The sequence below is a fragment of the Salvelinus namaycush genome, chromosome 2 (assembly GCF_016432855.1).
Source record: "Salvelinus namaycush isolate Seneca chromosome 2, SaNama_1.0, whole genome shotgun sequence".
NCBI classification, from domain to species: domain Eukaryota; kingdom Metazoa; phylum Chordata; class Actinopteri; order Salmoniformes; family Salmonidae; genus Salvelinus; species Salvelinus namaycush.
Genome location: NC_052308.1, coordinates 8,694,678 through 8,823,501, shown reverse-complemented (window position 1 = coordinate 8,823,501; position 128,824 = coordinate 8,694,678). Strand labels below are relative to the sequence as shown.

Below are 128,824 nucleotides of genomic sequence, written 5' to 3'. Positions count from 1 at the left end.
AGTTCTATTTTTGTTTCATCAGACCAGAGGACATTTCTCCAATAAGTACGATCTTTGTCCCCATGTGCAGTTGCAAACTATAGTCTGGCTTTTTTATGGCGGTTTTGGAGCTTCCTTGATGAGCGGCCTTTCAGGTTATGTCGATATAGGACTCGTTTTACTGTGGATATAGATACTTTTGTACCTGTTTCTTCCAGCAGCTTCGCAAGGTCCTTTGCCGTTGTTCTGGGATTGATTTGCACTTTTCGCACCAAAGTACATTAATCTCCAGGAGACAGTTCGCGTCTCCTTCCTGAGCGATATGATGGCTGCGTGGTCCCATGGTGTTTATACTTGCAAACTATTGTTTGTACAGATGAACGTGGTACCTTCAGGCGTTTGGAAATTGCTCCCAAGGATGAACCAGACTTATGGAGGTCTTGGCTGATTTCTTTTGATTGTCCCATGATGTCAAGCAAAGACGCACTGAATTTGAAGGTAGGCCTTGAAATACATCCACAGGTACACCTCCAATTGACTCAAATTATGTCAATTAGCCTATCAGAAGCTTCTAAAGCCATGACATACTTTTCTGTAATTTTCCAAGCTGTTTAAAGGCACAGTCAACTTAGTGTATGTAAACTTCTGACCCACTTGAATTGTTAAACAGTGAATTGTAAGTGAAATAATCAGTCTGTAAACAATTGTTGGAATAATTACTTGTGTCATGCACAAAGTAGATGTCCTACCCGACTTGCCAAACAAGAAATTTGTTAACAAGAAATTTGTGGAGTGGTTGAAAAACAACTTTTAATGATTCCAACCTAAGTGTATGTAAACTTCCGACTTCAACTGTATATGTATAGAAATAAAGGATACACAAAGATGCCATTTGTTTTAATAAAATTACAGAAAAGTATTACATTTTAGATTTGTTTATATTTACATGATTTTATTAGAATTTTTCAAAATAGATTATTTTAGGATGCAGGACAATTTAAAATGTGGTTTATATTAATGATTTGTCAATGTGCATATCGTTTAAACCTTTTGCATTTGTTGAAAAGGAAACGGAAGCTAAGCATGAAGTTGCAGGGGGTAACATTTTCAGTGAGCAAATGTACTTACTCGACAGTCTGGTCCAAGAAACATTGTTGTAAAATCCTCAGGATTATAGTTCAGTGGAATACAGTAGAATATTACACTTCCATCGGAATGGCTGACAGGATGTCTGGAGGAGAGGTGGCCTACACAGTGCTGGAGGTGCTGATCGCTGTTGCCTGCTGTCTGGGCAATGTGCTAGTGATCTCGGCAGTGTGGTTGAGCAGCTCTCTACGGCAGCCCACCTTCTGCTTTATGGTTTCTCTGGCTGTGGCAGACTTCCTTGTAGGTTCTGTGGCTGTGCCAGCGGCTATACTGGTAGATGGAAGAGTGCAGATTTCATTCAATGTCTGTCTCTTCATAAGCTGTGTGGAAATTTTGTTGACATTGGCCTCTGTACTGTTTCTACTAGCCATCTCTGTGGACCGATATCTACGAGTCTTCATCCCTCTCAGGTGAGCTGTCTTCTGACCTAAATATTGTAAATAGTCTGTAATTATTGGGACAGTGAAGCATTTTTTCTTCTTTTGTTTGAAATCAAACAATAACTACGAGGTCAAAGTGCAGACTGTCAGCATTCATTTGAGGGTATTTTCATGAACAGTCTAGAAATTACATCCCTTTTGTACATAGTCCCCCATTTTAGGGAACCAAAAGTATTGGGACAAATTCACTTATATGTGTAATAAAGTAGTACAAATTTGTTGGATGCATTAGCTGTTTTGGTTGTGGTTGTGTTTCAGATTATTTTGTGCCGAATAGAAATGAATGGTAGATAATGTATTGTGTCATTTTCGAGTTACTTTTATTGTAAATAAGAATAGAATATGTTTCTAAGTACTTTTACATTAATGTGGACACTACCATGATTACAATAATTCGGAATAAATTGTGAATAATGTTGAGTGAGAAAGTTACAGACGGACAAATATCATACACCCAGGGTATTCTAACCTCTCACACAGTTGCAATTTTAGCAGGTAAATCTTGGTGGGGGAAAACATTTATAAAAGTGGGATGAATGCCAGCAAAGCCACTACACAACACTAAACAACAAATGAATTGCACGTTAACAGTGACAAACTGTGCCCACAAACTGTTAGGGCCTACATAAAGCTGTCCCAACAGCAGTCCCAATATTTTACCACTGCTTCACCTGGCTATCAGCGGAGCCTTGTCTGTCAGTGAAACAGTTCATTCGGCCTCATTTTGCATTCTTTAAAAAAAACATAGCTGATATGGCTGACAAATGTGGTTTCTAATGACTATTGAGATGTGCAGACTATGGCATAAGGGGACAACAAGCGGATAAGCTGCAATCCATAATTTCGATTAATAATTTCGATTCTCGCTCATCATTATTCACAATTCATTCAGGATTATCTGTGATCATGGTTGCATTCACATTAACATAGAACTGTTTAGAAACATATTCTATTCTTAATTACAATGAAAGTGACTCCAAAATGACACAATACATTGTAAGGAAATTTTTATGTTTGTGCCTTTCTGATAACTAATTTCTGTGTTCTATTCATGTACTGTTCTGTGTTCATGCAAGTGACTGATTTCACGAATCCTTATCAGTATCTGCAATTTGGCAGTTCGCCCAGACCTTGTTTTGAGAACAAATTAAAGATATCTCAGTTTCAAGGTCTCAGCTTAGAGAGAAGAAGCCTCGTGAGGTATTGGTCTGTCACATGTTAGGAACCAGTATTGGTCGGTCACATGAATGAAACAAAACGGTAATGATGAATTAATTATGCTAAATCATGCAAATATAACTTGTCTGTGTATAGCCGTATATAAGACACTTGCTGGGACTGCCCCAGTAGAGCTCCTGATTGACATGTGTACTATGGTGCATTGAGTTGGTTGAAACCTCTCCAGCGCACTGACAAATAAAGGATGATTCATTTAAGATTGACTTTGAGTGTCCTTGTGTAAAAAATTCCACGACAACAGCATTTACCATTAATTTCTATTGGGCACAAAATAATCTGAAATACAAAACAGAACAAACAGCAAATGCATCCAACAAATGTGTAAAGTCACAAGCTTGATGCAGTCACTGTGTTCTATGAATATGGATGAAAATACTTTAAAATTAAAGCTGATAATCTGCACTTTAACCGCATAGTCATTGCTTGATTTTAAATCCAAACTTTTGGAGTATAGAGCCGAAATAAGAAAATAATATTTACTGTCCCAATAATTACGGAGGGCACTACATTTATCACCTAGCACATTTTCTCAAAGGATGTCCCCTTTGTAATTATTATTATGAATGTGTCACAAAATAGGTGGGTGCGTGCATACAAAGGAAAGCATCAAGGTTGTCATGTCAGATGAACAGATTCTCTGCTTCAACAGGTACAAGAGGACAGTAACAGAGAGGAGATCTTGGGTGATGGTAGCAATATGTTGGTTTGTTGCCTTCATGTTGAGCTTCCCACCCATGTTTGGGTGGTACAACCATGACACCTTGTCTCACTCAGGGAACTCAACCACCATCATTTGCCGTTTCCTGGCTGTGATTCCCATGTCATACATCGTATACTTCAATTTCTTCCTCTGCACCCTCACACCGTTGCTTATCATGGCTGTCCTGTACTGCTACATATTCTGTACGATCCGGAAGAACCTGAAGGGGAGGACGGGTAGCGGTGCCCAGTCCCACATCTACTTCAGGAAGGAGAGGAGCCTGGCCCGATCCCTGACTCTGGTCCTTGTACTCTTCGCCTTTTGCTGGCTCCCTCTACACTTCATGAACTGTGTTGCCTACTTTGGTGACACATCAAACATACCCCAACAGGCCTTCTATGTGGGCATCCTCCTCTCCCATGGCAATTCAGCTGTCAACCCGATCGTGTATGCCTTCAAGATCCGCAAGATCCAGGAAGCATACCTGAGGATATGGAGGAAGTTTGTGTATCGAGGTGACAACCAGACCACTGAGAAGAACACCAGCAGTAACCCTAGGGTAGCCAGGAATGACTGATGCAGGGGAGTTCATCATTGAGTGAGTGAGGGACAGTTAGTGGCATGTATAGAGTGTGGTAAGAAGTTATAGTTCCAGGGTTTTATTCTCGGATACTTTGAAAAGGGTCATTGTAGGGATGCAAAGCAATTTAGAATGTGGTCTATATCTCAAATGTGTCTTTATGCATTGTGTTATCAGTATAATATAAGCATGTGTAGATCAGGTAGAGCTAATGTCAAAGTATTTTACTTTAGCATTGCTCAACGAGTTGTCATATCACAGCAAATTGCATTTGTTGCGAATGAAACTGATGGTGAAAATAGAAAGCGTAGTGGGTGTTTAATTTCATTGATACATTTCCTTTGTCTAAATGCCACTTCCTCAATCCAAAAGTTTGTCGTTTTTATAATTGTTACCTTCTGTATGTATACAGTGCTTTCCCAGAATTGGAAATAAGATCTCAATGAAGAGGCACTTCTCTAATGACTTTTTTTATGATCATGGTTATTTTCAACACAACCATACGCAACGTTCTAACACAACCTTTCCCACAAGATTATGTTTCATGTATTTTGTGGCGGTAATGTCTTTATACCATCAGGTGACACAGAAAGTATACAAATAGGTCTCCATCAAATTCTTTCTTTATCAAAATATACATTTTCTGAGATGAGGAAATCCTCTCTGAAGTTAAGTTTTTATTTCAAAATGGTTTGTAAAATACATACTATTACATTTGTTGTAATATACAATTGTTGAAGCTAATGATTACATTGTGTCTATTGATTCATGTATATTAACTGGCAGTACATCTACAGTTCCCCTGGTCTTGTCTAAGTACACTAGATGGCAGTACGCAGTGGGATATGTATTACATTATTGCAATATGGCATATTGCAATAGATGAACGCATTGTGTTCCTACCAGAGTGATACAATGGCTGGCTTCACTCTATCACACCTCCACTGACCTTTGTAACCATCGTGTATTTTTCCATTAGAGCTACATACTTTCAGTTTTGTTCACATATTGTAAACTAGGTCATGCTTTAGTGTTCAAGTCATTGTGATACTAGTAGCATCGCTGCGGAAGATGTAGTTTCGTCCATGGTTGTTTTATGTCTATGCAAAACATTATAATCCACATGACATTATATACAAGAGAAAGATAATTTACGTACAAGCTAAAGAGTAGAAGCCCTAAAAATAGGAGTAATCTGAGGTCTTGAATTGAATTCCTTCAAAATTCAGAGTAAAAGATAGAGGCCAGTTTCATAGCTTTATTTAACCTTTATTCGTTCATAGAACCTTGAATAATGTTGACTTGTAACAGTACTACAAGACTGAAAAAACTTATTCAGGGCTTGATTTAGGTCTCGAGAACCAACCCTTATAGTTTAGATTATGTCAAACTCATGCATTCTCTATTAAGGTAATTTCATATTCTTTACTTCCTGCTCTGAGTCGTGAACCTATGAGCAGAGGTGTAAAGTAACTCATTACAACTACTCTCGTTACTGTAATTTAGTATCTTTTCTGAGTACTTTTTGTTGTTGTTGTATTTTCATTAAAGTAACAGTACTTCTACTTGAGTAATATATTCCAGTACTCTTTCCACCCCTGGTGTGTGAGGGAAAAGATAGTTTGTGAGTGGGAGTGAGTGAGTGGGCGAGGGAAAGAGTGTGAATGGGTGAGTGAGTGAGTGGGCGAGGGAAAGAGTGTGAATGGGTGAGTGAGTGAGTGGGCGAGGGAAAGAGTGTGAATGGGTGAGTGAGTGAATGTCAGCCGGTCCCATGGATAAGTAAGATGTAACAGACGGGTGAATGATGGATTGAAAGGGTGAAAGAATGAGACATGTTTATTTCTGGAATATGAAGTATATTGAAGTCTGCCAACTTTATTCTTTATGCACTTTATTTTGCATTGCTTAAAGTAACAGTACTCCTACTTGAGTAAGATATTTCAATTGTCTTTTCACCCCTGCCTACGGGAACCTTCAGGTCGAATGTCTCTGGAGTCCTGCTGCTCCTTGGCCACTAGGTGACGCTAGCAAACTATAATAAACACACCATTGCTCCCTCTGTTGCTTTACCACAGTAAGATTGCATCCAATGCACAGAGGAATTCAACAAGCAGTTTTCTGTAGAGTTCCTCGTCGCTGCAGACGGTCATTGTGCCTCTCAAAGAAGGCAATAGACTGTATAGTTATCACCTGAATAGGATTCTATCCCTTCAAAAACTATACAACCTACTACCTCACCTCGCCAGGACACACTCACCCTAAAGACTGACGGATGAGGGGGGAATGTCATTCAAACACACACAGCGAGAGGCGACAACAACACACTCACCCTAAAGCACACTTTCACTCAAACACAATAGGGCCATATCACAATAGGCCCCAATCGCTGTAAACCAAATAAAGAATTGGGTGGTCTAACAGAGGAAATGTTGCACATCCTCATGTTATCCTGGAACATTCAGTGAATGGATGTGATATGCTAATTGTTAACTTCCCCACAGAACACAGACAGGCTGCAGGCAGGTGTCCAGGCTGGGGAGATGGATGGGACAGCCAGGGGAAAATGGTCTGGCTTCAGGGGTATTGACGATTGGTCTGTCTCCTTAGGAAAGACAGTAGATTGTATAGTTATGTCAGAGGGAGGACATATACCCCACAACTATTCAATCTACTACCTCAGTCTCAAGGACAGGTGCTCAATTTATCATCAACCCGGAGAGGAGGTCAGGACTTCTACTGGGAATCTGGGAGAGAAAGAGAAAGAGAAAGAGAGAAGGAGAGAAGGAGAGAGAGAGAGAGTGCATTTGTATGTTTAGTGGTTGATCATTACTGTACATAATAAACACATACACACACCTTTGCACATTTGCATTCAAATAAATGGTCACACATAGAGACACACACATTCAGACACACCACAGGACAGTAGATTTAACCAACTTGAATAATCAGTCATAAACATAAACTCGGCACAGGTCCAGATTATTCAAATGACATCCCCCACTACGGACTGAAGAGTTAGTCTGGTAACAGTTTTATAGGGAATTACCTCCAAGGAGCAATTTCCTCTTTGGTTTTGGCTCTGATGTTTAAACCTGGGCCTGGTTCAACTGCTTTGCTTTGTGTGAGCTGTGGAGCTGAACCCGAGGATTCATCAGTTCATATTAAGGCAACGACAGGTGTGTGTCTGTGTCACTGTGACAGTTATAGAGAAAAGCAGGCATGTGATCTGATCGCTACGGAATCGCTAAAGGTAGCTTAGGTCAAAAGATGAACGAAATAATAACAAAAGAATGCAGTCGCTACGGAAAGTGTGTTAATTTGTGCGAGTCTAAAGCGTAACTCACTGGCATTCAGAGAAGTTGGCATGTAATAAAGGAGAGCTGTGCCAGGAATTAGTGCCCATTTTCTTTAGAAACTTGGCTCTTTCCAGCCCTACAACCTTACGGTAGCTTGCTGTTTAACAGGCAGAAGTAAAAAGCTGAATTCTAACCCCCAGTTGCCTCCTCCTAGCGTGTACAGAGCTGTGTGGATAGCCTGAACAGAGCTGTGTGGATAGCCTGAACAGAGCTGTGTGGATAGCCTGAACAGAGCTGTGTGGATAGCATGAACAGAGCTGTGTGGATAGCCTGAACAGAACTGTGTGGATAGCGTGAACAGAGCTGTGTGGATAGCCTGAACAGAGCTGTGTGGATAGCGTGAACAGAGCTGTGTGGATAGCCTGAACAGAGCTGTGTGGATAGCCTGAACAGAGCTGTGTGGATAGCCTGAACAGAGCTGTGTGGATAGCCTGAACAGAGCTGTGTGGATAGCCTGAACAGAGCTGTGTGGATAGCCTGAACAGAGCTGTGTGGATAGCCTGAACAGAGCTGTGTGGATAGCGTGAACAGAGCTGTGTGGATAGCCTGAACAGAGCTGTGTGGATAGCCTGAACAGAACTGTGTGGATAGCGTGAACAGAGCTGTGTGGATAGCGTGTACAGAGCTGTGTGGATAGCATGAACAGAGCTGTGCTGATAGCCTGAACAGAGCTGTGTGGATAGCGTGAAAAGAGCTGTGTGGATATCGTGAACAGAACTGTGTGGATAGCGTGAACAGAGCTGTGTGGATAGCGTGAAAAGAGCTGTGTGGATATCGTGAACAGAACTGTGTGGATAGCCTGAACAGAGCTGTGTGGATAGCGTGAAAAGAGCTGTGTGGATATCGTGAACAGAACTGTGTGGATGGCCTGAACAGAGCTGTGTGGATAGCCTGAACAGAGCTGTGTGGATAGCCTGAACAGAGCTGTGTGGATAGCGTGAACAGAACTGTGTGGATGGCCTGAACAGAGCTGTGTGGATAGCCTGAACAGAGCTGTGTGGATAGCGTGAACAGAACTGTGTGGATGGCCTGAACAGAGCTGTGTGGATAGCCTGAACAGAGCTGTGTGGATAGCGTGAACAGAACTGTGTGGATAGCGTGAACAGAGCTGTGTGGATATCGTGAACAGAGCTGTGTGGATAGCCTGAACAGAACTGTGTGGATAGCCTGAACAGAGCTGTGTGGATAGCCTGAACAGAGCTGTGTGGATAGCCTGAACAGAGCTGTGTGGATAGCGTGAACAGAACTGTGTGGATAGCCTGAACAGAGCTGTGTGGATAGCGTGAACAGAACTGTGTGGATAGCCTGAACAGAGCTGTGTGGATAGCGTGAACAGAACTGTGTGGATAGCCTGCAAGCAATGCAAAGGAAGGAAGGGAACAGGATGAAAACAAAATAGTAGCGCTTTGGCCATTTTAGGGAGTTGCTTGGCACTCTTAAGTGACAACATCTGTGGGGCAGAAACCTGTGAAACTCTCACACCGCTTCTTTCAATTCATTGGATTGGATCTCAGCTGGGTCTGACTGTTTTACTTGTAAAAGGTGACACTATTATGCCCATCTGAGTGGATAAGCTCAATGACATTTACCACTTTGCAGCGTCCATCATTTCGAAGAGATGAAGGTGAATGAAAACTGATCAAATTCCATTGTTTTTATGCTGACATGGTATTTGATAGTGAGCTATAAAGATGTTTCTATCATTTCTACCATAACAAGAGAGTCTCAAATGTCCCCCTAAAACTATGTGGTTGTTTTTCTCAGTGTGGAAGCCATTTCCAGCTCTTTGAAAAAGAGCTCAGTGTTAGCTGTGCCAACTAGAGTTTGAAGTACCAGCTGGGCAGAGCAGCCCGCGCCCCCCAGGGCCATGCTTCGGCTGGGTGGGTTGGGCCAGCTCAGGCAGTGTTACGGTAGATGATGGTCAAACCATGAAGAGGCCCCGCCGTTTTGCATAAATTAGCATGTGAACCATAGCCTCTGAAAGGCACCAGGGCAGTTCATTAACATTCTGAATTCCTATTTGGCCTAATTAAGGCAGACAGTGATTGAAATGTTTTGGCAGGCTGTGAGGCAGTGTGTAGGAGTGCCAGGGACTGCTATGTGGGGGAGAATGAGAAGGCAGTGGGGCAGGGATGGAGTGGTCTTAATTGAGATGTTGAATTAATTATACGCCAAATAAGAGCCTCTTCTGACTGGTCAGTGTACATAGACGAGACAGACCGAGGGGGACTGATTTCTATTGACAAAAATAAGTGATTAAAGGCTTAGGGCTGAATCCTAACTTGTGAATCCTAACTTGTGAATCCTAACTTGATACATGAATGTGTTATGAAGTTTACCTTAGTTTGAGGTATTTCGATCTTCAAGTTAGAGAAAAATAATTCAATTTCCAGGCTGTGAGTATACAATTATTTAGATGTCTTAATAAGGTCAAATAAGAAATGCGTTTTGAAATACGTTTTCAGTTGGATTTTGTTGGAGTAACTCCACATTTCTTCGTGGATGATTTTCTGGTTGTTTATGAATAATTAACAACACAGCCCGCAGACCGGAAGTTTAACAAAGGAAATAAGATAGTGGTCAATTTCAAAATGGTAAAATATCTTAAGAAAACAAGCGTAGCACATTGGTAACACTTGATCAAAGATAAGTTTGCAGTAATCACTTGTATAGTTTTTGGTAGTAAGTTTAGTACGAAGAAGCTACACAACCTTTTGCATACCATTTTTCTATATGAAACCCACCCTTCTGTTTGAAGTGCTGGTAGGCAGGAACTACCCACTGAACAGTGCTTCATGAGGATGATGGGCCTCATAGTTCTGGGAGAGGTTTTTGTCAAGCCTGAAGACTGGATACATGACAACAGATGATGGGATTGACGGTGAGAATCCATAATATGATATATTTGGTGTTTTACCTGTATGACCATATGTCCTAATTATATAAATACAGATCTGCAGGCTTGGTAGATGTCAATATCATACAAGACAGTGAGTCATATTTGTGCACATAATATATAACCTACACGAAAACAGGCACATTTAAACTTGGAGAAGAGATAATACTTACAAACATTAAAAAGTTTAAGTCAGCAAAAAGCTGGATCCTTATAATCAACTGTTCAAATCCCAGGCTTCTCACTCACTGACTTCATTGGACAAAAGAAAATGGCTGCCGTGGTAAGTAAGAGAGAGGAGCTGTCTTCCTGTCACCTCTCCTGTACACTTTTTCTGACAAAGACATCATCAGAAAATGCTGTTTCTGTGTTTCACCTTATAGAAAGATGCCCGGACAGAGTAAAACAACCGTCGCAATAACAAACTTGGTTCTAATGTTCCATACTGTGGATTAGCTGGATTACGAATCACTCGCGATTAGTATTTTGCCACGAGCACAATACGAAAAATATCTAACATGAGTTGGCGATGGTCCACGGGGATCAGTAAAACACTGGGCACGACCGAGAGGGAAAAGACTGGGGTAGAATCTTGTACGCTTCTCCCTTCAATATCCTGTGCCAAGAAATGGGCATTGTCTGTGTGCCAGGCTGAATCTCAATGAACCAAAAAGCAGTTGATGTAGTGGAGGGAGCATGGCGATGCTCGCCACTGACAAGGGAGGGGGAGGGGAATATTGGCACTGAAGCAATGGGAGTCTGCCATGTAAAAAAACAAAGATGTGCATGTAACAATACCATAACTACTATGGCATCGAACCAGACTTACACCATCGCAACATCAGCTACATCCTGTGCTCAAGTTTTCAATTCTGAGAAATGTCCAGAGAGAGGGGTAGAGCTAATGCAGTAATAGACTGATCCTGTCTGTGTGCTCCATCCGTTGAGACTATTTGTAACACATCCTGTTTATTTTCCCTCTCTCTCTCCATTTGCCAGGAATTTACAATGATCTTCTGCCTAATTAATGTAAACAGTTTTTTCCGCTTTACAATTAGAAACACTTTGTTCGCCTGCCACTTCAGTATGGTAATGATTGAAAAGGAAGTGGCTATTATCACGTTGAGTTCGCCCGTTTGAAAGCATCTGCCTCTGTTAATGTTTTGAGCCCATTTTGTTTAGAACAATACGTTATTTAGTGTCTGTTTCAATACATATCCAATCAATTATGAACAATGTTTTCAAGCATGTGCCTCTCCTTTCCCATAGCCAAGTAGTCAACGTTCAGTGTCTTCCTCGTGTTCATGTTCCAACTCTCCAGCCTACCCTTTCTGCCAGACTCAGGCTCCACATCTTTTCTTCTCATTCAATTCTCTATTGAGCCTAGTACAGGTGAGTTGTAAAATCCTCCAGCATAGATACACTATATATCCTATTGAGCCTAGTACAGGTGAGTTGTAAAATCCTCCAGCATAGATACACTATATATCATATTGAGCCTAGTACAGGTGAGTTGTAAAATCCTCCAGCATAGATACACTATATATCATATTGAGCCTAGTATAGGAGAGTTGTAAAATCCTCCAGCATAGATACACTATATATCATATTGAGCCGAGTATAGGTGAGTTGTAAAATCCTCCAGCATAGATACACTATATATCATATTGAGCCTAGTATAGGAGAGTTGTAAAATCCTCCACCATAGATACACTATATATCATATTGAGCCGAGTATAGGAGGGTTGTAAAATCCTCCAGCATAGATACACTATATATCATATTGAGCCTAGTATGGTACCTAAACACTATATGTCTAGACTAAAGCAAGTACACTTTTGTATAGTACAGTAGCCTACTTCTGTTCCCTACATTGACAACGACAGAAATTATTCATCATGTAAATCGGCTCGATCCTAGGATAATGTCCTGGTTGCAAAAATAGCGGGCCCCAAACAGGAAGTATATCTGGCGTTGACCTTGTTTGACTCCATCCTGTGGTGTCTGGAGGCCTCCGCGTAGCGTGGCATAGCAATCCCTATTTGGTGTAGCACTAATAACATGCAGCAACTAACTGCACTAAATCATGAACACACCTAGATGATTGATTAACATTTAATGGATACATCTTTCACTTTGTTCAATATTCATCCCCATAGATTTGTTTCAAAGAAAACAAATAATTTAATTTCATACAGACATTTACATTTTAGTCATTTAGCAGACGCTCTTATCCAGAGCGACTTAGTGCATACATTTTATTATTTTATTTTTTTACATACTGAGACAAGGATATCCCTACCGGCCAAACCCTCCCTAACCCGGACGACGTTATGCCAATTGTGCGTCGCCCCACAGACCTCCCGGTTGCGGCCGGCTGCGACAGAGCCTGGGCGCGAACCCAGCCCAGCCTGGGCGCGAACCCAGAGACTCTGGTGGCGCAGAGCCCCTAGACCACTGCGCCACCCGGGAGGTGCCCCTAGACCACTGCGCCATACAGGCCTTATGAATATTGATACCAAATTTGACAATTACGGTCTTATACTGAATTCAAGTTTATAAGCTGTTAGGGCTAAAAGGCTCCATAACAGCTTCTACCCCCAAGCTATAAGACTGCTGAACAATTAATCAACTGGCCACCAGACTATTTACATTGACCCCCCCCCCCCCCCCCCATTTGTTTTGTACACTGCTGCTACTCGCTGTTTATTATCTATACATAGTCACTTCACCCCTACCTACATGTACAAATTACCTCTAACCTGTACCCCTGCACACTGACTCTGTACCAGTGCCCCCTATATATAGCCTCGTTATTGTTATGTTATTGTGTTACTTTTTATATATTTTTTCTTAACTCTTCTTGAACTGCACTGTTGGTAAGCATTTCACGGTAAGGTCTACACATTTTGTATTCGGCTCATATGACAAATAAAGTTTGATTTAATTTGTTAGGATAACACCTATTGTTATTTTTCAGAGCCATGTTATATGGTCTACTACTATTTCCATCGAACAATAAAATATGTTCACTTAAATCCAGAACTTTTCCCTCGATTTTGTAGCAGTTGGATACATCAGAGTTAAACATTACTTTCAATATTGTTATTTTTTTACTTCTCATTGGCCTTCAAGTACTTTCAAATCGGATTGTTTGAGTATGCTTATAGTTCCTGATGAAGGCAATGAGACTTTGTTCCTGGTAACCAGTGGGTCACTGTAACCGGGGGGGAGGAGACACAAATAACAGGGGATATGAATGGCCTGGCTTCCAAAAGAACACATCATCAAGTAACATGACAAGTTCATCTGAGGAGAACGCAACGAACAAGGGGAGGAGGAGCTGGTTTTCGGTCTCTTCCCCACCTTCCCTGCCCCCACCACTTTTTTATATTTCTCTCTTACTGTAGATTTGGCTTTCTGTATGATGTGCTCTCTCTCTTTCTCACACACACACAAACATGCACATACACACCATCACACACAAACACACACATACACACCATCACACACAAACACACTCGCACACTAAGCAAATAATAGAGTGTAGGTAATATTCTAAAACTGGAGAAAAGAGTGTAGGCCTTGGCTACATGAGCAATTTATTAATGCTGTGCATTGTAGTAAGTGTACGTGTACTGACAAAATGTCGACTTGACGTCCCTTTGTTGAAAGTAGAGCCTCTGTTAATAATCACGAGCCACTTCAACATCAATCCAGACCTTTTCTTCTTCTTCTATTAACGTGATCGTTTCTGCACGATCTTAATTGCCGCATGCCAACAATAAATAACAATAACAACAATAACATCCAAAATTCTGAACTACCCTAGAGAAGTTAAAGCTACATTGTGAGCGCAGAAATGCTGAAATTGAGACCCTAAAATCATACTATACTCTACGAACCCCTTCATACACAGAAAATTACTTGCATCAGAATGATCTGGTTCATACTGGTTTCTGGACAGGTCTGTAGGAACCAGCAGTAACTAACAGACTGTTAGTTACCAAAGAAGTAGTCCCCCCCCATTCCTTATCAGCTCATTTAACGTTGTAATTTAGTTTGACATCTCTTTTTAACACATTTGGTAGAGAGAGCTTTTGTGTTACACAGCCACCAGGGCTTTCTAAATAGTTATATTTTTAGATGTGACTGTATTATGACTTGAACTGTCATAATAGTTAATGCAAAAACCTTAAGATCAGGGTCTCAATTTTTTTATATTTCAAATCATCCAAAACATCAGCACATCATAACTGTTTGTGTGTGCAGACATACAGTAAATATGTTACAGACACATTGTAAGTGACTTTGAATTTCTGAATATAATCAAAATAACAAAACTGTCCATATTCATATTGTGGCCGCTAATACTAGAGCCAACCTGTTGACTTTATTATGTTCACTATAGAGCTGCTCTATTTTTGTGAGAGTCATCTTCTTTTGATCATACCAATTGTATAGTGTTTGTATAGTATTGTATAGTATACCAATTGTATAGTGCTTGTATATTATTGTATAGTATACCAATTGTATAGTGTTTGTATAGTGTTGTATAGTATACCAATTGTATAGTGTTTGTATAGTATTGTATAGTATACCAATTGTATAGTGTTTGTATAGTATTGTATAGTATACCAATTGTATAGTGTTTGTATAGTATTGTATAGTATACCAATTGTATAGTGTTTGTATAGTATTGTATAGTATACCAGTTGTATAGTGTTTGTATAGTATTGTATAGTATACCAATTGTATAGTGTTTGTATAGTATACCAATTGTATAGTGTTTGTATAGTATTGTATAGTATACCAATTGTATAGTGTTTGTATAGTATTGTATAGTATACCAATTGTATAGTGTTTGTATAGTATTGTATAGTATACCAATTGTATAGTGTTTGTATAGTATTGTATAGTATACCAATTGTATAGTGTTTGTATAGTATTGTATAGTATACCAATTGTATAGTGTTTGTATAGTATACCAATTGTATAGTGTTTGTATAGTGTTTCCTCCACAACAGACAATGCAGGAGACTGGATGCTGATTTTTCACTATGTTTTAAACCTTATGGAATTGAATTCTGCGAGAAAGTTAAACCGCACTGTAAATATGCAAAAGTCCTTTTATCTCAAAGCACTTCCCTTTTAAACCTTTGAGAGGCGGCGCTGGTGCAGTTTGTTTCTTTTTAGGGCTGTAGGATTTATGGCATAGTAGTGTGATTAGGCTTTCTTTGCCTCATAGCGATGCATTAAATGTTATTGTTCACTAAAAGCCTGAAAGGCCAGAGCCAGCCATGAGACCACTAAGAGGCATGTGTCTTTATCCTCGGGTGACTGTTCTACCTAAAACGTCCTACACAAACAAAGCTGTCCATCACATTCAATATAAAAGAATGCATCTCGTCCTGAGCGGCTGCCTCATGCGCTAAACGTTTGACCCTGAAGTGAATAGCTATCACTGTAGCAAGCTTCACTGGGTTAACAAAGTGCATAATATGCTCGTCGTCTAATTCTCTTTACCTCTTCATACAAAAATCTGCTTAATTTATACCGTTCAGTAATGGCAGAGACTAGGCGGCGGGGGCGAGGCAGACACGTGTACAGGAGGAAGATGATGGTGGAAAAGAGGAAAAGATAAAAGATAGGAGTAAAGAAGAGGTAAATGGAAAAAATAGAGTCGCAGGGCGCTGGCTAAGAAGCAGTATTAAACATGGAAATACCTGGAGGTAGATTTTGTAAAGGACAGAGCAGGGATCTCGGCAGACATGACCCGAGGGGAACAGGCCATGTTGGTGGAGAAAAAAGGGTGAGAAGAAAAGAGAGGAGAGCGCGTTTCCACATCCCTCTCTTCCCCCTGCAGAATGAGGGAAAGGCTGAGCGGCGTGCTGGCGAGCAACCCCACTGAGCAGTCCATGCCATGCCCTCCTCTCTCCCTGCCCTCCTCTCTCCCTGCCCTCCTCTCTCCCTGCCCTTCTCTCTCCCCGCCCTTCTCTCTCCCCGCCCTCTTCTCTCGCTGCCTGTCTGCCCTCCTAAATTGAGCTCTTGAACTTTGAAATCCTCTCTAAAATAGTGGCTGTAAGGAACAATGAAACAAAGTCACCCCACAAGGCCCTTAAACCCAGAGACTGACAGTCTATCATCATCAACACACCTCACAGTAACACACTGAGGCAGAGGGAGCAGGAAAAAAACACGAACGCGGAGATAGGTATCAGAATGAAATACTCACATCGGTTCTTGCACCCCTAAAAGCTTTGCCAGACTTATTATATCAAAACAAGTCAATGCTGGAGATCTCCGCTGCATTTGGGGAGAAGAAGAGGAGGAGTTAAAGACTGCAGAGCGTGCAGTGAAGCCTTTTGTCAGCAGTTGGCATCAGTCCCAGGTAGTACATGCCTCACAATTCCCATTTTCGGTAGTCATTACAGACGTCTGTAGCTGTTCTGCACCTGCCTGTGTCTTTGTTTTGAATTGAAGCAACACTGAGGGTGAGGAAAACTTCTGGGAACAGACGGCAGTAGTAAAATAAATACAATGACAGAGTTCCATGGGACTCCATGCCAAGGAAAATTTAAGTCACCAAAATAATCCAGTGTCACTGTGCCAAAAAGTGTCTCCCCCCCTTCCTCCTCTGTATGTCCACCAGAGAGAGACATAGACACATACAGTATGTCAGATAAACAAGTGCTGCAGGCAAGAACTGTCATCATGTTCTTCTTTTCTCAGGCATTATCCCGGGCAGCTCTCTCTGTGACGTCATCATGCTCTACTTTTCTCAGGCATTATCCCGGGCTGCTCTCTGTGATGTCATCATGCTCTACTTTTCTCAGGCATGATCCCGGGCATCTCTCTCTGTGACGTCATCAAGCTCTTCTTTTCTCAGGCATTATCCCGGGCTGCTCTCTGTGATGTCACCATGCTCTTCTTTTCGCAGGCATTATCCCGGGCAGCTCTCTCTTTGACATCGTCTGCTCTTTTGTTATTTTCTCATTTATTTCTGTCCTTCAATGTATCTCAATCTTCATACACATTCCTCCCAATGTGTTTTCTTGTATAGATTCCCCTTTTAATAAACCCTAACAATTATCTAGAAAGAAATAAGGTTGCCAAAACTTCAGGAGCGAGCGCAGAGAGGAACTGGAGAATACTCCCTTTACAAATCTTTCTCTGTGTCTCTCTCTTCCTGATCACCAGCAGTGAGCTTGTAAAAGTTTCAGCTGCAATGGCCTGGGCCAGCCTCCGTTGGCAGCGGTTCAAAGGAGTACTGCCTGCTTCTAAGTCTCTGTTAGGCAGCTCGGGCTGGCTCCCTGCTCTCTCTCTCACTCCACCCTCAATTTGGAAAGCTTCAGGGGCAGTGGCCACACTCAGGCATCCCTCTTATGGCATTGCCAGTTCAGGCAGTGCACAGTAACCAGCCATCTTTTTCAGTTTTATTAGGGCAAGGGTCAAAATCTCTCCAAGACTCTGACGATCACATACTGAACAGTAACAATAGGACTGTGTGCTCTGGTCTCTCATGTGTATGTATGCCCAGCAGAGAGTGAGAGAGAAAATGCAGGCTGTTCTCTAATGTAGCGCTACTTCCTGGATCCCTTGTCCTCCATTTCAGATGTGTGCCAGGCAAGGCAGGCAGACAGGAAGGCAAGGCAGGCAGACAGGAAGGCAAGGCAGGCAGACAGGAAGGCAAGGCAGGTAGGAAGGCAAGGCAGGCAGACAGTAAGGCAAGGCAGGTAGGAAGGCAAGGCAGGCAGGAAGGCAAGGCAGGTAGGAAGGCAAGGCAAAGCAGGCAGACAGGAAGTCGAGGCAGGTAGGAAGGCAAGGCAGGTAGGAAGGCAAGGCAGGCAGACAGGAAGGCAAGGCAGGTAGGAAGGCAAGGCAAGGCAGGCAGACAGGAAGTCGAGGCAGGTAGGAAGGCAAGGCAGGTAGGAAGGCAAGGCAGGCAGACAGGAAGGCAAGGCAGGTAGGAAGGCAAGGCAGGCAGGCAGGCAGGCAAGCTGACAAGTAGGCAAGATGACAAGCAGGCAATCAGACAAGCAGGCAAGGTATTTAAGGCAGGTAGGGCAGAGCAGGCAGACAGGCAGGCAGGACAGGCTCTCGTGAGGTTCATGGCTGTTTGCTCTAGAGTTCACAGCAGGTTCTGAATGCCTCACCCGAATTACTGTATACAACTCTGGACTTGGCTAGTCCTGGGAGCCTCTGTCTGTCACGCCCTGACCATAGTTTGCTTTGTATGTTTATATGTTTTGTTTGGTCAGGGTGTGATCTGAGTGGGCATTCTATGTTGTATGTCTAGTTTGTCTGTTTCTGTGTTTGGTCTGATATGGTTCTCAATCAGAGGCAGGTGTTAGTCATTGTCTCTGATTGGGAACCATATTTAGGTAGCCTGTTTTGTCATTGTGGGTTGTGGGTGATTGTCTATGTTAGTTGATGTTGCATGTCTGCACTCGGTTTCATTAGCGTCACGGTCGTTTGTTATTTTGTTTAGTTTGTATAGTTTGTTTAAGTGTTCTTTGTTTAATAAATAGAAGAATGGATTCACATCACGCTGCGTTTTGGTCCTCCTCTCTTTCTCCCAAAGAAGATTGTGACACTGTCAAATATGTTCTTTCCTTTCATGTGAAGGATTTGAGTTATGATACTTCTGTTGATTTGAATATAATTAATAGATTATATTTGTCAATACAATATTTTTAGAAATGTGTACAGCAATGTAAATGTTATTTTCAAAGGTTGAATAAAAATACAATAAAAAAATCTCCACTTGATATAGAGAATCTTTCATTGGTATAAAATGGGTAGTATAACTTGATGGTTTATGATCAGAAAACAGTAACCCAACCACCCACCAACTACTGCTCTCCTGTTCCACCGAGACACTCAGGTGCTATGACGGCCTGACCATTACAGTCTGTTTGCACAACTGTGCCTCTCCCACAGCCAGAGTCAGAGCAGGACACTGTCCTCAAGGCAAGATGTCACCCCAGGGCAGGGAAAGGCTGTGTTGTATCATGGTTAAATTGAGAGTGACTGACTGATCTACAGATAATAATAAGTAGTTATTTATGATGCAAGGTGATTTGTAGATCGGTCAGTCTTGACTCGCCTTTAAAGCCGGCTGCAATGTGGAACACGCCGAAAGTCTCTCTGTGCCAGGCCCAGTACGGCCTGCTCTTCATTTCAGGAAGGTGTTTCCTCCACTACCCTTAAAAGATCTGATCGGACTGGATTTGTTAAAGCAACATGGCAGAAACTGGGTGGTGAAGCTATTGCTTAAACCTACCAAGTTGTCTCAGATTTATAAAAGGGGAGTAAAGGAGGACATAGGAGATTGAACTTCTTGGAATGAAATGCAGCCTGGTGGCTCTGCAAACAGCCTCAACCCTAGCCCAGTTATCAGGAAACACGTTGACCCTTAACACAGCTAGCTGTCTGGCAAATGGAAGGTCAGATGTATTTCACATCTCTATGTAGGCTAGTGTTGTTACAAGAGGAAGGGGCAGCAGTAACATACTGTACCCTGTTTGTGTACAGTTGAAGGAGTGTGCTGGGGAAGAGAGAGATATGAGTCAACCCAGGGATTAAAACAAATGTGTCTGGATACGTAAAATCAGTCAAATCTAAAATGTCATCTATTCACCTACTGTCACTGAACAGAACTTTGTAAGTCTACAACAATTCATGGCAACTCTGAAAACTTCTTGTGATCCAATCAAAACCCATGTGTGCTGTGACTACTAAATGTATAGCTGTTAATAAAACATTTTTTGCATACAATGTACTTTGCAAATTGGTCCTAATCATTTGATAATCCCTTGCAAACCACACTGTTTTCTAATCATAGGTGGTCCATATGCCTTAATGATGCTAAACGACTGCACACGTGAATATACAGTACAGTGCTGTGTGTGTGTGTGTGTGTGTGTGTGTGTGTGTGTGTTTGTGTGTGTGTGTGTGTGTGTGTGTGTAGAAGTTGATGTGGAATCTATGAACTTAATGGTCTCTGTAGCCCCAGAACACACATTCTCCACTGGGACCCTCCATTAGCTGCTGGTTTACCCACGCACGCACACACACGCACAGACACACAACCCTTGCTGGTGGTGAAATCCTCCTCTGGCATACGTTAGGGTTGCCCTCCCTCTTCGGGGAATCCTGGCTTTCCTCTCTCTTTTACTTGTACCAAGTATTTTTCAGACAAGGGTTTAGCAGTTTAAGGCAAAAGCAAAGTGTAACATTATCCAGTTTTTCTTATTTGGATATTTTTAGTGTGTGGATTGGAAATACTTGAGAGGCTGATGAGAAATGTAAAAAGGCCCTTGATTTTTTTCTTTATTAGATTTCACACAGCACTGGATCGGCATCGGCCTGCTCTAGTAAACTTTTCCTAATGTCACCATTTGACTGTTGTGTCTTGTCTTTTTGCTGTGTGGAGTTTCCATGGTAACACCTGAGGGAGAACACTGGGGTTCCAACGAAGACAGATGCGAGGCTGCTGTTACGGAGAACTATCGAAATGTGATTCTCAGGAAAATGTGACGTCCTGGAGTTAAGTCTAACCGTTTTGTATCGTATCTACAATTAGATGTCTCGACTGATAAACACGTGGTTGTTTATTTCAAACAAATAAAACAATTCTGAAAAGGGGGGGGACCAAACCCACGCTACCGGATATTTCACTCAACAATCAAGAATACGGTTACTAGCAGTGGAGGCTGCTGATAATGGCTGGAAAGGAGCTAATGGAATGGCATCAAACACATGAACACCACTAATTCCGCTCCAGTCATTACCACGAGTGAGTCCAAGGGCTTCCGAGTGGCGCAGCGGTCTAAGGCACTACATCTCAGTGCTAGAGGCTTTACTGGTTCGATTCCAGGCTGTATCACAACTAGCCGTGATAGGGCGGCCCACAATTGGCCCAGCATTGTCTTGGTTAGGGTTTGGCCAGGGTAGGCCGTCCTTGTAAATAAGAATTTGTTTTTAACTGACTTATGAAGTTAAATGAAGATAAAAAAATAAAACAAAAAATGAGCCTGTCCTCGCCAACTAAGGTGCCACCAACCTCCTGTAGTTTCTACATTTCTTTCCCTCTCATTGGTTGTGCTTTGCGGAGCACTCTGTCTGTAAATAGAGTTCAGAGAGAAGGGCTTATCAGGTGATAGCAACCACACCTCTCCTCATAAACAGGATCATGTTGGCCGGGATCTCTCTCTTGGACTCACACAGCCATGGCCTCAACTGGCTGAGTATACTGCTCTACAAAGGTATACTGGCCTATACCATATATACAGATCATAAATGTTTCACCAAATTCATAGTTACCGTGCTTTGCCTTTGTAGGGCAGTATATACTAACTATGTTTTCTGCTTGTCACGTTCCTGACCTTATTTCCTTTGTTTAGTCTTGTTTAGTTGGTCAGGACGTGAGCTGGGTGGGCATTCTATGTTATGTGTTTCTATGTTGGGTTGTCTATTAGCCTGATATGGTTCTCAATCAGGGGCAGGTGTTTTACGTTTCCTCTGATTGAGAACCATATTAAGGTAGGCTGTTCTCACTGTTTGTTTGTGGGTGATTGTTCCTGTGTCAGTGTTTGTGCCACACGGGACTGTGACGGTTAGTTCGTTTGTTATTTTGTATAGTGTCTTGTTTTCGTGTATATTAAATCATGGAAACTTACCACGCTGCACATTGGTCCTCCGATCCTTCTCGCCTCTCCTCGTCCGAGGAGGAAGAGCTAGACTGCCGTTACAATGCTAGTATACACTACCGTTCAAAAGTTTGGGGTCACTTAGAAATGTCCTTGTTTTTAAAAGAAAAGCACATTTTTGGTCCATTAAAATAACATCAAATTGATCAGAAATACAGTGCAGACATTGTTAATGTTGTAAAGAACTATTGTAGCTGGAAACAGCAGATTTTTTATGGAATGTCTTCATAGGCGTACAGAGGCCCATTATCAGCAGCCATCACTCCTGTGTTCCAATGTCACACTGTGTTTGCTAATCCAAGTTTATAATTTTAAAAGGCTAATTGATCATTAGAAAAGCCTTTTGCAATTATGTTAGCACAGCTGAAAACTGTTGTTCGGATTAAAGAAGTAATAAAACTGGCCTTCTTTAGACTAGTTGAGTATCTGGAGCATCAGCATTTGTGGGTTCGATTACAGGCTCAAAATGGCCAGAAACAAATAACTTTATTCTGAAAGTCGTCAGTCTATTCTTGTTCTGAGGGGTCTCGTGGTTGATTTGGAATCCAGTGTACTAGAAACGCTCCATGCACAACGATCATAGATCAGAGATTCCTGTTGTGTATTATTATTCTATTATATTGCCCTGAGAGCCTGGTGCTGGTGGTTCTAGAACATGATGTTGTTTATAATGAATAGTAAAGAGACCTCCTGCCATTGTCCCTGTCTTCAACTCTCCTCTGAACAGCAGTTCCTTCAGGCCCTGATTCATTTAGCCCACATCTTCCTGTTTCATCTTCATTGTTTGCCCTTCCTGAGATACAATATCTCTCTCTTTCTTTCTCTCTCTCTTTCTCTCTAGCTCTCTCTAGCGCTCTCTCTCTCTCTTTCTCTCTAGCTCTAGCTCTCGCTCTCTCTCTCTCTCTCTCTCTCTCTCTTTCTCTCTCTTTCTCTCTCTCTCTCTCTCTCTCTCTCTCTCTCTCTCTCTCTCTCTCTCTCTCTCTCTCTCTCTATCTCTCTCTCTCTCTCTCTCTCTCTCTCTCTCTCTCTCTCTCTCTCTCTCTCTCTCTCTCTCTCTCTCTCTTTGTGTGTGTATGACTCACCAGGCTTTACAGTGAACAGGGTTCATGTCCTCAACCCAAAGATTGTATATAAATGGACAAAGTCATGGATCATGTGACACCATTCATACCAATGTGAAGACTCAATAGCACATTTGAACCCAAGGAAGTCAGTTAAGATGGTGTCTCATGGAGACATAAAATGTGCAGTTTGAGCTACTCCAGGAAGTGACGTTTCAGGCTAGCTCATTAAATAACTCAAGTTGAAGGCCGACCTGGGTACGGCAGGTTGCCATTAGCGACTAAATTATCGATATAACGTCTTCTGTGTGTGATTTTAAAATAATCGGTTCAAGGATATACATCTGGTGTATTAGAAGCAAATAGTGGTACCATGAATGTCTTGTAATTTTTATTTATTTACACAAATATTTGCATCCTGTTTCTTTAATAAAACAATGCCTGCAGTAATGTGGTTGGCCTTGAACTCCGTTGCTTCAATGAGAGGGGGCAGTCGTTCTCCCCTTCCTCAACCACACTGCCTGCTGGGTCGGCAATAACTGGCAAACTGAAATATCATAATTTCCTCTGGAGCAGTACCTGGCTTTGTGTACTTAATAACATAGTTTCCTGCCAGGTCACTGTTTGCGCAACCTTAAGAATGAGTCTCCTGTCCTGCCCTTTTATTTTTGAGCAGTGTATTTTGTGTTTTGATTTTGTTCTATTTTGTTGTTACAGTTGTTGATGTGTCAGAATGTTGCTTTAAATAGGTTTTCTTGGTATGTCTTGCCTACTTATCATTATGGATGCAATGTTAACCCCCATCCTGTCATGAGTAACACATTCAGCACGAATAACAACAGTAGGCCTACAATACATGTCAAATTGCTGTGAACACACACACTATCCCACCCATTCCCCCAGTTACAGTCAGCTAGGAGTACTGTCTCTTTAAGATCTTGACCCCTCTCCCCAACCCCCCTGAGGTCATTGGCCTTCCTTAGGCTGTCTGCCAAGTGCTGTGTTACTGTCAAGGGTTTACAGAAATGGTAGCAAAGCTATTAGTCTAGACTCTTTTCAACAGGCAACAGGCTGGCCAGTGTGAGGGGCCAAACAGAGAGGAGAGAGGAGGGGATGGGAGGAGGGGGATTTCATTGAATAGCCTGAATACTGATTTACTGTTGAAACACAGACAGGTGCAGTCTGTAGATGTACATGTGACCTACAGCCCTGTATAGTGTAAAGGCTGTATAGTGTAAAGGCTGTATACTGTAAAGGCTGTATATGGTACAAGTGATACTATCATTACTACAGTACGACTGATGTTACTGGTTATGCCTACTGATACAACAAACGATTACTACTACTACTACTAATTCTACTAATACAACTAATAATACTGCTACTACAAATACTACTACAACTAATACTAGTTCTACTACTACTACGAATACTGCGAATACTACTAATGCTGCTGCTACTACTACACCTACTACTATTAAAACTACTACTGTTACTACTAGCATATGCCCTACTAATGCAACTAATACTACTACCAATACTACTAACACTAGCTACTACTACCACTACTACTACTACTATTAATACTAGCATATGACCTACTACTACTACTGCTACTAGCATATGTCCTACTAATACAACTAATACTACTACCAACACTACCAGTGCTACTGCTACTACTACTACTACTACTACTACCAATACTACTACTAATACTACTAGCATATAACCTACTACTACTACTACTACTACTACTACCAATACTACTACTAATACTACTAGCATATAACCTACTACTACTACTACTACTCCTACTAATATTACTACTACTATGTCTAATACTACTACTACTTCTACTACTACTCCTACTAATACTAATACTACTATGTCTAATACTACTACTACTTCTACTACTACTCATACTAATACTAATACTACTACTACTACTCCTACTAATATTACTACTACTATGTCTAATACTACTACTACTTCTACTACTACTCCTACTAATATTACTACTACTATGTCTAATACTACTACTACTTCTACTACTACTCCTACTAATACTAATACTCCTACTAATATTACTACTACTATGTCTAATACTACTACTACTTCTACTACTACTTCTACTAATACTAATACTACTACAACTACTACTACTACTAATACTAGTATATGACCTACTACTACTACTACTAGCATATGACCTACTACTACTACCTGTTGATTTGACTAACAATACATTACTACCACACCTCTGATTCAGAGGGGTTGGGTTAAATGCGGAAGACACATTTCAGTTGAATGCATTCAGTTGTACAATTGACTAGGTATCCCCCTTTCCCTTTCCCGTTTACTACTTCACCACTAGTATTATATTGACTAATAATATAGTACAATTAATGAAAATGGTGAAAATGTATTTACAGTTAGCAGTTAGAGTGAAGCCTAAATGCAATGTAAGTACATATTCATAATGAATAACACATGATCATCACACATTTTGCTTATAGAAACATATAGCTGCAAAGTAAATATTGTAGGGGCCTGTGATTGACTACCCCTTTGGTTAAATGATCTGTGCTGTCTGGGTTCCTTGGGACGTCCATACCCCAATGAAGTTGACCTTTTAAATGGTTATGGTAAGGGTTAGGTCTGGGTTATGGTTTTTAACTAGGCAAGTCAGTTAAGAACAAATTCTTATTTTCAATGACAGCCTACCAGGGAACAGTGAGTTAACTGCCTTGTTCAGGGGTAGAACAACAGATTTTTACCTTGTTAGTTCAAGGATTCGATCTTGCAACCTTTCGGTTACTAGCACAGCATCTGGGTTAAGGTTAGTGTTTAGGGTACAGACGTCCCAAGGATCCCGTATAGAGGTGACTCTTATTCAATTTGCCTCTAATTAAAATGGCTGTATACTGTGTAATGGCTGTATAGAATCTCTCAAATGTCTGATTTGCGCCCCCATGTGGTGGTGGTGGTGCTGGCTCATGCAACGCTTGTGGTATACTGACATTCAGCAGCATCTGGTGGTAGAAAGTGGAAACTACAACTATGCATCATATGACTAGCAATATGCCAAAACACCATTCTCCACCATTGGTAAACACACACAGGTTTACATTCATATACTAGGATGAATGTTGAATCTTTTTTTTCTTATTGTGGCCAGGTCAGAGCACACTTTGGATAGAAGTTGACACTCCAAACTTAACGGAACTCACTATTTCTTCTAAAAAGGATTGAAAAGTCCCCAGATGGTGCAGAGCTGATTAGTGTAAGCTGTAATGGGGGGAGAGGGTAGGGTGGCGGGTCAGGATGTCTTGTCCTGGTGGGGTGGGTGGTAGTGGCGGAGACCTGTTGCCTGCTAGAAATCTGATTAACAGGTAGTAGCCCAGTTGAGGGGACCAGATCCTTTGTGGGAAATCCTCTTGGTGAAGTGGTCCTATGACCAGCCAACATGGCCAGGATCAGTATGGACCCCTGTGGGCAGTCATCGTGGAGGGCTGTGTGTGGGGAGACCACCTGACCACAACCCAGAGTACATCCAATGATCAGCACCCACTTAGAGCCAGTCAAAGGTATATATATGTAATCCAAGATGGTGTAGCAGTCAGGCGTCTTTGTCTTAATCTTGTCGTGTCCCGTGTATATATATTTTTTCTTCGCAGTTTCTTCGCATATATTTTGTATATATTTAAAAAATATTTTTTAACCTCAACTCCTGCAACCCGCCTCACCCAATGTGGTATGGATCTGCTATTTTCTTTACTATAGAACCGGAACCCCCAACAGAAGCTAGCAAGCTAACTAGCTACCAGCTAGTAGTCAGCTAGCCACTGCTAGCGGTCATCAGCTAACCTTTAGCCAGGACAGCTCCTGCCAGTCTGCACAGTGCGATTCAACCCAGAGCATACCGGACTCTTTTTCCCCACATCTCCGGATTCCTACCGCAAACTCTGAACCTTTTCACCTGGATCATCGTAGCTAGCTAGCAGCTACCCGAGTGGCTACTCCTTGTTAACGTCTCTGTCCCGAAGCAAGCACCAATTAGCCTGGAGCTAGCCTATGCTAGGCCCATCTCCTGGCTAGCTGAAGAGGTCCATCAGCCACTTCCTTGGGCTACATTACCTATTTTGCCAATTGGACTGGACCCCTTTTAATGCCGATACGGAGCCCCGCCGATCCTTCACAACTGGTCTACCGACATAATCCGCCCGAGTGGGTTTTCACAGGCTCCTCCGTTGCGAAGTCCCCTGAATGCCCATTTGCTAGCCTGCTAGCCGTGGCCCGCTAGCTGTCTAGAGCATATCGGAATGTTAGCTGAAGAGGTCCATCAGCCAATTTTCTTGGGCTAAAATACCTATTTTGCCAATTGGCCTGGACCCTGTTACTACACGGAGCCCTGCCGATCCATCACGACTAGTCTGCCGACGTAAACGCCCGAGGGGGCTACAACTGAGTCTTCCGTCGCGATGTCCCCCTAAGGCCCTTCTGCTAGCCTGCTAGCCCCGGCCCGCTAGCTGTCTGAATCGCCGTGTCTCCAGCCCGCCTAGCTACTCACTAGACCCCATGATCACTCGGCTACGCATACCTCTCCCTAATGTCAAAATGCCTTGTCCATTGTTTTGGTTAGTGATTATTGTCTTATTTCACTGTAGAGCCTCCAGCCTTGCTCAATATGCCCTTTTGATCCACCTCCCACACATGCAGTGACCTCACCTGGTTTAAATGGTGTCTCTAGAGACAATACCTCTCTCAACGTCACTCAATGCCTTGGTTTACCTCCACTGTATTCAAATCCTACCATACCCTTGTCTGTACATTATGCTTTGAATCTATTCTTCCATGGCCAGAAACCTGCTCATTTTACTCTCTATTCTGAATGCACTAGACGACCAGTTCTTATAGCCTTTGGCCTGTTGATGTAGAGGTTAATCCAGGCCCTGCAGTGCCTAGCTCCACTCCCATTCCCCAGGTGCTCTCATTTGTTGACTTCTGTAACCATAAAAGCCTTAGTTTCATGCATGTTAACATTAGAAGCCTCCTCCCTAAGTTTGTTTTAGTCACTGCTTTAGGACACTCTGCCAACCCGGATGTCCTAGCCGTGTCAGAATCCTGGTTTAGGAAGACCACCAAAAACCCTGAAATTTACATCCCTAACTATAACATTTTCCGACAAGACAGAACTGCCAAAGGATGCGGAGTTGCAATCTACTGCAGAGATAGCCTGCAGAGTTCTGTCATACTATCCAGGTCTGTGCAAAAACATTTTGAGTTTCTACTTCTAAAAATCCAGCTTTCCAGAAACAAGTCTCCCACTGTTGCTGCTTGCTAAAGACCACCTTCTGCCCCCAGCTGTGCCCTGGACATCATATGTGAATTCATTGACCCCATCTATCGTCAGAGCTCGTACTGCTAGGTGACCTAAACTGGGACATGCTTAACACCCCGGCCGTCCTACAATCTAAACTAGATGCCCTCAATCTCACACAAATGATCAATGAACCTACCAGGTACAACCCCAAAACAGTAAACATGGGCACCTTCATAGATATCATCCTAACCAACCTGCCCTCCAAATACACCTCTGCTGTCTTCAACCAGGCGATCACTGCCTCATTGCCTGCGTCTGTAATGGGTCTGCGGTCAAACGACCACCCCTCATCACTGTCAAACGCTCCCTTAAACACTTCAGCGAGCAGGCCTTTCTAATCAACCTTGCCCGGGTATCCTGGAAGGATATTGACAGTAGAGGATGCCTGGTTATTCTTTAAAAGTGCTTTCCTTACCATCTTAAATAATCATGCCCCATTCAAAAAATGAAGAACCAGGAACAGATATAGCCCTTGGTTCACTCCAGACCTGACTGCCCTTGACCAGCACAAAAACATCCTGTGGCGTACAGCATTAGCATCGAACAGCCCCCGCAACTTTTCAGGGAACTTAGGAACCAATATACACAGGCAGTTAGGAAAGCAAAGGCTAGCTTTTTCAAACAAAAATTTGCGTCCTGTAGCACAAACTCCCAAAAGTTCTGGGACACTGTAAAGTCCATGGAGAATAAGAGCACCTCCTCTCAGTTACCCACTGCACTGCAGCTAGGAAACACTGTCACCACCGATAAATCCACGATAATTGAGAATTTCAAGACACATTTTTCTACGGCTGGCCATGCTTTCCACCTGGCTACCCCTACCCTGGTCAACAGCCCTGCACCCCCCACAGCAACTTGCCCAAGCCTCCCCCATTTCCCCTTCACCCAAATCCAGATAGCCGATGTTCTGAAAGAGCTGCAAAATCTGGACCCCTACAAATCAGCCGGGCTAGACAATCTGGACCCTATCTTTCTAAAATTATCAGCTGCAATTGTTGCAACCCCTATTAATAGCCTGTTCAAACTCTCTTCCGTATCGCCTGAGATCCCCAAAGATTGGAAAGCTGCCGCGGTCATCCCCCTCTTCAAAGGGGGAGACATTCTAGACCCAAACTGTTAGAGACTTATATCTATCCTCCCCTGCCTTTCTAAGGTCTTCGAAAGCCAAGTTAACAAACAGATCACCGACCATTTCGAATCCCACCGTACGTTCTTCGCTGTGCAATCTGTTTTCAGAGCTGGTCATGGGGGCACCTCAGCCACGCTCAAGTTCCTAAATGATATCATAACCGCAATCGATAAGAGACAATACTGTGCAGCTGTATTCATCGACCTGGCCAAGGCTTTCGACTCTGTCAATCACCACATCCTCATCGGCAGACTCAACAGCCTTGGTTTCTCAAATGACTGCCTCGCCTGGTTCACCAACTACGTCTCAGACAGAGTTCAGTGTGTCAAATCGGAGGGCCTGTTGTCCGGACCTCTGGCAGTCTCTATAGGGGTGCCACAGGGTTCGATTCTCGGGCCGACTCTTTTCTCTGTATACATCAATGATGTTGCTCTTGCTGCTGGTGATTCTCTGATTCACCTCTATGCAGACGACACCATTCTGTATACTTCTGGCCCTTCTTTGGACACTGTGTTAACTAACCTCCAGACGAGCTTCAATGCCATACAACTCTCCTTCCGTGGCCTCCAACTGCTCGTGAATGCAAGTAAAACTAAATGCATGCTCTTCAACCGATCGCTGCCTGCACCTGCCCGCCCGTCCAGCATCACTACTCTCGACGGTTCTGACTTAGAATATGTGGAAAACTAAAAATACCTAAGTGTCTGGTTATATTGTGAACTCTTTTTCCAGACTCACCTTAAGCATCTACAATCCAAAATTAAATCTAGAATATTTCGCAACAAAGCATTCTTCACTCATGCTGCCAAACATACCCTCGTAAAACTGACTATCCTACCGATCCTTGACTTTGGCGATGTCATTTATAAAATAGCCTCTAACACTCTACTCAGCAAATTGGATGCAGTCTATCCCAGTGCCATCCGTTTTGTCACCAAAGCCCCATATACTACCCACCACTGCGACCTGCATGCTCTCGTTGGCTGGCCCTCGCTTCATATTCGTCGCCAAACCCACTGGCTCCAGGTCATCTATAAGTCTTTGCTAGGTAAAGCCCCGCCTTATCTCAGCTCACTGGTCACCATAGCAGCACCCACCCGCAGCACGTGCTCCAGCAGGTATATTTCACTGGTCACCCCCAAAACCAAATCCTCTTTTGGCCGCCTTTCCTTCATGTTCTCTGCTACCAATGACTGGAACGAATTGCAAAATCACTGAAGCTGCAGACTCATATCTCCCTCTCTAAATTTAAGCACCAGCTGTCAGAGCAGCTCACAGATCACTGTACCTGTACATAGTCCATCTGTAAATAGTCCATCAAACTACCACATCCCCATACCGTTATTTTTTTTTTTGCTCCTTCGCACCCCAGTATCTCTACTTGCACATTCATCTTCTGCACATCTATCACTCCAGTGTTTAATTGTAATTATTTCACCACTATGGCCTATTTATTGCCTTACCTCCCTTATCTTACCTCATTTGCACACACATATAGACTTTTCTATTGTGGTATTGACTGTATGTTTGTTTATTCCATTTGTAACTGTGTTGTTGTTTGTGTCGCACTGCTTTGCTTTATCTTGGCCAGGGCGCAGTTGTAAATGAGAACTTGTTCTCAATTAACATACCTGGTTAAATAAAGGTGAAATAAAATTGAAAAAATAACGAAATTACATTAAAAAAAAATTGAAGTTGGAATTTACATTCACCTTAGGCAAATACATTTAAACGCATTTTTTCACAATTCCTGACATTTAATCAGAGTAAAAATTCCTTGTCTTAGGTCAGTTAGGAGCACCACTTTATTTTAAGAATGCGAAATGTCAGGATAATTTATTTCAGCTTTTATTTCTTTCATCACATTCCCAGTGGGTCAGAAGTTTACATACACACAATTAGTATTTGGTAGCATTGCCTTTAAATTGTTTAACTTGGGTCAAACGTTTTGGGTAGCCTTCTACAAGCTTCCCACAATAAGTTGGGTGAGTTTTGGCCCATTCCTCCTGACAGAGCTGGTGTCACTGAGTCAGGTTTGTAGGCCTCCTTGCTCGCACACACTTTTTCAGTTCTGCCCACAAATGTTCAATAGGATTGAGGTCAAAGCTTTGTGATGGCCAATCCAATACCTTGACTTTGTTGTCCTTAAGCCATTTTGCCACAACTTTGGAAGTATGCTTGGGGTCATTGTCCGTTTGGAAGACCCATTTGCGACCAAGCTTTAACTTCCTGACTGATGTCCTGAGATGTTGCTTCAATATATCCACATAATTTTTTACATGATGCCATGTATTTTGTGAAGTGCACCAGTCCCTCCTGCAGCAAAGCACCCCACAACATGATGTAGCCACCCCCGTGCTTCACGGTTGGGATGGTGTTCTTTGGCTTGCAAGCCTCCCCCTTTTTCCTCCAAACATGGCGATGGTCATTATGGCCAAACAGTTCTATTTTTGTTTCATCAGACCAGAGGACATTTCTCCAAAAAGTATGATCTTTGTCCCCATGTGCAGTTGCAAACCGTAGTCTGGCTTTTTTATGGCGGTTTTGGAGCAGTGGCTTCTTCCTTGCTGAGTGGCCTTTCAGGTTATGTCGATATAAGACTTGTTTTACTGTGGAAATATATACTTTTGTACCTGTTTCCTCCAGCATCTTCACAAGGTCCTTTTTGCTGTTGTTCTGGGATTGATTTGCACTTTTCGCACCATAGTACGTTCATTTCTAGGAGACAGAACGCATCTCCTTCCTGAGCGGTATGACGGCTGCATTGTCCCATGGTGTTAATACTTGCGTACTATTGTTTGTACAGATGAACGTGGTACCTTCAGGCATTTGGAAATGGCTCCCACGGATGAACCAGACTTTTGGAGGTCTACAATTTTTTTCTGAAGTCTTGGCTGATTTCTTTTGATTTTCCCATGATGTCAAGCAAAGAGGCACTGAGTTTGAAGGTAGGCCTTGAAATACATCCACAGGTACACCTCCAATTGACTCATATTTTGTCAATTCGCCTATCATAAGCTTCTAAAGCCATGACATAATTTTCTGGAATTTTCCAAGCTGTTTTAAAGCACAGTCAACTTAGTGTATGTAGACTTCTGACCCACTGGAATTGCGGTACAGTGAATTATAACTGAAATAATCAGTCTGTAAACAATTGATGGAAAAATTACTTTGTGTCATGCACAAAGTAGATGTCCTAACCGACTTTCCAAAACTACAGTTTGTTAACAAGAAATTTGTGGAGTGTTTGAAAAACCTAAGTGTATGTAAACTTCTGACTTCAACTGTATTGATTTATATATATATATTTATATTTATATTTATTTATACAGTACCAGTCAAAAGTTGGGACACTGTCACACCCTGATCTGTTTCACCTGTCTTGTGCTTGTCTCCACCCCCCACCAGGTGTCTCTGATTTGTTTAATTATTCCCTATGTATTTATTCTTGTGTTTTCTGTTTGTCTGTGGCCAGTTCGTCTTGTCTTGTTAAGCCTGCCAGTGTGTTTTTCCGTCCTCTTGTTTTTCTAGTCCCTGTTTTGTAGTCCTCCCGGTTCCAACCTTTTCTGCCTGCCCTGACCCTGAGCCCGCCTGCCATACCATTCTGTCTGCCCTGACCTCGAGCCTGCACCTATCTGACTCTGACCTGGTTTACGAACTTCTGCCTTTCCTCGACCTGCCTCTTGCCTGCCCCTTGTCTATTAATAAATATCAGAGACTCAAATCATCTGCCTCCTGTGTCTGCATTTGGGTCTCATCCTGTGTCGTTATAGTATGAACTGGCCATGACTGACCCAGCAGACTCGGACCAGCTCCGCAACACTGTCTCCCTGCATGGAGCCACAATTGGAAGAAATGAGGAGCTACTCCAGAACCTTTTGGAAGGACTCCATACTTTGGCAGAACGCCATGACCAGGATTTCAACTCATTACTAGAGCAATTCTGTGCACTATCTATCAGGCAGCATTCCACAACTGCAGACCTCCCGGACGCTCACCACTACCAGTGGTGATTTTGTCCAGCCTACCCCGGCTTCCCGAGAACCCCACTTACCTCCTCCGGAGTGCTATGCTGGGGATCCTGGAACCTGCCGGGCGTTTCTTTCCCAGTGCTCCCTCATCTTTGAGCTGCAGCCCTCTTTGTTTCCTTCGGATCGTTCGAAGATATCATATCTCATAACGCTGATGTCTAGATGGGCGCTCACCTGGGCTACGGCGGTTTGGGAGCAACAATCTGCCATTTGCCTTTGTCTCGAGGATTTAGTGATGGAGGTGAGGAAGGTGTTCGCTTCTCCGGTGTCCGGGAGAGAGGCGGCCCGAAAGCCACTTCTACTATGTCAAGACTCACATACTGTGGCAGACTACATGGTACACTTTTGCATATTGGCCGCCAAGAGTGTCTGGAATCCGGAGTCCCTGTTCAACACCTTCCTTCATGGATTATTAGAGGAGATTTAAGACGAGCTCACAGCTCGGGAGTTACCCTTGGACCTCGGCTCCCTCATAGCCTTAACCATAAAGATCGATGGGCTCCTACGAATACGCAGGAGGGAGAGGTCAGTTCTCGGCCACACTCGCTTGTCCACGGCTGCTTTTTCCCCTTGGAAGAACCCCGGAAGTCCCCGACGACGGCATTCCCAAGAGGATCCGAAGTTACGCGAGCCCCATCGGGAATCATCGGAGACTCGTTTACTCCAGAGCCTATGCAACTGGGCAGAGCTAGATTGTCGCCTAAGGATTGTTTACGCAGGCAGAGCTCCAACAGTTTCCTGTATTGTGGTACTACAGGACATCATATATTCACCTGTCCAGTAAAAGACCAGGCTCATCTGTAGGTATGTGTATGCTGGTGGGCCATACAGGGAGTCTCCAAACTCCTATTACTCATACTCCTCCCCATGTTATCCTGCTGTGGGGTGACCGGTCTAAATCTCTCCGGGTGCTCATTGACTCTGGGGCTGACTAAAGCTTTGTGGACGCTACTCTAGTATCTGAGCTGGGTATCTGCACACAACTCCTCTCCGTTCCCATGGACGCTAGAGCACTGGACGGACGCTCCAATGGCAGGGTCACTCACAATAAATCAAATCAAATTTATTTATAAAGCCCTTCTTACATCAGCTGATATCTCAAAGTGCTGTACAGAAACCCAGCCTAAAACCCCAAACAGCAAGCAATGCAGGTGTAGAAGCAATACGGTTCCCATTAACCTGTGAGTGTCGGGAAATCACGGTCCATACAGCTTCTACTTATTGAATCTCCCCATGTTCCTGTATTGGGATTTTCATGGCTCCAGAGGCGCAACCCCTTGATTGACTGGACCACTGGATCTATCCTGGGTTGGAGCCCGTTCTGCTACTCACATTGCCTTAAGGCAGCACAGCCTGCGCCGGGACGTCCTCCTGTGGGCTCTGGAAAAGCCTTGGATTTCTCCACCGTTCCCGCAGAGTACCAGGACCTCCTGGAGGTGTTCAGCAAGATTCGCGCAACCTCCCTTCCTCCGCATTGTCCCTTCGATTGTGCCATTGATCTCCTCCCGGGCACCACACCGCCGCATGTGCGGCTATATTCCCTGTCTGGCCCTGAGACCAAGACCACGGAGGAGTACATTGAGTACTCTCTGGCTGCTGGGAGCATTCGTCCTTCTGCCTCTACTGCCGGCGCAGGTTTCTTCTTTGTAGAAAAGAAGGACAAGACCCTGCGTCCATTTATCGACTGACGGGGTCTCAATGACATCACTGTAAAGAATTGTTACCCTCTACCACTCCTCTCCTCGGTATTTGAACCTCTCCAGGGGGCAACCATCTTTTCTAAGTTGGACCTTAGGAACGCCTACCACCCAGTTCGGATACAGGAAGGAGACGAGTGGAAGACAGCCTTCAAAACGGCTAACGGACACTACGAGTACCTGGTCATGCCGTTTGGACTCAACAATGCTCCCACAGTGTTCCAGGCCCTGGTCAACGATGTGCTCCATGACATGATGAGTCGGTTTGTGTTTGTCTACCTCGATGACATCCTTGTTTTCTCCCGTTCTGCTCAAAAGCATGTCCTCCATGTCCAACAAGTCCTCCGGAGCCTCCTGGAGAACCAATTGTTTGAGAAAGCAGAGAAGTGTGAATTCCATCGCTCCACTATCTCTTTTCTGGGATACGTCATCGCTGGAGGGAACGTTCAGATGGATCCTGACAAGGTGAGAGTGGTGGTGGATTTGCCCCAACGCACCTCTAGAGTGTAGCTGAATCGTATTCTGGAATTTGCACATTTCGCCCGCCGCTTAATTCGGTGTTACAGCACCCTGGCTTCTCCCCTCTCTGCACTCACTTCTTCTAAAGTGCCTTTCACATGGTCCCCAGCTGCCGATAGGGTGTTTTTGGATCTCAAGCATCGATTTGCAAATGTATAAAAAATAAAAAAGCGGAAATATCACATTTACATAAGTTTTCAGACCCTTCACTCAGTACTTTGTTGAAGCATCTTTGGCAGCGATTACAGCATCGAGTCTTCTTGGGTATGACTCTACAAGCTTGGCACACCTGTATTTGGGGAGTTGATCCCATTCTTCTCTGCAGATCCTCTAAAGCTCTGTCAGCTTGGATGGGAAGCATTGCTGCACAGATATTTTCAGGTCTCTCCAGAGATGTTTGATCGGGTTCAAGTCCAGGCTCAGGCTGGGCCACTCAAGGACATTCAGAGACTCCTGCGTTGTCTTGGCTGTGTGCTTAGGATCATTGTCCTGTTCGAAGGTGAATCTTCGCCCCAGTCTGAGGTCCTGAGGACTCTGGAGCAGGTTTTCATCAAGAATCTCTCTGTACTTTGCTCTGCTCATCTTTCCGTTGATCCTGACTAGTCCCCCAGTCCCTGCCGCTGAAAAACCTCCCCACAGCATGATGCTGCCACCACCATGCTTCACCGTAGGGATGGTGCCAGGTTTCTTCCAGACATGTCGCTTGGTATTCAGGCCAAATCTTGGTTTCATCAGACCAGAGAATCTTGTTTGTCATGGTCCGAGAGTCTTTCGGTGCCATTTGGCAAATTCCAAGTGGGCTGTCATGTGCACTTTGCTGAGGAGTGGCTTCTGTCTGGCCACTCTACCATAAAGGCCTGATTGGTGGAGTGCTGCAGAGATGGTTGTCCTTCTGGAAGGTTCAGAGTGACCATTGTGTTCTTGGTCACCTCCCTGACCAAGACCCTTCTCCCCCTATTGCTCAGTTTGGCCAGACGGCCAGCTCTAGGATGAGTCTTGGTGGTTCCAAACTTCTTCCATTTAAGAACGATGGAGGCCACTGTGTTCTTGAGGATCTTCAATGATGCAGAAATGTTTTGGTAACCTTTCCTAGATCTGTGCCTCGACACAATCCTGCCTTCCCAAATCATGTCCAATCAATTGAATTTACCACAGGTGGACTCCAATGAAGTTGTAGAAACATCTCAATGATGATCAATGGAAACAGGATGCACCTGAGCTCAATTTTCGAGTCTCATAGCAAAGGGTCTGAATACTTATGTAAATAATGTGGCAGACTAGGGGGTTTGGTCAAAACGTTTACACAGACCAGACACGGACAGAGTAGGATTACCTCGGTTTCAAGGGTGTTTATTTGAATAACAAACCAGAATAAAAGAATAGGTGTCCCCGATGAGACCCTCACAGGATACAGGTCTTGCTGTATCCTGTGGGGAACAAAAACTGAACTCCCTCCTTTTACCTCTGGAACCGTCCCCAACTATACGGTAGTAACCTTTCTTCCCCCAGTCCCTTCTCCCTTGTGCTGCCCTTCTGGCAGCTTTATGGGACCCGTCCAGAAGGTGAGCAATCAGCCCTTGATTACTCACCATCCACAATCAGCCCCAATTAGTCCTGGCCGGAGAGCCCGTCGAGACCTGGCACGTCCAGCAGAGGAAGTCATCGCCTCGTGATGAATACTCCGTCTGTCACCAGGCCTCGACGAGTCTCCCCCTGGTGGCTGACCTGCTGTACGTTACAATAAGGTATTTCTGTTTTTTATTTTTAATACTCAAAAAATTCAAGAAACCTGTTTTCGCTCTGTCATTATGGGATATTGTGTGTAGATTGATGAGGATTTTTTATATTTTATTTACTCCGTTTTAGAACAAGGCTGTAACGTAACAAAATGTAGAAAAAGTAAAGGGATCTGAATACTCTCTGAATGCACTACATATATTAGGACGAGCAATGTCCAGGTGACATTGACTAAAATAGAGTAGAAAAGAATACAGCATATACATTTGAAATGAGTACAGCTAAATGTAAACATTATTAAAGTGACTAGTGTTCCATTATTAAAGTGGCCAATGATTCCATGTCTATGTATATAGGGCATCAGCCTCTAAGGTGCAGGGTTGAGTAACCGGGTGGTAGCCGGCTAGTGATGGCTATTTAACAGTCTGATGGCCTTGAGATAGAAGCTGTTTTTCAGTCTCTCTGTCCTGGCTTTGATGCACCTGTTCTGACCTCGCCTTCTGGATGAAAGTGGGGTGAACAGGCCGTGGCTCGGGTGGTTGATGTCCTTGATGATCTTTTTGGCCTTCCTGTGACACCAGGTGCTGTAGGTGTCCTGGAGGGCAGGCAGTGTGCCCCTGGTGATGCAGACCAATAATAATAATGGCACAAACCAACCTCTGCTGGGATGTGTTCTGGAGAGTGCAATTCTATAGATATACATTTTGTAGAACAGACATCACACTCTATCATGAAGAATAATGAATACTGTCAGCTCTATTCAACACAATGTCATTTCTGTCGTGCCATAACGAGTGTCTGAGTAAAATAACTATTAAAAAGTGTCATGCTATTTCATAATGTATTCCACTGGTCTCAAGATGAGTCCACTCCACAGAAGGTGAAAGTCCACCATAACAAAAACCACATCTAGGTAGCTGGGCGTGTCTTTTTTGTCCATAGTTAAGACACTAGATGTTCATCTACATGTCTATTTGCGCCACTTTTTTTCGTCATGTGAGAATAAATTGTTGTGTCCGAGACAAAGTTGGTTGGTTATGAGTCACATCGACCATTACATCCAGGAGGGGGGTGTCAAGATGTATATAGTGGACCTGTGCTTGTCCTCTGTGTACTCGTAACACACTCCTCACCCCTAGTCCCACGCCATGTTGGTTCGTCCTGTTGACGTGTCTCTGTCTCTGAAGAACAGATGGCTTTACACGCAAATCCTATTAGCAACTTTCTGCTGATGATGAACCATTCAGTTCAAGGCTCCTCACTCTCTTAATTAACCTCCATTGTGTTGAATTGCCTCATTTTGTCTTTCTTTTTACTAAGAACGTTTTCGGTAAAGAGGAGTTTGTAGTTTATTAGAGCCGAAGTCACTGGCCACACCATGTCTGCAGAGAAGGTAACGTTATAGAAACTGTGTTTTGAAGAGCTTTTGTTGTTGAAAGGATGTGAGAGAGGGAATAATGGTGATGAACTTAGAGCATTTCTTTATGTAGCATTTTGATTCAGATATACCGTCATGGCGTTTAGATGAATACAGATGAATGACTTTTATTCCCTCTAGATCGTTAGACAATTCACTGGATAGAAGACCAGTTGCAGTTGTACAGTTGTAGTTGATTTCCCCCAGCCTGGCCTGTTGTCCATAGTAGTGCTGGTTATGTAGAATTAGCCACTGAGTTGTGTGGAGGTTCTGGGATAAATGTGCTGTAGTGTGGGAAAGACTTGGGAGGGGGTTCTATGTTGTCTGTCATTCATGAAACAACCAATCATGTCTCTCCTCCTATTTTATGGACATACTACCCAGATTTATTTCAGAAAGACTGTTGTTAATGGACTGTGGTTGTCATTGGCTATCACGTCATGGTGAAAAACCCACAGGTGGTAAGATGAGAGTGGGTCATTTGCCTCTTCCTTCTCTGCCCCACTGTCAGAGGCCTCATGTCCATTAAAAATGAGGGGGAAGTATTTACCTATCTGAAGGATACAAAAATATTAAAACTATTGTTTCCTTAAACATATTGATGCAATGATTTTGAATTCGGTCATCGGTTTCCCCCCTCACAATTGCCTGACGGCTTTGCCTGTAGGCTGCGCCTGTAGGCTGCCATTACTCAAGTGACAGCTTGTCTAAGGTGAGGACAGAAATAGAGCCACATCTTAATCGGATTACCGTGGACATCCATCGCTGCACCCTGTCAGTCAGTGTTCAAATGACCAGCAGGATCACAGTGGCTGACATCCTTATCCTCGGTGTCTTGGGATGCTGGGTTGTGGTGTGTTGTGTTGAAAGGGATTTCTGGGAGGTTGGTTGACATAATACCAGATCAAGGCTCATATAGTGAACAACTGTCTGGTTACTGTGGGACATGGGACTAATTGGGAGAGAAGCTGTATGTGCTTGTGTTTGAATAGAGTTGGGTTGTCCTTTGCACTTCCAACTGCACACGAGTGTTTTTAAGGATGCAAGTAAAACATCTGCCCAATTTCAGTTACATTTGCATTGATTTAAAAGACCAGAGCCATTACTTTCTATACTTGTTTTCGGGAGCAGCCTTGTGCAGTTGATATGTAAATCTCTAAAACACTATTACTACAACTAATATACAACTACATAACCTCTGTAACACTGGATGTGACGCAACATGTTCACGTGACTGAGGCAGCTGACTGTGATTTTCTCAGTCCTGACCAGTTTGTTAGGTCACTGTGTCATTAGGACAGGTTACATAAAATAGATTAACTAGAATATTCTAATGATTATTATCTGTTCCAAATGAAGATATTAATGGATTGATTACTATTTCCTTTTTGAAAGCAAATCAGTTATAGGAAAATGTCTTGAAACTCTGTACTAAGAAAATATGCATTTTTGGATAATCAAGTGTACTGTATTTATAGTAGTGTGATTTGAAATGTACAGTGTTTGACTTGTTTCTGTCTCCATACCTTTCTGCTTGCACATTCCACTGTCTTTTGAATGGTAAGTCACTAAAATCCTCATGCTCCTAAGCACACATTTCCAGTGGTGGGAAAAGTACATGCATATGCAATAAGTAAAAACACATTATCTAACTGGGGACAGCTAGCTAACATAATGTCAGAAAGCATGATGCGCTTGCCAGTTAACTTTCATCATATTTCTGAGTTAGTCAGATATTAGTTTAGAAAGACTTGAAATTGGCATGGGACTAACTAGCTAGCAAGCCACCAGCTAGATGCTTATCAAAGGTAGATAGCTTGTTGGTTAATTTTACAAAAGAAATCGACCAATATACAGTACCAGTCAAAAGTTTGGACACACCTACCCATTCCAGTTTTTAAAAAAAAGTTTACTATTTTCTACAAAACTATGAAATAACACATATGAAATCATGTAGTAACCAAAATATATATTTATATTTTAGTTTCTTCAAAGTAGCCACCCTTTGCCTCGATGACAGCTTTGCACACTCTTGACATTCTCTCAACCAGCTTCACCTGGAATGCTTTTCCAACAGTTTTGAAGTAGTTCCCACACATGCTGAGCACTTGTTGACTGCTTTTCCTTCACTCTGCGGTCCAACTCATCCCAAACCATCTCAATTGGGTTGAAGTCGGGTGACTGTGGAGGCCAGGTCTTCTGATGCAGCACTCCATCACTCTCCTTCTTGGTCAAATAGCCCCTACACAGCCTGGAGGTGTGTTGGGTGATTATCCTGTTGAAAAACAAATAATAGTCCCACTAAGAGCAAACCAGATGGGATTGCGTATCGCTGCAGAATGCTGTGGTAGCCATGCTGGTTAAGTGTGCCTTGAATTCGAAATAAATCACGGACACCATTTTATTTTTTATTTTACAGATAGCCAGGGGCACACTCCAACAGTCAGACATAATTTACAAACAAAGCATGTGTGTTTAGTGAGTCTGACAGATCAGAGGTAGTAGGGATGACCAGGGATGTCCTCTTGAATTGGACCATTTTCCTGTCCTGCTCAGCATTCAAAATGTACCAATAACTTTTGGATGTCAGGGAAAATGTATGGAGTAAAAAGTACATTATTTTCTTGAGGAATGTAGTGAAGTAAAATTACAGATAAAGTACAGATACCCCCAAAACTACTTAAGCAGTACTTTAAAGTATTTTTACATAAGTACTTTACACCAGTGCACATTGACATACATGCATGCTTCATGCAAAAGGTAGAGTTACAGAGTTTAATGGTTGTGATAGGATGACTAAAAATATTGTAGTTATTCCACAATACTAACCTAATTGACAGAGTGATAAGAAGGAAGCCTGTACAGAATACAAATATTCCAAAACATGCATCCTGTTTGTAACAAGGCACTAATGTAATACTGCAAAAAATGTGACAAAGCAATTCACTTTTTGTCCTGAATACAATGCGTTATGAGGCAAATCCAATACAGCACATTACTGAGTACCACTCTCCATATTTTCAAGCATAGTGGTAGCTGCATCATGTTATGGGTATGCTTGTAATCGTGAAGGACTGGGGAGTTTTTCAGGATAAAAAAGAACCCGGAATGGAGCTAAGCACAGGCAAAATCCTAGAGGAAAACCTGTTCAGTCTGCTTTCCACCAGACACTGGGAGATGAATTCACCGTTTAGTTGGACAATAATCTAAAACACATGGCCAAATCTATACTGGAGTTGCTTACCAAGAAGGCGGGGAATGTTCCTGAGTGGCCGAGTTACAGATTTGACTTAAATCAACTTGAAAATCTATGGCAAGACCTGAAAATGGTTGTTTAGCAATGATCAATAACCAATTTGACAGAGCTTGAAGAATTTTGATAATTGTCATGTGCAAAATGTTGGAAAATCAAGGGACTAACCCAGAAAGACTCACAGCTGTAATCGCTGCCAAAGGTTCTTCTACAAAGTATTGACTCATGGGTGTGAATATTTATGTAAATGAGATATTACTGTTTTTCCTTTTCAATAAATGTGTTTCATTTTCTAAAAACATGTTTTCACTATTTCATTATGGGGTATTGTGTATAGATGGTTGTGAAAAAACATATATTTAATCAATTTTGAATTCAGTCTGTAACACAACAAAATGTGGAATAAGTCAAGGGGTAAGTCAACACTTTCTGAAGTGATCTGTGTCATCTGTCTCTGGTGTCTGACCCTCTCTCCTCTCCTCATCTCATACCTGACTCTTCTTCCTATAGATAATGCTTTCTAGAAGCCAAAGAAGAAGAAGGCAGAGACAGCGAGCTCAGCCACCAATGGTGCCGACGCAAAGCCCAAAAAGACCAAGAGCAAGAAGAGCGATGACCTGTCTGGAGAGGAGAGTCCTGCAGTTCAAAGTATGGACAGTTCCGATGAGATATCTTCCAAAGAGATATATGGAAATTATTGTGTGAAAGATCACCATTTTGCCAGCAAACAGACTGTCTGAGAACCCAGGCGAAGTCAACTTGCTGCCAAAATGTTGATTCTTAAAAAAATATTTTTTATCTGAGATAGAGTGAGCGGCTTAAAAATGTAATGAATAAATGTATCAAAACATTACATTTCTTTGGAGGTCATCCCTCAATCTTCTTAACGATGTTGTTTCTTTTCATTACGTTTGTCAAATAGATGGAAAAAAGGTAAAGAAAAAGAAAGCAGATGAAGAAAAAACTGAAACAGAAAAAGTGAAAGAGAAGGGGAAAGGGATAGAAAAAGAGAAAGACGAGCCAAAGAAGAAAACAAAAAGTGTGCCAAAGAAAAAGAAAGGTGAGCAGTCAGAAACATAACTGGTATTACGCTCAAGGTGAACTGCATGTTATAGCATCAAAACTTCTGTAAAACCCAATAAAATGTACTCTTCTTTTCTACCCAAGGTTCAGATACAGAAGATGACGACGATGATGATGAGGAAGAGACTCCACAAAAGAAGACAAAGAAAAAGACCACAAAGGAAGGTTCTGAAAAAGATGGCAAAGATGGCAAAGAGAAGAAATCCAACGCTAAAGGTGGGCAGATGTATAGGAAAGCAATTTTCTTAAAGGAGTTCGTAGACAACAAGAATAAGACCTGTTTTAAGAGGATTAGGTAGGAGATTGAATTGTAATGTTGAGTGAAAGGAAACACTAGTCCTGCACACGAGGCGGAAGGCCACAGCCTTATGCTGTCATCACCTAACAAGCTGTTGCAGATTACACAACAAGACAGTGTGCAAAACATATAAACGAAATAGCATCACTGATAGAAGTATTTTCGTCTCACGTCTTTTTTCAGATGACAAAGAGTCTGACAAAAAATCAAAGAAAGACACCAAGAAAAAGGAACCAGCTTCTCTCTTCTCTGTAAATGGAGATAAGGATAAGTCAGACTCCAAGAGCAAGAAGAAAGGTACAGTAAGCCTTAACACTACAGCTTTAAGTACTCATTTTAAACTGCTGCAACTTTAGGGATAATGATTGACTTTGTGGTTGAGAATCAATAACCCATCGTCATGTATGATTTGTGTCTAAACATCTCCAACATCGGAAGTCTCACACCCCTTCTGCAAGAGCACATACTGCAGTGTCACAGTACCATTGGTAAAGCACTGTAGGTACACTGTGATACGATCATAACCTGAAGTGTATTCTCTTAAACCAGCAGCCAAATCAGATAGTGAAGACAGCGAACCAGAAACCAAGTCCAGCAAGTCAAAATCAAAGAAGAAGGAGAACGCCAACCCAGCATCCATGTTCTCAGCAGGGGGGGACAAGGACAAGGACAAAGACAAGGACAAAGACAAGGACAAGAAGAAGAAGAAGAAAGGCAAGTGTTTTCTGTTATAATTAAATCAGCTCCGGTGTTTGACCATATTCCTGCTGGTCAGTAAAATAAAGTTGTCTGATATTTCCCTAACGTTCTATTTCCTACCAGCCAAAGCATCAGACAGTGATGATTCTGACTCCGAGGCAGAAAAAGGAAAAAAGAAAAAGGGAAAAGGGAAGAAGAAAAAGGTTTGTGTCAGTTTAGTTAGCTAGGTCATAGTCTGTTTAGTTAGCTAGGTCATAGTCTGTTTAGTTAGCTAGGTCATAGTCTGTTTAGTTAGCTAGGTCATAGTCTGTTTAGTTAGCTAGGTCATAGTCTGTTTAGTTAGCCAGGTCATAGGCTGTTTAGTTAGCTAGGTCATAGTCTGTTTAGTTAGCTAGGTCATACTCTGTTTAGTTAGCTAGGTCATAGTCTGTTTAGTTAGCTAGGTCATAGTCTGTTTAGTTAGCTAGGTCATAGTCTGTTTAGTTAGCTAGGTCATAGTCTGTTTAGTTAGCTAGGTCATAGTCTGTTTAGTTAGCTAGGTCATAGTCTGTTTAGTTAGCTAGGTCATAGTCTGTTTAGTTAGCTAGGTCATAGTCTGTTTAGTTAGCTAGGTCATAGTCTGTTTAGTTAGCTAGGTCATAGTATGTTTAGTTAGCTAGGTCATAGTATGTTTAGTTAGCTAGGTCATAGTCTGTTTAGTTAGCTAGGTCATAGTATGTTTAGTTAGCTAGGTCACAGTCTTGCCACAGTGATGGCGGGTGGGGTATACAATTCTGCAATCCTTTGATAAAGTATTACGTATAAATTAACCTAAAAGGTCCCCAAATGAACATTGGTTAAAGATGCTGATAAGCTTATAACCATATTTTTCCTGTCCCACATCCAGGAGGAGAGGCCTCCGTCCCCGGACATTGAGTTTGACAGCCTGGAGGAGTTTGTTCTGCAGCCAGCCCAGCAGGGGGTGACTGTCAAATGCAAGGTGACCCGGGACCAGAGGGGCTTGGACAAAGGCCTATACCCCACATACTATCTCCACCTGGACAATGAAAAGAAGGTGAGGCACTCTCAGAGGACAGGTTTAGGGGGTTTACTGTCACACACAGCTTTAGAGATTTGAGATTCATTTTGAAACCAATCCGAGATGGAGCCAACGAGCATAAAACCACGTTGTGGACTTGTGATACAGTATGATATGCATTTCAGGAATCATTGTCCAGGGGATTAATTCTGTGTTTTTACAGGTCTTTCTACTGGCTGGGAGAAAACGAAAGAAAAGCACAACCTCCAATTACCTCATCTCCATAGACCCCACAGACTTGTCTCGGGGTGGAGAAAATTTCATTGGAAAGTTGAGGTATGCTGTAACCTACATTTATAGATCAAACTGTAACATTTCCATAAAACATATTTTATTGCAACTGTAATCAGGCATTTCATAAACTTGTGTAATTCATGGAGTGATTCTTTAAGCTTGTGTAATTCACGGAGTGATTCTTTACACACCATAGGTCCAACTACTTGGGCACGAAGTTCACAGTGTTTGATAATGCACTGCACCCAGACAGAGCTCTACCAGACATGTCCAACGCTCGCCAAGAATTAGCAGCCATTATTTACGTAAGGCTTTGAAATGTACATTAATTAACCATTTATAAAGGTTTTTCCAAAGGGTTCATAAGTATTTTATAAACTGCTAATTATTATGGTATAGTAAAAGGGGTTATAAAGGGTTTGTAAAGGGGCTATAAGTATACTGAACAAAAATATAAATGCAATATGCAACAATTTCAAAGATTTTACTGAGTTACAGTTCATATTAGGAAATCAGTCAATTGAAATCAATTCATGAGGCCCTAATCTATGGATTTCACATGACTGGGAATATAGATACGCATCTGTTGGTCACAGATACCTTAAAAAAAGGTAGGGGCCTGGATCAGAAAACCAGTGTGACCCCCATTTGCCTCATGCAGCGTGACACATCTCCTTCACATAGAGTTGATCAGGCTGTGGATTGTGGCCTGTGGAATGTTGTCTCACTCCTCTTCAATGGCTGTGTGAAGTTGCTGGATATTGGCGTGAACTGAAACACGCCGTTGTACACATTGATCCAGAGCATCCCAAACATGCTCAGTTGGTGACATGTCTGGTAAGTATGCAGGCCATGGAAGACATGGGACATTTTCAGCTTCCAGGAATTGTGTACAGATCCTTGCGAAGTGGACTGTGCATTATCATGCTGAAACATCAGCTGATGGCGGCAGATGAATGGCACGACAATGGGCCTCTGGATTTCGTCACGGTATCTCTGTGCCATCGATAAAATGCAATTGTGTTTGTTGTCTGTAGCTTATGCCTGCCCATACCATAACCCCACCGACCACCATGGGGCACACTGTTCACAACGTTGATGTCAGCAAACCATTCGCCCACACAACGCCATACACGTGGTCGGCGGTTGGACATACTCCCAAATTTTCTAAAACGATGTTGGAGGCAGCTTATGGTAGAGGAATTAACATTAAATTATCTGGCAACACCTCTGGTGAATATTCCATGAGCCAGCATGCCAATTGCACGCTCCCTCAAAACTGTGTTGTGTGACAAACCTGCACATTTTAGAGTGACCATTTATTGTCCCCATCACAAGGTGCACCTGTGTAATGATCATGCTGTTTAATCAGCTTCTTGGAATGGCACACCTGTCAGGTGGATGGATTATCTTGGTAAATGAAAAATTCTCACTAACAGGGATGTAAACAAATTTGTTCACAAAATCTGAGAGAAATAAGCTTTTTGTGCGTATGGAAAATTTCTGGGATCTTTTATTTCAGCTCATGAAACATGGGACCAACACTTTACATGTTGCATTTATATTTTTGTTCAATGTAGTTCATAGACTGTTAATTATTAGATTGTTATTACAAAATCTTAGTTTAAATTGATCTATGATGGAATCCAACTTCCCTAAAAATGTCATTCCTAATTCCGCTTCTTATCTCTCTGACCTTTGGGTATAGGAAACAAATGTCTTGGGAATGAAGGGTCCCAGAAGGTTGACCGTTATCATCCCAGGGATGGGCAAGGACAGTGAACGAGTACCCATCCGACCTCGCAGTGTAAGCAAACCGTTGTTATACAGATGTCATTCTGTCAGAGTTATGGATGAGGACGGAACAGTGGTGCTGCTCATCATGATTTCATCTTTGTAGGACGTTACATGCTGTGTAAGCTACATACAGTATGGTACAGTATATCTGATGATTTTATCACATTATTCCTCATTATCCATATTGTTATTGTGACCAGCTGGGTCGTTCCACCAATTTGGTGCCTTTAGAGATGTGTAACTTGGTAAAACAATTACTTGATGTCACCTAATTTTAACAGTCTGTCATAAAGACCACATGTTCAACTTCATAAAATACATATTTTCCTATTTCAAGATGTTAAATAAAAATGTGACTATAGTAAGTGCTTAGTAATAAGTGCTAAATAAAGTAAAAGGGTTGACCGTAACAGGGTTGATTATATCATTACATTTACATTTAAGTCATTTAGCAGACGCTCTTATCCAGAGCGACTTACAAATTGGAAAGTTCATACATATTCATCCTGGTCCCCCCGTGGGAATTGAACCCTGGTCCCCCCGTGGGGAATGAACCCACAACCCTGGCGTTGCAAGCGCCATGCTCTACCAACTGAGCCACACGGGACCACCATATCATCTTAAATCATCCTTAAATCCCCTTGTGCCATGCAGAATGAAAGCTTTTTGTGTACAAAAGGAAGTGGTAATTGAATGTAAGCTTCACAATTCTGATTTATTTTTACATTCTAGCCTGTCTATCTATGGGTAACAGTGTTGACATGTTATGCTCGACCCACTCAGTTTTCCACCAGAAAATGGCCAATAAGAGTAGAACCCGCTCACCTGCTTTTACTCTATGATTTCACTATTAGATGTTAAATGTTTCTTTAAAAAAAAAAATGTTCAAAAGGAAGTTTCACCATATTAAAATGGGAGCTCAGTTCACGTAACAGGGTTGACCTTAAAATGAGGGACAGACGTAAATAAATCACTAATCACATGAAATAAATAATCTTCAGAAATGACTGTGTCAAAGCAACAAAATAACTCGGGCTTTAATTTTTTTTTTGTGGTCTATATTAAAGGACATTTAATTGAATATAACAGGCTTTTAAAATTCTATATTTGTGCAAAATTTCTACTTAAAATATAAATGGGAGGCAAAAGGCACTAATTTCATGGAACGACCTAGCTAATGTTGCTGCGTATCTTCCACCCCCATTTCTTCAGGACAACGATGGTTTACTGATGAAGTTCCAGAATAGAAAGTTGGACAATCTAATCGAACTCCACAACAAGACCCCCACGTGGAATGAGGAGACGGCGTCCCATGTGCTGAACTTCAACGGCAGGGTCACACAAGCCTCCATCAAGAACTTTCAGATCGTCCACAGCAAGGATTGTGAGAAAAGACTCAAACCACAAATTCTCATCCGCAATCATTACATTATTTACATATTGTTTATTTCTAGTACATATCATAAATAATACAGGTGAACAAAAGTCTAAGAATAAAACAAGTTGAATAAGGTTGAATAAAGTCACAAAACTCCCAAATACAGTATATTTTCTGGGAGTTTTTAGCTAAAATGTAATTTGCCATTTTCCTGTTAAGAATAAATGTTTTTTTTGTGTGTTTAAAATATTTTATTTATTTTCTTATTCTAGTGGACTATATTGTGATGCAGTTTGGACGAGTAGCAGACGATGCCTTCACTCTGGACTATAGCTACCCTATGTGTGCAGTGCAGGCCTTTGCCATCGCTCTATCAAGCTTCGATGGCAAAATAACCTGTGAATAAGAGGGAACCATTTAGGCTCTGGTGCCTCCTCAAGCTGCTGCAACTCGTTATTGGCATACAGATGCCAACTACCAGAAAGAAGAATCTCCTTCACTATTTCTCAACATCAGTGCAAGGTACATAGAAGGACGGAAGTCCTAGATGAGATGGGGGTCCAAGTGCATTTCATATCACATGGACTGCCTCGGGATTGTTTTGTATGTTTGTGTCTCATTGCAATGATAATCATGAGCTTTTCTGGGAACCAGATTATTTTTACCAATTGGAGATCCTTGAGTGCAGTGACGGACGAGAGGGGATGCTGATGCACCATGCAAGTCTGAGCACTGGAGCTTTGGTGCTTTGGAATTGGCATTACACCATTTCAGTGTAGGGGGATGTGGACCAATTGGGGGATGAAAGTGACATCGGAAGAGTGAAAGCCTATTTTCCACCTACGTCAATGCTTTTATAGCATAGTACATGTCCAATATTCATTCATTCTGTTGCGTTTAATTTGGAATACAAATCCAGTAATGTGTCGGTAAAAAATGTATCTATTGGTAAAATGTTTTATATATTGGTAAAACAAAACTGTGTCTACGTGGACTTATAGAAAATGAATTTCAAAATATGTCAAAGTATATTTATTTAGGCCTACTTGTTCTTATTATTTTTAGGGTTATGTATGTTTCCATGCATTATTTGTGGTATTTCCAGATTATGAAATTGACTTAATTTTACAAATTAGAGGTTTCATTTTGAACAGTTATGAGGCAAAGGTATAAGGCACTATGCTTGTACCATGTGACTGTGGGAAGTCACAAGTGTTTCTCTAATCATCTCATTTGCTGTTCTCATTCCACTCAAGTGACAATTTTGTTGTTGTTCTGATACCTGCCTTTTTAAGTTATATGTTCTCTCTTAGGCTAGATTCTGTCTTTGTATGTATCATGTGGACAAGAGCCTTATATTGACAGATATTGACAAATATAAGGCACTGATGTGGACCATTGTTGTTTTGATAAGGATAGTTAATATATGTTCCAAAGGTAAACAATGCATTTCAGTCTCTTGTGAACTTCTCTTGATAGAAAGTCAAAGTGCAGGCTTGAAGATAACATGCTCAATAATGAATTAATCTGCAAATAAAGTATGACATGTTTAAAATGAATTCTTACAGGATAAATGTATTTTGCATACAGGAAACACCCAACATTATGCTGTATAGTTTATTGTGCATTTGACACAGTATTATATTAGTGTTAACTTGATAGATAATTGGCAACTCAATGCTCCCTGGGAACCTACATTGATTCGACCTCTTGCTTTTGAATGACACTTCTTTATGACACAATGTCAGCAGTTATGATGAGAACATTGGTTTCAAAATAATCAGTTGTTTGTTTTCTAGTTTTCTGAGACAGTCGTACTGTTCTGCAGAAGTTGTTGCCATACAAAATGTGGGGTGAGAGAAGAAACTTGAATTTAGGAGGAAAAACCTGTTTGGGCTGACAGCTGAGGATCCTGAGAGCAAGTGGAAGGTGTGCTCTCTGCCCGAACCTGCTCCGGCAGTTGTCCAAACTCGCAGAGGCAATGAAGCTAATCACATACAAGGTTTTTTGGACAGATGCAGTGCAATTATGTGTACACTTCCTCAGAGTTGACTTCACAGAAAGTTGTCTTCTTGAAGTGTCCATGTTTAGTTAACAGAGCGAGTTATGACTATGACGCTGTTATTTTACCCACACGTTTTCTTTGTAGTCAACATTTCTCTAGAGGAACGCAACTTTTTTTAAACATATTTTTAGCAGCGACCAATCCTATTAGCCCCGTAGGCCTACATCCAATACCAACAATCGAAATAATTATTTTTACCAACAGAGGGAGCTATTCTATTGTCAGATGTGAATAGGCCTACATGTTCAAATGAAAGCTTCTAAAACATTTAATGAATTCGAACCTGAAAGGGTTACATCATGGAGTTTGACACTCTTGACATGCATAATGACATTTTCGACCTATATTCGACCTTACTTCAGTGGAATGTGTAAATTCCTCGGCAGGAAACATACAGTAATATAATAATAATAATAATAATAATAAGGATAGAGTTTAATGTTTGTGTAGACTAAATGTTAACAATGATATTATTATTGTTGTTGTGTTATTATTAATATTGTTGTTGTAATTATTATTACTTTATTAATTGTGGCCTACAGGTCTCATATAACACACTTCATTTTGTATGCATTATCTATTCCACCGGCTTTGTAGCAAAGTCGTCTAATAATAGACATAGAAAGTTTCACACTGAGCAAAACAAGTCATGTGATATTTACTGATACTATAAACATGTTACTGCATAGCTCATGTTGTAATTTTATGTGGCACGGCCAGAGAACAAAAGGCAACTTCAAAGAATAATTATATATTGATAGAGACTTCTCTGGAATATCCTGCAGTAAAAGTCATGGGGGTGGAGATTTGAGTGGAGACACTGCCCCCAAGTATTTTGATTGACGGTACCCAATGGCTCCTCCTTGGAAGTTTTTTTCTTCGTTTTCCAGTGTAGTGCGTTCATTGATTTCATACCAAAGTCATACTTAACATTCCACTTACACTGTCAAACAAGGAGAAATATTACTGAAAACTATAAGGCGCCAAAAAAATATATAGTATAAAAATAAGTAAGTTATCTTCGCTTTTGTCAGGAGGGGTGACTTCTAAAAAAAAGGTGAGTAAGCATGAATTTGTTCCCTTTGTTTAAGAGCTTTCGGTGAAGTTTTCATGCTCTCATGGTGAAGTTTTTAGATCATTGTCATTTTTTGCATTTTTCCATGGAACTCCTTGCCTTTGGGAGGGAGGAAAATGACGGATTGATCGGCTATATAAATTGTGTGTGACTTTTTTTGTGTGCAGGACATCTTTGCTAAGATTTAACTTTATTGACTCTACTCATTGACAATCATAAGACGTTAGTAGGCTATTGCTTTCTTTGTCATAACTATGGGACAACAAGCATGTTTCCTTTCTTTTTCATACAGCTGCTTGGATCCTGATCACTTTCCTCCTAACTTGTTCTCCAGAAGAATCAAGTCTTTACATACCCGAGGATTGACAGACAGAAAAAGGCAAATTGGAGGAATACATAACTCGATATTTTACGCGCTGTTTTACTGCACCCCATAGGTAAGTGAATCGCCCAATTTGGTAACATTGTGTCGAAGAGAAGAGGCCATATACGAGCCCCCCAACCAATGCATATTGCTAGCTGCTGTTGCATCTTTAGAAGTTGACATTTCAGTAACCAAAAACATATTGTGTCAATTAACCAAAAACATATACGCGCTACAAGGCCTAGGTCAAGAATACACATTTATTTCATCGTATTCTTCATCTTATTACAGTAATTTATTATGTTATGTTTTCAATACAGGTTTACAGTTTTTTTTTCTTCAGAAAATGGAAACACTGACAAAACGAATCTCAGTTTCACGCAACACATATATACTGCTCATCTTGCTACATTTTGACATGGTTATTTATGCATGTTAATAATATATGTAAATATACAACAGAGACTAAATATAGCAATCATATCATAACGTATCATAACTTTAGGACACACACCAGAACACCCTCTACACGCACTGTTGTCTACAAACTTTCAGATTTACTTAGGACACATGGAAAGTATTTCCTATTCTTGTGCAAAACACATTAAATGTCTGTTTTTATTTTTATTTAGTATTCATTTGTATTTGGATGTGCCTTAATGAATGATGTATTATTAATTTATGTGTATCCCTTACTGACTTTGATGAGAAGGATTCTAGTATGTTACATGTTGTTTCAAGACACTACTCCACAGTCTAAACAGTCTGACAAATAGACAGTAGTATTTTTATTAATACTTGTGAAATGATATCATCCAATAGTTTAGAGTCTCAGGTAACAACCCTATTACAGCTGTGTCAATGTTCAATACATGTATGCTACATGACAATTAGATGCAGCATCATCTCACTTGTAAAAACAGTTTGGGCAGCCAAATTAGTGCAGATTTCTAATCAAAACATTTCGCGGTAGCCTACTGACGGTATTTGAAGAAAACCAGATTCTTTCCAACAGTTTCTTTCAACCATCCTTTCTGTTGTATGAGTAAATAATGTTTAAGTAAGGGGTTTGTATTTTAGAGTTGTGGATCTTTCTTGATCTCTTCCACAGGGACCAGTGATGTTTCACTGGAAATCCTTATATTAGTATTTTCAATGCATGGAAATTGTTTATAATTCTAATTCTAATTGTATGACTGTATAAATACCTCTTCAAGCATCACACGTTCATGGTGTACTATTGGTTAAGATTGGGTAGACAGACTTTTCCTGTTTCGCTTATTAGAAATACAAAAATCTGTGCGATGCTTTACTTAGGATTTATTATTGTTGTTCTTTCTTAACAATCGTGTAAACAGGTGTACACGACATTGCTCCAGTACAATCAGTGTCATTCAACAGGTTTGGCCCAAAAATACAATGTTGTCTTTCAGGTTTCTCGCTCCGTAATTTTAATAGCTTGTTTACATTTACGGTTGACATTATAGGCACGTTCTGTGTCTTTGTTATATCTCAGACTGTCAAACTTTCCTTTGTTACATTCAAATGGTAAATAAGCCATTCACTCTGAAACGAGAACAGATTATTACAAAATATTTGACACGACTCGAAAGATGCAGCCAGTCAGTCGTCATTTGGTCAAACGATACGAAGCAATCACGGGGCGGCTGGGTAGCCTAGTGGTTAGAGCGTTGGGCTAGTAACCGAAAGGTTCCCCGAGCTGACAAGGTACAAATCTGTCATTCAAGGCAGTTAACCCAGTTAACCCATTGTTCCTAGGCCGTCATGGAAAATAAGAATTTGTTCTTAACTGACTTGCCTAGTTAAATAAAGGTAAAATAAAAATAAATAAAAAATCACACCAAATCACAATTTAGGGCTTGTTTATAATTGACATACGAACACAGTTGACATAATGGATCCATACAAAGTTACAAACACTAGTCCCAGGTCATCTGCATCCTGTATGCCCAACTGTAAATCTTTAGCTAGCTAAGTTGCTGAAGGACTGCAGGCACTCCCAGTCACAGTTGCACATTCTCTGACTCTCGAGGAGATAGACCAGTGTGTGCCTATACCGTCTCCAGTACAGATTGAAGTTGACATACAGTATTTGGGTGAGATTGTGATAAAAGTGTTGCCTAATAGAACTAGTACTCCAGCTACAATATAGTAAGTGTAGTGTGTGATGTCTGTTGGAGCATTGTGGCAATATGAGTTTCAGTATTGGGAAACGGTATTTATTCTGACAGAGGGACATAGAGTCAACAGGTTGAAGGGACATTTTTGGAATTGTTTTTATAAAAAATATATGTATATTTAACTAGGCAAGTCAGTTAATGACAGCCTACACCGGCCAAACCCAGACGACGCTGTGCCAATTGTGCGCCGACCTATGGGACTCTCAATCACAGCCGGTTGTGATTCAGCCTGGATTCGAACCAGGGTGTCTGTAGTGACACCTCTAGCACTGAGATGCAGTGCCTTAGACCGCTGTGCCACTCTGGAGTTTATACCCTAAAACAGGGAAGTATGTCTTCCTCTGGTGAATCACACTGAACAAAAATATAAATGCAACATGTAAAGTGTTGGTCTCATGTTGGTCTCAGATAGTGTTGGTCTCAGATACCAGAAATTTTACATACGCACAAAAAACGTATTTCTCTCAAATTATGTGCACAAATTTGTTTATGTCTCTATTAGAGAGCATTTCTCCTTTGCCAAGATAATCTATCCAACTGAGAGGTGTGGGATATCAAGAAGCTGATTAAACAGCATCATTACACAGGTGCACCTTGTGCCGGGGACAATAAAAAGCCACACTAAAATGTGTAGTTTTGTCACACAACACAATGCCACAGATGTCTCAAGTTTTGATGGAGCGTGCAGGCATGCTGACTGCAGGAATGTCCACCAGAGCTGTTGCCAAATAATTAAATGTTAATTTCTTTACCATACGCTGCCTCCCAACGTCGTTTTAGAGAATTTGGCAGTACGTTCAACCGGCCTCACAACAACAACACGTGAATGGCGTCGTGTGGATGAGTCATTTGCTGATGTCAATGTTGTGAACAGAGTGCTCCGTGGCAATGGCGGGGTTATGGTATGGGCAGGCATAAGCTATGGACAAAGAACACAATCGATGACAATTTGAATGCACAGAGATACTGTGACGCGATCCTGAGGTCCATTGTCGTGCCATTTATCCACTGCCATCACCTCATGTTTCAGCATTATAATGCACGGCCCCATGTCGCAAGGATCTGTACACAATTCCTGGATGCTGAAAATGTCCCAGTTCTTCCATGGCCTGCATTCTCACCAGACATGTCACCCATTGAGCATGGGGATTGGGATGCTCTGGATCGACGTGTACGACAGCGTGTTCCAGTTCTCGCCAATATCCAGCAACTTCTCACAGCCATTAAAGAGGAGTGGGACAACATTCCACAGGCCACAATAAACAGCCTGATCAACTCTATGCGAAGGAGATGTGTCGCTTTGCACGAGGCAAATGGTGGTCACACCAGATACTGACTGGTTTTCTGATCCACACCCCTACTTTTTTTTACGGTATCTGTGACTAACAGATGCATATCTGTATTTCCTTATATAAACTGTTGGATGTTGTGTTCATACTTTTGTTCAGTATACTTCCATATATTACAGGTGATGCCTTACATGCTGACTACACCGCTCGCGTCGCGTGTCCGAGCGATACATACATTTACACATACATGTTATTCAGTCATTGCATCCACACTGCTCGCGCACGTCAACGAGCATCTGCGTAGCCAGTCGCTAAAATAGAACTTGGTTTGATTTGTGAGGCTTGACACGCTGCGAATCACGCCTCTGCCATCTCCTCATTGGTTTTTAGGAGCATATACCCACATGGGTGATTGAAAGATGAACTGAGGTCCACACTCCAGTCCAGTTGGTAGTGGTAATGCACCTTAAAGTTGGTTGCCAACCGCCATATAAAGTCCAAAGAAGAAGAAGAAGAAGCCTGAAGGAGGAGAGATGACGAGAAACTAACTATGTTTACCCTTTTATCTGTGGATTAATTGTCAGAGTAGAGGACCTTGTGCATTTCAGGTAAAATAACAACTCAATGTTTATATCCCAGGACAAATTAGCGAGCAACAGCAAGTTAGCTAGCTAATATAGTTGGCATTTCAACCTGGTTGTCCTGATTGCGTCTGGTGTTCGTGGATAAAATCAACATGTGCTGGATGGCAGATGCCAGGGCGCGAGCTGTCTGGCCCACATATTATAGTGCAGCCTGCTTTGTATCATAGTAGTGCAACCAATAGTGCAATCAAACAAAAAAACTAACAGGCATATTTTACCCTACACTCTTAGAAAAAAAGGTGCTATCTAGAACCTAAAAGGGTTATTCGGCAGTCCCCATAGGAGAACCCTTTGAAGAACCCTTTTGAGTTCCAGTAGAACCCTTTTAGTTCCAGGCAGAACCCTTTTTGGTTCCATGTACAACCCTTTCAATATAGTGTTCTATATGGAACCCAAAAGGGTTATACCTAGAACCAAAAAGGGTTATACTTGCAACCAAAAAGGGTTACCCTATGGGGACAGCCGAATAACCCTTTTGGAACCCTTTTTTTCTAAGAGAGTAGATAGTATTTGGGATTATTTGAGGCTTGACAGTGAAGTAATTGGAGCTACATGCACAAACAAGTAAAATACAGTTTTGTGGCCGTTATTAATAATTTATACACTTTACTGGCAAAACATGGTGAAATGAAACCAGGGGAATAAAGTATTGTCTTTACCTATTTTGGGTGGTCCGTTATAAAACAGAACCCATCAGACCATAATTTGAAGTTACATGTTGTTGATTTCAGTTTCCTGTGTTAGAATTGTTTACTGCACTGTTGGAACTAGGAACACAAGCACTTCGCTACACCCGCAATAACATCTGCTAAATATGTGTATGTGACCAATACAATTTGATTTGAAGTGTAATCCAACGTGAACACTTGGGTGAAAGTTGAGATTGATCACACTTAATACCCTTTAATATCTACAAAGCTGGACCAAAATACTTTCTCTCTGAACATGTGGAAATAGAAGAAAGTAATGGAAGCATCCTTTGTGAATGAAGGTGTGATATTTTAGATGGGGATGGAGAAGAGGAGGGTAAATCTGCTGCTCTAACAGATCCTCTGTTCTCAGTGTGTTTATGCAACATGCATGTAGTGGGCTAGTGCTCTTGCTCTGCTCTCAGTCCCAATCAGCTCTTCTCAAACAAACTGCAACACTGCAACTCACTCTGAATCTAGTCCATGGGCTAACTATATATATTTTTTTACATCTTGCAGCTTTTAAGGCTAAAGGCCATAGCTGCCTGCTTTAAGGCTCATGGTCAATTATTCGATTATTTGAACAATATCCCGTTAAAGTGTCTCGTTTCTTTGTTGGTCTTCCTTGCTGTAGTTCCTCAGGCCATCGGTTGAAGCAATAATTTCATTAACCTGTTCCATCCCAGGTTAGTGAACAAGCACTGAGCAGGGGCTTTTGTTTCAGAACAGAATGGTGGTAAGACTGTTAAGTGCAGATATTAAAAATATAGTTAGATCTCGAAGATATTATTTTTGATGAGATATCGTATCGTTTTGTCAATATCGCAATATTATTTTTGCTCGAGTCGGCTGTACCTGCATCATACTGCAGTATTATTCCTTCGTAGCTTGCTCTCCATGTTATTTTTTAAATAGGGAGCCAATTTGTCTTTAGCATTTTTATTTCCATGACTGATCAAAACTTGTTTTCTCATGCTTCCCTCTTGGCCTTCTGCAGCAGACATATTTGGAACATCGAATCGCAATAAAACCATACATATAGAATTGTAAGAATTGTGAGAATCGCAATACATATCATATTGGCACATAAGTATCGTCATAATATCGTATCGTGATGTCCGTGATAATTCCCAGCCCTACTTACAACATGTCATTTTCTAATGCAAAAGCTGATAATATACAGTACCAGTCAAAAGGTTGCACACACCTACTCATTTAAGGGTTTTTCTTTATTTTTACTATTTTCTACATTGTAGAATAATAGTCAAGAGATCAAAACTATGAAATAACACATGGAATCATGTACTAACCAAAAAAGTGTTTAACAAATCAAAATATTTTTTATATTTGAGATTCTTCAAAGTAGCCACCCTTTGCCTTGATGACAGCTTTGCACACTCTTGGCATTCTCTAAACCAGCTTCACCTGGAATGCTTTTCCAACAGTCTTGAAGGAGGTCCCACTTATGCTGAGCACTTGTTGGCTGCTTTTCATTCACTCTGCGGTCCAACTCATCCCAAACCATCTCAATTGGGTTGAGGTCGGGTGATTGTAGAGGCCAGGTCATCTGATGCAGCACTCCATCACTCTCCTTCTTGGTCAAATAGCCCTTTGGGGGGTGATGATGTGGCTATTTCATATTAAATTAGAACACAGCTACTGTCCAGGCATTCACTCAGATCTTCATGCATTTTGCATTGGCATGGGTATGTTATGTGTCACTCTCTTGGGTAATTTAACAATGTAATCAGGGAAATCCTTTTTATGTTGCCACAACTGTGGTTTTAATGGTCATGAATAAAATGGGATATTTTCTGTACTGCAATATAAACAGAGTCTATAATATTTGTGTTTTTTAAATCAACTTGCTCAGACAGCATATCATTTGAACATTTTATATTTTGTGTACTACTATTCATCTCCTATATTCATCTACTATTTTGAAATGTACCTTCCTTGAAAATACAGTAGGTAGTTGTTTGTTACAGAGATTCTGGGCTGTTTCTAGATCTATCTTTGCTGGCTATTCACTGTAGGGCTGACCCCATTTAGTCGACTGGTCGATTGTTTGGTCAATAGGCTGTTGGTCGACCAAGATATTTTTAGTCGAGCAGTCACAAATATATATATATATATTTTTTTATGGCACCAGAGACACCTGTCTGATTCATGCCTGTCAGAGGGGACTAATCCATTGTGGAGGCCATGGAGATGGCCCACCAGTATCACCAGTAGTACATTTACCATTAATTACCATCATTTATCATCTACAATGTTTGTTTGGTTAAGGTAATTTATGTTAATGCTTTCAATATATTACTATTTGAGTCTTTTACCGTTCTCATTGTCGGAGTGGACAAGTTATTTGCGGACTGCACAACCTAGGCTACACTTGTGAGGAACACGTTTTGGTTTATTTCAGTCCATTTACGAGTTGTCAATTTAGTCATTGTCTTTTGTTTGTAGTGCTCCTGTCAATGTTGAGTAAGGACGCACACCTGAATTATACATAGAAGTAGGCCTAGGCTACCTGGTAAATGTAGGCCTATAAATCTGCACGTTTGTCAGTGGTGGAAAAAGTACTCAATTGTCATTCATGAGTAAAAGTAAAGATACCTTAATAGAAAATACAAGTAAAAGTGAATGTCACCCAGTAAAATAGATACCCCCAAAAACGACTTAAGTAGTACTTTAAAGTATTTTTACTTAAGTACTTTACACCACTGCCATTTGAGGATCTGATAGTATTTCTGATTGTCTTAACTCACCACTACTGTGGAGCTTCTTTTCTTCACCCCAAACAGCAAGTAAACAAAGTCTGTTTTTACTTACATTGAGAATGACAATAGTTCCTCAAGTTCCTTGCAGACAGGCCATGCATAGCCAATGTGATTTATAGTCTATTTATTTTTATCAGGATATTTTCTACTTACAGGCAGCAATGTTTTTATTTGTTAGCTTTATGTAGGCTATTTTTACATAGTTGGTAATGGCAATATAAGTTACTTTTAGAATTTTGATTAACCACATGATAAGGATTTTGAGATATAAAGACTTTATTGTAAATTAAATGAAGCTGTTCCACGAAAATTTGCATACTGTTGCAAAATCATAACTGGCACGCAGATCGGTAGAAATGGCAAGATAAAGTGGCCTATTATCTACCGGCAACTTCAGGAGTGTAACAGCAGAATCTGCGAAGGCCAGCAGCAGCGGGAGGAGGAGGGTCGGGAACTGTTTTTATCTTCTTTCTGGTTAGGCTATCTTGATTTCTGGTTCCATCTTGAGTCATTTGTGTGTCTTAATTATTTAATCACTGTATGCTTAAAGCATCAGACAAGCTCAGTAGCATACATATAGTTGATTTCATTAAAACACAGGGCGTGTCGAAAGAACAGATGACTCTAGGTCGACCAAGTTTTTTTGGGGGGGGACAATCCTACTTCACTGGTTTGTGTTGAAGCCACAGAAGAATGACTAATGAGCTCTGCCCATTTGTGCAGACGTTGGTTGCCTTTTAGCACCATCCCCAGAAGTGGTCTTCCAAATGGTGGCACTTACCTTTCTGTCAACAGAGGTCTGAACAAATACCACTTGTGACTGTTGCAAACACACAGAGAGAGCCTCAGAGCGAACTGGCCTTTACAACATAGTATAACATCTCACTCAGGCCTCAAGAGTGCATATTAGTTGTATCATTAAGAATATTAATTTGGGAAACTTAATTTAACCTTTTACTGCAATGGGCTAAATCAGGATCACACAGTGTTTCTTGGTAGTCTTAAACAAATCTACTTTGAAACAAAAGTATACACCTCACACACATGGTTATGGGCTTAAAAGAAGACACCTGTACCATGTCAGGTATAGAGTTGAAATGTATTCAATTCTAAGTTTGCATCCCAATATTACAACGTATATACAGTTGAAGTCGGAAGATTACATACACTTAGGTTGGAGTCATTAAAACTTGTTTTTCAACCACTCCACAAATTTCTTGTTAACAAACTATAGTTTTGGCAAGTCGGTTAGGACATCTACTTTGTGCATGACACAAGTCATTTTTCCAACAATTGTTTACAGACAGATTATTTCACTTATAATTAATTCACTGTATCACAATTCCAGTGGGTCAGAAGTTTACATACACTAAGTTGACTGTGCCTTTAACCAGCTTGGAAAATTCCAGAAAATTATGTCATGGCTTTAGAAGCTTCTGATAGGCTAATTGACATCATTTGGGTCAATTGGAGGTGTACCTGTGGATGTATTTCAAGGACTACCTTCAAACTCAGTGCCTCTTTGCTTGATATCATGGGAAAATCAAAAGCAATCAGCCAAGACCGCAGAAACAAATTGTAGACCTCCACAAGTCTGGTTCATCCTTGGGAGCAATTTCCAAACGCCTGAAAGTACCATGTTCATCTGTACAAACAATAGTGCGCATGTATAAACACCATGGGACCACGCAGCCGTCATACCGCTCAGGAAGGAGACGCGTTCTGTCTCCTAGAGATGAACGTACTTTGGTGCGAAAAGTGCAAATCAATCCCAGAACATCAGCAAAGACTTTGTGAAGATGCTGGAAGAAACCGGTACAAAAGTATCTATATCCACAGTAAAACGAGTCCTATATTGACAAATCCTGAAAGGCCGCTCATCAAGGAAGAAGCCACTGCTCCAAAACCGCCATAAAAAAGCCAGACTACTGTTTGCAACTGCACATGGGGACAAAGATCATACTTTTTGGAGAAATGTCCTCTGGTCTGATGAAACAAAAATAGAACTGTTTCGCCATAATGACCATTGTTATGTTTGGAGGAAAAAGGGGGAGGCTTGCAAGCCAAAGAACACCATCCCAACCGTGAAGCACGGGGGGGCCAGCATCATGTTGTGGGGGTGCTTTGCTGCAGGAGGGACTGGTGCACTTCACAAAATAGATGGCATCATGAGGCTGGAAAATGATGTGGATGTATTGAAGCAACATCTCAAGACATCAATCAGGAAGTTAAACTTGGTCGCAAATGGGTCTTCCAAATGGACAATGACCCCAAGCATACTTTCAAAGTTGTGGCAAAATGGCTTAAGGACAAAAAAGTCAAGGTATTGGAGTTGCCATCACAAAGCCCTGACCTCAATCCTATAGAAAAATGTGTCGGCAGAACTGAAAAAGCGTGTGCATCCAAGGAGGCCAACAAACCTGACTCAGTTACACCAACTCTATCAGGAGGAATGGGCCAAAATTCACCCAACTTATTGTGGGAAGCTTGTGGAAGGCTACCCGAAACGTTTGACCCAAGTTGAACAATTTAAAGACAATGCTACCAAATACTAATTGGGTGTATGTAAACTTCTGACCCAATGGGTGTCACGATCGTTATAATGAGTGGACCAAGATGCAGCGTGGTATGGTTCCATCCTCTTTAATTAGGTAGTGAAACTCAAAGAAAACAATAAAGCGCAAAACGAAACGTGAAGCTCATCTAGTGTTTGCAGGCAACTATACCTAGACAAGATCCCACAAAGCACAATGGGGAAATGGCTGCCTAAATATGATCCACAATCAGAGACAACGATAAACAGCTGCCTCTGATTGGGAACCATACCAGGCCAACATAGATATATATATTCACCTAGATAACCCATCCTAGTCACACCCCGACCTAACCAACATAGAGCATAAAAAGCTCTCTTATGGTCAGGGCGTGACAATGGGAATGTGATGAAAGAAATAAAAGCTGAAATAAATCATTCTCTCTACTATTATTCTGACATTTTACATTCTTAAAATGAAGTGGTGATCCTAACTGACCTAAAATAGGGAATATTTACTAGGATTAAATGTCAGGAATTGTGAAAAACTGAGTTTAAATGTATTTGGCTAAGGTGTATGTAAACTTCTGACTTCAACTGTATACTATATATGCAAAAGTATGTGGACACCCCTTCAAATTAGTTGATTTAACGTCATTTTGTACACCTGTCAACAACAGGTATGGCTAAAATAGATGAATCCATACATTTGAAGGGGTGTCCACATACTTTTGTATAAATAGTGTATAACAAAACTGTTTGACATAGAAACACAGGATTTTCGTCGGGTTGAATTTAAAAAAAAAATCATTATGAAATTATGAAAAATATTAATAACATTCCACCCATGAGGCCACGAGGTCATTTGCCTGCAGGAATGGGCTATAGCCCAGTTCAATCCTCTATGATTCGGTTATAAACATACCGTATATGATGCTATCCTTTTTTCCAGGGTCCAATTCAATGTACCCCTCAGCAATTACTGTGTCTTAGTAGCCTAATTAAAATACCATTAATCAACATTTGGTTAAAATGAATGCATTGAGTGCATGGGCTTGTTTACATATTCTCCAAATTCAGCAAGGTCCTATCTAACAGATAAAACTTCTGGCCTCCCCGACTACTCAATGGAGGCGCTTGGGAGTGACCTAGAACAGGAAAGTCTTTGTGTCCGTTTGTCCCAAATGGCTAAAAATGTCAGTTGCTCTTGTTGCGACCAGCTCCAAATCTCTAATGTACATATCCAGAAAATGACAACAGAACTCTGTGGGCCCAATGACCCATGCTTCATACAGCAGTAAACAGGAGAGTATGCATCTGTTTGTTAGTTTGGGTTTCTAGCTGGTGTTCATTATAAATGACGGGAGCAACAAACTGGGCCTGGCTATCTGGGATCTAGTCCTATGCCTGATGTGTGTGGCCATTGTGTTGGAGTGGTTCTCCATTGACTTTAAGGGGCACTCACTCATACGAAGCCTTGCTCTTAATCCCTACCTTCAGAGTGTGGATTTGGAGGACGACCCCTTTAAAACCAAACCACACACTTACTGAACAATTTAGACCATACTAAGCATCATACTTGTCCAGAAGTGTTGTTTAAAGGATCAACATGATTTGTCTGTTAAAAGAGTTCTAGGCTACACAAAGGCTGTGAAGTCATTTTAAAATGATGATCACCTCTGGGTTTGAAAGTTTGTTCTTTTATTTATTAAAAACCCCTCTCTCTTCTCAACCTCCTTATTGTTCTTACGATGCAAATACCACATCTTAGCTATGTAGCCGGACTCCATAATTGATATGGGTAGATGAGTGGCTTTATTAGCGTGTATACTTGTGCATAAATTACACATGTAGTAAAAGTTTCACAGATTAGGGCACCAAACCGCTGGTCTCACCACAGAATGACCAACTCAGGCTAGGAGGAGAGGATGACTGCTCTGCAACGCTCCCTGGAAAATGTCAGATTAAACTGCTGAATCAGGCTGTAAAAGAAGCAGTCTGGCGCTCTCTCTGCTTTGTCAGTCTTTCCTCTGTTTGTGGGCCAGATTAAGGATTTACTCCATGGGGCCCGTAGGTAGCCTAGCGGTTAAGAGGGGGCAGTAACCGAAAGGTCGCTGGTTTGAATCCCCGTGCCGACTAGGTGAAAAATCTGTAAATGTGCCCTTGAGCAAGGCACTTAACCCTAATTGCACTTTTAAGTTGCTCTGGATATGTGTGTCTGCTAAATGACTAAAATAAAAAGACACTGAGGTAGACCCTAGTCTGTGTTGTACTAGGAAAGGGGTATACCTAGTCTGTGTTGTACTAGGAAAGGGGTATACCTAGTCTGTGTTGTACTAGGAAAGGGGTATACCTAGTCTGTGTTGTACTAGGAAATTGGGGGTATACCTAGTCTGTGTTGTACTAGGAAAGGGGTATACCTAGTCTGTGTTGTACTAGGAAAGGGGTATACCTAGTCTGTGTTGTACTAGGAAAGGGGTATACCTAGTCTGTGTTGTACTAGGAAAGGGGTATACCTAGTCTGTGTTGTACTAGGAAAGGGGTATACCTAGTCTGTGTTGTACTAGGAAAGGGGTATACCTAGTCAGTTACACATCTGAATACATTCAACCAACCTCTGAATCAGAGAGGTGCCTTAATTTTTATACCTTGCTGGCTTGGGGATTCAAACCAGCGACTTTTCGCTCTCAATGCTCTTAACCGCTAGGCTACCCGCTGCTATTAGTCAATTACTGCCCCATTCAGGCCCTGGGTTGATGTTTTGTACTTCAAGGAATACTTTTTTTATGTGTCAAGGCAGATTGTGAAAGATAGAAATGTTATATCTCCTTCTGTCAGACTTGGAAATATGTTGTTTGATTTCAGACTTTCCCAACTCAAACATGCCTTTTTGGGGGAATTCGAAATGGTATCAAACTGTGAACTGCCTTACTGACTGTAAATATAAGTCTCTCTCTCTCTCTCTCTCTCTCTCTCTCTCTCTCTCTCTCTCTCTCTCTCTCTCTCTCTCTCTCTCTCTCTCTCTCTCTCTCTCTCTCTCTCTCTCTCTCTCTCTCTCTCTCTCTCTCTCTCTCTCTCTCTCTCTCTCTCTCTCTCTCTCTCTCTCTCTCTCTCTCTCTCTCTCTCTCTCTCTCTCTCTCTCTCTCTCTCTCTTGCCGTGTGAGCTGTTGGTCGTCCAGCCCTCCTCTCACCCTCAGCTCTGATTGTTTCCTGAGAGCTGTGCCAAAGAGGAAGTAGGAGGAAGTTATTGGAGGAGCTGGAGAGAATTTATTAGGGCCAAACACAGACAGGGGAGGGAAGAGGAGGGGGAGGGGGAGCTCCTCTAGTGCTCTGAGATGGGGCTCTCATACTCTTGGGAGTCTAGGAGGGGAGGGAGTTAGGGAGGGAGGGTTGGCAGTGTCTTGGCCCTCTCTCCGTCTCTTTCCTCTCAGAGGCAAGACTCGACTAGGCTACTCAATAGGCAGCTCACTTTCCTTTTCAACTGTTGAAATGGAACATTTTTAAATGGATTTAAACCTGTGTGTGTACTGTAACCTAGTGGTAAAATAAACTGCCTTTGAGTAGAGAGGAAGAGCAAGAGTGTGTCTGTGTCTGTGTGTGTCTGTGTGTGTGGGCTGGTCAAGGGTAAGGCAGTGTCTCCAGCCCTGTCAAGAGAGTCAAAAATGTTTACTGTAACTGTAATCTGACCTAAGAGAGCAGCTGCTCCTTCAATCGCCAAGTCCTGTTGTTCTCTTCGTCAAGTGTGTGTTTGTGAGGCCCGGGGTGTGTGGGTGTCTCCGAGAAAGAGAGAGAATGCGCATCTGTGTGTAATTGTGTTTGAGAATATGCCCTTCAGCCATGAGAATGGGATTTATTTTCTGAGATTGTGTGCAGAAAGAGAGAAAAATCTGGTCTGTCTGTCTGTCTGTCTGTCTGTCTGTCTGTCTGTCTGTCTGTCTGTCTGTCTGTCTGTCTGTCTGTCTGTCTGTCTGTCTGTCTGTGTGTGTGTGTGTGTGTGTGTGTTTGTCTAGTATTGGTGAAAGATGGGTGTGTGCAGCGCTTGGGGTCTGACCTCAGGGGTCATCTCTCCCTCACCAGCAAGTGTCCCAGCTGCAACAGCAGTCCTAACAAAGCCTGCATTCTGACAGACAGGAACAATCTGACTAAAAGCATTATGAATAAATGGGAGGGAAGACCATGCAGTCCACCAACATGTACCATTTTTAAGTTGTTTAGTAGACACTCTTATCCAGAGCAACTAGGGTTAAGTGCCTTGGGGCACAGCCACATATTGTCCACTTTGTCAGCTCCAGATTCAAACCAGCAACCATACAGTTACTGGCCCAACACTCTAAACCACTAGACTACCTGCCGCCCTTTTTCCCTGCAAACAATAATGTGTCGTTAGGACGTCCCCGGGACATCACGAAATGGTCACCTAAAGCCATCAGGATGTGTCAGGGTCCCCTGGAGGTTTTAGTCCAGTTCCCGGTTTGTCCCATAGACATCACCAGATGGTCACAAAGACTCCCCCCCCCCCCAAAAAAAAATGTTTTACCCAGTGCATGCGCACCCTAGTTTCATTACACATCACACCATGCGAAGCTTGTCATCCAAGATGGCGAAGCAGTTCAGACATCTTCGTCTTGTCGTGTCCCGTGTATATATGTTTTTTTCCCCTTCGTATATATTTTGTATATATTTTTTAATAATTTTAACCTCAGTTTCAACATACTCTCCTGCAACCCGCCTCACCCAATGTGGTATGGATCTGCTATTTTCTATACTTTAGAACCGGAACCCCCAACAGAAGCTAGCCAGCTAACTAGCTACCAGCTAATAGTCAGTTAGCCACTGCTAGCGGTCATTAGCTAACCTTAGCCCGGTCAACTCCTGCCAGTCTGCTCAGCGTGATTCAATCCAGAGCATACCGGACTGCTTTTTCTCCACATCTCCGGTTTCCTACCACAAGCTCTGAACCTTTTCACCTGGATCATCGTAGCTAGCTAGCTGCTATCCAAGTGGCTACCTCCTGGCTAAAGTCTCTGTCCCGTGCTAGGCCCATCTCCCGGCTAGCTGAAGAGGTCCAAAATGAATAAATGAAATCAATGAGTGAATAGTCAGATTAACTGATATCTAAAATTGCTTTTGCCAAACACCCCGGTATACGGTATTTGCGGTATACCGCCCAAACCTAGCAGGTTGCACTCTTTCGCTAAATGCAGAGAGGTATTATAGGCAATGAATGTGTATGGCACATTCCCAGGTGGGGTCATATTGAGAAGTTAGTACTAAGTGATAATTTCAAATATTGTCATTGATTAAAGATTTGTACACTATTTTAGCTGAACAGTGTACCACTTACTTTAAAAACCCACACCATTTCATTACTTTACTTATAATGGTTTGGGACACTTGGCACCATCACGTGACAAAAACCTCCAGGGAACCATGACACAACGTCCCAAGAATGTTCAAGGGACCTTCAGGGGACCATGACACAACGTCCCAAGAACGTCCACAGGACAAACCAGGAACTATAAAAAGGTCCACCATCACACGACGTCCTAAGGACTAGTAAAATTAAAGTCCTGAGTACGTCTTGATATGGTCCTCAGTGACGTCCTAGTAACTTACAGGGAACTTCACAAAGGTCCCCTGAGAATGTTCCCCTGGGACCATCACGAAACCTTTAAGGGGCCTATTGCGAACGTCGTAAAATGTCCTCAGGACGTTCCCTGTTAGCTGCGTTGTTACTGTGTTTTAAATGTCACTGTTGACTACATGAGCTACAATTTCATGGCCTTTGTATCTATCTCTAAAACTACAATTATTTTATTGTTTATGGGCATGACGTTGAGCAAATGCATATCACTTCAGTATTATTATCTTATTCAACTTCAATTTGTAGTGTCACAGTTGAGCGTTGTGTGTTTGTCGAGAGCATTTTACACATTAACTTGAAGAGACTTCAGGGTAAGATGACTTCATTTGATTGACAGCGTTGGTTGGCTGTCCAGTCCTTATCTACCTTGTGAGGATGGTGTCTGTCTGACGCTGGTTTCCTCGTCAGTTACACTATTGTCCCAGCTCAAAAGGCAGACTTCTACCTCTCAGGGTATGTTTTGTCTCTGTAAAACTATGATTTATTTCTGAAATAAATCATGTTTGTTTCAAAGTGCAGCGTATGAATGAAATGTGACTTTTCCACCACTTTTGGAATGGAGCAAGGACAGTCCCCATGTCATAATGTTACAGCCACCTACTGTCTCTTTAGAGTCGGGGTTGTCTGTTCCTTTTCATCCCCCTTTCTCCCAACAAAAAACCCCAACAACAAACGGATCATATTTTGAATGTATCAGCATGATCTCATCTACATGCACTGTGTGAGTGAATAAATCACTGGTTATCCATTTACAATCCTCCACCCACAGCCAAAACACACACAACCTCTATTTGTTTTACTGTCTGTGGCTGACTGTGGGGGTTTTCCCACGTTGACTGTGGACAGTAATACACATGTTATAACACACATACTCTCAGGACTCTCATGGAATCACTTCCTGTGTTTATACCTACAACTTTCCATAGAAGAAAGACATATCAATAACATATCAAGCATTACATGGGATGTATGAGTGGAATTATGCAGTTTAGGAAGAAAATGATACCAAACTTGCAGAGGCTTTGTAGAAGAGGCCTGTGCAAAGATATACCAGATTGCTGAGGCTTTGTAAAAGAGGCCTGTGCAAAGATATACCAGATTGCTGAAGCTTTGTAGAAGAGGCCTGTGCAAAGATATACCAGATTGCTGAAGCTTTGTAGAAGAGGCCTGTGCAAAGATATACCAGATTGCTGAAAACGAAGTGCAACGTGATAGTTCTATGAAGCCTGGGAAAACAGGATTTCTGGGCTGTGAATGGTGGAGTTTGAATGAATGTGTGAGGTGCATAGCTTTCCACTGGTATTTACATTCCTGCTGCACATTGGAATTCTGTAGCATGATGGTCTCAGTCAGGTCTGTGGCTGGACACACTCCCAGAGAGTGTAGGAGGGGAAGTGTGTGCGTGCATGCTTGTGTGTGTCTCATCTGACTTTGTGCTCAATCTGAGCGTACCATGTCATTCAATCAAGACGCCTAATATCCCATCTGGCAACAGGCGAAAGACTCCATTCATGGAAAGTATTCTAGAAGAGTTTGTGTGTGATGTTTGTAAGTGTGTGCTCATATTTCTGTCCGGATCAGTGTGCCTCCCATCACAGGAGTGTTGTGTGTCACCCATAAGGAGTCAAAGGGCCTTTCATCTGTGTGAGGAACAGCCGATTTGATATACAGCCTGTGTCTTCTAAAGGGTTTTGAGGGTTTTACATTTTCAAAGGCCCACATGGTCATGGAGTGCCGAGGCACTGATTTACAGTGTTCTCCCAATACTGTTGCTATGTTGGCATTCCAGGTCAAAGTCATATTGTAGTCTCCTTCTGCCTAATGTAACCTTATGTTACTCAACTCCTTATAATCCCTATGAATGATTGGGTGTTTTAATAACGGTAACACTGTCTAATAATGGTAACATTGTCTAATAATGTTAACACTGTCTAATAACGTTAACACTGTCTCATAACGGTAACATTGTCTAATAATGTTAACACTATCTAATAACGGTAACACTGTCTAATAACGTTAACACTGTCTAATAATGTTAACACTGTCTAATAACGGTAACATTGTCTAATAATGTTAACACTGTCTCATAATGTTAAGACTGTCTAATAACGTTAACACTGTCTAATAATGTTAACACTATCTAATAATGTTAACACTGTCTAATAATGTTAAAACTGTCTAATAATGTTAACACTGTCTAATAATGTTAACACCGTCTAATACCGTTAACACTGTCTAACAACGTTAACACTGTCTAATAATGTCACTGTCTAATAATGTCACTGTCTAATAACGTTAACACTGTCTAATAACGTTAACACTGTCTAATAATGTCACTGTCTAATAATGTCACTGTCTAATAATGTTAACACTGTCTAATAACGTTAACACGGTCTAATACCATTAACACTGTCTAATAATGTCACTGTCTAATAATGTTAACACTGTCTAATACCGTTAACACTGTCTAATAATGTCACTGTCTAATAACGTTAACACTGTCTAATACCGTTAACACTGTCTAATAATGTCACTGTCTAATAATGTTAACATTGTCTAATAATGTTAACACTGTCTAATAATGTTAACACTGTCTAATAATGTTAACACTGTCTAATAACGTTAACACGGTCTAATACCATTAACACTGTCTAATAATGTTAACACTGTCTAATAATGTTAACACTGTCTAATACCGTTAACACTGTCTAATAATGTTAAAACTGTCTAATAATGTTAACACTGTCTAATAATGTTAACACTGTATAATACCGTTAACACTGTCTAATAACGTTAACACTGTCTCATAATGTCACTGTCTAATAATGTTAACACTGTCTAATAATGTTAACACTGTCTAATACCGTTAACACTGTCTCATAATGTTAAGACTGTCTAATAACGTTAACACTGTCTAATAATGTTAACATTATCTAATAATGTTAACACTGTCTAATAATGTTAAAACTGTCTCATAATGTTAACACTATCTAATAACGTTAACACTGTCTCATAATGTTAACACTGTCTAATAATGTTAACACTGTCTAATAATGTTAAAACTGTCTCATAATGTTAACACTATCTAATAACGTTAACACTGTCTCATAATGTTAACACTGTCTAATACCGTTAACACTGTCTAATAACGTTAACACTGTCTAATAATGTCACTGTTTAATAATGTTAACACTGTCTAATAATGTTAACACTGTCTAATAATGTTAACACTGTCTAATAACGTTAACACTGTCTAATACCGTTAACACTGTCTAATAATGTTAACACTGTCTCATAATGTTAACACTGTCTAATAATGTTAACATTATCTAATAATGTTAACACTGTCTAATAATGTTAACATTATCTAATAATGTTAACACTGTCTAATAATGTTAACACTGTCTAGTAATGTTAACACTGTCTAGTAATGTTAACACTGTCTAATACCGTTAACACTGTCTCATAATGTCACTGTTTAATAATGTTAACACTGTCTAATAATGTTAACACTGTCTAGTAATGTTAACACTGTCTAATAATGTTAACACTGTCTAATAATGTTAACACTGCCTAGTAATGTTAACACTGTCTAATAATGTTAACACTGTCTAATAATGTTAACACTGTCTAATAATGTTAACACTGTCTAATAATGTTAACACTGTCTAATAATGTTAACACTGTCTAGTAATGTTAACACTGTCTAGTAATGTTAACACTGTCTAATACCGTTAACACTGTCTAATAATGTTAACACTGTCTAATAATGTTAACACTGTCTAGTAATGTTAACACTGTCTAATACCGTTAACACTGTCTCATAATGTCACTGTTTAATAATGTTAACACTGTCTAATAATGTTAACACTGTCTAGTAATGTTAACACTGTCTAATAATGTTAACACTGTCTAATAATGTTAACACTGCCTAGTAATGTTAACACTGTCTAATAATGTTAACACTGTCTAATAATGTTAACACTGTCTAATAATGTTAACACTGTCTAATAATGTTAACACTGTCTAATAATGTTAACACTGCCTAGTAATGTTAACACTGTCTAATACCGTTAATACTGTCTAATAATGTCACTGTCTAATAATGTCACTGTCTAATAATGTCACAGTCTAATAACATTAACGCTGTCTAATACTGTCACTGTCTAATAATGTTAACACTGTCTAGTAATGTTAACACTGTCTAATAATGTTAACACTGTCTAATAATGTTAACACTGTCTATTAATGTTAACACTGTCTAATAATGTTAACACTGTCTAATAATGTTAACACTGTCTAATGATGTTAACACTGTCTAATGATGTTAACACTACCTAATAATGTTAACACTGAAATTGTTGATTGCCTTGGTCCCAGGAGTTCCCAATTATAGTAGTAGGCTAATTGAAATAGGTATATTGTAGCATTTGATCTGATTTGTACAACCTTTGTTGATAGTTAAATACACAATCAAACAGTTAAATGCAGCTCTCTCGGTTTCCTTTGTTGTGTCTATTCTTCACTGTTCTACTGCATCAAATTGAATTACCCAGTAATATAGTGAAACCGTCTATATGGGCATAGCGTTGACAATGCCTTCTCTCTCTCTCTGCTAGTTAACGTCAGGCAGCGTCACGGAGAGGCTGTGAGTGTGGTTGTGTCTCTCTCTGCTAGTTAACGTCAGGCAGCGTCACGGAGAGGCTGTGAGTGTGGTTGTGTCTCTCTCTGCTAGTTAACGTCAGGCAGCGTCACGGAGAGGCTGTGAGTGTGGTTGTGTCTCTCTCTGCTGATGTTGCATTCCAGCAGAAACAATCCTACTGTTTTCCAGACCCCGAAGTGGACGCCTAAATTGGACAATCCGCCCCCTCCCCTCTTTCCCTTCCTCTCCCTCCCCCTTACATGTATCCCCTGGTCTCCCGTCCTTATTTGGGCAGAGACGTTCTGAGCGCTGGGCGGAGGGGTGGAGTGGGGGAGGGGATGGAGGGCGTCGGGTTGACACAAGGGAGGCAGAAGGAGAAACAGTGAACGCTCACAGCCCTTTCTTAATAAGGACATGTCTGGAATTTAAGCCTCGCTCTCCATGAGAGCTCTTTCACACACAGCACAGCAGCACCCCACTAAACTCATGTACTACTATAGCCCACTACCCAGGGATTCTGATCAGTATTGTCAAATCCCCATGACAAATCCCTCTCACTATTCCACAAGTTAGTCCCTGTTAGCTAGGAGACTCTTACTCCATACCTATACGTCTATGATCCTACACCTCACGCGTATCGGAGAGAAACAGCTTAGTTAATATCTTAATATCTAATATCTTTACACATTCTAAATGTGTCTTAACACATAGTGGTCTTGCTGACCATGTCACGTTCCTGACCTGTTTTCTGTTGTTTGGTATGTGTTTAATTGGTCAGGGCGTGAGTTTTGGGTGGGTAGTCTATGTTATGTGTTTTCTATGTTGGGTTAATGGGTTGCCTGGTATGGCTCTCAATTAGAGGCAGGTGTTTGGCGTTTCCTCTGATTGAGAGTCATATTAAGGTAGGTTGTTTCACATTGTTTGTTGTGGGTGGTTGTCTTCCGTGTCAGTACATGTTACCACACGGGACTGTTTTCGGTTTGTCTGTTCCTGTTCGTGTGTTCTTCGTTTCATGTAAGTTTGTAAGTTTAGGTCTGTTTAGTTCGTTTTGTTATTTTGTTTTCTAAAGTGTTATTTTGTGTTTCGTCGTTTGTCTAATAAATCATTATGTCCACATACCTCGCTGCGTGTTGGTCTGATCCATGCTCCTCCTCGTCCGAGGAGGAGGATTACGACGATCGTTACAGAACCACCCACCAAACCCAGATCAAGCAGCGGGTTAACGGACAGCAACGACAGCAGCAGTGGGTCAAGGAGGATTGGACATGGGAAGAGATTCTGGACGGAGAAGGACCCTGGGCAGAGCCAGAGGAGTGTCGCCGTCCCAAGGCGGAGCTGGAGGCATCTAAAGCGGAGAGGCGACGATATGAGGAGGCAGCACGGAAGCAAGGCTGGAAGCCCGCAAGTACAACCCAAAAATTTCTTGAGGGGGGGCTAAAGGGTAGTGTGGCGAAGTCAGGTAGGAGACCTGCGCCAACTTCCCGGGCTTACCGTGGAGAGCGAGAGTACGGGCAGACACCGTGTTACGCAGTAGAGCGCATGGTGTCTCCTGTACGTGTTCATAGCCCGGTGCGGGTTATTCCACCTCCCCGCACTAGCCGGGCTAGAGTGAGCATTGAGCCAAGTGCCATGAAGCCGGCTCAACATATCTGGCCTCCAGTACGTCTCCTCGGGCCGGTGTACATGGCACCAGCCTTACGCATGGTGTCCCCGGTTCGCCAACACAGCCCAGTGCGGGTTATTCCACCTCCCCGCACTGGACGGACTACGGGGAGCATGCAACCAGGTAAGGTTGGGCAGGCTCAGTGCTCAAAGGAGCCAGTACGCCTGCACGGTCCGGTATATCCGGCGCCACCTTCCCGCCCCAGCTCAGTACCACCAGTGCCTACACCACGCACCAGGCTTCCAGTGCGTCTCCAGAGCCCTGTTCCTCCTCCACGCACTCTCCCTGTGGTGCGTGTCTCAAGCTCAGTGCCTCCAGTTTCGGCACCACGCATCAAGCCTCCTGTGCGTCTCCAGAGCCCTGTACGCACTGTTCCTTCTCCCCGCACTCGCCCTGAGGTGCGTGCCCTCAGCCCGGTACCTCCAGTTCCGGTACCACGCACCAGTCTTATAGTGCGCATCGAGAGTCCAGTGTGCCCTGTTCCTGCTCCCCGCACTAGCCTTGAGGTGCGTGTCTCCAGTCCGGTACCACCAGTTCCGGCACCACGCACCAGGCCTACTGTGCGCCTCAGCAGGTCAGAGTCGGCTGTCTGCCCAACGCCGCCTGCACTGCTCGTCTGCCCAGCACCGTCTGAGCCATCTGTCTGCCCAGCGCCGTCTGAGCCATCTGTCTGCCCAGCGCCGTCTGAGCCATCTGTCTGCCCAGCGCCGTCTGAGCCATCTGTCTGCCCAGCGCCGTCTGAGCCATCTGTCTGCCCAGCGCCGTCTGAGCCATCCGTCTGCCCAGCGCCGTCTGAGCCATCCGTCTGCCCAGCGCCTTCTGAGCCATCCGTCTGCCCAGCGCCTTCTGAGCCATCCGTCTGCCCAGCGCCTTCTGAGCCATCCGTCTGCCCAGCGCCTTCTGAGCCATCCGTCTGCCACGAGCCATTAGAGCCGCCCGTCTGTCCCGAGCCATTAGAGCCGTCCGTCAGTCAGGAGCCGCTAGAGCCGTCCGTCAGTCAGGAGCTGCCAGAGCCGCCAGCCAGTCAGGAGCTGCCAGAGCCGCCATCCAGTCAGAAGCTGCCAGAGCCGCCAGCCAGTCAGGAGCTGCCAGAGCCGCCAGCCAGTCAGGAGCTGCCAGAGCCGCCAGCCAGTCAGGAGCTGCCAGAACCGCCAGCCAGTCAGGAGCTGCCAGAGCTGCCCTACAGTCATGAGCTGCCCTACAGTCATGAGCTGCCCTACAGTCATGAGCTGCCCTACAGTCATGAGCTGCCCTACAGTCATGAGCTGCCCTTCAGTCATGAGCTGCCCTTCAGTCATGAGCTGCCCTCCAGTCATGAGCTGCCCTCCAGTCATGAGCTGCCCTCCAGTCATGAGCTGCCCTACAGTTATGAGCTGCCCTCCAGTCATGAGCTGCCCTCCAGTCATGAGCTGCCCTCCAGTCATGAGCTGCCCTCCAGTCATGAGCTGCCCTCCAGTCATGAGCTGCCCTCCAGTCATGAGCTGCCCTCCAGTCCGGAGCTGCCCTCCAGTCCGGAGCTGCCACTCAGTCCGGAGCTGCCACTCAGTCCGGAGCTGCCACCCAGTCCGGAGCTGCCACCCAGTCCGGAGCTGCCACCCAGTCCGGAGCTGCCACCCAGTCCGGAGCTGCCACTCAGTCCGGAGCTGCCATTAGTACAGAGTTGTCCCTCTGTCCTAAGCTACCTCTCTGTCCGGAGCTACCTCTCTGTCCGGAGCTACCTCTCTGTCCGGAGCTACCTCTCTGTCCTGAGCTACCTCTCTGTCCTGAGCTACCTCTCTGTCCTGAGCTACCTCTCTGTCCTGAGCTGTCTCCTCTATGTAGGAGGGGCCTTAGTGAAGGTTCCTGGACCATGGTCGGGGGCGAGGGTCGCCACTCAAAGGACGCGAAGGAGAGGGACAAAGACAGTGGTGGAGTGGTGTCCTCGTCCACCGCCGGAGCCGCCACCGCGGACAGATGCCCACCCAGACCCTCCCCTTGAGTTGTAGGGGTGCGCCCGGAGTTCGCACCTTGAGGGGGGGGTTCTGTCACGTTCCTGACCTGTTTTCTGTTGTTTGGTATGTGTTTAATTGGTCAGGGCGTGAGTTTTGGGTGGGTAGTCTATGTTATGTGTTTTCTATGTTGGGTTAATGGGTTGCCTGGTATGGCTCTCAATTAGAGGCAGGTGTTTGGCGTTTCCTCTGATTGAGAGTCATATTAAGGTAGGTTGTTTCACATTGTTTGTTGTGGGTGGTTGTCTTCCGTGTCAGTACATGTTACCACACGGGACTGTTTTCGGTTTGTCTGTTCCTGTTCGTGTGTTCTTCGTTTCATGTAAGTTCGTAAGTTTAGGTCTGTTTAGTTCGTTTTGTTATTTTGTTTTCTAAAGTGTTATTTTGTGTTTCGTCGTTTGTCTAATAAATCATTATGTCCACATACCTCGCTGCGTGTTGGTCTGATCCATGCTCCTCCTCATCCGAGGAGGAGGAATATGACGACGATCGTTACAGACCACCCGGACAGTGTTAAAGAAGGGTGGGTTTGTGTGTCTTCACTACCAGGATAAACACTGGGACTGCCTCCAAAAAAGAACACATCAATTGGACACATTTGACACAACATTTCTGGTCTTAATAGACCCTACATGCAATGGATTCTTCTAGACCAGTGCATGTGCATTATGCTATATGCACCCACACTTTTCTACCACAGTGGATGTTTACTGTAGTGATTGTGGATGTTTCTGGTAATTGGATCTGCTCATCTTGAGTTGTGTTGGGGTAGATGTATAGCTGCAGCCTGATCTCTGTGGACTTTTAGCTTTGAATACTTGAGCTGCTGACCTACCTGCTGACTGCTGTGCGAGAGCCTCTCGAATTTTGCCGTGATCTCCACATTCAGTCATTGGGTTTAAGACCAACACTGGTCCTGGGGGGCCCAAAGCTCTCAGCTTTACCTCAAAATCTCATACTGTCCCTCAACCAGACTTTCCCTCAACCAGACTTAGGCACTAGACTTAGTGGTGGTGCTCGGTTTGTGTCTAGCCTACTGCGTTACATTCAGGCCTAGTCAGACTGGAGGGTTTTCCTTCAGGAGGTAGAGCTGGTTTTCCTGCCTTTGATCTGATGTAATTTGAAGTGCTAGACTGTCATATACACTGAGTGTACAAAACATTAGCAACGTTCCATGACATAGACTGACCAGGTGAATCCAGGTGAAACCTAGGATCCCTTATTGATGTCACTTGTTAAATCCACTTCACTCAGTGTAGATAAAGTGGAGGAGACAGGTTAAAGAAGGATTTCTAAGCCTTGAGATAATTGAGATGTAGATTGTGTGTGTCATTCAGAGGATGAATGGGCGAAATAAAATATTTAAGTGCCTTTGAACGAGGTATGGTAGTAGGTGCCGGGTGCACCGGTTTGTGTCAAGAACTGAAATGCTCCTGGATTTTTCACACCAACAGTTTCCCGTGTGTATCAAGAATGGTCCACTACCCAAATGGTCCACAACCCAAAGGACATCCAGCCAACTTGACACAGCTGAAGCATTGGAGTCAACATGGGCCAGAATCCCTGTAGAACGCTTTCGACACCTTGTAGTGTCCATGCCCAGATGAAAAAGCATATAAATATGTCTGGATTGGATTAGAGCTTTGATTACTGAAATACTGAAACAAGCTCCAGTAGGCTAATCTTTTTGAGTGTAGACTGTATTACTGTACTGTATTGTATTAGCATATACTGTATTATATGGACTGGAATTACACACCACGTTCAAACCATGAAGCTGGTAGACAACATACAATGCTGGTGCAGGACATGCAGCCGACAACGTTACAATTATAGGCTAGTGAATTTGATTTTAATTTTGAAATGTAATAGTGCCTATTTAAAATGTTCATAATTAGTAGGCTGACACATTAATAACTTTCATAATATTTCCCCTAATGTTGTGTGACGGATGTATTAGCCTACCTCCTCTTTCTCTCTCTATTGTTGCTTCATTCCTTCCTTGCTTTCAACAGTTAAATTAAATACGTTTTGTTATTTTCAACATTGTAATGACATGCCTGAATAATAGAAAAATAAGATACAGCAGGCTTTCACTTCTCTTCAGGAGACTGAATGGTTATGGGTCTGTATAAATAACTGCTATAGCCTAGCGCCATCTGAATGGTTATGGGTCTGTATAAATAACTGCTATAGCCTAGCGCCATCTGAATGGTTATGGGTCTGAATAAATAACTGCTATAGCCTAGCGCCATCTGAATGGTTATGGGTCTGTATAAATAACTGCTATAGCCTAGCGCCATCTGAATGGTTATGGGTCTGTATAAATAACTGCTATAGCCTAGCACCATCTGAATGGTTATGGGTCTGAATAAATAACTGCTATAGCCTAGCGCCATCTGAATGGTTATGGGTCTGTATAAATAACTGCTATAGCCTAGCGCCATCTGAATGGTTATGGGTCTGTATAAATAACTGCTATAGCCTAGCGCCATCTGAATGGTTATGGGTCTGTATAAATAACTGCTATAGCCTAGCGCCATCTGAATGGTTATGGGTCTGTATAAATAACTGCTATAGCCTAGCGCCATCTGAATGGTTATGGGTCTGAATAAATAACTGCTATAGCCTAGCGCCATCTGAATGGTTATGGGTCTGTATAAATAACTGCTATAGCCTAGCGCCATCTGAATGGTTATGTGTCTGAATAAATACCTGCTCTAGCCTAATGCCATCTGAATGGTTATGGGTCTGAATAAATAACTGCTATAGCCTAGCGCCATCTGAATGGTTATGGGTCTGAATAAATAACTGCTATAGCCTAATGCCATCTGAATGGTTTTGGGTCTGAATAAATAACTGCTATAGCCTAATGCCATCTGAATGGTTATCGGTCTGAATAAATAACTGCTATAGCCTAGCGCCATCTGAATGGTTATGGGTCTGAATAAATAACTGCTATAGCCTAATGCCATCTGAATGGTTATGGGTCTGAATAAATAACTGCTATAGCCTAGCGCCATCTGAATGGTTATGGGTCTGAATAAATAACTGCTATAGCCTAGCGCCACCTGAATGGTTATGGGTCTGAATAAATAACTGCTATTACCTACCGCCATCTGAATGGTTATGGGTCTGAATAAATAACTGCTATTGCCTACTGACATCCCGCCTACCGACATCCCGCCTTCTATTGACTGCTGTATTTAACATTCAGCAAACAAGAGCTTGCGTCCCTCTTCCAATAATAAGAAGTATTAGAAATGCATTTAGTCTAGCTTTTCCTGGGACTCCAACTCCAAGAGCTAAGGAGCGTTTTTTAAGGAGACAGGCCAGTTGAGCGCCGGTGTGTAATGCGCAAGCGACAGAGGCTATAAATTATAAGCTTATGAGTAACCCATCATTCATTAGCTAAATATAAGGCTGCATTGAATTTATTACCTGAAAGAGGTAGGTTAGGACATCTATCTATACACTGAACAAAAATATAAACTCAACATGTAAAGTGTTAGCCCCATGTTTCATGAGCTGAAATAAAAGATCCCAGAAATGTTCCATATACACAAAAATGTGTTTACATCCCTGTTAGTGAGCATGTATCCTTTGCCAATATAATCCATCCACCTGACAGATGGGGGATATCAAGAAGCTGATTAAACAGCATGCTCATTACACAGGTGCACCTCGTGCTGGGGACAATAAAAGTCACTCTAAAATGTGCAGTTTTGTCAAACAACACAATGGCACAGAAGTCTCAAGTTTTGAGGAAGTGTGCAATAAGCATGCTGGCTCATGGAATGTTCACCAGAGCTGTTGCCAGAGAATTTTATCTTAATTTCTCTACCATAAGCCACCTCCAATGTCATTTTAGAGAATTTAGTAGTACGTCCAACCGGCCTCACAACCGCCGACCACGTGTAACAACGCCAGCCCAGGACCTCCACATCCGGCATCTTCACCTGGATGGATCATCTGAGACCAGCCACCCAGAAATCTGATGAAACTGAGGAGTATTTCTGTCTGTAATAAAGCCCTTTTGTGGGGAAAAACTATTTCCCAGGCCCACCCATGGCTGAGCCCCTGCCCAGTCATGTGAAATCCATAGATTAGGGTGTAATTAATTTCCTTATATGAACTGTAACTCAGTAAAATCATTGAAATTATTGCATGATGCATTTATATTTTTGTTCAGTAATATATACTGCATATTAATTGAACAGGATAAGGCCTATCTATTTTGGATGCAATTTAAATGGAATTGATGGAGAGAGAAATACTGTGAGAGAGTTCTTGAGTGCACACTGATTCAAAGCAACAATATCCGAGTGATAGGGTGTTTAAAACTCTGCAGATTCAAAAAAATCTTTACAATAAAATAAAAAAACAGATGGAGATGTGTTAATTAGACGTGCATTCAGTCCTTATATTACTGTAGCATAGGCTAGAATAGGCTATAGTCTTAACTTTCACAAGAAAAAAGTTACCATAATGAGGTGATACATGCATTGAGAACTGTGCTCAATACTGAGATGTGCTGTCTGTCCCCACCCTGGGCGTTGATGATTGATCATGCAGATAAAAAAAATTCTAAAATCAAATTCAACCTTTATTTGCAACATGCGCCGAATACAACAAGTGTAGACTTTACCGTGAAATGCTTACTTACAAGCCCTTAACCAACAGTGCAGTTCAAGAAGAAAATATTTACCAAGTAGGCTAAAATAAAAAGTAATAATAAAAAGTAACACAATAAGAATAACAATAACGAGGCTATATACAGGGGGCACCGGTACCGAGTCAGTGTGCAGGGGTACAGGCTAGTTGAGGTAATCTGTACATGTAGGTGGGGGGGTGAAGTGACTATGCATAGATAACAAACAAACAGTGAGTAGCAGCAGTGTACAAAAGGAGATTTTTATGAATTGTTCAGCGGTCTAATCGCTTGGGTGTAGAAGCTGTTAAGGAGCCTTTTGGTCCTAGACTTGGCGCTCCGGTACCGCTTGCCGTGCGGTAGCAGAGAAAACAGTCTATAAGTTGGGTGCCTGGAGTCTCTGACAATTTTATGGGCTTTCCTCTGACACCGCCTATTATATAGGTCCTGGATGGCAGGAAGCTTGTCCCCAGTGATGTACTGGGCCGTTCGCACTACCTTCTGTAGCGCCTTACGGTCAGATGCAGAGCAGTTGCCATACTAGGCGGTGATGTAACCGGTAAGGATGCTCTCGATGATGCAGCTGTAATAACTTTTGAGGATCTGGGGACCCATGCCAAATCTTTTCAGTCTCCCGAGGGGGAAAAGGTTTCGTCGTGCCTGCTTCATGACTGTCTTGGTATGTTTGGACCATAATAGTTCGTTGGTGATGTGGACACCAAGGAACTTGAAACTCTTGACCCGCTCCACTATAGCCCCGTCGATGTTAATGGGGGCCTGTTCGGCCCTCCTTTTCATATAGTCCATGATCAGCTCCTTTGTCTTACTCACATTGAGGGAGAGGTTGTTGTCCTGGAACCACACTGCCAGTTCTCTGACCTCCGCCCTATAGGCCATCTCATCGATGTCGGTGATCAGGCCTTCCACTGTTGTGTCGTCAGCAAATGTAATGATGGTGTTGGAGTTGTTTTTGGCCACGCAGTTGTGGGTGAACAGGGAATACAGGAGGGGACTAAGTACACACCCCTGAGGGGCCCCAGTGTTGGCCCATCAGGAAGTCCAGGATCCAGTTGCAGAGGGAGGTGTTTAGTCCCAGAGTCCTTAGCTTAGTGATGAGCTTCGTGGGCACTATGGTGTTGAATGCTGAGCTGTAGTCAATGAACAGCATTCTCACATAGGTGTTCCTTTTGTCCAGGTGAGAAGGGGCAGTGTGGAGTGTGATTGAGATTGCGTCATCTGTGGATCTGTTGGGGGGTTATGCAAATTAGAGTGGGTCTAGGGTGTCCGGGAGGATGCAGTTGATGTGAGCCATGACCAGCCTTTCAACGCACTTCATGGCTACCGACGTGAGTGCCACAGGGCGGTAATCATTTAGGCAGATTACCTTCACATCCTTGGGCACAGGGACTATGGTGGTCTGCTTGAAACATGTAGGTATTACAGACTCGGTCAGGGAGAGGTTAAAAATGGCATTGAAGACACTTGACAGTTGGTCCGCGCATGCTTTGACTACACGTCCTAGTGATCCGTCTGGCCCAGTGGCTTTGTGAATGTTGACCTGCTTAAAGGTTTTGTTCACATCGGCTACCGAGAGCATTATCACACAGTCATCTAGAACAGCTGGTGCTCTCATGCATGCTTCAGTGTTGCTTGCCTCGAAGCGAGCATAAAAGGCATTTAGCTCGTCTGGTAGGCTCGCGTCACTGGGCAGCTCGCATCTGGGTTTCCATTGGATGAATCCCGGAACATATTCTAGTCTGTGCTAGCAAAACAGTCCTGTAGTGTAGCATCTGCGTCATCTGACCACTTCCTTATTGAGTGAGTCACTGGTACTTCCTGCTTTAGTTTTTGCTTGTAAGCAGGAATCAGGAGGATTGAATTATGGTCAGATTTGCCAAATGGTGGGCGTGGGGAGATTTGCATGTATCTCTGTGTGTAGATTGAAGGTGGTCTAGGATTTTTTTTCCCCTGGTTGCACATGTGACATGGTGGTAAAAATTTGGTAAAACTGATTTAAGTTTGCCTGCATTAAAGTCCCCGGCCACTAGGAGCGTCGCTTCTGGGTGAGCATTTCTTCTTTGCTTATGGCCTTATAGAGTTGGTTGAGAGCGGTCTTAATGCCAGCCTTGTTTTGTGGTGGTAAATAGACGGCTACGAATAATACAGATGAGAACTCTCTTGGTTGATAATATGGTCTGCAGCTTATCATAAGGTACTCTACCTCAGGCGAGCAATACCTCGAGACTTCTTTAATATTAGACATCGCGCACCAGCTGTTATTAACAAAAAGACACACACCCCCACCCCTCGTCTTACGAGAGGTAGCGTCTCTGTTCTGCCGGTGCATGGAAAATCCCGCCAGCTCTATATTATCCGTATCTTCGTTCAGCCACGTCTCAGTGAAACATAAGATGTTACAGTTTTTAATGTCCCTTTGGTAGGATAATCTTAATAGTAGGTCATCAATTTTATTTTCCAATGATTGCACGTTAGCAAGAAGAATGGAAGGCAGTGGGAGTTTACTCGCTCGCCTCTGGATTCTCAGAAGGATCCCTGATCTGCGTCCCCTTTTCCGGCGTCTTTTCTTCACGCAAAAGGCGTGGATCTGGGCCTGTTCCAGTGAAAGCAGGATATCCTTCTCGTCGGACACGTAAAAGGAAAAAGCTACTTCCTGTCCGCGGTGAGTAATTGCTTTTCTGATGTCCAGAAGTTATTTTCGGTAATCAGAGACGGTAGCAGCAACATTATGTACACAATAAGTAAAAAAATAAGTTACATAAAACACTTTTTTTGTTGACAAAATAGCACAATTGGTTGGGAGAATGTCAAACGTCAGCCATGTTCTTCGGCGCCATCTTCAAACAGAGATAGCTGAATCGCCTTAGAAATTTAGACATTGCATATCATTTAACAGTTACATTTCACATCATGCTGTTCATATAAATAATGTATTTTTCGCAGTTATTTATCCCTGGAAAAGGGAGAGGGTTTGGGAAGGAAATCTTGCTAAATCTCGGTAACCCGGTTCCCTCTATTTAACACTTGTTTTAGGTAAGAGACATGTTCATGTGGTAGTTGTGATTTTTAGTAAACAATTCAATAGCTTTACTTTTCACAGCTCTTTTAATCCTCCACTTCATATTTTTTAAGTTGCATTATGGAAGTTTTCAACACCGCAACTTCAAAATGTTCCAATGATGCCCTCATGAATAGGTTTTTCAGCGGAACCTGAAAATGTTCTTGTAACGTGAGGAGTTGAGTTAACCCATAGGACCATCCCAAATGGCCTTCCCCATATTTGTCCAATATGTGTATTTTTTTCAACATCGGCCATATTTCAAATATAAAAACACAAGCATCATGGGATGATGGATACTTAGGGGACTCTACAATACAATGAAGAAGAGGCAGCTTGAAAAATACTTAAGATCTCGGCCTGCTCTCAGCCATAAAGCGACCACATTGGGAAGCATTCCCCTAACAACAATAATTCTTTGAGGTCACTGCTGATTAGTTTGCCATTAAAACAAGGTTTTATAGAATAGCTTGAATTTATTTGGCAGTTTTAGACACATAAAAATGTGTCAATGATAACAATAATCAAGGGCTGTATTGTTTGTTCATACATATTTAAAGATTTCAAAACGGACAACCAAAGGAGCCTTCTTTATACGACTGCATTTTAAATGTACTCGCCTGCTAATGGTGACAATGATGATGAAGTTGTTGACAGCAGTTACAACGATGATGATGATGATAATGACTGTGTATTCTTCTCTTTCTCTCTCTCTCTCCCCCAGATCCTCTGACTGTGGGGCTCGTCGTCGGGCCCAGGGTGAGCCGCCACCATTGCTTCCAACGAGTGGAGTGCCAACGGTAGCCCGGAGGATGGGCTGGAAGAGGGGAACGATGAGCTGGACAAGGCCATGGACGGGGACGCCGAGGGGGTGTGGAGCCCAGACATAGAGCAGAGCTTCCAGGAGGCCCTGGCCATCTACCCTCCCTGTGGACGGAGGAAGATCATCCTCTCAGACGAAGGCAAGATGTATGGTGAGTAAGACACAAGCAAGCAATCCCACACTCACACACAATCATTTTTTTATGGTACTGTTTTTCATCATGGGCCATTTATGGTCTTAAAAACATCAAGTATAATTTTTGAAATTACTTGATGTGTCAGGCAGTCAATGTAATGATGCCAAAACAGGGTGCTATGGTTTGATTGCCACATCATTGATGTTTGACCTTGAAAGACACGTTCTTTGTCATCAACCAACCCAGTCTAGACAGTAGTTTATTTGTGTAGTTATAGCTAACAAACTTTTTCTAATTCTTATTTAACTAGATATAGAACTGGTACGTACACACACACACACACACACACACACACACACACACACACACACACACACACACACACACACACACACACACACACACACACACACACACACACACACACACGCACAAACAAAAATCCAACTGTATCACTTTCTGGCTCATGTATTGAAACACCCGTGGCTTAATGTGTTTGGATCCCATTCCCTTCTGTAGTGAGGAAGGAAAATAAAATCTCTGCAGTTTGTAGTCTATTGTTTATTATCAATAAATGTCACAATAAGGTGCATCTCCAGCTCTGTTAAAACCTGAACTGTGTGTGATTTTCAAATAAATGTTACAATTATTTGGTTGTAATATGAGCATATCAGAACTACTAATTTCCAATTATTCCATGCAAAACAATTGTACACATTAAGCTCTAGGTCAGGGGTAGGCAACACCCTGGTCCTATGTTTTTGATTTAACCGACCTGGAAGACCAGGTGTGTTCAATTCAACTGATCAGTTGGTCAGGTGTGGTGTTGAGTTGAAACAAAATAGTTTAGTACCTGTGGCACTCCAGGGACAGGGTTGCTTAGCCCTTGCTAGGTTTTATATCATAGTTATAAAGCAAGAAACTGCATGCTTTTTATGATCAGTAAACATTCGGGGTGTAACGGTACACATATTCGTACCGTTCGGTATGGGGACCTCGGTTCGGTATGGGGACCTCGGTTCGGTATGGGGACCTCGGTTCGGTATGGGGACCTCGGTTCGACATGGGGACCTCGGTTCGGTATGGGGACCTCGGTTCGGTATGGGGACCTCGGTTCGACATGGGGACCTCGGTTCGGTATGGGGACCTCGGTTCGGTATGGGGACCTCGGTTCGGTCCACACTGTGAATGAATACATAAAAAAATGATAAAATAAAAACACTAGGCCTATAGCAGTGTATGCCAACCATGGTCCTGGGGACCCCAAGGGCTGCACATTTAGTTTTTGCCTTAGCACTATACAACTGATTCAAATGATACAATCTTGATAATGAGTTCATCATTTGAATAAGCTGTGTAGTGCTAGGGCAAAAACCAAAACGTTCACCCCTTGGGATCCCCAGAACCGAGTTTGGGAAACGCTGGCCTATAGGCTATGCCTACTCTGCGTTGTAGGCCTATGCCTCTTGAGTAAATCTGAGCTGAAAAAACATTTCATGCTATTCCGTTAAAACAACTAGAGCCTATGCATACGTTGTAATCAAAATTCAAATCTTAATTGCCGCATTTCAAACAGTCCTTGTGTGAGGCGCAGCTAGGAACTAGTTCTGTACGATTGTGGTGAGTGGTGGGGTCGATAAACCAGAATTGGTGGATCCTCCAGTTTGGGAACATTTTGGCTTTCCCGTAGATTAAAATGGCGATGGACAGAGAGTTGTGGATAAAACGATAACAGTATGTCGCCACACTCAATGAGAATAGTTTATGCAGCTGCCAACACCTCAAATATGTTGACACATTTACACCGACATCACCCCAGTAGCCTATACCGGAGCAAGATGGAAACGCAAAGAGACAACAACACAACATCTTCTCCCCCCTGCATTCAAGCAGCCCTTGGCAGTATGCCTATTCTCGGTTGTTGAGAATAGGATGTTTCAGACAGCACCTCGTGAAAATGCTAAGTTACGAACATCCCTCTTGCACCCATTTCAGAAAACAGGTATTACCCTTTCTTGCAAACTGATAGAGCTTGCAAGAAAGGCAGTCAGAGCTTGCAAGAAAGGCATTTCATTGTACTTGTGCATGTGCCATTAAAACTTGAAGCTTGAAACTATTTAAGCAAGCCAAAGCTGAAGTTTTCAATGAATTGTTCAATGCACCCTGTGTTGTGCTTACATACCAGTGACAGCCCATCACATTACCCCGGAGTGGGAGATGTACCGTACTACAGACACGCCCCGTGTATGAGTCACACGTGCGTATCTGGCAGTGAAGGAGGCAGTGTCATGGTGTGTTCGTAACCAAGATGGAAGTGGAAATTTACCCATAGAGATAGGTAAAGGACTTATCTTTGTATCTGTGCCATTGTGGCGCCCGTGACAGCAGTGGCAGCGCCATTCTGGCAATCTTCATTTTGAAGTAGTGAGTTTTCTTCTTCACGATTGGCTGATCCCTCCTGATAACCCGGTTGGACATGACTCCAACAGGGTCACCAGGAGGGATCAGCCAATTAAGTTGTAAGTTCCATCCCACCGGACACACACTGGTTGATTCAATGTTGTTTCCACATAATTTCAATGAAATTACTTTGAACCAATGTTGAATAGACGTTGAATTGACGTCTGTGCCTAGTGGGACCCAGTTTCCCATTTTAACACGGCATTTTGCCCACTAGAGGCCTCTATCATTCTCTATGGAGTTTACCACATATGACTGGGAAAACTCCACTTGAACATCCCTGCAACTGGTATTTACTTGTGCAAATCTCATTTATCATCTTGAGCGCCCACTTCTCCCACATGGTGACCTCTGACGTTACCTACTAAGGAAATGGCCTCTATAACACTATTTCCGTTAAATGCAACAACAAAACCTTATTTATAAAAAGCAACGTATGAATGTGTTTTTTTTAACTCTATAATTTGTTTATAAGCATGATAGCTGTACTTTTAGTTTATGGTTTACGCAGCTTGTTGGCCATTAGCCAATCTGCATTTCTCAACGAGTTCAAATCAGATGAATGCATCAAACTGTTATTTAGGACTTCACAACTGGTCAATTCCCACCTCCCACACGGAGAGGAAACTTGAGAGGCCCAACATCACAACAGACAATGCCAGGAACATTGTGAATGCTCAACATTGTGGATAGCATGTAGTACTTTCCTGCAATCAAATTAATATTTTTTCTAATTTCCTAATTAATAAACATAATAAAATAATATAAAACACTGAAAATCTGGTGTTACTAAGTCAAAGTGTTTGTTATATTTCAGTCTTGTGATAATATTGGGATGCTAACTCAAAATGTAATACATTTCAACTTTATATCTGACATGGTACAGGTGTCTTCCTTTTTTTAAGCCCATAACCATGTGTGTGAGGTGTATGCTTTTGTTAAGACGACCAATTGTTTAAGACTACTGATTGTTTAAGACTACCGATTGTTTAAGACTACCAATTGTTTAAGAGAGGCTACGTGAGGGTAGCATATCCATTCGGCATATAGCTAAGCTCGTGTCATTTAGCTTGCTTCATCAGAGAAGGCTTTTGTAAAGAGCTTGACGTCGGCAAGCAGCCTATATTTTGAGTCTAAACTTGTCCTGGTAAAGTTGTCTGTCTTGACTACTGTCATTAGTACTATAGGCGATAGGCATAGCTGGTCCAATATCTTTATAAGTTGGTTTTCAGCAGCAATCGTGGTTAAACAGCCTTAAAATCAATGCTGAAAGAGGTATAATATTAGCTAGCTAAGGTATGTTGGTTGGAGATAAAAAGTATAGAGCTTAACATAATGTTGAGGCGACTTTACAAAGTTGCTAGCTGGCAAACATTATTTCTAGCTAGCGTTACGTGGGCATGTGCGCCCTTCTGCTGCTTTACAGGCAGAGGCCACTATGGACGGAAAATGTACCAAACCACACATAATTGTCAGGTAAAGTACAGTTTAATATTATGTCACTCAAATTTCCAATATATTGAGAGATGTAGGGTGTATTCCAGCTGTGTTCTGCTGTAATGCATTGGAGCGTGCTGCGGCTTGCCCCCTAGCTGGGAATGTTTCAATATGATGATATTTATAACAACCTATTGTCACGTTCCTGACCTGTTTTCCTTTTTTCTTGTATTTATTTAGTTGGTCAGGGCGTGAGTTGGGTGGGTTGGTCTATGTGTGTTTTTCTATGTTGGGGTTTTTGTGTTCGGCCTGGTATGATTCTCAGTCAGAGGCAGCTGTAGATCGTTTGTCCCTGATTGAGAATCATACTAAGGCAGCCGGGGTTTCACGTGTGTTTTGTGGGTGGTTGTATCGCGTGTCTGCATTCGTGCCACACGGGACTGTTTGTCGATTGTTTTCATGGTGTTCTTTTGTTTCGTGTTCAGTTTCGATATAATAAATAATCATGGACACTAATCACTCCGCATATTGGTCTGATCCTTCTCGCCTCTCCTCCTCGTCCGAGGAGGAGGATTACGACGATCGTTACACCTATAGAAAGAAACATCCTGTTTCTTTTATGTTTAATATTACTTGATATTTTTTTCATCATTCTTATCACAACATCATGGTGAGGCTCTAGCTGTCCTTGCTCAATGCATATATGCTCTCCCATACGATGTGTCACAGCAATTTTTTCTGATAGTACTCAGAAACCGAACAGGTCTGAGCCTGTCGTCCCCTGACCCAGGGGCTGGTTGTTCCAGTCTCACTAGAAACATAGCATCAGAGCTGGAGCTTAGTTACCCAGAAGACACCACAGGCAGCTCCCCTTAGCTTGGTTTTCACCTGGCTTTCTTTAGTGCTTCAAACCGGTTCTGTCAGTGTCCTCACCTGTCAGTGCTGTCTCCAGCTATTTGCCACCTGCCATTTATTGCTCTTCTCTTCCTCATCTGCAGTCCTTAGACGTACTGTGAATTAGGAAAGTGGCAAAACCAAGTGTCCTTTATAACTTCATGTCAGTCTAACACACTAAGGTGCTTCTTGCAATAACCAGTTATGCACTGTCTCTCACCTGGTCTCCAGAATAGCGTTTGCTGCTTCTTGAACCAGTTGGACCGACTTTGCAATTGGTATCTCAACGCCATAAATCGAACCATGGAGACAAAAACATTGCAAAGAGTGCTATAAAACCTTCACGAGGTCCTATAGGGATCTAAGCTATTTCCTCCACCAGCATGTTACTTGCTGAAATCCACTGCATCCAGATGGAGAAATTGGCAAGTTGCTAATTAGAATCATAAAACATTCAGGTGTTAGAAACTGGTTGCATTTGTCTGAAGTTACTCTTTATCCCTATGATGGGTGAGAAAACAGGGGATTGGCTGGCTGGGCTGCTGATGGGTGAGAACACAGGGGAATGGCTGGCTGGGCTGCTGGTTCTGAATAAGACAGCCAAGTTGGAGAACATAAAACAGATTGAAATGTGAATAGTCAGGAAATGCATGGAGCATGGGTTGAGATGTGGGCTTATTCAGGGGGTTTGACTTCAATGTCCTCACAAAACCTCTTGGTTTTGGGGAACCTCTTTTGGGGAACAATGTTATGTTAACCAGCATGATATAGGCTGAGTCTCCTCAAGTCCTGTTGTGTAACCATCAAGTCCTTTAATTATTGTTCATGTCTCATAAACTTAAATTGAAACCATTTTAAATCCAACATCAGCTTCTATCAGAACGTTTTTCAAGACTATATATATTTAAGGGATTTTTTTTGTTTTATTTTCATGGCTGTCTGCATTGTTGTTCTGTCCTTGCTGCTGTAAAATGGAATGTTTAGCATGCGTCTATCAGGAATGTCATTCTTTGGGTTCTGAGACAGATTTGATTGTTAGTGGACAGACATATGACTAAGCTGCTAGCTAACACAGCGGCCTCTGTGCTAGCTGTCGTTGTGCTAACTGCCGCTGTGCTAGCTGCCATTGTGTTAACTACCGCTGTGCTAGCTGCCTCTGTGCTAGCTGTCGTTGTGCTAACTGCCGCTGTGCTAGGTGCCATTGTGTTAACTGCCGCTGTGTTAGCTGTCGTTGCGCTAACTGCCGCTGTGCTAGCTGCCATTGTGTTAACTGCCGCTATGCTAGCTGCCTCTGTGCTAGCTGTCGTTGTGTTAACTGCCGCTGTGCTAGCTGCCTCTGTGCTAGCTGTCGTTGCGCTAACTGTCGCTGTGCTAGCTGCCATTGTGTTAACTGCCGCTGTGCTAGCTACCACTGTGTTAGCTGCCGCTGTGCTAGCTGCGTTTCTGGCTAGGCTGGCTGCGGTCTAAACAAGGCCGGAACTCTGACTAGCTCTCCTCTCCTGGGGGATGTGGTGTTGAGACTGCCTCCGGATACAGTTACGCCATTTTAACTGTATCTGATCTGACTGGATGGCTGGCTAGCTAGCTAGCTAGAGCGTATTCATTGACATGGCTATATGTCAGAGGGACCTGTTGCTAAATGCTATTTCATAGTTGGTTTGCTGGGTGTTACAGGTAACCTACTATGAATGAGAATGGACCAGATTAACACCTTTCATTTGTCTGTGAATGTATTAATGTATTGCCAATTACGCGATAATGCATTAATAGCACTGCAGAAGTGCACAGTTTCCTCTGACAACATTGCCATGGTTTAACCTCTGTCTGTCTATTGATCTTCCCTCGAGTCTATTGAAGAAGAGACTTTAATGGAAAAGCAAGATGGTGGCTCCTCTCCTGGTTTAGCAGGACAGTGAAGTGTTCAGAACCTATATCTCAGAGTTGTTTCTCAGAAAAGGAGCACAACAGAAGTGGCAGGTGGAACGGCAGCGTGTTCCCTCCCTTCGCAGCACACTGTCAGGACCCCCAGTAGAGGTCAAGAAGAGCGACTGCTTTCTTTTTTCCAAACCAGTAAACACCCTATCCATTTACGTCATCTGAGGCCCTCCTGGCAGCGAGGCATGCCCCCAACCCAGAAGAAGCATTCTCACAAGGCGATGACCTCAGACATCTAAATTCTGCCCTGACGTGAGGCCGGGGGAATTTTAACGATTGCACTGTGTGTAATACTGTCTACTCCACAGTCTCAGACTGGGGAAGCGCTGCAAGTCCAATGCCGTGGCCTCCAAAACCAGGCAAGTCATCATCATCCCTCCTGTTGGGAATTCCATCTGGATTTTTCCACAAGGAATGTTCTTGTGGGAAATCGGTAGTGTTCCCTGATGACTACTGACCACAGATATCATGTGGCACTCAGAATTGCCCAGGTTTCCCCCTATGGTCAGAATGTCAGATGACCTTAAGATGAAAAATATAATTTGGAATGAAAAATCAATAAGTAGAACACCCCCAAAATGGTTGGAACATGGAGGCCATGGTTCGTCTGTGTGTATTGGGCCACCACCCAGCAGAGGTCAGGGGTCAGGAGGAAGAGAGGATGAAGGGAGGAGGGTGTGTCTTGTTTTGTGGTGGAGCACGGCTGAAATATTGTTCACCTGTGTTATCTTGCTGGAGGAAGGCATGCTGCCAAGCCCTGAGCACACCTCCTCCTCCTGCAATGCACTCTGGGTAAGAAAGAAAAAACAGCAAAATAGGGCACTGGAGGGAAACACATGTCTCCTAGTGATCTTTGCACGCTGTGCTAGGAATGAGCGATGGGTTCATTGCATGCAGTAGAAGTCAGTAGAAGGACAGAGTAATATATGCAGCAGTTGGTAGATGAGTATGCTAGTTAGGCTGAACTTGAGTTTCATAGACAAGAGAGGAGTGGAAAGGAAAGCAGCGTGTGATGACTAAGAGGCCCTGGTGTTTCCCTGTCATTCTCTAGCTGAGATGTCAGGAATGTTGTCTGTCATGGCCAAACAGTATGTTAGCAATTTAGGATTACCTCAATGTGAAAGGTGGGAGAGAACGAGAGAGGGAGGGAGATAGACAGGGAGCGAGATAGAGATGGAGGGAGAGGGGGAGACAGAGGGAGATAGATAGATAGATAGGCAGAGGGTGGGAGAGAGAGAGTGAGGGAGATAGAAAGACACGAGGGAGGGAGATAGACAGAGGGAGAAAGGGAGGGAGGGAGAGAGAAAGAGAGGGAGGGAGTTAGATAGACAGAGGGAGAAAGGGAGGGAGGGAGAGAGAAAGAGAGGGAGGGAGATAGATAGATAGACAGATAGATAGATAGACAGAGATAGATAAACAGAGGGAGAGAGATAGATAGACAGAGGGAGAAAGATAGATAGGGAGGGAGGGAGGGAGCGAGGGAGGGAGTAGATAGACATCGTTACAACACTGTATATATACATAATATGACATTTGAAATGTCTTTATTATTTTGGAACTTTTGTGAGTGTAATGTTTACTGTTCATTTTTATTGTTTATTTCACTTTTGTATATTATCTACCTCACTTGCTTTGGCAATGTTAACATATGTTTCCCATGCCAATAAAGCCCCTTGAATTAAATTGAATTGAGAGAGAGAGAGCAAGCGAGATAGACAGACAGACAGACAGACAGACAGACAGACAGACAGACAGACAGACAGACAGACAGACAGACAGACAGACAGACAGACAGACAGACAGACAGACAGACAGACAGACAGACAGACAGACAGACAGACAGACAGAGGAAGGGAGAGAGGGAGGGAGAGAGGGAGAGAGGGGAGAGAAGATAAATAGATAGACAGAGGGAGGGAGGGAGGGTGGCAGTGAGTTAACTCTGCTCCCCATCTCAGTGTGTAAGTGGAAAATTCCAGTGGACATGCAGTAAAAGAGGAGGATAGTCATGGCAGGGAAGAGGTTAATCATGGCAGAGTCAGCCTGCGGGGCTCTGCAAACTGAGTGTTGAGCAATCTGAGGGAGGGAGGGAGGGAGGGAGGGAGGGAGGGAGGGAGGGAGGGAGGGAGGGAGGGTGGGTGTGAGGGAGGGAGGGAGGGAGGGAGGGAGGGAGGGAGGGAGATGGAAACACGGTGAAGTAGAGTGATTGCCGATTGATTGAGATAGAGGTAAGATGGCAAGCGAGGGAGATGTACAGAAAGTTATTGTGTGAGCATACACTTGTGTATGTGTTAGCTGTCCTTGTTCGTAACTTGGACTGTGAGTGTGTGTGTGCGCCAACCTGTCCACCACCTGACTTGAGGCCTTGAAGGGAGACCCCGTCTCTTCCGCCTAGCTGAACCTTCTGTCTAGTCTGAACAGGCCTAGCCAGTCTGCCTCTCTAAATCAATCTTCTACTTTGCAAAAGTCTTGTGTAAAAGACTTGGTAATTCCATGGCTCACAACCCCAGTCAGTTACTTACAACCTTACAACCTTTAATGAAGACACACAGAACAGTTTTCTTAAAACTGGCTTTGTAAATTAAGTTCATTTCCAGTTATTTTTATGTTGAAAATGTGTATTCGGTACAGAGGGAACAGATTCTAGAAGCCATTTGTTTGATAGTTAGTTCCACTGCTCCCTCAGTCCAGAAGATTGATAGTAGCAGTTGGGCTGAAGAGGGTAGTAGTCGGGGGCCAGGGGTGTAGAGGGGTTCTAATTGTTCTCTCCCACCTCCTGACTGCGACAGTCAGTGGCAGGTGTTACTGTCCGTTGGGTAAGGGGTCACACACAGGGGTTATTTTGGGAAGGGAGGGGTGTGTGTGTGTGTGTGTGGGGGGGGCAGTCCTGATGCCAGGTGGCAGTTGTTGGTAAAGACAGTTATGGCTTTGTGTTTCCTCCAAGAGTTACAGCCTCAGCTGCCCACCTACCCCCCACCCCCAACTCCTCACCCTCCACCCCCAACTCCTCACCCCCCACCCCCAACCCCCCCAGCTGCCCCCCCCACCCCCAACTCCTCACCCTCCACCCCAACCCCCCCCCCCCCCCAGCTGCCCACCTACCCCCAACTCCTCACCCTCCACCCCAACCCCCTCCAGCTGCCCACCTACCCCCACCCCCAACTCCTCACCTCCCCCCAAACCCTCACCCTCCACCCCAAACCCTCACCCTCCACTCCTAATCCCTCCCCCAACCACTCACCCCCCAACCCCTCCCCCCCAACAACTCACCCCCCAACCCCTCACCCCCAACCCCTCAACCTCCACCCCAACCCCTCACCCTTCCCCCCACCCTACCCCTCACCCCCCTTCCTCAACCCCGGACCCTTCAACCCCTCACCCTCCACCCCTACCCCTCATTCCCTATCCTCCCTCCTCAACCCCTGACCCCGTACCTCTCACCCCCAACCCCACCCTCCACCCCAACCCCTCACCCCACCCTCAACCTCCACCCCAGCCAGCTAACCCTTGCTTAGCGCTGTGTGCCTGTGTGTGTCCGCAGTCCACACCGGCTGCGCTAGTAGGGACCTGGCCAATCAGACTGGCTAGCACAGATGTGACAGGCTGGGAGGAATGCTAGGAATGTGGAGGCGCTGGGGCGGGCGTGTCCCTCCTAATCCAGGGGGAGGGGCCGGTCGGCTGGCTGACTGACTGGCTGCTTCAGTTCAGTATTGGCTGGCCAGGCAGCTCATCTCAGTAGAGAGAGAGAAAGAGACAGAGCGATAGGGGGGAGAGAGAGGGAGACCGAGAGATAGGGGAGAAAGAGAGAGAGATGGGGGAGAGAGAGATAGACAGAGAGAGAGGGGAGAGAGATAGACGGGGAAGAGAGAGAATAAATAGAGAGAGAGGGCACAGAGGGCTCAAGTCCTGCCAGCACTCCTCTCCTAACATGTAGTACCTTTATGTTAATTACACCAAGCAGAGCAGAGCCTAAAGCAGGCCAAGGACCAAGGAAAAAGGCATATTGTCAGCTTTTCTCCTGTCATTGTGTCTGAGGTGCTGTCTGAAGTTAGTTGGCTTGGCCTGTCACAGGGCTTTTTTCAACATGGGTTTGCAATAATGTAAAGCGTTGGCTATCCTTTGTTTGTAACTTGGACTGTGTGTGTGTGTGTGTGTGTGTGTGTGTGTGTGTGTGTGTGTGTGTGTGTGTGTGTGTGTGTGTGTGTGTGTGTGTGTGTGTGTGTGTGTGGTGTGTGTGTGTGTGTTTTGTTTTACTATCCTTGTGGAGACCAGAAATCCAAAACAAGGAACATTCGGACAAGTGTGGACATTTCGCTGGTCCCCACAAGGAAAAAGGCCATTTCAGGCTTAGGGGATAGGTTTAGGGTTAGGGTTACAATTAGGATTAGGAGTTAGGGGTTTAGGTTAGGGGTTAGGGATACAATTATTTTGAATGGGAATAAACGTGACATGTTACAGGAAACTAGGCGTATGTCGCGGGTCACTACTTCACACGAGAGCAGTTTGAAAGTAATATTTTTTATTTTGAGAAAAATGTGTTTTTTGGCAGAACATGTGAACTTTCATGTTCCATTCCGAGTGGCACAGCGGTTAAGGCACTGCATCACAGTGCAGGAGGTGTCACTTCTGACCCTGGTTCGATCCTGGGCTGTATCACATCTGGCTGTGATCAGGAGTCTCATCGTGTGGTGCACAATTGGCCCAGTATTGTTCGGGTTAGGGGAGGTTTTGGATGGGGTTGGCCGTCATTGTGAATAACAAACTTGTATGCCATCTGTAAATACGAATATAATTCTGTCTATTTGAGCTGGTTAGTATGTGTAGGTAATCCTGTCTAATGCTGCTTAAAAAATATATATTGCTTAGTAGAACTGCATAAGTGTTGCTCTCCACTTTCTGGAGGACCGAGTTTTGAAATCAGTGGAATTAGAGTATGATAGCTAAGGAGATGGAGAAAACACCTGTCTCCGGATTACATCTTCAAACTAAGGGCAACCATAGCATCCGTGACAGGGAGAAGTGTCCAACCATGAATACGGGTAAGATAGTCTAGCTAGCTACATTTTTTAGGTATTATACATTTCTAATTTTGACAAAATGGTTTTCATTTCAAGTTAGTGTACTGTTAGCTAGCTAGCTAACGTTAGCTGGCTGGCTCGCTAGCAAACGTTACATGTATGATCTTATTATTCGTATCTCAGAGCCATTTGCTTGTTATAGCCTATTGTTAGCTAGCTAACATTGAACCTGGTTGGTTAGCTACCTGCAGATTCATGCAGGGTAGTAACGTCATGAGTTGTGATTATGGTTAACCTTTCTGGCGCAGGCGTTCCGCTAGCGACTCACCTCGACAACATCCGGTGAAATTGCAGCACGCCAAATTCGAAATACAGAAATAGTCATAAGAAACATTCATAAAAATACAAGTGTTATACATCGGCTTAAAGATGAACTTCTTGTTAATCCAGCCGCTCTGTCAGATTTCAAAAAGCCTTTACGGTGAAAGCATACCATGCGATTATCTGAGGACATTTTCCAACCAAGTAGTCACGAAAGTCAGAAATAGCGATAAAATTAATCACTTACCTTTGAAGATCTTCATCTGGTTGCAGTCACAAGAGTCCCAGCTACACAATAAATGTTTGTTTTGTTCAATAAAGTCCCTCTTTATATCCCAAAAACTATGTTTGTTGGCACGTTTTGTTCAGTACTGCAGTCAAAACATGCAGACGAATACATCCTAATAGTACCGGTAAAGTTCGTCGAAACATGTCAGACAATGTTTATAATTAATCCTCAGGTTGTCAATTGTCTAAATAATCAATAATATTTCAACCAGACAATAGCGTATTCAATAGAAAGGAAAAACAACGAAGGGCACGCACTCGGTCATGAGCGCAAACCAGCACAGCATGATTCTACAGTCCACTGACAGAAAGGTCTCATTCTTCTTCATTTTTCAGAAAACAAGCCTGAAACAATGTCTAAAGACTGTTGACATCTAGTGGAAGCCATAGGAACTGCAATCTGGGTCCTTACCCATAAGATACTCTATAGGCATTAAATTGAAAATACCCACATAAAAAAAATCCCACTTCCTGGATGGATTTTCCTCAGGTTTACGCCTGCCATATCAGTTCTGTTATACTCACAGAAATTATTTTTAACAGTTTTGGAAACATTAGAGTGTTTTCTATCTAAATCTACCAATTATATGCATATCCTAGCTTCTGGGCCTGAGTAACAGGCAGTTTACTTTGGGCACGCTTCTCATCCAGACGTCGAAATAATACCCCCAAGCCATAAGAAGTTAATTGTTTAGCTAGCTAGCTACATGTCTTAACAAAAGACTCCACTAGGCAAGTGTCCATTTTAATAGAATGTCACTGCGACAACTGTTAGCCAGATAGCTTGGGTGCTTGACTGCTGTTTTTAGGATAGAACGCTCGGATCAACCCTTAAAGAGGTTGGTGGAGCTAAAGCTTAAGAAGGTGTGAACTATGCTGAATGGGTGTTGACAAAGAAAAGCTCTCCAGTAGGTCTACCAAATATTCAAAGGACATTTTCTCAAAAGTGAGGTTACAAGTTTATCAACTTTCAAAGCAGAATTACTTTCCTATTGTTCCACAAATGCAGTGTATGATATACAATTTTGTAGCTCTGTCTCGGCTTTTATCGAAAGTAAAAAAAAATAAACGATTTCAAATGTTGCTACATGAGACCGAATCAAGGCGATCAGTCAGAAATTGTTTGGTCCCCACAAGGATAGTAAAACAAACGAGTGTGTGTGTGTGTGTTTTAGAGAGAGTGCCATGAACGGATGGCTGGTTTGTGGGGGAGTTTAGGTCATTATTCATGATACTGTTGTCTCTCTTTCTCCCGTTCTTTTGCTCTCTTTTTCTCCCTCTATTTATATATCTCCTTCTTTCACATAAACATACTGATGCACATTCACACCGATCCTCTTGGGGAACTTCCTATCATTTCTCTTACTAGTCAGCAAATGTTAAAATGAGATGTTTTGAGATGCAGACCTCCCTACCTAGTACAAAGAAACACAAACTGCACCTGGAAAATCGAACAAACTTGACAACCCTGGAAAATACTAATCACTTTGAGCATTGATAGATTCCACTGTTCGGTTGCTCTCTCATTTGAAAAACGTTCAGATAAGTTGCATTCAGAGCAAATTAACCCCTTTAAAGCCCCTGTCATCTGTCTGAGAGAAAGCCATTAAAGCCAAGAATAGAAGGCCCTTCTCTGTCCGACCTGTTTGTGCAGAATGTCAAGTGTAGATGTTACATAATGAACAACATGTTCCTTCTATTTTTTTAAAAGTACTGTGTCTGTAATTATGTGACGCATGAGCTAAAAGTCAGGAGGTGTCAGACGAGCTAATGAAATCAAAGCTCCTGAACTAGCCAGTTGTCGTTCTTTTATACGCCTGTTGAAAACATTTTAGAAGTGGTGTCCCAGGGTCAGTGATATAAAGAAATGTTCACCTACTGACTGAGAGGTTGAGTAATGTGTGTGTTCCTAAGAAGAACCTTTTGGGAGGTCGACGGTGTGTGGCACCTAGCATTCTGTTGAGATCCTGTAGCTATTTAGCAGCAGACCTTTAGCTCCACCTTGTGTTTGTTGTGAATAATCATGTTAATGTAGAAGTAGCCCACAGACACAGATCTAGGATCAGCCTTTTCTTTCCAAATATGAACAATCTTTTGGGTGAAAAATGCTTAACTGACCATAGTTCAGAGCCTACTCCTTTATCACCTGTGTACCAGCTATATAAAAGCTGTATGGTTGCTAAATGTGTCAATGAGATTTGTCTTTGTTTCCAGGTTGTATTCTTCATGGTGTTGTTCATCTCTCTGTTCCAGGTCGTAATGAGTTGATAGCTAGGTACATCAAGCTGAGGACAGGCAAAACCCGCACCAGAAAACAGGTAACAATACTTTTTTATTTTACAGCAATGGGTTGATAAAAAGTTTTTACCACTCAGACTTTATAAAGACTTGATTTTACATTACATTTACATTGAAGTCATTTAGCAGACACTCATATCCTGAACGATTTTACCTACATTTATTATTAGAAGTCAAATGAAATAAAATGTTATTTGTCACATACACGTGTTTATCAGATGTTATTGCGGGTGTAGCCAAATGCTTGTGCTTCTTGTTCCGACAGTGCAGAAATATCTAACAAGTTATATCTACCAATTTCACAACAAATACCTAATACACACAAATCTAAGTAAAGGAATGGAATTAAGAATATATTAATATATGGACGGGCAATGTCAGAGCGGCATAGACTGAGATACTGTAGATAGTATAGAATACAGTATATACATATGAGATGAGTAATGCAAGATATGTAAACATTATTAAAGTGACATTATTTAAAGTGACTAGTGTTCCATTTATTAAAGTGGCAAATGATTTCAAGTCTGTGTATGTAGACTGCAGCCTCTCTGTGCTAATGATGGCTATTTAACAGTCTGATGGCATTGAGATAGAAAAGTCTACAAGACGTATTAGATATCCTGTAGCTGTAACATTTGGAACATGGGAACTACAGTTGAAGTCGGAAGTTTACATACACTTAGGTTGGAGTCATTAAAACTTGTTTTTCAACCACTCCAAAAATGTAATGTTAACAAACTATAGTTTTGGCAAATCGGTTAGGACATCTACTTTGTGCATGACACAAGTAATCTTTCCAACAATTGTTTACAGACAGATTATTTCACTTATAATTCACTGTATCACAATTCCAGTGGGTCAGAAGTTACACTAAGTTGATGGTGCCTTTAAACAGCTTGGAAAATTCCAGAAAATTATGTCATGGCTTTAGAAGCTTCTGATAGGCTAATTGACATCATTTGAGTCAATTGGAGGTGTACCTGTGGATGTATTTCAAGGCTTACCTTCAAACTCAGTGCCTCTTTGCTTGACATCATGGGAAAATCAAAAAAAATTGACCTCAGATTGACCAAGACCAAAATTGACCAAGACCTCAGAAAAACATTGTAGACCTCCACAAGTCTGGTTCATCCATGGGAGCAATTTCCAAACGCCTGAAGGTACCACATTCATCTGTACAAACAATAGTACGCAAGTATAAACACCATGGGACCACGCTGCCGTCATACCGCTCAGGAAGGAAACGCGTTCTGTCTCCTGGAGATGAATGTACTTTGGTGCAAAAAGTGCAAATCAATCCCAGAACAACAGCAAAGGACCTTGTGAAGATGCTGGAGGAAACAGGTACAAAAGTATCTGTATCCACAGTAAAACAAGTCCTATATCGGCATAACTTGAAAGGCCACTCAGCTAGGAAGAAGCCACTGCTCCTAAACCGCTGTGAGGCCGTTGGTAAAATTGAATAAATGCAGAGTCAGGCGCAGGACACAGTTCTGAGTAATAATCCAAGATTTACTCAATAAAAGGTAAAATTCCAACAAAGAACGTATACAATAAACAAAAGCACGAACAACGAGAACCCACATGACAAACAATAACGCACAAAACAGAGAGGGAAGCCATAGGGTTAAATAAGGAACATAATTAGTAGAATAGAAATCAGGTGTGTATAATGAAGACAAAACCAAACAAAAATGAAACATGGATCGGTGGCGACTAGCAAGCCGGTGACGTCGACCGCCGAACGCCGCCCAAACAAGGAAAGGGACCAACTTCGGCGGAAGTCGTGACAACCGCCATAAAAAAGCCAGACTACTGTTTGCAACTGCACATGGGGACAAAGATGGTACTTTTTGCGAAATGTCCTCTGGTTTGATGAAAGAAAAATAGAACTGTTTGGCCATAATGACCGTCGTTATGTTTGGAGGAAAAACACCATCCCAACCGTGAAGCATGGCGGTGGCAGCATCATGTTGTGGGGGTGCTTTGCTGCAGGAGTGACTGGTGCACTTCACAACATAGATAGCATCATGAGAGAGGAAATTATGTGGATATATTGAAGCAACATCTCAAGACATCAGTCAGGAGGTTAAACCTTGGTCGCAAATGGGTCTTCCAAATGGACAATGACCCCAAGCATACTTCCAAAGTTGTGGCAAAATGGCTTAAGTACAACAAAATCCAGGTATTGGAGTGGCCATCACAAAGCCCTGACCTCAATCCTATAGAACATTTGTGGGCAGAACTGAAAAAGCATGTGCGAGCAAGGAGGCATACAAACCTGACTCAGTTACACTAGCTCTGTCAGGAGGAATGGGCCAAAATTCACCCAACTTATTGTGGGAAGCTTGTGGAAGTCTACCCGAAACGTTTGACCTAAGTTAAACAATTTAAAGGCAATGCTACCAAATACTTTTTGAGTGTATGTAAACTTCTGACCCACTGGGAATGTGATGAAAGAAATAAAAGCTGAAATAAATCATTCTCTCTACTATTATTCTGACATTTCACATTCTTAAAATAAAGTGGTGATCCTAACTGACTTAAGACAGGGGATTTTTACTAGGATTAAATTTCAGGAATTGTGAAAAACTGAGTTTAAATGTATTTGGCTAAGCTGTATGTAAACTTCTGACTTCAACTGTAGATGTATTGCAGTAACAGGTCAGTCAATTGTGTCAGTATTCTGTTAATTTGTAGAAATTACATTTGTCTGTCTTTTCTATTTGTACTGAAGACAAGTAACACCAACTCAAATCAAAGACACAAAAAATACAAATAACGTAGCGTTGTGTGAATCGCCTTCATTTAATGTTTGAGGAGCTGTATAATATTGTATGTGTTTGTGTTTGGTGTGTGTGCGGGCGTGCGTGCGTGCGTGTGTGCTTGTATCCATGTGTATGTCCGTGTGTGTGTGTTTGTGTTTGGTATATTGTATGCTTGTATCCATGTGTATGTCCGTGTGTGTGTGTTTGTGTTTGGTATATTGTATGCTTGTATCCATGTGTATGTCCATGTGTGTGTTTGGTGTGTGTGTGTGTGTTTGTATCCATGTGTATGTCCATGTGTGTGTGTTTGTATCCATGTGTATGTCCATGTGTGTGTGCATACTCTATGATTTTTATAACTGTCTCGCACCCCTTTAGGTATCTAGTCACATACAGGTGTTAGCACGGAAGAAAGTTCGAGAATACCAAGCAGGTATCAAGGTAGGTGCTACTGAACAGGCCTCCTGCCAACTGTGACTGGGCTTCTCTTTCCTCCTTGGTTACGGCCTCTCTTGTCGTCTCTCTCTCGGTCTCCTTTTCTCTTCTTCTCTTGGCTCTTCTCCTCTTGGCTCTTCTTCTCTGCAGGTTTCTAGCCATTTGCAGGTTCTCGCCCGGAGAAAATCTCGCGAGATCCAGTCAAAGCTGAAGGTATGCGCTTCTCTGCGGGCTGGGCGGGGCTTGGCTTTGCGCTAACCAATTAGCACTTTAGTTCTTCTTACAGCCGTAGATGGATAGGTTCTCCGTGACTAGAAAATACCAACCCTAGTAAATAGTACTGCAGGAGACCCCCAGTCTGCATAGGGGTGTATTGGCTTGAGGTCACTGTGTGACTCATCATGTAGGCTAACGTGTCTGGGAGAGACTAGAGCAACAAGTTATAGCTAGTAGCTACCATGCATGCACGGCACAGGGCGCAACGGGCTAAAAATATGGTCATCTGTTGACCACTGAAATACATCTCAATGCTTAGTACAGTACTGTACAAAGCTGTAAAGAAATGACATTATAGGAGCTGTCTTTATTATACTGCTTATCCTGTATACAGTAACTCAGCCTGTGGTGTAGCCTAGAGGAATGCTGTGAGCAGTATGATCTGTCTGTGGTGAACGGTGTTGCTGCATGATGGCCTTGTCGCTACAGCTGCACGCCTGTCCCTACTGTACCTATGCCAGCCATGCTTCTGCCTATAGGCTTTCCTCAAATCTTCCTCTGCCTTCAACCCTTCTCTCCGCTCTGACCCCAATCTCCATTGGATGTCTCTGAATGTTCTTCCTTATGAGAGTTAACTACTCCAATCGTATGCAAATACCTACATGTTAGAATTAAACCATCATACTCTATACACTACTATAGCAGTATGCTTAGAACAAGTGTCCTACTGTACCTGTATACTTCTGCTATACTTCTACTATTTCTAGATAATATTGGGTGTGCCCTATTCTTCATCATCCTCCTTCTGCTTATATTCAGTAGAATATATATACATATACAGTGCATTCTGAAACTATTCAGACCCTTTGACCTTTTCCACATCACGCTACAGCCTTATTCTAAAATTGATTAAATTAGCATTTTCCGCATCAGTCTACATACAATACCCCATAATGACAAAGCTAAAACAGGTTAAAAAAAAAAAATTAACACATAAATACCTAAGTATTCAGACCCTTTGCTATGAGAATCGAAATTGAGCTCAGGTGCATCCTGTTTCCATTGATCATCCTTGAGAAGTTTGTACAACTTGATTGGAGTCCACCTGTGGTAAATACAATTCTTTGGACATTAATTATATAGACACAGCTGTCTATAGAAAGGCCCACAGTTGACAGTGCATGTCAGAGCAAAAACCAAGCCACGAGGTCGAAGGAACTGTCCATAGAGCTCCGAAACAGGATTGTGTCAAGGCAAAAAAATGTCTGCAGCATTGAAGGTCCCCAAGAACACAGTGGCCTCCATCATTCTTAAATGGAAGAAGTTTGGAACCACCAAGACTATTCCTAAAGCTGGCCGCCAGGCCAAACTGAGCAATCAGGGGAGAAAGGCCTTGGTCAGGGAGGTGACCAAGAACCCGCTGGTCACTCTGACAGACCTCCAGAGTTCCTCTGTGGAGATGGGAGAAACTTAAAGGACTGTCAGACAATGAGAAACAAGATCCTCTGGTCTGATGAGACCAAGATTGAACTCTTTGGCCTGAATGCCAAGTGTCACGTCTGGAGGAAACCTGCCACCATCCCTAGAGTGAAGCATGGGGGTGGCAGCATCATGCTGTGGGGATGTTTTTCAGTGGCAGGGACTGGGAGTCTAGTCAGGATAGAGGGGAAAGATGAACAGAGCAAAGTGCAGAGAGATCCTTGATGAAAACCTGCTCCAGAGCGCTCAGGACCTCAGACTGGGGCGAAGGTTCTCCTTCCAACAGGACAATGACCCTAAGCACACAGCCAAGACAACATTTTCTAAAAACCTGTTTTTGCTTTGTCATTATAGGGTAATGTGTGTAGATTGATGAGGGGGAAAAACAATTTAATAAATTTTAAATTAAGACTGTAACGTAACAAAATGTGGGGGGAAATCAAGGGGTCTGAATACTTTCCCGAATGCACTATATATATATACAGTGGGGCAAAAAAGTATTTAGTCAGCCACCAATTGTGCAAGTTCTCCCACTTAAAAAGATGAGAGAGGCCTGTAATTTTCATCATAGGTACACTTCAACTATGATAGACAAAATGAGAAAAAAAATCCAGAAAATCACATTGTAGGATTTTTTATGAATTTATTTGCAAATTAGGGTGGAAAATAAGTATTTGGTCAATAACAAAAGTTTCTCAATACTTTGTTATATACCCTTTGTTGGCAATGACAGAGGTCAAACGTTTTCTGTAAGTCTTCACACACTGTTGCTGGTATTTTGGCCCATTCCTCCATGCAGATCTCCTCTAGAGCAGTGATGTTTTGGGGCTGTTGCTGGGCAACACGGACTTTCAACTCCCTCCAAAGATTTTCTATGGGGTTGAGATCTGGAGACTGGCTAGGCCACTCCAGGACCTTGAAATGCTTCTTACGAAGCCACTCCTTCGTTGCCCGGGCGGTGTGTTTGGGATCATTGTCATGCTGAAAGACCCAGCCACGTTTCATCTTCAATGCCCTTGCTGATGGAAGGAGGTTTTCACTCAAAATCTCTCGATACATGGCCCCATTCCTTCTTTCCTTTACACGGATCAGTCGTCCTGGTCCCTTTGTAGAAAAACAGCCCCAAAGCATGATGTTTCCACCCCCATGCTTCACAGTAGGTATGGTGTTCTTTGGATGCAACTCAGCATTCTTTGTCCTCCAAACACGACGAGTTGAGTTTTTACCAAAAAGTTCTATTTTGGTTTCATCTGACCATATGACATTCTCCCAATCTTCTTCTGGATCATCCAAATGCTCTCTAGCAAACTTCAGACGGGCCTGGACATGTACTGGCTTAAGCAGGGGGACACGTCTGGCACTGCAGGATTTGAGTCCCTGGCGGTGTAGTGTGTTACTGATGGTAGGCTTTGTTACTTTGGTCCCAGCTCTCTGCAGGTCATTCACTAGGTCCCCCCGTGTGGTTCTGGGATTTTTGCTCACCGTTCTTGTGATCATTTTGACCCCACGGGGTGAGATCTTGCGTGGAGCCCCAGATCGAAGGAGATTATCAGTGGTCTTGTATGTCTTCCATTTCCTAATAATTAGTCCCACAGTTGATTTCTTCAAACCAAGCTGCTTACCTATTGCAGATTCAGTCTTCCCAGCCTGGTGCAGGTCTACAATTTTGTTTCTGGTGTCCTTTGACAGCTCTTTGGTCTTGGCCATAGTGGAGTTTGGAGTGTGACTGTTTGAGGTTGTGGACAGGTGTCTTTTATACTGATAACAAGTTCAAACAGATGCCATTAATACAGGTAACGAGTGGAGGACAGAGGAGCCTCTTAAAGAAGAAGTTACAGGTCTGTGAGAGCCAGAAATCTTGCTTGTTTGTAGGTGACCAAATACTTATTTTTCACCATAATTTGCAAATAAATAAATTAAAAATCCTACAATGTGATTTTCTGGATTTTTTTTCTCACATTTTGTCTGTCATAGTTGAAGTGTACCTATGATGAAAATTACAGGCCTCTCTCATCTTTTTAAGTGGGAGAACTTGCACAATTGGTGGCTGACTAAATACTTTTTTGCCCCACTGTATATATATATATATGAATATATAATGAATATATGCCACTTGTCTTCATTCCATCAGAGGACGGCAGGCAGAGGAGTTACAGTTACACTAATCCTCATCCAGTTTAGATCTTCATTAAATCCCTCAACCCCAAAACAATTACAAACACAAAGTGAATCAGCGTACAGTTAAAGTGTGCCTGTGTGCAGTTAAATTGTGTTCAAGTGTATAATACCGTCAGTTAGCATACTGTATAAATCATTTCCCAAAAATGTAGTTGGTAGTTCACCCTCTACCTTCATTGAAGTTTATTGGACCTTCTTTATTTAGACTTCTCTTTGTATTTGCTAGTAGACTGTATCCAGTAGACTGATTATTGTAACCACCTCAATGTTTGGACATGTATTTGAATGAGAGGGAAATGCTGTACCCTTCCCTACATTTTTGTCCATTGCGTTGTTCCTGTCCCAGATAAATTCAGCTCCCATTTCCTTACATCAGGGCTCCTTATGGAGTATTAAGATATAACTACATAAGAGATGTTCTAGTTAGTTTAGCATTCTGCTCTTGCTTTAGTATTCATTTAGCTGATGTGAGATATATACAGCCCACCTGTCATATGTTTAACACCCCTGGTTTAGAGCCAGCAGATATAATGCATTATCCTTAGAACGAGTTAATAATAAAACATTATATGTCCTGCCTTTGTATGTAACAGTTTTTCAACAGGCTCAAAAGGAGATGATACTAAGTCATTATAAAGTCTTGCAATACATTTATGAGTGCATCATAATGTATTATACCTTCTATCGCTATCTATATAATGAATTATACCTGTTGTCTTTCAGTTAGTGTTACCTAACTCTATCTATATAATGAATTATACCTGTTGTCTTTCAGTTAGTTACCTAACTCTATCTCTGTAATTAATTATTCCTGTTGTCTTTCAGTTAGTTACCTAACTCTATCTCTGTAATTAATTATTCCTGTTGTCTTTCAGTTAGTTACCTAACTCTATCTCTGTAATTAATTATTCCTGTTGTCTTTCAGTTAGTGTTAGCTAACTTTTCTTCAGGGATAAGAACATTCATTTTATGTCAACATCCTAATGGCCTACGGTACATCTAGAACTTGTTCATTATTGATGTTTTTAGTTTGTACTGACACAGCCTATTAGCAAACCCATAGTTTATCACAATATCCCTATAATTATATGCCTTTAGATGTGTATACTAATGGTTTCTCTTTCCTTTGATTTAGGCCATGAATTTGGTAAGTGGATTTGACTTTTACGATTTGCTTCCCACCTGCTTGGCGATGCCAGTGCATCGTCCACTCTGCTAATGCCCTATGCTGGCATGGCAACCCAACCTCACTGCTATCCTATAATGAAGCAGATCTTAGCCATAGGAAACGTGTGTGCTTGGAACCACATTGCTGTGCATCGTACCTGATCATGATAATCATTGATTATCATGTTTTTGCAGGGTGGTTCTGCTTCTCTGAGGACACACTTCTTTGTAACACTTGTTTAGTGTATGCTACGTACAAAAATAAGTCTGCAACAGCATTAGCAAACATTCCATGTCAGTGCCAAATAAAATCAAAATGTATTGGTCATGCACACATATTTAGCAGATGTTATTGCGGGTGTAGCGAAATGCTTCCATGTCCATAGGCTATTATTGATACAAATTGTGATCCAAGAGGATGTTGAGGCATGGTGGAATTTGGATGCAAAACCAGACACTTTTTCTGATCAATACTTTGAAGGACCAATATCACGATCCAATTGAGCATCCGCAAGATAATATTGTAATTATTTTCACTGTGATATTTTGGTCCAATTATGAGGCAACGCATTAATGTAGCGCATAAGTTCAGAGATCTTCTATACTGTTCGCAGTTCTATGACCCCATCCACTACCAATATGTACGGTACTACTTAACCTAGGGCTGCACTAACACTATTTAGTGCTAGAATCGTCACATTGTGATACTGTAGAGAAACATAAACATTGCCTGTGTTCCTCTACCTGGTCAGAGTCTATAGTCAGTTGTGGCTCAGTAAATCACTGCTACCAGTTTCACACAGCGCACTCGCTGTGTTTTGGTACTTTCAGTTGACTTTGTTTACGCTAAAGATTTGGCATTTGGAGATTCTTTAGGTCAGCTTTCTGCTGCTTCTACAGGTACATGTCTTTCCTATTTCAAGACGTGAAGTAATACTACCAACAAGGCAAATGTAGGATATGTTGTTTCCTTCTACGAAATGTCACATAGTTGCACAGTGATGAGAATACACCAAAAGGTGTTGGCCTTTAGAGATACTTCACTTTTCCCTCTTACTCTGCTTTGTACAATGACAATATGATTGCAATATATTGCTATGAGGGTTAAGATACTGGTTCAATTGTGCTGAGGCACACACAAAGTGTTGTTTCTGATGTTTCAGGATTTTTTTGTTGCTGGTAGACATACAGTAATGTTGAATGCTCTCGATTGTCCAGGTACAAACATGCCAAGCTTAACCATAACCATCTACGCTTTGCTTTTCTATCTCTGACCATTACAATCAGCAGAACGTTCCAGACAAATCACATTCATACCAATTGTTATCTGACCACATACAGTGCAGTGTACTGGCCAATGCGACCATTAGTCCTACAGTATATATTCATCAAGAGTCCTGTTTCTCTGTATTGACAAGAGGAACTTTTTGTTCTATTTTACTGTCTTTTTCCATAATAGGAGTGGTTGTGTCAACCACAGTTTCTCACAGACAGTCTGTCTTTCTGCAGGAGGCATTTCCTTCAAGGTCTCTACTAATTAGAATCATGTGACTCCTGGAATGTTCTCGTTGATTATGTGGCTTAAAATCTTTTTGATCTGCTTCGTTGAATTAATCATAAACATGTTCTCTTCACGTCTTCTTTTTCATTATTGTAGCCTACTAGTACTCCACACGTAGTTGAAGTTAAGACTCAGATGTTTTATTTATTTATTAGATAGGCTGTTTGTTTACTGAAGATCCTAATGGGAGTACAGAAGAAGATCAGAGAATGTTATATTTACAGTATAAATATAGTAGTGATAGCTAGTAGGAATTGTTGTAAGTGTTGTTGTTTTTTAAACTACTGAACCAACTGTGTTCCTCTCGGGGCACTGTGAGTAGCCTAATAGTTACTTCAACCAGGTCAGTGTATATTAGGTGTTAGACTGCTCTCTAGTGGTGCATCTCCCTCACTTCCCCCTCCTCGTCCACAGGACCAGGCATCTAAAGACAAGGCCCTCCAGAACATGGCAGCGTTGTCGTCTGCTCAGATTGTGTCTCCGAGCCTGATCAAGAGCCAGCTACCCCCACTGCCCCACTCTCCCTACCCCCCGCAAGCCAGGGTGAGCCCTTCTACACTGGGTTTGGGGTTGCAATGATTGCTTTTTCTCTGCATTGATAGTATTTACATTATTGTTGTACTAGTAGTTGATGTAGGCTATGGGAATAGAGTACAGTCCCTGAGCTACTTCATGTAAAGCTTGACCAAATGAGCCTGTGAATATATAACTTGAGGACAGAGCTTTTGTGAAACTCTGTGAAACTGACTCTGTTATCTTTGCCTTCCAGTTTTGGCCAGGCCCTATCCCAGGACAACCCGGCCCCTCTCAGGAGTGAGTATGACTGTGTTTACTATCTGTTGAGTGACAGGTTCAGGTGTTTGGACTGTTCGTTTGATTGGTTGTTTGTTTGATTGACACTTGTGACTGGAATTGGAATGGCGGGTTCTCTTTGGCATGTTTAACGGATCGCATTTGTGCACATCAGGCTGATTCTAGAGCTCAACCAGGGAAGGACTCCTGGGTTTGGCCGCGCCAGCTATGCGTAAGTTTCCTCCTGGTCCAGCTGTAGCACAAGGCAGCACTAACTCTGCTTCAGTATGTGTCCTGCTCCTGCACTAACTTCACGACCAGGGCACAACCAGCTTCACGTTTGAGAGAGAGACCAAACATGCTGTGAAGTTGTTTGCAAAGTCGTTCCGTTCTGGCCATTTGGCATGTAAAGACGTTACACGATAGGGTGATTTCATGACAAACTGGGGGCATAATGTTACATTAGTCTATGACAGCACCTAACTTGAGATCCATGTTTGTCACTCCAATATTAAAGCAAATCTTCCATTGACATCTATGCATGACTTGCACAAAAAGCGTATCTGAAGTTAGGATTTGGCCCATTGTGAACGTTCACGTAGCACACTTAAGCATCGCTCTGAAATGATGTGCCACAATCACACACAGAGAAACATCAATCAAATAATCAATCCACCAACCAATCAGTGTATGTAAAAAGCATCACTAAATGTATGGTGTAGAGTGGTGACAGAGTGAAGCAGAGGTGGACTTACGCCTAGCTGGTGCAGCCACAGACACATGCCTATGTTGAGAAACGTGTCATAATACTGTGGATCCACGTCTGTCTGACATGCCAATGAAGCCCAAAGCCACATGCCACTAGCATAACCAGGTTTCACATGGAATTTCACTTTTGGAAATATGTGGAATAAACACAGCTGGATGAAAACTGAAAAGTTTGACTCCTCAACTGTGATGTGATAATCATTCTCTTTCAGTATCAAACCTTTTGCACCGTCTCCATACACAACTCTACCAGGCCCTCCCCCTCCCCCTATATCAAGTGAGTATGGAGTCAAAGTCAGTTAGCATTCATACAGTACATCCTCATTCATGATCCCTAAAAGAGGGAACTGTCCAATGATGACAGTAATAATACACGTGATATAACATACACATCAGCACTATATCTGGTGCTTAACATTAATACAGAAATTAAACATCAGCTTTGGAGACCTCAGCCTGAGTGCGTCTCTCTCTCTCTCTCTCTCTCTCTCTCTCTCTCTCTCTCTCTCTCTCTCTCTCTCTCTCCTCTCTCTCCTCCCTCTCTCTCTCTCTCTCTCTCCTCTCTCTCTCTCTCTCTCTCTCTCTCTCTCTCTCTCTCTCTCTCAGACTATGAGCCTTTGGCACCCCCCCTCCCCCCGGCTGCTACGGCGGTGCCCGTGTGGCAGGACCGGACCATCGCCTCCTCCAAGCTGCGGATGCTAGAGTACTCTGCCTTCATGGAGGTGCAGAGGGACCCTGACAACGTGAGTCACCAAACCAACTACACCACCAAACCACATTAACCAAATAAATTAACTAACCAAACAGTGCTAATGAAAGTTGACGATAAAGGCCTTTGTTTTACAGTCCACATAGTCACGCGAGACAGATTACATTTCTAGTGCTAACTCAGTATGGCCAAGCTAGACTTCTGTCATGGCGGCTGGTCTGACCATCTTCCTCTCTCTCCCCCCTGCAGTACAGCAAACACCTGTTTGTCCACATTGGCCAGACCAACCCGTCCTACAGCGACCCTCTGCTGGAGGCAGTGGACATCAGGCAGATCTACGACAAGTTCCCAGAGAAGAAGGGCGGACTCAAAGAGCTTTATGAGAAAGGCCCACAGAACGCCTTTTTCCTAGTCAAATTTTGGGTGGGTGACAAATCACTTTTATTATTGTGTAATCCTCACCTTTTTACTGGACAGTGTATGGATTTTAAACATGGTTGAAAGCAGAAAAATACATCTTTCACACATTTAAACCTACACTGTCACACAATCAGACTATCACACTATCACACTGTCACACAGCGAGTTACACTCTCACACCGTCGCACAATCAGTCACACTGTCAGTCACACTGTCACACAGTCACATAGTCAAATTGTCACACTGTCACAGAGTCAGTCAAACTCTCACAGTCACACTGTCAAACAGGCAGTCACACAGTCAGACACTCTAACACTGTCACAGTCAATCACACTCTGACACAGTCAGACACTCTCACACTGTCACAGTCAATCACACTCTGACACAGTCACATAGTCAAACTGTCACACTGTCACAGAGTCAAACAGGCAGTCACACTCTCACACAGTCAGACACTCTCACACTGTCACAGTCAATCACACACTGTCACAGAGTCACACAGTCAAACTGTCACAATGCTACACAGTCAGTCACACTCACACAGTCAGTCACACTATCACACTCTCACACACTCACACACTGTCAGTCACACTGTCAGTTACACTCTCACACCGTCACATAGTCAAACTGTCACACTGCCACGCAGTCTGTCACGCAGTCAGTCACACTGTCACACAATCAGTCACACTGTCACACAGTCACAATCTCACACTGAAAGTCACACAGTCAGTCACACTGTCACATAGTCAGACACACTGTCACACTCTCACACAGTCTGTCACACTGACACAGGCAGTCAGTGTCCCACAGTCAGTCACACTCTCCAACACTGTCACACTCTCACACAGTATGTCACACAGTCAGTCACACTCTCCCACACTGTCACACTCTCCCACACTGTCACACTCTCACACAGTCACACTCTCTTTAAAAAAAAAAAAAAATCCCTAATTTCGTGGTATCCAATTGGTAGTCGTTACAGTCTTGTCTCATCACTGCAACTCCCATACGGACTCGGGAGAGGAGAAGGTCGAGAGCCATGCGTCCTCCGAAACACAACCCAACCAAGCCGCACTGCTTCTTGACACAATGCACATCTAACCAATGTGTCGGAGCAAACACCGTACACCTGGCGACCTGGTCACCGTGCACTGCGCCCGGCCCGCCACAGGAGTCGCTAGTGTGCGATGCAGTGCCTTAGACCACTGCGCCACCCAGGAGCCCACACTGTCACAGTCACACAGTCAGTCACACTCTCACACAGTCGCACAGTCACACAGTCAGTCACACTCTCACACAGTCGCACTGTCACACAGTCAGTCACACTCTCCACAGTCACACTGTCACACAGTCAGTCATACTCTCACACTGTAACACAGTCAGTCACACTCTCACACAGTCACACTCTCACACAGTCAGTCATACTCTCACACTGTAACACAGTCAGTCACACTCTCACACAGTCACACTCTCACACAGTCAAACTGTCACACTGTCAAACTGTCACACAGTCAGTCACAGTCACACAGTCAGTCACACTCTCACACAGTCGCACTGTCACACAGTCAGTCACACTCTCACACAGTCACACAGTCAGTCACACTCTCACACTGTAGCACAGTCAGTCACACTCTCACACAGTCGCACTGTCACGCAGTCAGTCACACTCTCACACAGTCACACTGTCACACAGTCAGTCACACTCTCACACTGTAACACAGTCAGTCACACTGTCACACAGTCACACTCTCACACTGTCAGTCAAACTGTCACACAGTCAGTCACACTCTCACACAGTCACACTGGCACAGAGTCAGGCACACTGCCATACAGTCACACTGTCACACAGTCACACTGTCAGTCACACTGTCACACAGTCAGTCACACTGTCACACTGTCAGTCACACAGTCATACATGCTGTCACACAGTCAGTCACACTGTCACATAGTCAGACACACGGTCACACTCTCCCACAGTCACACGGTTACACTCTGTCACACTGACACACAGGCAGTCACACTGTCACACAGTCAGTCATACTCTCACACTGTAACACAGTCAGTCACACTCTCACACAGTCACACTCTCACACAGTCAGTCATACTCTCACACTGTAACACAGTCAGTCACACTCTCACACAGTCACACTCTCACACAGTCAAACTGTCACACTGTCAAACTGTCACACAGTCAGTCACAGTCACACAGTCAGTCACACTCTCACACAGTCGCACTGTCACACAGTCAGTCACACTCTCACACAGTCACACAGTCAGTCACACTCTCACACTGTAGCACAGTCAGTCACACTCTCACACAGTCGCACTGTCACGCAGTCAGTCACACTCTCACACAGTCACACTGTCACACAGTCAGTCACACTCTCACACTGTAACACAGTCAGTCACACTCTCACACAGTCACACTCTCACACAGTCAAACTGTCACACAGTCAGTCAAACTGTCACACAGTCAGTCACACTCTCACACAGTCACACTGGCACAGAGTCAGGCACACTGCCATACAGTCACACTGTCACACAGTCACACTGTCAGTCACACTGTCACACAGTCAGTCACACTGTCACACTGTCAGTCACACAGTCATACATGCTGTCACACAGTCAGTCACACTGTCACATAGTCAGACACACGGTCACACTCTCCCACAGTCACACGGTTACACTCTGTCACACTGACACACAGGCAGTCACAGTGTCACACAGTCAGTCAAACTCTCACACAGTCAGTGACACTCTCACACTGTCACACAGTCAGTGACACTCTCACACTGTCACTCTGGCACAGAGTCAGTCACACTGTCACACAGTCACACTGTCACACAGTCAGTCACACTGTCATACAGGCTGTCATACAGTCAGTCACACAGTCACTTAGTCAGACACACAGTCACACTGTCACATAGTCAGACACACTGTCACACTCTCACACAGTCTGTCACACAGTCACATAGTCAGTCACACTGTCACATAGTCAGACACACTGTCACACTCTCACACAGTCTGTCACAGAGTCACATAGTCACTCACACTGTCACACTCTTTTTTATATTTTTTCCCCCTAATTTCGTGGTATCCAATTGGTAGTCGTTACAGTCTTGTCTCATCACTGCAACTCCCATACGGACTCGGGAGAGGAGAAGGTCGAGAGCCATGCGTCCTCCGAAACACAACCCAACCAAGCCGCACTGCTTCTTGACACAATGCACATCCAACCCGAAAGCCAGCCGCACCAATGTGTCGGAGCAAACACCATACACACTCACACACTGTCAGTCACACTGTCAGTTACACTCTCACACGTCACATAGTCAAACTGTCACACTGTCACGCAGTCTGTCACGCAGTCAGTCACACTGTCACACAATCAGTCACACTGTCACACAGTCACAATCTCACACTGTCACACAGTTACGCTGTCACACAGTCAGTCACACTGTCAGTCACACTCACACTGAAAGTCACACTGTCACACAGTCAGTCACACTGCCACACTGTCAGTCACACGGTCACACAGTCAGTCCCACTGTCACAATGTCAGTCACACAGTCATACATGCTGTCACACAGTCAGTCCCACTGTCACAATGTCAGTCACACAGTCATACATGCTGTCACACAGTCAGTCACACTGTCACAAAGTCAGAGCCATGCGTCCTCCGAAACACAACCCAACCAAGCCGCACTGCTTCTTGACACAATGCACATCTAACCAATGTGTCGGAGCAAACACCGTACACCTGGCGACCTGGTCACCGTGCACTGCGCCCGGCCCGCCACAGGAGTCGCTAGTGTGCGATGCAGTGCCTTAGACCACTGCGCCACCCGGGAGCCCACACTGTCACAGTCACACAGTCAGTCACACTCTCACACAGTCGCACTGTCACACAGTCACACAGTCAGTCACACTCTCACACAGTCGCACTGTCACACAGTCAGTCACACTCTCACACAGTCACACTGTCACACAGTCAGTCACACTCTCACACTGTAACACAGTCAGTCACACTCTCACACAGTCACACTCTCACACAGTCAAACTGTCACACTGTCAAACTGTCACACAGTCATACTGTCACACAGTCAGTCACAGTCACACAGTCAGTCACACTCTCACACAGTCGCACTGTCACACAGTCAGTCACACTCTCACACAGTCACACAGTCAGTCACACTCTCAAACTGTAACACAGTCAGTCACACTCTCACACAGTCGCACTGTCACACAGTCAGTCACACTCTCACATAGTCACACTGTCACACAGTCAGTCACACTCTCACATTGTAACACAGTCAGTCACACTCTCACACAGTCACACTCTCACACAGTCAGTCAAACTGTCACACAGTCAGTCACACTCTCACACAGTCACACTGGCACAGAGTCAGTCACACTGCCATACAGTCACACTGTCACACAGTCACACTGCCAGTCACACTGTCACACAGTCAGTCACACTATCAGTCAAACAGTCAGTCACACTGTCACACTGTCAGTCACACAGTCATGCAGGCTGTCACAGTGACAGTCACACTGTTACACTCTCACACAGTCACACAGTCAGTCACACTGTCACAGAGTCAGTCACACTCTCACAGTCACACTGTCATGGAGTCAGTCACACTATCACACTGTCATACAGTCAGTCACACTCTCACACAGTCAGTCACACTGTCACACAGTCAGTCACACTGTCACACAGTCAGTCTTACTCTCACACTGTCATACAGGCTGTCACACAGTCAGTCACACTCTCCCACTGTCACATTCTCACAGTCGCACTGTTACACTCTCACACAGTCAGTCACACTGTCACACAGTCACACTGTCACAGAGTCAGTCACACTCTCATAGTGTCACACAGTCAGTCACACTGTCACAGAGTCAGTCACACTGTCACAGAGTCAGTCACACAGTCAAACTATCACACAGTTACACTCTCACACAGTCAGTCACACTCTCACACAGTCAGTCACACTCTCACACAGTCAAACTGTCACACAGTCAGTCACACTCTCACACAGTCAAACTGTCACATAATCACACTCTCACACAGTCAGTCACACTCTCAAACAGTCAGTCACCCTCACACAGTCACACTGTCAGTCACACTCACACACAGTCACATAGTCAGTCACACTGTCACACAGTCAGTCACACTGTCACACAGTCAGTCACACTGTCACACAGTCACACTGTCAGTCACACTCACACTGTCAGACTGTCAATTACACTCTCACACTGTCACAGTCAGTCACACTCTCACACTGTCAGTCACACCGTCACACAGTCACACTGTTATACTCTCACGCAGTCACACTCTCACACAGTCAGTCACACTACACTGTCACACTCTCATACAGTCACACTGTCACACAGTCAGTCACACAGTCATGCTGTCAGTCACACAGACAGTCACACTCTGTCAGTCACACAATCACACTGTCACAGTCTCATACAGTCAGACACACAGTCAGTCACACAGTCAGTCACACTCTCACACTTTCACGGAATCACGCTCTCACACTGTCACACTCTCAATCAGTCACACAGTTTCACTGACACACAGTCAGCCATACTGTCAGTCACACTGTCACACAGTCAGTCACACTGTCACACAGTCAGTCACACAGTCGCACAGTCAGTCACACTCTCACATTGTCAGTCACTCAGTAACACAGTCAGTCACACTGTCACACAGTCAGTCACACTGTCACACAGTCACACAATCACGCAGTCACACTGTCACACAGTCAGTCACACTCTCACACAGTCACACTCTCACACAGTCACACTGTCACACAGTCCCTTTTGGTAGTTTGAGTATTCTCTCATTTAGAGTAGAATAAAAAGGGGTTAGGCTTTAATCTGACTTGTCCTGTGTGTGTCCTCTCTCTGCAGGCGGATCTCAACAGCAGTGGAATGCAGGATGGCCCAGGCTCCTTCTACGGAGTCAGCAGCCAATACAGCAGCTCTGAGAACATGACCATCACCGTCTCCACCAAAGTCTGCTCCTTCGGCAAACAGGTGGTCGAGAAAGTAGAGGTGAGCCCATTATCCACTGGGTCTGCTTTATAGTCACAAAACAGCTGACTTACCAGGTTAGATAAAGCTAAAATAAAATGTACTGTCAGACACTATAATTGCATTTCATGCAGTCACAATGTTTACCTCAAGTCAGATGTTGTTTTGCTGTTTTGCTGAGTTTTAAAATCTCTCCTTTTGTGAATTTCAGACGGAGTACGCCCGGATGGAGGGAGGGAAGTGTGTCTACAGGATCCACCGCTCTCCCATGTGCGAGTACATGATCAACTTCATCCACAAGCTCAAACACCTGCCAGAAAAATACATGATGAACAGTGTTCTGGAAAACTTCACTATACTTCAGGTAACATTATGCTTTATTACAAGATAATAAGATAGTAACTAATTTACTATTTGGGAATACACTATCACTGTATTTCAACCTAGAACAATAGATTATGTTTTTGACCTCATTGTTTTGCTTCATTGTTCCTCCTGTTGTTGTGCTTTGTGAATTGATTGATATTTCACCTACTGTATTTGACTACAGTTGGATGATATGTATTTGATCTGGTGTTGACCTACTGTTCTTTCCCCAGGTGGTGACAGACCGTGACACTCAGGAGACCTTGCTGTGTATAGCGTTTGTGTTCGAGGTCTCAACGAGTGAACACGGGGCACAGTACCACGTCTACAGGCTCGTAAAAGACTGACCCACCCACCGCTCTAACACGTCTACAGGCTCGTCGAAGACTGACCCACCCACCGTTCTGCAGGGAGGTTTGGGAATCAGCTGACGAAGCACTGCGTGACAATATGTACAGTACAGACTGCTCAACTGCCAAGTAACATTCAAATCGACGTTAGAATGAACTGACATGAAAACATTTTAAACTTCCACACATTTATGTGAAATAGGAAAAAGGAGGAAGTCTCAAAAGACAAGAAAGGAAATTAGGAGAATTCATTGTTTTGTTTTAAAGGCAACTTTTTAACCCATATAGTTAAATATGCTGAGACAAGTGGGTCAAATTGGTAATGACAGTAAATGTACAGTAGGTTGAGATTCACTGAGGGCATGAGAAAGTGAACAAGGTTAAGAGCGTTGTCTCCATGGGAACACACTCTAAGCAATATAAGAAGAAGTGGATAGATTGGAATGGTACAGGTACAACAACCATGGAAGAAGAGCAAACACAAAATAATCCAATCGTAGAAGGGTCCTCCCGAGGGGTGTTTATAAATTAGATAGGATGGCAACCAAGTGCCTTTCTCCAAAGACAAGTATTGATCAGTTGCCAGCCACTCTGGAATGCCTTATTTACTACCTCTTGTCTTTAAATAAACAGAAAGAAACCGGACAGATGTAAATGCATCATTGAATAGGAGAATAGGAAACTGAACATGACTATGCAGTTCATCCTTTCTCATCTAGATCCTTGAAGCACACTTCTGATCCAGGAATATTATGTTATGGATTAAACTATTATTAATTTTTCTTGTGAAGTGTTATCATGAATGGTTACAAGTTTAGCTGCAGTCCACGTGTACAGCAAGGGCATAGCATGATCAGATCACTCAGTTTCCAATCCCTGGGCTTTTACGGGTCTCTAGACAACAACACATCAATGTGCTGTGGTGCACTTAAAAGATCAAGAAGGGGTGAAGCAACAAATATTTTTATTTTCAGCCTTTAGTTATGTTATTGAAATGAACCGTTTCTGTACTGGGAGTCAGTGGATGCTACAGGAATATGTGTTACATAGGATTCTTTTGGGGACGTGTTTATATTTGTGATTAACATTAACACTGTTTTCTTAAAAATATGGCTTGAGAATCAAATCAAATTAATTTTAATTTATTTGTCACGTGCGCCGAATACAACAGGTGTAGACCTTACCGTGAAATGTTCACTAGATTAGAATTTGCCGAATTGGAACTGACCAAATTTTACAGTGAGTTTTAACTAATGTAAGAACTCATGGTATTCTAATCCAATCTCCCCATTCATGGATCCCAATTGATGGATATCACTTTCAATCTGGAAAGGCGGCAGGTAGCCTAGTGGTTAAGGGCGTTGAACCAGTAACCAAACTTTTGTTGGTTTGAATTCCTGAGCCGGCACGGTGGAAAAATCTGCTGTTCTGCCAATGATGTTGCTTAAGGCAGCCCCCCCACACCTCTGATTCAGAGGGGTTGGGTTAAATGTGGAAGACACATTTCAGCTGAATGCATTCAGTTGTACAACTGACTACGTATGCCCTTTCCCTAACCCTACATGGTGTAAGATAAGTTTCTCTTTCCTAAATTGAATTAATAAAAACAAAAGCTATCTCTTATTTTATGAGTGAACCTTCAAGAAATTAATCTTAATTTGCCAATGCGATCAGCCAATGAAAAACAGATTTTATGTTTTGAAAGAGAGCTATCCTCTGTGCTGTGGTGTGTGACCATTGATTGTTATTTATATTGAAAAGAATGGTGGGAGGGCAGGGCTGGGCTGGGATATGGGCCATATGTGTTTATCCTTTGCCATTGAAATGGTGGTGTTACAAGTATTGCTGAGCTGAACTTTATACTAAAGACACAATAACTGTCATCCCCTAGCTATGTCATCCCCTAGCTATGGTCTCTGCCTTGGACGGTTCACTGGACTTCTGTCATAAGAATTCATACATCAGACTTTGTATGGTGGATTTAGTACACCAGGATTTGAATGTCACACTTCAAGAGCTAGACTTAAAACAACTGCTTAATCTTTACTAGTGGATTTCTCAATTTTATCTTTTTTTACAGGCCCGTGTTTTTTATTATCATTATCATAATTAATTGTTTTCTGTTAGTTTTTGTGACTTTCAGCATCCGTTGAAAACGTTGTGTGTTTTTGTTGACATTGATGATGAGATACTGTATCTTATGTATCATAATCTGAATGGTATGGGCAAGTTTGTTTGGTTAAAAGGTGGTTTATTGTGGCCTTGGTTACCAATTGTGCATTGCATTTTAGTATTTTCTGTTATCTTCAAACTAAGGGGGTTGTATTATATAATCAAATCAAAATGTATAATCTAACAATAAAAGACGCATGGTGCCTTTGGGGCCATTTTCCCCTGAAAACTCATTAAAACAGGTTTGTTCATTTGATTGGTCAATACAGTTTCCTTCACAGATTAAATACATTGTAAACTACTGTAGATGGCAGTGTTATACTGTTCAAACAGTATTGCATAAACAGCAGGCCTATGTTGTACTGTATACTTTCCTTGGTCCTTTGTTACATTTCTACTGATGACCAGGAGACCACAAGAGTAGGCCTAGTAGGCCCAAGCAGGCCTATGATTTGAGCACACTCTTAGAAAAAAGGGTTCCATTAGGGTTCTTCGGCTGTCCCCATAGGAGAACCCTTTTTAAAAAGGTTTCTACATGGAACCCAAAAGGGTTCTTCAAAGGTTTATCCTATGGGGACAGCTGAATAACCCTTTAAGGTTCAAGATAGCACCTTTTTTAAGAGTTTCGGCTTTATTCAGGTATATTGTCAAGATACACTATATATATTTTTTTTTATTAATGTCCCCAGATTCTCAGAGGCTCAAGCCCAGACATATACAGTGCATTCGGAAAGTATTCAGACCCCTTGACTTGTTCCACATTTTGTTACATTACAGTCTTATTATAACATGGATGAATTTTTTTTCCCCCTCATCAATCTATACACAATACCCCATAATGACAAAGCAAAAACAGGTTTTCAGAAATGATTGCAAATGTATAAAATAAAAATGAAATATTACATTTACATACAATAACAGTCAAAAGTTTGGACACACCTACATAAAAACTATGAAATAACACATATGGAATCATGTAGTAACCAAAAAAATGTTAAACAAATCAAAATATATTTTAGATTCTTCAAAGTATCCACCCTTTGCCTTGATGACAGCTTTCCACACTCTTGGAATTTTCTCAACCAGCTTCACCTGGAGTGCTTTTCCAACAGTCTTGAAGGAGTTCCCACACATGCTGAGCACTTGTTGGCTGCTTTTTCTTCACTCTGCGGTCCAACTCATCCCAAACCATCTCAATTGGGTTGACGTCGGGTGATTTTGGAGGCAAGGTAATCTGATGCAGGACTCCATCACTCTCCTTCTTGGTCAAATAGCCCTTACACAGCCTGTAGGTGTGTTTGGTCATTGTCCTGTTGAAAAACAAATGATAGTCACACTAAGCGCAAACCAGATGGGATGGCGTATTGCTGCAGAATGCTGTGGTAGCCATGCTGGTTAAGTGTGCCTTGAATTCTAAATAAATCACAGACAGTGTCACCAGCCTAGCACCCCCACACCATCACACCTCCTCCTCCATGCTTCACGGTAGGAACCACACATGCGGAGATCATCCGTTCACCTACTCCGAGTCTCACAAAGACACGGCGGTTGGAAACAAAAATCAAAAATTTGGACTCATCAGACCAAAGGACAGATTTCGACCGGTCTAATGTCCACTGCTCGTGTTTCTTGGCCCAAGCAAGTCTCATCTTATTATTGATGTCCGTTGGTAGTGTTTTCTTTGCAGCAATTGTACCATGAAGGCCTGATTCACGCAGTCTCCTCTGAACAGTTGATGTTGAGATGTGTCTGATACTTGAACTCTGTGAAACATTTATTTGGGCTGCAATTTTTGAGGCTGGTAACTCAAATGAATGTATCCTCTGCAGCAGGTTAACTCTGGGTCTTCCTTTCCTTTGGTGGTCCTCATAAGAACCAGTTTCATAATAACGCTTGATGGTTTTTGTGACTGCACTTGAAGAAACTTTCAAAGTTCTTGAAATTGTCCATATTGACTGACCTTCATGTCTTAAAGTAATGATGGACTTTCGTTTCTCTTTGCTTATTTGAGCTGTTCTTGCCATAATATGGACTTGGTCGTTTACCAAATAAGGCTATCTTCTGTATACCACCCCTACCTTGTCACAACACAACTGATTGGCTCAAATGCATAAAGAAGGAAAAATATTCCACAAATGAACTTTTAACAAGGCACACCTGTTAATTGAAACGCATTCCAGGTGACTACCTCATGAAGCTGGTTGAGAGAATGCCAAGAGTGTGCGAAGCTGTCATCAAGGTAAAGGGTGGCTACTTTGAAGAATCTCAAATATAAATATATTTTGATTTTTAACACTTTTTTGGTTACTACATGATTCCATATGTGTTATTTCATAGTTCTGATGTCTTCACTATTATTCTACAATGTAGAAAATAGTAAAAAGAATGAAAAAACCTTGAATTAGTTTTTCTTTTGACTGGTACTGTAAGTATTCAGACCCTTTACTCAGTACTTGGTTGAAGCACCTTTGGCAATGGTTACAGCCTCGAGTCTTCTTTAGTATGATGCTACAAGCTTGGCACACCTGTATTTGGGGAGTTTTCCCATCCTTCTCTGTAGATCATCTCAAGCTCTGTCAGGTTGGAAGGGGAGCGTTGCTGCACAGCTATTTTCAGGTCTCTCCAGAGATATTCGATCGGGTTCAAGTCCGGGCTCTGGCTGGGCCACTCAAGGACAATCAGAGACTTGTCCAGAAGCCACTCCTGCGTTGTCTTGGCTGTGTGCTTAGGGTCATTGTCCTGTTTGAAGGTTGACTTTTGCCCCAGTCTGACTCCAAGCGGGTTGTCATGTGCCTTTTACTGAGGAGTGGCTTCCTTCTGGCCACTCTATCATAAAGGCCTGATTGGTGGAGTGCTGCAAAGATGGTTGTACTTCTCGAAGGTTCTCCCGTCTCCATATAGGAACTCTGGAGCTCTGTCATAGTGACCATCGGGCGAACAGCTATAGGAACGGCCGGGCGAACAGCTATAGGAACGGTCTTGGTGGTTCCAAACTTCTTCCTGGGTTCTTGGGGACCTTCAATGCTGCAGACATTTTTTGGTACCCTTCCCCAGATCTGTGCCTCGACACAATCCTGTCTTGGAGCTCTATGGACATTTCCTTCAACCTGGTTTTTGCTCTGACATGCACTGTCAACTTTGGGACCTTATATAGACATGTGTGTGCCTTTCTAAATCATGTCCAATCAATTGAATTTACCACACACAGGTGGACTCCAATCAAGTTGTAGAAACATCTCAAGGTGATCAATTTCGAGTATCATCGCAAAGGGTCTAAATACTTATGTAAATAAGATATTTCTGTTTTTTTATACATTTGCAAAAATGACTAAAAGCCTGTTTTCACCTTGTCATTATGGGATATTGTGTGTAGATTGATGATGAAATACATTAATTTAATCAATTTTAGAATAAGGCTCTAACGTATTAAAATATGGAAAAAGGGAAGGGGTCTGAATACTTTCCGAAAGTACTGTATATATAGACAAGGTGTGTATGTCCAGTCAGTTGAATGTGAGGGCTGCTGAACAAATATAAATGATTGTTATTATTGACTTTAGTGATTTTTGATATGTCTATGCATTTTTGTTTCGACACAAAGCCTCAAATGCACACACGGCAAACAAATGTCCATTGAAACTTAAAGTCCCACAATGCAAAGCGAGCAAGGGTCCCTGGTGTCACCACCACCACAAATTATCCCTTATATTGACCAAATACTCAAGTGGCAGCTCTAACAATGAAAATAAATGTCATAATTAAAAATGTCTTAGAAAATGGACGGCAGTCAGGAGGAGGCAAGATCAGATGGGACCATTCTAGCCAATGAGAGGGTAGATACGCATGTGAACCACAGCTATAAAATGAACAACAGGCACAACTCCGATATAAAGTGTTTTTTCTCAAAGTTGCCAGGATGTCACTTGTCCTACTTATATCTACGGAAGTCCAGAGAGAACATATGAATAAAAAAAGTCCCTAGATATGTCAAGATCACAATTTATTTATCTCATGATCACTAGATAACAAAAGTTGTTTTGTCGAGATCAGGAGATAAACAAAGTACCAGGTATCACGCATTCATTTGTTCAGCTGCATGATACCACCTAGGATGACCAACATGTACAATTCCCAAATGCGGGACAAAGAGATGATTTTGCTGGACATTCACAGTACAGTGGATTTTTTTCTTGTGGCAGCACCCCCCACAAAAAAAAAACCTGGTGCACCGAAGTAACTAATTGAAGCGCGCATATAGACTACTCCTTTGCGTTGCGCAAAATTTGGTCATGCAGAAACAAGACACGAAATGTGTGGCTGTTTAATGAAAATCTGGGAATTCTTGACCAATTAAAATGTTCTGGTTGGTCTCAAGGGATGTAAAATAGTTAGGAAGGGAGACTTTGAAAACCAGATTGATTGAAGTAGAAGCAAATGATGTTGAATGAGCAACTAATGAGCATGGAGAGCCTCACAAGTTTAACGAAATCACCTTATATATTTTCAGTCTAATACGGTTATTTACTTACTTTTGTAGCTCTTCATCAGAAGCATGCTTTTTATAAGTAGTTAACGGTCCTCTCCAAATTTAGCTGGAATTTAGACCGAAAGGATTTGACAAATGTGATTGGTTGACGATATTTTACATTGCCTACATCTCGCCTTGCGCTGTACAGAATATCAGATTTCAACAAAGATTGGAGAAGTGTTTAACATCACCAGTACCACATCCTTATGATATATATCTTGTCAAAAGAGCAACGTGACTGCAAATAGACATCTGTATTATTACGAGATCATCTTGACCTTAGAAACGCATTGGGCACATTTTGGACATATTTTGGCGAGAATGAAACCTCTTGCTTTGCCTCTCCCTATCTGCTGCAAAATATACAGGTTAGAATGTCTTACTGAAATACTGGACAAATCTACTTTTTTTTGTAAGTTAGTGGTGTTCGAATTTGTTGATAAAATGCAGGACACCCACCTTAAGGAGCCCGTGGCTACGTTGATCGCAATGCGGGGCATTTATTTAACCGCTGAAAATACCTGACAGGCCGTTTTTTATCCCATGCTGCGTTCCGCCCCCAAGGCCACAGCCAATCACATGCAAGGAACAACGCAGCTAACTTGGCAAGTCTTCCGAGCTTGCTAGGTAGTCTTGTTGGCTGGCTCGCAAGCTACCTTGTGATCTATGTTGGTTGTTAGCGTGCATAATAACTGATATGTGTATACTTATAAGGGACACTTCATGTTTTGTGGATAATATTTACATTTACAGTGGGTGAGCTCCATTCCTTACAGGCTGAAAATATAAAATTTCAGCCTCAGGGGCTGATAAGTTACGATGCTGCCTTGTAGGCTGTTTCAAGGACCGTGGTGCTGTCAGCCCAACACATCACCAGGGGCACACTGCCCGCAATCCAGGACATCTACAGAACATGGTGTCACAGGAAGGCCAGGAAGACCATCAAGGACCTCAGCCACCGAGCCACGGCCTGTTCACCCCACTACCATCTAGAAGGCACAGAAGGTGGAGGTACATCAAAGCTGGGATCAAGAGATTGAAAAACAGCTTCTCCCGCCCATTAAACTGTTAGTCACCACTAACCGCCTCCACCCAGTACCGTGCCCTGAATTTAGCCACTGTTACAAGCCGGCTACCACCCAGTACTCTACTCTGCAGCTTACATAGTCATTGAACACTGGTCACTTTAAGGATGTTTATATATACTGTTTTACCCACTTCATATGTGTGTACTGTATTCTAGTCAAGGCGCATCCTATATAACTACTGCTGTACAGACCTTTTCTATTCATATACTGTCCATACTGTCTAAACACACGTCATATACATATACACTACCGTTCAAAAATTTGGGGTCCCTTAGAACTGTCCTTTTTTGTGAATGAAAATCACATTTTTTGTCCATTAAAATAACATCAAATTGGTCAGAAATACAGTGTAGACATTGTTAATGTTGTTAATGACTATTGTAGCTGGTAACGGCAGATTTTTTATGGAATATCTACATAGGCATACAGAGGCCAATTATCAGCAACCATCACTCCTGTGTTAGCTAATCCAAGTTTATAATTTTAAAAGGCTAATTGATCATTAGAAAACCCTTTTGCAATTATGTTAGCACAGCTGAAAACTGTTGTTCTGATTAATGAAGAAATAAAACGGGCCTTCTTTAGACTAGTTGAGTATCTGGAGCATCAGCATTTGTGGGTTCGATTAGAGGCTCAAAATGGCCAGAAACAAAGACCTTTCTTCTTAAACTCGTCAGTCTATTCTTATTCTGAGAAATGAAGGCTAGAAATGCGAGAAATGTCCAAGAAACTGAAGATCTCGTAGAACGCTGTGTACTACTCCCTTCACAGAACAGCGCAAACTGGCACTAACCAGAATAGAAAGAGGAGTGGGAGGCCCCGGTGCACAACTAAGTAAGAGGACAAGTACATTCGAGTGTTTAGTTTGAGAAACAGATGCCTCACAAGTCCTCAACTGGCAGATTCATTAAATAGTACCCGCAAAACACCCGTCTTAACGTCAACAGTAAAGAGGCGACTCCGGGATGCTGGCCTTCTAGGAAGAGTTGCAAAGAAAAAGCCTTATCTCAGACTGGCCAATAAAAATAAGAGATTGAGATGGGCAAAGAACACAGACACTGGACAGAGGAACTGTCCACAGAGGAACTGACAGAGGAACTGAAGCATCCCGGAGTCGCCTCTTCACTGTTGACGTTGAGACTGGTGTTTTGTGGGTACTATTTAATGAATCTGCCAGTTGAGGACTTGTGAGGCATCTGTTTCTCAAACTAAACACTCGAATGTACTTGTCCTCTTGCTCAGTTGTGCACCGGGGCCTCCCACTCCTCTTTCTATTCTGGATAGAGACAGTTTGCCCTGTTCTGTGAAGGGAGTAGTACACAGCGTTGTACGAGCTCTTCAGTTTCTTGGCAATTTCTCGCATGAAATAGCCTTCATTTCTCAGAACAAGAATAGACTGATGAGTTTCAGAAGAAAGGTCTTTGTTTCTGGCCATTTTGAGCCTGTAATCGAACTCACAAATTTGATGTTATTTTAATGGACAAAAAAATTACTTTTCTTTCAAAAACAAGGACATTTCTAAGGGGCCCCAAATTTTTGAACGGTAATGTATATTTATATTCCAGACTCTCCGGAATGGCTTTGCATCTTTCAGTGGGTACACACATGGGTGCCTTTCAGAACCCCTTTTGACCCCCTTTGTTTTGTTTTGGTTGTGAAAGTGATTTTCTTTATTAGTTCCCTTTGTTGCGAGAGACATTTTGAGTTTGTCTTTTGGGAACGTAACACCGAACAAAACACACAAATCGGCCAAAATTAAATAACGAAATTGTGAAATATTGCCATGGATGCCCACTAGGTTTGCTTCCGAAAAGACAAACTAAAAGAAAAACCCACAATTTAGGATAGGGAGCAAAAAGAATATGGAACAAAACAAACAGGGGAACCCAAAACTCAGGCTTCTTTCAAACTTAAATAGGTTGAGCTCAAAATTGCACCTGAGCTGACGTAAAGGTTTGCACTCCCAACATCTCTCAAGCTCCAATGGAACACTGGGCCAGCCACTCTTAAATATCACCTGG

General features: G+C 42.6%; 2 protein-coding genes across 3 annotated transcripts; both read left to right on the top strand.

The window, feature by feature from the left end:
- Positions 1 to 1,206: 1,206 nt before the first annotated feature.
- On the top strand, positions 1,207 to 4,081 carry LOC120020322 (adenosine receptor A3-like). The gene is made up of 2 exons (XM_038963901.1): positions 1,207 to 1,535; positions 3,454 to 4,081. Exons 1-2 carry the CDS (start codon positions 1,207 to 1,209, stop codon positions 4,079 to 4,081), a joined length of 957 nt encoding a protein of 318 aa, XP_038819829.1.
- Positions 4,082 to 51,813: 47,732 nt separating this feature from the next.
- Positions 51,814 to 121,418, top strand: LOC120058541 (transcriptional enhancer factor TEF-5-like). Of its 2 annotated transcripts, XM_039007296.1 has the most exons (15): positions 51,814 to 51,969; positions 52,280 to 52,424; positions 84,876 to 85,125; positions 99,714 to 99,778; positions 102,908 to 102,970; positions 107,973 to 107,984; positions 109,980 to 110,108; positions 110,335 to 110,378; positions 110,533 to 110,589; positions 111,338 to 111,402; positions 111,732 to 111,868; positions 112,084 to 112,257; positions 118,177 to 118,320; positions 118,511 to 118,663; positions 118,899 to 121,418. In XM_039007296.1, the coding sequence occupies exons 3-15, from the start codon at positions 85,002 to 85,004 to the stop codon at positions 119,010 to 119,012; spliced, it is 1,281 nt and encodes a 426-aa protein (XP_038863224.1). In that variant the 5' UTR covers positions 51,814 to 51,969; positions 52,280 to 52,424; positions 84,876 to 85,001; the 3' UTR covers positions 119,013 to 121,418. The 2 variants fall into 2 exon arrangements, with proteins under 2 accessions (XP_038863224.1, XP_038863235.1); XM_039007307.1 differs by lacking the exon at positions 110,533 to 110,589 and having other exon boundaries at positions 118,899 to 119,012.
- The last annotated feature ends 7,406 nt before the right edge of the window (positions 121,419 to 128,824 follow it).

Excerpts from the sequence above, each read along its gene's own strand:
- LOC120020322 (XM_038963901.1), top strand. The coding sequence starts at position 1,207 with ATGTCTGGAGGAGAGGTGGCCTACACAGTGCTGGAGGTGCTGATCGCT. Across the intron at positions 1,536-3,453 it reads CGAGTCTTCATCCCTCTCAG|GTACAAGAGGACAGTAACAG; the intron begins GTGAGCTGTCTT and ends CTGCTTCAACAG.
- LOC120058541 (XM_039007296.1), top strand. The coding sequence starts at position 85,002 with ATGGACGGGGACGCCGAGGGGGTGTGGAGCCCAGACATAGAGCAGAGC. Across the intron at positions 111,403-111,731 it reads TCCCCCTCCCCCTATATCAA|ACTATGAGCCTTTGGCACCC; the intron begins GTGAGTATGGAG and ends TCTCTCTCTCAG. Across the intron at positions 111,869-112,083 it reads TGCAGAGGGACCCTGACAAC|TACAGCAAACACCTGTTTGT; the intron begins GTGAGTCACCAA and ends TCCCCCCTGCAG.